The sequence below is a fragment of the Salvelinus fontinalis genome, chromosome 18 (genome assembly GCF_029448725.1).
Source record: "Salvelinus fontinalis isolate EN_2023a chromosome 18, ASM2944872v1, whole genome shotgun sequence".
In the NCBI taxonomy this organism is placed as follows: Eukaryota; Metazoa; Chordata; class Actinopteri; order Salmoniformes; family Salmonidae; genus Salvelinus; species Salvelinus fontinalis.
In genome coordinates, this window is record NC_074682.1 from 38532763 (window position 1) to 38650690 (window position 117928).

At 42.4% G+C, this 117928-nt stretch overlaps 4 protein-coding genes across 4 annotated transcripts; 1 reads left to right on the forward strand and 3 right to left on the reverse strand.

Annotated features, from left to right (window-relative positions):
* Nucleotides 1–14496: 14496 nt before the first annotated feature.
* On the forward strand, nt 14497–34496 carry LOC129815466 (isotocin receptor-like). The gene is made up of 3 exons (XM_055869336.1): nt 14497–14623; nt 15157–16328; nt 32965–34496. The coding sequence occupies exons 2-3, from the start codon at nt 15407–15409 to the stop codon at nt 33216–33218; spliced, it is 1176 nt and encodes a 391-aa protein (XP_055725311.1). The 5' UTR covers nt 14497–14623; nt 15157–15406; the 3' UTR covers nt 33219–34496.
* Nucleotides 34497–40189: 5693 nt separating this feature from the next.
* On the reverse strand, nt 40190–46065 carry LOC129815467 (caveolin-3-like). Its single transcript, XM_055869337.1, has 2 exons — nt 45801–46065; nt 40190–41579 (listed from the first exon to the last, which is right to left on the reverse strand). Exons 1-2 carry the CDS (start codon nt 45919–45921, stop codon nt 41242–41244), a joined length of 459 nt encoding a protein of 152 aa, XP_055725312.1. The 5' UTR covers nt 45922–46065; the 3' UTR covers nt 40190–41241.
* Nucleotides 46066–60114: 14049 nt separating this feature from the next.
* Nucleotides 60115–66589, reverse strand: LOC129815468 (probable G-protein coupled receptor). Its single transcript, XM_055869338.1, has 2 exons — nt 66230–66589; nt 60115–63778 (listed from the first exon to the last, which is right to left on the reverse strand). Exon 2 carries the CDS (start codon nt 63674–63676, stop codon nt 62381–62383), a length of 1296 nt encoding a protein of 431 aa, XP_055725313.1. The 5' UTR covers nt 63677–63778; nt 66230–66589; the 3' UTR covers nt 60115–62380.
* Nucleotides 66590–67252: 663 nt separating this feature from the next.
* On the reverse strand, nt 67253–86851 carry LOC129815469 (protein mono-ADP-ribosyltransferase PARP3-like). The gene is made up of 11 exons (XM_055869339.1): nt 86726–86851; nt 85980–86195; nt 85101–85226; nt 84757–84939; nt 77420–77558; nt 76661–76878; nt 75828–75986; nt 75538–75624; nt 75150–75327; nt 74815–74958; nt 67253–68592 (listed from the first exon to the last, which is right to left on the reverse strand). Exons 2-11 carry the CDS (start codon nt 86172–86174, stop codon nt 68423–68425), a joined length of 1599 nt encoding a protein of 532 aa, XP_055725314.1. The 5' UTR covers nt 86175–86195; nt 86726–86851; the 3' UTR covers nt 67253–68422.
* Nucleotides 86852–117928: the final 31077 nt, after the last annotated feature.

Genomic DNA, 117928 nt, shown 5'->3' on the forward strand with positions numbered 1-117928 from the left:
AACACCTTCTCCCCCTATTGCTCAGTTTGGCCGAGCGGCCAGCTCTAGGAAGTGTCTGGGTGGTTCCAAACTTCTTCCATTAAGGAAAGACAGAGGTCACTGTGTTCTTGGGGACCTTCAATGATGCAGAAATGTTGAAGCATTGAAGGTCCCTTGCCCAGATCTGTGCCACGACACAATCCTGTCTCGGAGTTCTATGGACAATTCTTTCGACCTCATGGTTGTGTTTTTGCTCTGACATGCACTGTCAACTATAGGACCTTATATAGACAGTTGTGTGCCTTTCCTAATCATGTCCAATCCTTTGAATTTACCACAGGTGGACTCCAATCAAGTTGTAAAAACATCTCAAGGATAATCAATGGAAAGAGGATACACCTGAGCTCAATGTCGAGTTTCATAGCAAAGGGTCTGAATACTTATGTAAATAAGCTATTTCTGTTTCAAATTTTGGATGAATTCGCAAAAATGTCTATTTTCGCTTTGTCATTATGGGGTATTGTACACACAAGATTGATGAGGAAAAAAGTTATTTAATCCATTTTAGAATAAGGCTCTAACGTAACAACATGTGGAAAAAGGGAAGGGGTCTGATTACTTTCCGAATGCACTGTAGCAATTACTGCTATAATGATTATGTTTTTGACTGGCCAATTCTCATAACCATTAACTTCAATTTAAGAAACCTTGATTTCCCTAGTGAAAGTGGAATCTCCATCTCACAGTGCATGTCTCTCTGCTGCCAGTCAGTTTGCTGTGAATGTGACATTGACAATCCAGTGGTGGTGAGTCAGACTCTGTATCAACTGACTTTAGAAGGGTGTCCAGTCCCGATCAGGGCCACAGTGCCCTTGGCTCAGCCTACGCACTGTCCATTAGCAAGCATTAAAGCCCTACACTGCTCTTGCAGTTCCCTCCCAGCTCCCAGCCTGTCCTTGCATTAGCTTAGGCTTCAAGGTCCTTCTGCTTTTACAGACAGAGGAGAGCCCCGCTTAGAATGGGGGTGTTCTGAAGGTCAACCTGCACTTGATTTTTCCATTTTATTGCACTGGATGGATTGGATTCTAACGTTTGAGCTGACGCTGGTCCATTGTGGGAAAAAAAACATACATTTATCTGAAATAAAGGTTCAGAGAGTAGAGCCTACTGCTCTCTAACAGAAATCAGTAATTTAATTAATTAATTAAAATGTATAATCTCATAGTGGCAATGGGAAAGAGAGATTATTTCTGAAGCAGACGAACAGAGCTGTGTGTGATTGTCAATAAAGACAAACAACATTAAGCTGCCAGGTGTGATAGCGTGATCCCTAAACCCTGGCTAATGTTGATACTAGACAGGTAGAAGACCAGTGGCTGAGACACGTGTGGCTATTGACTGGACAGGATCTGTCATGAGCTATAAACTGGTTTCCACAGGATGGCTTCACTTCCAAGGCAGTTATAGTCAATGAACTAATCACTGATCATAATCGTGATGTTATTGGCCTGACTGAAACATGGCTTAAGCCTGATGAATTTACTGTGTTAAATGAGGCCTCTCCTCCTGCTTACACTAGAGACCATATCCCCTGCGCATCCCGCAAAGGCGGAGGTGTTGCTAACATTTACGATAGCAAATTTTAATTTGCCTCCCCAAAAAATGACTGCGTTTTTGTCTTTTGAACTTCTAGTCATGAAATCTATGCAGCCTACTAAATCACTTTTTATAGCTTTTGTTTACAGGCCTCCTGGGCTGTATACTGCATTCCTCACTGAGTTCCCTGAATTCCTATCGGACCTTGTAGTCATGGCAGATAATATTCAAATTTTTGGTGACTTTAATATTCATATGGAAAAGTCCACAGACCCACTCCAAAAGGCTTTTGGAGCCATCATCAACTCAGAAGGTTTTGTCCAACATGTCTCCGGACCTACTCACTACCACAGTCATACTCTGGACTTACTTTTGTCCAGTGGAATAAATATTGTGGATCTTAATGTTTTTCCTCATAATCCTGGACTATCGGACCACCATTTTATTACGTTTGCACCTACCCAAGGACGTCTGAGTACAAAGATTGGTTAACTACCTAACTGAGGAACTAAATTAAACCTTGCGTAATACCTAAAATGCAGTCGCACCCCTAAAAACAAAAACATTTGTCATAAGAAACTAGCTCCCTGGTATACAGAAAATATCCGAGCCCTGAAGCAAGCTTCGAGAAAATTGGAACGGAAATGGCGCTACACCAAACTGGAATGTCTTCCGACATTTTTTTCACTGCTGCTCGATCATCCTATTTTTCCAACTTAATTGAGGAGAATAAGAACAAGTCTACATTTATTTTTGATACTGTCGCAAAGCTAACGAAAAAGCAGCATTCCCCAAGAGAGAATGGCTTTCACTTCAGCAGTGATAAATTCATGAACTTCTTTGACGAAAAGATCATGATCCTTAGAAAGCAAATTACGGACTCCTCTTTAAATCTGCATATTTCTCCAAAGCTCAGTTGTCCTGAGTCTGCACAACACTGCCAGGACCTAGGATCAAGAGAGACACTCAAGTTTTTTAACACTATATCTCTTGACACATTGATGAAAAAAGTATTGGCCTCTAAACCTTCAAGCTGCATACTTGACCCTATTCCAACTAAACTACTGAAAGAGCTGCTTCCTGTGCTTGTCCCACCTATGTTGAATATAATAAACAGCTCCCTATCCACCGGATGTGTACCAAACTCACTAAAAGTGGCAGTACTAAAGCCTCTCTTGAAAAAGCCAAACCTTGACCCAAAATATAAAAAACTATCGGCCTATATCGAATCTCCCATTCCTCTCCAAAACAAAATGGGAAAAAGCTGCTGTGCAGCAACTCACTGCCTTCCTGAAAACAAACATTGTATACGAAACGCATTAATCTGGTTTTAGACCCCATCATAGCACTGAGACTGCACTCGTGATGGTGGTAAATGACCTTTTAATGGCATCAGACCAAGGCTCTGCATCTGTCCTCATGCTCCTAGAACTTAGTGCTGCTTTTGATACCATCGATCACCACATTCTTTTGGAGATATTGGAAACCCAAATTGGTCTACATGGACAAGTTCTGGCCTGGTTTAGATCTTATCTGTCGGAAATATATCAGTTTGTCTCTGTGGATGGTTTGTCTTCTGACAAATCAACTGTAAATTTCGGTGTTCCTCAAGGTTCCGTGTTAGGACCGCTATTGTTTTCACTATATATTTTACCTCTTGGTGATGTCATTTGGAAACATAATTTTAACTTTCTCTGCTATGCGGACGATACACAGTTGTACATTTCGATGAAACATGGTGAAGCCCCAAAATTGCCCTCCCTGGAAGCCTGTGTTTCAGACATAAGGAAGTGGATGGCGGCATTTTTTTTTACTTTTAAACTCGGACAAAACAGAGATGCTAGTTCTAGATCCCAAGAAACAAAGAGATCTTCTGTTGGATCTGACAATTAATCTTGATGGTTGTACCGTCATCTCAAATAAAACTGTGAAGGACCTCGGCGTTACTCTGGACCCTGATCTCTCTTTTGACGAAGGACAGCTTTTTTCCATCTTCGTAACATTGCAAAAATCTGAAACTTTCTGTGCAAGAATGATGCAAAAAATGTATCCATGCTTTTGTCCTTTACAGATTAGACTACTGCAATGCTCTACTTTCCGGATACCCGGATAAAGCACTAAGTAAACTTCAGTTAGTGCTAAACACAGCTGCTAGAATCTTGACTAGAACCAAAATATGTGATCATGTTACTCCAGTGCTAGCCTCTCTACACTCGCTTCCTGTTAAGGCTAGGGCTGATTTCAAGGTTTTACTGCTTACCTAAAAAGCATTACATGGGCTTGCTCCTACCTATCTTTCCGATTTGGTCCTGCAGTACCTACCTACACGTAGGCTACGGTCACAAGACACAGGCCTCCTAACTGTCCCTAGAATTTCTAAGCAAACAGCTGGAGGCAGGGCTTTCTCCTATAGAGCTCAATTTTTATGGAATGGTCTGCCTATCCATGTGAGAGACGCAGACTTGGTCTCAACCTTTAAGTCTTTATTGAAGACTCATCTCTTCAGTGGGTCCTATGATTGAGTGTAGTTTGGCCCAGGGGTGTGAAGGTGAACGGAAAGGCACTGGAGAGACCAACCTCCCTTGCTGTCTCTGCCTGGCCGGTTTCCCTCTCTCCACTGGGATTCTCTGCCTCTAACCCTATTACAAGGGCTGAGTCACTGGCTTACTGGTGCTCTTCCATGCCGTCCCTAGGAGGGGTGCTTCACTTGAGTGGGTTGAGTCACTGACATGATCTTCCTGTCCGGGTTGGCACACCCCTCGGGTTCATGCATGGGGGAGATCTTCGTGGGCTATACTCTGCCTTGTCTCAGGGTAGTAGGTTGGTGGTTGAAGATATCCCTCTAGTGGTGTGGGGGCTGTGCTTTGCCAAAGTGGGTGGGGTTATATCCTGCCTGTTTGGCCCTGTCCGGGGGTATCGTCAGACAGGTCCACAGTGTCTCCCGACCCCTCCTGTCTCAGCCTCCAATATTTATGCTGCAATAGTTTGTGCCGGGGGGCTAGGGTCAGTCTGTTATGTCTGGAGTATTTTTCTCCTGTCTTATCCGGTGTCCTGTCTGAATTTAAGCATGCTCCCTCAAATTCTCTCTTTTTCTGTCTTTCTCTTTCTCCCTCTCTCTCTCATTCTCTCTCTCTTCTCTCTGAGGACCTGAGCCCTAGGACAATGCCTCAGGACTACCTGGCCTGATGACTCCTTGCTGTCCCCAGTCCACCTGGTCATTCTGCTGCTCCAGTTTCACCTGTTCTAGCTGCGGCTATGGAACCCTGACCCGTTCACTGGACGTGCTACCTTGTCCCGGACCTGCTGTTTTAAACTCTCTCTCTACCGCACCTGCTGTCTCTAACTCTGAATGATCGGCTATGAAAAGCCAACTGACATTTACTCCTGAGGTGCTGAGGTGGAAGCAAAATACCCTCTACAACCACTGTGATTATTATTGTCTGACCCTGCTGGTCATCTATGAACGTTTGAACATCTTGGCCATGTTCTGTTATAATCTCCACCTGGCACAGCCAGAAGAGGACTGGCTACCCCTCAGAGCCTGTTTTTTTCCTAGGTTCCGGCCTTTCCAGGGAGTTTTTCCTAGCCACCGTGCTTCTACATCCGCATTGCTTGCTGTTTGGGGTTTTAGTCTGGGTTTCTGTACAGCACTTTGTGACATCGGCTGATGTAAGAAGGGCTATATAAATACATTTGATTGATTGTCAGCTGGTTGATTTTGTACTCAGGTGTAACTGGACAATAACATTTCCCTCTCGTGCAGATCCATATTGTCTGGTCAATAAAGCAATAGAGCGACTCACAGGCGCAATTAGTGTTTAGCGCCTTGCGCAAGGGCACGTCGATAGATTGTTAATCTTTTTGACTCAGAAATTCAAACCTTTTTGACTCAGGAATTCTAACCAGTGACCTTTTGGTTATTGGCCCAACACTCTTAACCACTAGGCTACCCACAGTGGGGTCTGAATTGATTGACACCTTTATAAAGATGAGCAAAAATGACTGTATAAAATATATAATTCAAATACTAAGCTGTGTTCATGCAACAACAAAAAATTAGAAATTATATTATTTAATACTAATACAATTACTCTGAGAAAAATATTTTGTTGAACAAGTAATACATTTTTTTCTCAAAAAGGTAAGGGTCAGATTATTGACACCCCTGTTTTCAATATCTTTCAATACCTCACCTTGCGATGATAATGACACTGAGCCTTTTTCAACAACAAGAAAATTAGTTGGAGAACACACTGGGAGGGATCCTAGACCATTCCTCCATACAGAATCCTTCCAGATCTTTGATATCCTTCGTCTGTGCTTATGGACTACCCTTTTCAATTCAAACCACCGGTTTTCAATGGGTCTCAAGTCCGTAAACTGAGATGGCCATTGCAAAACATTGATTTTGTGGCAAATTAACCATTTATTTATTCTCTTGCTGGAAGATCGACTTGCAGCCAAGTTTCAGCTTCCTGGCAGAGGCAACCAAGTTTTGGGCTAAAATATCCTGATACTGGGTAAAGTTTCTAATTCCATTGACCTTACCAAGGGCCCCAGGACCAGTGGAAGCAAAATAGCCCCATAACATCATAGATCCACCACCATATTTTACAGCAGGTATGGGGGTGTTTCTGCTCATGCATTCTCATTTCGACACCAAACCCAGCACTGGTGTGTGTAGCCAAAATGCTTAATTTTCATGTCATTTAAAAAATGGAAATGCCAGGAGTTTGCTAAATGACATTGGCACTTGGATTGGTCAGCTGACATGAAAATAGAGCTCTTTGGCCACGCACACCAGTGATGGGTTTGACATCGAAATGAGAATGCATGAATTGTATTAGTATAAAATAATAACATTTTCCCATATTTTGAGCATATACAGTAGCTCAGTATTTGAAGTATTTATTTTATACAGTCATTTTTATTCATCTTTATCAAGTGTGTCAATCATTCTGGACCCCACTTCATATCAGTTTGTTTCTTAAGAATAAAAGTATACTTATTTCTGAAGTATGAAATAATACAGTTGGTAAAGAAGCTGCAGCATAGCTGCAAGAGGAGAGGGACTACCCACTGGGCACACACTGGTTGAATCAACGTTGTTTCCACGTTATTTCAATTAAATTACGTTGAACCAGTGTGGAATTTTTTGTGTATTGACATCTCTACCCAATGGGTACATAAACTGTTTCTTGTTGAATATGTATTGGAAAAAGAACCGGACAAGCCGCTGTGTATTCTTTGGTCCAACTAACGAGGAGCTGAAAAAACAGTAATATTTTAGGACTGTTGCCGATAGGATTGTGAATTCAGAAAACCCAATTATTCCGGTCTGACATCGACTCCACTTGAAATGAAAAGTGGATGAAAATAACACCTCGAATCACTGTGTTCTAGCTGTTTCCATCTTTACTCCTCCTAGAAATAGAGAAGCATGACTCATCCACATCCACCTATTATGATAATGGATGTTTTCATCATGAAGACAAGCAAAATGTGAATTACTAGTAATTGGTTGCTCAGTTAACACTGGATCCAAATACAGGACAGCAGCACCCTCACTTGTTGTGTTGTGTTCCATATGAACAGGACATAATCCTCTGAAATGAAAGACGGATATTGTTGGACTTGTTAGTTTCATTTCCCCCTGAGGAGCAGCCAGGGTTGACCACCCCTGCCCACGCCGTGCCCCTCAGACTGGGCTAGCCCAAATAAACACGTCTCCCAGAGGCACTCCACAGACACCACAGGAGTCTTCATCCTGCTATTGTTTGGGAGCGAGAGGGCTGGGGTCCTGACTTTACAAACAGACTGAGTCAGGCTCTGAAGAGGCTCTGCGGAGGCTGTCAGAGTGGGCCACTATTTGTGGCCAAAGCATAAATCAAAGAGAAAATACTTCAAACACCCCACCTCAAACTTGTATTTAAACAGACCTTTTCAAAAATGCTTGCTATTTCCTCACAGAACATGATGTCATGTTGGCTCATAGGCTGAGCTGGCCAATCAGCGGTCTACTCACATTCTGTTATTGGGGTGCACCCACACCATTCTAACATAGAAAAGCTATTTTTTTTAACATAATACACATTTTTGGAAGGAAAACCATTTCACTCATATTGTAATGAATTATTATGGGTTATGTTCATAAAAATCTGGAAAACATAGAACAGTTACTTTAAAGGGTAGAATCACAACACACATCCTGTTAGAATGTGTAACCTGGGTCTGCTGGCCATGTGCCTCGACTAACAGAGAGAGGAAGAGAAGAGAAGTGTCTTGTCCCCGGGGTGTGCTTATGCAACCAGTGATCCTTTTGTTAGTGATATTGCCATCCTCATCATCAGGGCTATAGAATAATTAACTCAGTAGCTGGCCCCTGCGTCAGTGGGAATTCCACAGCCACTGGAATCTGTGGGAGAATGTAGAAGTGACTGGGAGGAGCTCTGGGTAGGATGTGGGATGTGGGCTACAGTAGATTTTGGGAGTGATTTATGTCACATAGTTGAGTTTTCTTAAAGTTGACCCTGGAGACTCAATGAGGATTCTACAGTGGGGAGAGACAAGTTAGGGAGCTTATGGAAGGTCCACCATCATTCATCATTCATTACCACAATTACTAGTATAACTATAATAAACCATACTGAACAAAAATATTTCATCAGCTGAAATAAAAGATCCCAGAAGTTTTCCAAATGTTTACATCCCTGTTAGTGAGCATTTCTCCTTTGCCAGGATAATCCATCCAGTTGACAGGTGTGGCAAATCAAGAAGCTGATTAAACAGCATGATCATTACACAAGTGCACCTTGTAGTGGGGACAGTAAAAGGCTATAAGCCGCCTCCACTGTCGTTTTAGAGAATTTGGCAGCACTTCCAACTGGCCTCACAACCGCAGACCACGTGTGACCATGCCAGCCCAGGACCTCCATATCCGGCTTTTTCACCTGCGGGATCATCTGTCTGTAATAAAGACCTTTTGTTGGAAAAACCATATTCTGATGGACTGCGCCCGGGTCCCAGTGGCTACGCCCCTGCGCAGTCATGTGAAATCCATAGATTAGGGCCTAATTTATTTATTTCAATTGTCTGATTTCCTTCTATGAACTGTAACTCAGTAATATCTTTGAAATTGTTGCATGTTGTGTATACATTTTTGTTCAGTATATCTTAAAAAATGTGAACTATGTAGTTAATGGAAACAGATAATGTTTGAGGGGGTGGATAATTAAGTTATAACATTATTATTTTCCCCCTCAACTCCCTTCAAAGGAGAAAGAAGAGCACAGTTTGATATAGAAAACTTCTACCCAAGGCCTTGTTCACCATCCAGAGCTTCCTAGGACCACGTAAACGTCCTCTGTCTAATAAATGTGTATTTCCCTCCCTCTGGTGGTCGGCTGCATCATTACATCAATTTATATCACTTCACTGCAACTTTAGGTTAGATGGGCATTCCTTAGAAAAACATTTATCCAGCCCGACTGCCTCACAGCACAGACATGGCAAAGCAATCGCTGAATTTGTACGAGCAGGCAGATCTAAATACATAACTTTCATATAACTCTAATAAAGCATGCAATCCACACACTTACTACTTCTCAATAGGGGGTGCTATTTGCACTTTGTAATAATTTTGTTTCCAAATTAAACTGCCTCGTACTCAATGCTTGCTCGTACAATATGCATATTATTATTACTATTGGATAGAAAACACTCTCTAGTTTCTAAAACCGTTTGAATTATATCTGTGAGTGAAACAGAACTCGAGTTAGAGCATTTTTCCTATGAGGATGTGAGAATGCAGAAATCTGCTTGCTGTTCTGAGATCGGTTTATAAATCTGCCTGTCTTCTATTGGTTGAGATGCACTGCATACGTCTTCCCCTGGGTGTCAGCGAATAGTGAGAGTTGAAATGGGGTTGCTAGGCAGAACTGAGAGCTTATAAAAGACCTCGGAACAAAGTGTCCGGCCTTTTTTCACTTCACTCTGATGCAGGGAGGACATCTGGCTGTGGCTCTAGAACGCTCCGGTTATAGGCCTTAGATATATCCGGTCATGTTTTTATTCGTTATAGGTGTTAAAGACATCATAAGTGTCACGATCGTGTTGACATGAATGAGAGGACCAAGGCGCAACATGATATGAATACATCTTCTTTATTAACAACGACGAAGATGATCACGAAACACTTAAACAACACTAACAAAAACAACAAACGATCGTGACACTTCAAACGTAAGTGCACACACAAACTACTTACGTCGACATAGACATATACAATGACCCACAAACAGCTAAAGCCTATGGCAGCCTTAAATATGGTTTCCAATTAGAGACAACCGAAACCAGCTGTCTCTAATTGAGAACCCATTCAGGCGACCATAGACTTCCCTAGAAAACTACACACCCATAGACACAGCTAGATACATACACTCAACACAAACCCATACACTACCACCAACACCACCTCTACCATATAAATACCCCCAAACACACACATACCCCATGTCACACCCTGACCTAACTAAAATAATAAAGAAAACAAACAATACTAAGGCCAGGGCGTGACAATAAGGTAGTTAATTTAAACCGACTTATAGCAGTTTATATCAGTTTATTGCGATTTTCTGGAATTTCTTTGTCACACGCTATCACGAGTTGGACACCTCTCCTGCACATAGCTAGCGTTAGCTGCTATTTCTACAGGAGAAGAGGACATCTTTCAACCAAAAGACGATTGTTGTGGAGAAAGGACACCTTGCCCAAGATTCTGATGGAAGCTCGTCAAATAGTAAGAAGTCTTTATGCTGTTAATTCGTATTTATGTTGACAAATGTTAAACAATAATTCCGCCATGAATTTCGGTGCGGTCTCGCTTTAGCGCACGCTGTATGCGCAGTAACGTTCATTTAAAAATTCTAACACAGCGGTTGCATTAAGAACTAATGTATCTTTCATTTGCTGTCCAACCTGTATTTTTTAGTCAAGTTTATGAATAGTTAATCAATTAGATTAGGTGCCTCTCCAAGATGGTGCCGGACAGATTGCTTGAAGTTTGGCCACTACTCACATTGTATAACCACGATTTGTGCCGCTACATATGCACATTTTTGAACAAACCCTATATGCATTGTGTAATATGATGTTACAGGACTGTCATCTGAAGAAGTTAATGAAGGTTAGTCAAAAATTATATATCTTTTGCTTGCTTGTTACAATCGCTAACTTTTGCTGCTGGTAAATGGTGTTGTGTTTCTGGCTATTGTGGTAAGCTAATATAATGCTATATTGTGTTTTCGCTGTAAAACACTTAAAAAATCTGAAATATTGGCTGGATTCACAAGATGTTTGTCTTTCATTTGCTGTATGCTGTGTATTTTTCAGAAATGTTTTATGATGAGTATTTAGGTAATTCACGTTGCTCTCTGTAGTTATTCTAGTTGCTTTGGTGAGAGTTGTCATGGTGGCTGCAATGGTAAACTATGATTTATACCTGAAATATGCACATTTTTCTAACAAAACATATGCTCTACAATAAATATGTTATCAGACTGTCATCTGATGAAGTTGTTTCTTGGTTAGTGGCTATTTATATCTTCATTTGGTCGAATTTGTGATAGCTACCTATGCGGTAAAAAAATGTTGGAGTAAAAAAAGTGGTGTCTTTTGCTAACGTGGTTAGCTAATAGATTTACATATTGTGTCTTCCCTGTAAAACATTTTCAAAATCAGAAATGATGGCTGGATTCACAAGATGTGTATCTTTCATCTGGTGTCTTGGACTTGTGATTTAATGATATTTAGATGCTAGTATTTACTTGTGACGCTATGCTAGGCTATGCTAGTCAGCTTTTTTACTGACGGGGGTGCTCCCGGATCCGGGTTTGGGAGGAATTAGAGGTTAAACCTAAAATACAGTGGGGCAAAAAAGTATTTAGTCAGCCACCAATTGTGCAAGTTCTCCCACTTAAAAAGATGAGAGAGGCCTGTAATTTTCATCATAGGTACACTTCAACTATGACAGACAAAATGAGGGGAAAAAATCCAGAAAATCACATTGTAGGATTTTTAATGAATTTATTTGCAAATTATCGTGGAAAATAAGTATTTGGTCACCTACAAACAAGCAAGATTTCTGGCTCTCACAGACCTGTAACTTCTTCTTTAAGAGGCTCCTCTGTCCTCCACTCGTTACCTGTATTAATGGCACCTGTTTGAACTTGTTATCAGTATAAAAGACACCTGTCCACAACCTCAAACAGTCACACTCCAAACTCCACTATGGCCAAGACCAAAGAGCTGTCAAAGGACACCAGAAACAAAATTGTAGACCTGCACCAGGCTGGGAAGACTGAATCTGCAATAGGTAAGCAGCTTGGTTTGAAGAAATCAACTGTGGGAGCAATTATTAGGAAATGGAAGACATACAAGACCACTGATAATCTCCCTCGATCTGGGGCTCCACGCAAGATCTCACCCCGTGGGGTCAAAATGATCACAAGAACAGTGAGCAAAAATCCCAGAACCACACGGGGGGACCTAGTGAATGACCTGCAGAGAGCTGGGACCAAAGTAACAAAGCCTACCATCAGCAAGGGCATTGAAGATGAAACGTGGCTGGGTCTTTCAGCCTGACAATGATCCCAAACACACCGCCCGGGCAACGAAGGAGTTGCTTCGTAAGAAGCATTTCAAGGTCCTGGAGTGGCCTAGCCAGTCTCCAGATCTCAACCCCATAGAAAATCTTTGGAGGGAGTTGAAAGTCTGTGTTGCCCAGCAACAGCCCCAAAACATCACTGCTCTAGAGGAGATCTGCATGGAGGAATGGGCCAAAATACCAGCAACAGTGTGTGAAAACCTTGTGAAGACTTACAGAAAACGTTTGACCTCTGTCATTGCCAACAAAGGGTATATAACAAAGTATTGAGATAAACTTCTGTTATTGACCAAATACTTATTTTCCACGATAATTTGCAAATAAATTCATAAAAAATCCTACAATGTGATTTTCTGGATTTTTTTTCCTCATTTTGTCTGTCATTGTTGAAGTGTACCTATGATGAAAATTACAGGCCTCTCTCATCTTTTTAAGTGGGAGAACTTGCACAAGTGGTGGCTGACTAAATACTTTTTTGCCCCACTGTAAGTAAAGAAGTGATTTTGTGTGGAAGTCAAACATTTGTTTTACGTGTGAGGCAGACACATTGTAGAATGACAAAATCCAGCCCATCTCCCCTTGTCTATAGGAGGGACAAATGTTGTTTAAATGGCCCAAATGTTGATTTAGACATTTACAAATGTAACAGATTTTCACTATCACTAATGTAATGATTTTTTGGTAAAGTAATAAAGAATGTGAAATATTTTGGGTAGATGTTCCTAAAACAGAATATAACTATATATGGACATAATATAAAGTATGAAAAAGATTATTCATTCACAATAAAAAATAAAAATAAATGATCATTTTGGATTTATTTACAACCATCCTATATTTGCTTTATTATACTTTCATTGTGTACTAGATCATATGGGTTGAAAAGTTGTTGTTTTTAGTCAGACATAAATTAACAATTCCAGGTGAAAGCTAAAGAACAAAGATTTCTGGGGGGGCGGGGCACTACTACATTAATCAAATGTTGCCATCTTGCAAGATTGATGACTAAAACCATAGTGAAACAGTGCAAACCGGCTGTCAGTTCAACTGCTTTTAAGGGTAGGCAAACATTTGAATGAGTGATCTACAAAGGGGATCTCCTAATTTTGTTCTGTTAAATAAGCGACACCATTGACTAATTATGAAAATAAGCCCCTTTAACCTTTGCCATGTTTTAAATTAATGTGGGTGACATAAAAAACAGCAGCAGTGTCGAAACTAATGGCATGTAACATCAGCGTGTGGGCCGATTGACCTGCAGTCAGGAAGCAAAGGAGCGGTAACTAGGCCTATAATAATGTTCTAAGATTAGGCCAAGACAAGTCAGTCCACACATAGTAGTCTCTTCTAAGGCTATCTGCACAGTATCTCATAGGCCAACTTCTTCCTCAATAATCGTCCAGCAACCCCATACTTCTTATGGCTATTTTTGGGAACTTGTTGACTTTTAGAATTCAGAAGAAGTTTGTCTGCTGGCCCGGGGGACTCGGATGCAGGCGAGCTCATACCTTTCAGTGGCTGGGGTAGTGCGGTGTGGTTCATCACAGGCATACAGAATAGATTTCTGTGCCGAAAGGCTTTGTAAAACATCATCAATGAGACAAATATGCCATTTCAAGGTTATGCATGGCATGGATGTAGTCAACATTTGTATTTACAACCATCCTAAATTCGATCAATAATTTAGGCTTATGTACCTTGAGCAGCAGGCTGCCGAGGAAAGAACCCACTGGGGCACAAATTAAACTTCTATTCCACGTTGGTTCAACATAATTTCATTGAAATTACGTGGAAACAACATTGATTCAACATGTGTGCTCAGTGGGATAACAATTTTTCCACAATTGTTTCAGAGGCATTCATGGAATTAAATGGAATGTTGTACTATCCTAGCCATTTTTTATTATTATTTTTATTTCACCTTTATTTAACCAGATAGGCCAGTTGAGTCGACTGCTGTCTACTGTAAAGCTAGTGTCCATATATTTCATCTCTAGTGTGAAGTTATTTAATTAGCCATTTAATTATGATTGTTCGTTATGTTTGTCATTATAGGCTTTTAGTTGACTAGGGTAAATGATGATGATGATGATGACCACTTCGTTTTCGGAAATAGGACAGTTGTCAGTGTTTTCATTTCAGATGGAGTGAATTGTTTAGTACCAGGCCATCATCTATAAGTGGCGCACATGGACACCTAGTGGAAATAATGTCTAAATCCATTTCTCGTGTGTAATCTTGGCCAGGGCTACAAGTGGTATAAATATCATGATACTGGCCATTCCGATCGCTACTAGTGAGGGAGGCTCACTGGTTTATGAGAAAAAAAGCACTGTGGCGTTCCAGTATTCTATTTACAAGACAGAGGGTAAAGCAGATGCACATGTAAGTAGTCTACATTTACATTAGGAAAACCCATCATAATAGGCTATTTATTACTTGTAGGCTATGTTAAAATATAATTTGGATGTCTGAAGAATATGCATAGACAACGTGTTACACATTGGTGAGCCTCTATCAATCATTTCTTAAATCATATTATGTGGTTCTGTTCATTTTTCGTTTAAAGGGGCTATCTACATTTTAAACAATAACAAAGCAGACAGAGCTATGAATACAAAAACCTTCCATGCTATCAAAATTATAGTTTTAATCATATTTTTTTACTGTAAAATGTTTGTTTACAATTAAATTAGCATATATTTTGGGTTCTGATGGGGTTCGACAGTTGAACTAAGCTCATGAGGCATGTATAAGGTATATTCTTAGGAGCTACGGGTAGCCAAATCGCATTCATTTTAAATGACAAAAATGGATGCACCAATCTCAGATTGCCCCTTTAATTTGGTATTGTATAATTTCATTGTTTTGAGTTAAAACAAGGTGTTTATGTGTTTCCTCTATTTCCTCTCCTTCAGTGTCTGATCCTATTCGGATATGAATAAGAAATAAGGCTTCAGCGCAAAATTGCGATTACATTTTCCCACGTGCGTAAAAGGTAACAACACAGCTCCACACTAGGACGCTTTGCCTTGACACCTGTTAGACGAAGAGGCAAAGAATACGCGGTACTTTAAAACAACCCTCCACTGTTTACCGGTGGCTGAACATTGCTGCAATTGAATTTTGGGCGTCGCACGCGGACTGGCAGAGGATTCGGTCAACACAATGGAAAGTACCATATTAAATGAGCAGGACTTTTGGTCATTCAACAAATCCTGGAGGAACTCAACCCTTGGCAACGGGACCACCGGGGGAAACCAGACTAACCCCCTGAAACGGAACGACGAGGTGGCTAAAGTGGAGGTGACCGTGCTCGCCCTGGTCCTGTTCCTGGCCCTGGCTGGGAACCTGTGCGTTCTGGTGGCCATTCACACCACCAAGCACACACAGTCCCGAATGTACTACTTCATGAAACACCTCAGCATCGCGGATCTGGTGGTGGCTATATTTCAGGTCCTGCCACAACTTATCTGGGACATTACTTTCCGTTTCTATGGACCCGATATCCTGTGCAGGTTGGTGAAATACCTTCAAATCGTCGGAATGTTCGCCTCTACCTATGTGCTTGTTTTGATGTCCGTAGACAGGTGCTTGGCGATTTGTCAGCCGCTTCGGTCTCTGCACAAGAGAAAGGACCGCTTCTATGTGATTATATCGTGGGTCCTCAGCCTATTGTTCAGCAGCCCACAGATGTACATATTTTCTCTGAAGGATGTTGGAGCCGGAGTGTATGACTGTTGGGGTGACTTCGTTGAGCCCTGGGGTGCCAAAGCGTATATAACTTGGATTAGCCTTACCATCTACATCATACCAGTTGCCATACTGAGCCTTTGCTATGGGCTAATAAGCTTTAAGATATGGCAAAACTTTAGAATGAAAACCAAGAGGGACCAGTGCATAAGCCTCACCCCGAAGACTTCGAAAGGTCATGCGCTCGCCCGGGTGAGCAGTGTAAAGCTCATCTCCAAAGCGAAGATAACCACCGTTAAAATGACATTTGTCATAGTCCTGGCGTATATTGTTTGCTGGACACCTTTCTTCACCGTGCAGATGTGGACGGCTTGGGATCCAGCGGCGCCCCGGGAAGGTAAATTTAAACTCCACCTCGAAAATAACAAGTAAAATGCTGTGTGGTGAGCTTATGTGCGTAATAGGAGCTACTTTAACGATGGGCTTCGCAATTCTAGACTGAATAAATTATTAATATGTACATTTTAAAGTTAAACGATAATGAATGTTCATGGTTAATTTAAAACGCTCAGAACGTATTCTGCCTTGGGGTTTATCATGCGGCGTGCGTAATGTTGCATGCGGTGTACTATTATTTATCAGACTTCGGCATTCTGGGCACCGGGGCAGCCCACAGCTCCAGTAATTGTGTACGTAAATACTTTAATAATTACGAATAGCTAATAGCCTCGATGGTAATACAAATATACAAAGATACACTATACAACCTTTGCCATTGACAGTCAATTGAAATTCGCACAATATTGGACACTGCACTTTTGCCCATGAAATGTTGGCCAACCTGAGGAACATCAGAGAATGTATGCCATTGTAAGATTAGACGCATCATATGGAGTAGCCGCCCACCCACACAGGCAGTGGATGAAATTACATAAATTTAGATAATTCCGCAGCATCTCATTATAGGCCTCCAGCCAACCAAAATGCCATGTTGCAAATGAAGCTCTGCCCACCTATCGAATGTTATTGTGACTTGTGGAGACGCGGGTGCAACGATCCGAATATGTATGGCATAATGTTACATTTGCAAAAAAAAACATTATTCGTTTTATTAATTTCATATATCCCTATATAAGCCATCAAAAGTTTTGAATTTGACAATGGTTTTCAAGAATTGGTACAGTTTGTTTTATGAAGACAAAAAAACACCACCACCGTCCATTTGATTCACTCTCTGTAACGAACAACATCAACATTGACAATAGTGATCTTATTAGGCTATAATACCCCTCCACTGAAGCGAAGCAAATTATCCTACGCACGATAATTTACATGCTACCAAAATAAGTCACTGGAAGCAGTCTTTCATGAGTGTAACCTGCGTGGTTTGCGCGCATCTCTGAAGCCCAACCATCCGAGTCTGCCTGCAGTTAATCATTAGTTTGAGTATACATGTACGCCGAGCTATTGTTACCTGGGAGGCACATCGGCGCGCAAGAGTGGGGCCACGCATGTCATCTCCTCAGTCCAGCACACAGGGCAGCCGCACGGCACGACACCCTAGAGCTCTTCGATGGAGCAGCAGTCAGTCCACTGCAATTAATCTCTTAATGACCCGCTTTATGGCCACATCCAATGTTATTCATTAACTCATTGGTTTTCGTCAAATATGCTATTGCTGTTGGTAGTGGCGATTTTAGCATATAAATCTTGGTGGTGCAACAAAAAAAAGAGTGGGATGCATGCCAGCAAAGCCAGTGCACAGCACAACACTAAGCAATACATTAATTGCACTATAACGGTGACAAACGGTGCCCACCAACTGTTAGGTCCTACATAAAGCTGTCCCAACAGCAGAGTCCCAACAGCATTTCCAACACATTACCACTGCTACGCCTGGCTATCAGCGGAGCCTTGTCTGGCAGCGAAACAGTTAATTCAGCCTCATTTACTGTCTTTAAAAAAAACATAGCTGATATGGCTGACTTGCTTAAACAAATGTGGTTTCTACTGACAATTGAGATGTACAAACTATGGCATAAGGGGACGAAAAGCGAATAAGAGGAAATCCATAATTTCGATTAAGACATTAATGAGCGAGCTAGGACAGACATAGTCAATATAATTATTTGTTCAACACTTTTGAAATGTACAGCGAAAGAATTCAGAACATCTTACAGTGTTCTCCCTGTACACCAAGTCAGAACCATAAGATAAATAAAAGGGGCATATAAGCCAACAATGAAAGCTCTTACAATATTCTCATCTTGCCTATGTCATTTGGCCATCGCTCATCCATATATTTATATGTACATATTCGTATTAATTCCTTTACACTTGTGTGTAAAGTTGTGAAATTGTTAAATTACTTGTTAGATATTACTGCATGGTCGGAACTAGAAGCACAAGCATTTCGCTACACTCGCATTAACATCTGCTAACCATGTTTATGTGACCAATAAGATTTGATTTGATTTGATGATTACGGTTCTCAAAAACAGGTTATAGGCTACATGTGCACCACCAAGTCAGAACAGTAAGTAACATTTTAAGAGGTGAAAATAAACCAAATTATTAGAGTGAGGCACATGGGCTACTAACAGCTTACTACGTAACATACACTAAGTATTACTTTCTTAGCTACAGTATACATATCTCTCTGGCATATTACATAATTTATGCAGAAGCATACAATACATTTTAGGACTCACCTTGTTGTGCTGTGCTCACTTGAAGTGGTGGTCCTACTTGTGGGCAAATTTTGTCATCAAACTTTGTCATCAAAGTCTGGCATTCTCTGGATTTATGGTGCTTTCAAGACAACTGGGAACTCGCAGAAAAAAGGGTTGATGCATGATGACGCCAGTGATCTTCAGGTCATAGCTCTAGAAAGAGGCCCGAGTTCCCAATTTACAATTCCGAGTTGGATGAAAGTTCAAAACGTATTTTTCCAGTCGTGGCTCGTTTTTCCCCGAGTTCTCAGTTATCTTGAACTCACTAAAGTCAGATTTTGCAGTTCCGAGTTAACAGTTGTTTTGAGTGCAGCACAAATCATGCCTCATTGACAGCATGGTCAATGTTGAATGTTTATAATTTTGAACTAGGAAAAGAGACCCTTAATCTTAGACTTGGGACCACACAGCCACTCCACTGAACAGTAGGCTAGTGATTGCTTTGCAATGCTTGCAGTTAGCCACTGATTCCTTCCAAACCACGCATTGTTGAAGTTGCAATTTCCTACTTGTTGTGTGTTAATGTTTATGTCCAATGGCCAATGAGCACCAGCTACATTTTATCGATAATTTCTGTTTATTATTTATCTTCATTTGACAAGGATTAAAAAGGATTTGCCAGTAGATTGTCGACTTGATTCATGATGAAGACTGCTAGCTAAGATTTTGAAAGTATGATGTTGACATGATCAATCCAATCAAAGCTAATGTAGATAAAACATGATTGGATGTCATTTTATCTGTGGCCAATGACCTTCTTGGTGGGCACCTCTAATGTAACTCTATGGCAGCACCCAAGGGGGCTTGAATATTTGAGGTGACATAGTGTCTCCATGAGGGACAGAACACTGAGCCTGTGAGGACCGACACTGGAGTAGAGAAGCAGGAACGGGGAGTCAACATTTAATTAGGAACAGACATGGAACAGGACAGGAACTGCGTCAGAACCGGGTAATACACAGATGTAAGACAATTACTGCAGCAGAGGGGAACAGAGTTGGGGAACTGACAAATATAGGGGAGGTAATAAACATGTAATTGAGTCCAGGTGAGTCCAATAAATCACTGATGCACGTGACACGGAGGGGAAGAACGTGAGCAGGCGTGACAGAGCCAATCACGGCACAACGCTCCGTATTTTCCGCTGGCTGCCCCACCACCACAGAAAGCACTGAGCTAGGCTGAAACACCTGCATTTTGGAGCTGTCTTACTCAAGAAAACAGAAAAGAGACCACGTTTGTATGCAGCTTTATTAACTCAATTATATATATATTTTTTTTTTTACATTGTTTTCAAACTGATATGTGACACATATTAATGCCAAAATAACATGCAAAACAGGCAAGCCCAAATTGTACTTTATTTATTTTTGCTAAAAATGTGGAGCTCAAAACCGGTGGGGCTCTGCCCTGAATGACAGGTCGCCGCTGGCAGTTCGAGTTTTGCATGCCATTTTTGTTTACATTCCTTTATAACCAAATTGGCCTATAATTACTGTCCGGAAGGCATACACATTACACCAAGGTTAACCTCAGGTCTCCCCACTGGAAGCCTGAGGTAGGGGAGGGGAGAATCTATGAAATAGGGCACCTCTAACTTTGTACAGTACTAATGCAATTAGCAAAATCAGTCACACTACGAAATGCTACCAAATAAACCATTTGGCACATTCATTCATAATATTATGAATATATAGTTTCACAGACATATTGTTGCATTATTTCTGGTTTGTGCTAAATCGTTAAGAATAATATAAAACCAGTCTGCACACCACCAAGGTGAATTGGTTTAGTCTTGACTCTTGGTTGACAGTGTTGGGGAATGGTGGGGAATTTGGGAATTTGTTTCTATTTGTCTTTGTTACTTATTTTTGATATTTATGAGTCTTATTTTTGTATATATTTTTATATTTATATAGTTTTAAATGTTATGATAAATGATTTGTGTGGTTCCAAATGTCTGAATAAAAATGACAGTTACGGCAGAATGGTGCTTTGTTGTTGGCGGGGGGCTTCGCCCTGGGAGCCATACTAGCTAGCACCGCCACTGTGCACATTGTCAAGAAAGATACTATGTGGCACTGGTGGAAGATCATACCTCACCACCATTTGACTTATGTTGGGTGCATGGTTCTTTAAACATCTTTTCAAGTTGTGGATCAGTGTTCAAGATGTGCCAGTGTTTTTTAATGATGTGGTCGAGCTGTTTACCAAGTGGGGAGTATTGAAGGAAGCATTGAATGCTTTGGTTGGGAGGGCGGGGCAGTTTGGGCGTGAGGCTGTCGTCCTGGGTCATATTTTTATAAAGTTCCTTTGCGTCATGCAGCCATTCCTCTGGGTATCCCCGTTGTCTGAAACGCTCATCCAGATAGTTGGCTTGTTTGTCATAGTCACTTTGTGTAGTACAAATTCTGTGTATGCGACTGTATTGGCTAATTGGGAGGCTTTTTCTAGGGGTGAAGGGTAGGAGCGGTCTCCGCGTAACAGGGAAGTGGTGCAACGGTCTAAGACACTGCATTGCAGTGGAAGCTGTGTTGCTACAGATACTGGTTCAATCCCGGTGCTGGCCTTGACTGTAGGTTTTTGGTTTCTCTCCCTCTAAAAACAGAAAGAAAGCATTTTTAAATAACAAACTGGCTTTATTTGCAAATTAATAACAAGAATGGCCTTTTTGGCCTTAGAATAACTAATTTTACGTTATTTGAAAACAAAATAATCTCCAAAATATTGTTATTTTTTAAACAAAGCGATCATTATTATTAATTTAGAATTATGTATGGGCGCGCATGGTTCAAGGCACGAGGGCAGGGGGCACGGGATGGGCCGCAGAGCCGTGCACAGAAGACGGACCTACCCCATGGGAAAGGGAGCTGGAGGAAAGGAGGGGTGGTGGACCCCCACCCCGCCCAACTGGGTAGCAAACGGCTGGACAACGGACTGCACTGAAAAAACGCATGGTTGCCAAGAAAACGGTTTGTTTTGCTAGATTCTTAAAATGTATACGCAGCATGTGTATGTTGGAGTCACTTTTAATTCTTAATTGATCAACCGTTTCTATCATAGGCCACTGTAATCGAAGGGGGCTCAGGGCGGTAGCATTCTGCTCATCTGATGAAGGTGCACATGGATCAGATTCAAACTTTGAAGACCGAGATCGAGTCATTGAAGGCAAACCAGCAGAAAGAGAAACATTATCTGAGGGCAGAGGTACGGGCGACAGCTGATCCATTGGTCCCGAGCCAGGCGGCATCGGCGGAGAGTAAGGCGGAGAATGACGCGTTGAAGAGGGCGAGGATCCATGCCAGGCACACCTGTGAGCTCTGGAACTCCGCCTCCGACAGGCAGAGTCAACATACCTGGCGGGTTCATCAGGTCGTCGGTTCACCCTGCCATTTCTATTCCTCTTCTGGCAACAGAACTTGACCAACTACTCACTAGGCACAGCAAGGGCTGTTCTGCTACAGCCTAATAAACAAATGCAGGTGGCTTATATCTTCAAAATGCTTTTAATGCTTTATTATACTAATGTATACAAACGTATATACTGTACAGTACTGTATTTCTTCATCATCATGTTGATGCTTTCGTTAATAAAATAATGATAAAAATACTCTTTCAAAATGCCAATGTTTATTTAGTTATGGATCCATAACGAATTACTATGGGAAACAAATATCACTGAATTAGAGAAATATCAGAACAAAGTTGTCTAATGAAGGTAAACAAATTGTTGCTTACTGGAAAATACTCTTTCAAACACACATGGTCACGTTGTACAACGCCATTATGGCTATTAGCAGGGCTATATTTTGGACTTTATAAATATTATTTTGGCCTTTATTCAGATTACAATCGCTCACTGTTGTTTAAAAAAAAACTAAATAATGTCCAAAATATCGTTATATTTAGCCTTCCCGCTGTGGATGACTATTTCAGCACCGTTTCGCATTTCTCTGAGACAAGCATGGAGAAACGAAAATGTTCAATTATATTCCATGATATTCTTAAAATATATGTGTTGACTGAATATAAGCCAACATCTCTCTGTATTTTGATACGTTGTGAATGAGGCATCTCGAGTGACGCAGCTGTCTATGATACTGCATCGCAGTTCAAAATGCATTGCTACAGATGGAGGTTCAAAACCTGTGCTGGCTGCCACTGGGAGACCCATGAGGAGGCTTTTGGTTTTAATTTAGAATCTTCCAATCCTCTATATGTAATTATTGGCGGAGAGTCACGTCTTATTTGTTGATATACTGTAGGCCTACCATAGGCGACATGAGTCTCACCAGTGTTGAGTAATGTGCTGTTAAAAGTGGGTGTAGGTCTTATTTATTTAATGAGCATATTGAAGTTAGAAGCAATAGGATACAACTATTTTAGCAATGTTTCACACTGCTCTGAGACAAGCATGGGGACTGGTCTTGATTAATCAAAGAGATTGTTATATTCACTGAATCTCCATTTGGGTGTAGAAATGTTATGCTCTTAGTGTAACCTTTATTTAACTAAGAAAGTCAGTTAAGAACACATTATCTTTTACAAGGACAGCCTACTCCTTCCTCCCTATCAGGGAATTGAACCCCAGTCCCCCACGTGACCGCACGACACGAGGATTCTTTAGTTGAGTAGCCCAGTACTGCAGCCTACTCCTGACTGTCACGTTGTACAGCGCCATATTTTCCATTCCATCCTTATATATTTAAAAAGCATATTGAAGTTAGAAGCAATAGGATTTGAAGCAATAACTATTTCAGCATCGTTTTGCGCTGATATGAAACAAGCATGGGGACTGGTCTTGATTAATCAAAGAGATTTTTATTTTCACTGAATCTCCGTTTGGGTATTGGTTACACTACAATTAGGGTGTGGAAATGTTATGCCCCTTAGATATTAATTTAGAATCCTCCAATCCTCTTATGCTCTTAGTACTGTAGCCTTCTTGGAACAGAAACACCATAACATTAATCAAATTAATTAAGCTAAATTTATTAAAATCAATCCCATATACTATGTTCTTACAAGAAAGGTTTTAAATTCTCTAGTAATGCCAATATTGAAGACTATCAAATGCTTCTCAAAGATGCCCTCTAGTGGTCAAACTAGCACTAACTTGCATTAATGGTGAAAATGGCTGACAATTAAATAATGTGCCATAGAATTCAGAGGCAGTCCGCAAGGTGTGCTGCAGTATGACGCAACTTTTAAAGGAGGAAACACTGTATGTCCTTTTGATTTGTCTTGCCTTCCAGGTCACCTACTTGGTCATTTGGTATATATATATTATTTTCTGGAACTACTACATGTACCAATCGCATTGTTATTCAATTATTAGAGACACACAAATTGTTTTTGCACCCAGCATGCGTCATGTCCGTAATGGTCATGTGAGGTGAAATGTGTATATTTTGGCATGTGATCACTCAGTTTGTTTGTTTGACCTGATGAAGATCCGTTTCGGATTGAAACATTGTCAATAAAGCGGTGAATTGGGAGTTTTCTTGTTCTTTACTAATATACGGTATGACCAGGGTTCAATACCCAGTCAATCACACTTTACACAACTGTTCTCTTCTGTTCTGTTCCCTTCTGATTCCCACAGCAGCAGCATCACAAATGATTTCCCAACATTTCAAGACAAACACCAGGAAATAAAATGAGGTGGTAAACAGTTATTAGAATCCCCAAACAATCTTGCATTACAAGTGTATGGAAAACTATAGAAATAACAATTCTCAGCCAAAGTTATCTTTAAAAAAAAAAGTAGAGGAGATGTCCGCGCCCCCATGGAAATATATTTAGCATAATCAAAAAAAAACATCCAAATCCATCTGTTTAAGCTAGAGATAACAGTTTTTGCATGGGCTGCGTCTCAATCCACCGCATCCGCCAATGGCAGCCTTCAACATATGCGTTGGAAGGTGGCCAAGCTACAGCTGTGTTTGTCAGACCATGAGACATCCCGAAAATCGGTCTTGTCACGGAAACGTCTGTAGCGTCAGAATGGTTTGGCCTACAGACGAATATGACCACTCTATGGAAAGATGAGACCTGTTTTGCACCAGCCTCAAAAGACTCATCTGAAGGAAGTACAGTGGAAGTGGTTTAGTGCCCCCAAATATTTTGTATGGGCAAAATAAATAAATAATAATTTCCTGATCTTTATTATATCTTTCTGATATAGAACAGACACCTTAAAACCAACTTCCTTTTGATTTATTTTTGGACCATGTCACGTGTGCTTATGTTTATTGATTAAATGATTCACTCCCTGGACTTGCTTCCTGACTCCCAGCGCACATGTTACAGAATAACGCCTCACCAAAGGGAAGCATCAGGGAGTGTTTTTTTTTTTTTTTTTTGTGTTGGAGGTGATGTTGGGTCCGGGTGTCAGTACCGGAGCTACCAGGGAGGCCTCAGGCGGTTTGTCGGACTCTCATGCCTCAGCTGGCTTGACAGGTTCCCATGCCTCAGTGGGATCGATAGGCTCCCATGCCTCAGCTGGGTGAAAAGGTTCCCGTGCCTCAGCCAATGCAACCAGGGAGTTTTCAGCCGGGTCATCAGGATCTCACGCCTCAGCCGGTTTGTCAGGTTTCTGCGCCTCAGCGGAGGCAACCGGTCCGCTCCTGTTCCCCGGGATCGTCCCTTTGGTTGGCGTCCTGCGGCTGGAGCCCCGTACTGTCACGTGTGCTCTCTCTCCAGCCCTCTAGGTAGCGATGCTCCCGCGCCTCAGCTGGATTGACAGGTTCCCGCGCCTCAGCAGAGGTGACCGGTTCGCTCCTGATCCCCTGGATTGTCATTTTGGTCGGCATCCTACAGCTGAAGCAGCGCATCGGGGAGGGTGTACTGTCACGTGTGCTCCCTCTCCGGCCTCTAGGTCACCAGGCTGCTGATTATTGCGCACACCTGCCACCATGGTCACGTGCATCAGTGCCTAATGACATTCACCTGGACTCCATCACCTCCTAGATTACCTGCTCTATTTATGTCACTCCCTTTGGTTCCTTGCCCAGGTGTTGTTGTTTCAGTTTCATGTCTGTGCGTTGTTCGTGTTTCTTGTTGTGTATTATGTTCCATTTATTGATTAAATGATTCACTCCCTGACCTTGCTTCACGACTCCCAGAGCACACGTTAGACTATCTGTTGTTCCATGTAGTGAATCTTTTATTTGTTGAGTTTCTATGGGCTAACAGCAGTAAGGCCGATGCAGTTATATTGCCATATTGAGCATTAACTCTCACGGATACACATGGGATGCAACATGGTGCAAATAGTTTATTTTCACTATACGTTTCCACAAAATACAATTGGAAAATCCATAATATATTGGCTTTAAAATGGAAAAAAAATTGCTTATAAACTATTTGAAAGCAGCCATTATGGAAGAGAACCTGGCTGCATGTGGCTATGGAGAGATAAGGTATCCATTAGCTAGCAACACCACAGCCAGCATAGTGAGCCCAGACAGCCGTACAGACTAATGGCTATTACTGAGGAGGCCATTAGTAACACATGCAGTACTTTGCTAATGTTTGATAAGGACCACATCACACTGCCTATTACCTCCATCATGGCAGATAATGATGTCAGCATTACACCTATTCACATTCAGATAACAACCTATCAAGACACACTTGTAATACTATTCTGATGAAACTATAATGTAGGATTTAAGTCATGACACTTTATTACAGAGCAGATTATTTGACATAACCCGTGATAGAGCTAAAATAACCTGTAGCTTCCTTTTCTTGCCAAAGAGAAGCTCAACTGTAAATTGAAAACATCAGTACAGAATGGTTGTCAGTGGTGTTTTTCCTCCTCGAAAACCGTTATACATTGGCTCCCCAGAGATGGGCTCAAATAAGAGAATTTTCCACCACTCTCGCAATAAAATCAAACTGCAAACACAAAAATTAAAGTTCTCTGTTTCCTGCTTTCCCTGAAAAGGTGTGAACTCAGCAGAAACATGATTCCCAAACAGCAACCCACAGCAATATCATTGATTGAAGCTTCATGTGGACCTGTGCTTCCTCCCTCTTTCTACACAACAGTACCATAGCTCAAATATAAGGGATTTAGGACTTGAATACCTTCTCATACTCATATAAACAAACACACTCTAGAGTGCACACATGTAAATACATAATCACACACACACACACACACACACACACACACACACACACACACACACACACACACACACACACACACACACACACACACACACACACACACACACACACACACACACACACACACACACACACACACACACACACACACACAGTGTAAAAAACATAGACTCACCAGGTGAATCAAGTCAAATGAAATCAAATGTTATTTGCCACATGCGCCGAATACAACAGATGTAGACCTTACCGTGAAATGTAGGTGAAAGCTATGTATGTGACCTCCTGGGGGTATAACTCAATATTAGGAAGGTGTTCTTAATGTTTTGTACACTCACTGTATAATATATACATATAGTAATACTACAGTACTATAGTCTTTTTTTACAATATTTTACAATATAGTGCTAAACCCACAGGAACAAGCTCATTGTTCCTGTGGGTTTAGCACTATATTGTAATTTGTTTTGAATGGCAATATAATGAAGAAAACTGGCTAAACCGTATTTTTTTGACCAAGACAAAGTTTACTGCATATGTTGTCTCAATATTGATTATCAGATGCTGATCTGCAGCATCCCATCTATGAGTTGTGTCCATGCCCATCCATACCTGAGTGTACAGCCTTCATACTCCCCAAGTTGCCTCACCCTCTGCTCTGCTGTGTGATGCTGACTGGCAGTGACTCCATCGATCAGCATTCTGTGGTAGAAATTCTATAGTAAGAGAGACTGCAGATTCTTTCAAACAACAACTTTATTATAAGATTTGCAGAAATGAAGGAATCAACCATTACTAAGAATAGTTCAGAGTTGAAAGCTCAACGAACAGAGTTAACTCTCTCCTTTTATAGAAAGTACATCCTTGTATCTTTGTGACAGTTAGCAGTTCTACAGAAACAGGCCCTGGGAACAGAGTTGTTAAAAGTAATTTAGCTCGTCTGTGTAGATCAAGATAGCTGATATTGCCACCATTCTCTGTTCCTCCCAGCAATTCCCACATAGCTAAATTCCTGCCGATCGCAAAAACAGGAGGTCACATACTGCGGTCGCACCCAAAAAGTTTGTATCAGTAAAAAATACTAGCATGTAGCAATGGACAATTATTTAAATAAAAAACAGTATGTCTAATTAAACAGTTTAGTATGTAATGAATATTAATTTCCTCCACAAGTCTGCCTTGTCCCCGTGGACTCCTTTTGTCCATGGCCACGGTGTGCTCCTCCCTGCATTTAAAGAAGCTTTACTAAAGAGACACCAAGCCTCATTATTGGTATAGTCATTCGAAAAGTAAAGTTTTATTTTCCCCCCCCCTTTTTTTTACCCCCTTTTCTCCCCCAATTTCATGGTATCCAATTGCATCTCCTGTACAGAGTCTGGAGAGGCGAAGGTCGAGAGCCGTGCATCCTCTGAAACACAACCCAACCAAGCCGCACTGCTTCTTGACACAATGCCCACTTAACCTGGAAGCCAGCTGCACCACTATGTCAGAGGAAACACCATATATGATGGGACAAAGACATCTCTGCCGGCCAGACCCTCTCTTAACCCGGACAATGCTGGGCCAATTGTGGACCGCCCCATGGGTCTTCCGGTCGCAGACAGCTGCGACAGAGCCTGGACTCAAACTCAGAATCTCTAGTGGCACAGCTAGCACTGTGGAGGCCTTAGTAAAGTGTTATTAAATATAATGTTAGATGTGCCTTTTTATTAAAACACGGAAGTCCTTTTCAGTTGTGTCGACTCAAACAATCATGTGATCAGAGACTAAATAGAGAGTTATTGTACCAGCTTCCATTTAAGGAATTAATAGTGTAGTGCATCTGATAGCCAGGTCAGTGGTTGGCTGAGAGCCAAAACAGAGTCTTGTTTTGGAATTCTACTGCTTAGCTTCTCTGGCAGTGAATCATCTGAAGTGCAGTCTTGATATTAAACTCAGATGATTGTAAATAATTGTCTTTCTTAGAAGAGGAAATAAAATAGTTTGATGTTGTGTCAGCCTTTATGAATGTGCTAAAGAGCCTAAACCGTGGCTACCAGTCAGTACAGGACCTGACAGCAGATTTACGAATCAAGGGAAAGATTCTAATTTGCCAGTTTAGTGTGATTGATCGTCTCCTGGTAAACGGCACCATGAGCTAATCTACCAAAGGTTATTTATCATCATAATTCCTTCCTTCAAATGACATCTTGGCCCCATTCTCAGCCATGCTCCACCTTTTACAAAGCCATAAAACATTTTTATAGACATGATCTGGCAAGACATGTATTTAACTAGGCAAGTCAGTTAAGAACAAATGCTTATTTACAATGACTGCCTACACCGGCCAAACCTGGATGATAATGGGCCAATTGTGCACCGCCCTATGGGACTGTCAATCACAGCCAGTTGTGATACAGCCTGGATTTGAACCAGGGTGTCTGTAGTGACACCTCTAGCACTGAGATGCAGTGTCTTAGATCGCTGCACCCCCCAGGAGCCCATATACTGTATGCTATTTAACATAGCATACAGTATATATTGAATGTACTGTGGCATACACAGAACATTCATTTACATTTGGACCATTATTATTACTGGTAAATACTTCCAAACACGGAAGCTCTGGCTTAGCCTAACAGAGTTAGAACAAAGAAGCTGTGTGTAAGTATTAGTCTGTGTTTGTCTGTTTGACTGCTGATTAGTGCCCCTTGTGGTGTCTCTGGGTCTCAACCACCTGTCATGCCTCAGTGAAAAGATAATTGATCCAATGCCAAGATGCATTCATTCATATCCTTCCCTACCTCACATCTATCCAAGAGCAAGATTATGAATATGAGAGAAGAAACGTATTGAGTTATTCATTCATCTATCATACTGCCTTGTGTTCCTTTGAGATTTAAGTTGTGTCATTTTGTGGCTCAAAGAAAGCTACAAAGCAATAGAATTACAGAGTACCTACTTTACTAGCTGCAGGACATCCTAATGCTGCAGGACATCCTAATGCTGCAGGACATCCTAATGCTGCAAGACATCCTAATGCTGCAGGACATCCTAATGCTGCAGGATATCATAATGCTGCAGGACATCCTAATGCTGCAGGACATCCTAATGCTGCAGGATATCCTAATGCTGCAGGACATCCTAATGCTGCAGGACATCCTAATGCTGCAGGACATCATAATGCTGCAGGACATCCTAATGCTGCAGGATATCCTAATGCTGCAGGATATCCTAATGCTGCAGGACATCCTAATGCTGCAGGACATCCTAATGCTGCAGGATATCCTAATGCTGCAGGATATCCTAATGGTGCAGGACATCCTAATGCTGCAGGACATCCTAATGCTGCAGGACATCCTAATGCTGCAGGATATCCTAATGCTGCAGGACATCCTAATGCTGCAGGATATCCTAATGCTGCAGGACATCCTAATGCTGCAGGATATCATAATGCTGCAGGACATCCTAATGCTGCAGGACATCCTAATGCTGCAGGATATCCTAATGCTGCAGGATATCCTAATGCTGCAGGACATCCTAATGCTGCAGGATATCCTAATGCTGCAGGACATCCTAATGCTGCAGGATATCATAATGCTGCAGGACATCCTAATGCTGCAGGATATCATAATGCTGCAGGACATCCTAATGCTGCAGGACATCCTAATGCTGCAGGATATCCTAATGCTTTAGGATATCCTAATGCTGCAGGACATCCTAATGCTGCAGGATATCCTAATGCTGCAGGACATCCTAATGCTGCAGGATATCATAATGCTGCAGGACATCCTAATGCTGCAGGACATCCTAATGCTGCAGGACATCCTAATGCTGCAGGACATCCTAATGCTGCAGGATATCCTAATGCTGCAGGACATCCTAATGCTGCAGGACATCCTAATGCTGCAGGACATCCTAATGCTGCAGGATATCCTAATGCTGCAGGACATCCTAATGCTGCAGGATATCCTAATGCTGCAGGACATCCTAATGCTGCAGGACATCCTAATGCTGCAGGACATCCTAATGCTGCAGGACATCCTAATGCTGCAGGACATCCTAATGCTGCAGGACATCCTAATGCTGCAGGACATCCTAATGCTGCAGGACATCCTAATGCTGCAGGATATCCTAATGCTGCAGGACATCCTAATGCTGCAGGATATCATAATGCTGCAGGACATCCTAATGCTGCAGGATATCCTAATGCTGCAGGATATCCTAATGGTGCAGGACATCCTAATGCTGCAGGATATCATAATGCTGCAGGACATCCTAATGCTGCAGGATATCATAATGCTGCAGGACATCCTAATGCTGCAGGACATCCTAATGCTGCAGGACATCCTAATGCTGCAGGACATCCTAATGCTGCAGGACATCCTAATGCTGCAGGACATCCTAATGCTGCAGGACATCCTAATGCTGCAGGACATCCTAATGCTGCAGGATATCATAATGCTGCAGGACATCCTAATGCTGCAGGATATCCTAATGCTGCAGGATATCCTAATGCTGCAGGACATAATGACTTGTCATATGACTGAGTTTACTTTGTTTCGTATTACCTCTTCATTGTAGTTATCTAGTAGATCAATTCCACTTTACTCTTGCATCACTGAAAGTTGTTTCCCCCACATGTCGGCCCTATCCCCGGTAAATGTGTGTCCTCCCTGCTCTGACACTGTAATCACCAGACAAAAGAATGAGTTACAGTGTTCACATCGGGACACTTGTGCTCATATAACTCACAGCCTTAATGACTGACGGATCAATTAGTCCCTATTTACTCGGGTTGTGCCCCTGTGCCCTCCCGCCGATTGCTCCCAGTGATTTAGATTTGAGCAACCTTCGTATTAGAGCTAGAGCGCCAGTCATTAAAGATGATGTGAGAGTACCAATGTACATGGGACAATATTTTTAAATGTCAACATCAACAAAATCCAATGACTTAAAAAAATTAAATCTACCATACATTTACACAGTGGCGGTGCTAGCTTGTATGGCTCCCTGGGCGAACCCCCCCTTCAGCCCCCCCCGCCAACAACAAAGCACCATTCTGCAGTAACTGTAATTTTTATTCAGATATTTGGAACAACACAAATAAATAATCATAACATTTAAAACTATATAAATATAAAAATAAATACAAACATAAGCCTCTGAAATATCAAAAAGAAGTAACAAAGACAAATAGAAACACATTTGTGTTGATTTGGCACTCAGGCAACCAACACATTACCCATCTACCAACACTGTCAACCAAGAGTCAAGACTAAACCAATTCACCTTGGTGGTGTGCAGACTGGTTTTATATTATTTTATTATAACGATTTAGCACAAACCATAAAAAAATGCATCAATGTGTCTGTGAAACTATATATTCACAGTGTTATGAATGCATTGTGATTTATTTGGTAGCATTTCGTAGTGATGATTTTACTAATTGCATTAGTACTGTACAAAGTTATAGGTGCACTATTTGATAGATTCCCCCACTCCCCCTACCTCGGGCTTCCAGTGGGGAGAACTGAGGTCAACCTACCCCCGCCCCCTCCCCATCTCGTACTTCTGAATGGGAGACCTTCCCAGGCAGTAGCCTGCCTAGCTCACAAACTAGAATCAGGGCGCCCACTCCGACAAAGTTAATTAACCCACAGTCCCATGTGTTGACATGATATCATTGACGTGACGTGTAAATGAGCGATAGAAAACCAATCACGCAAATGTCACCATTACGAAAAAAAATTGTGCAGCCGCCCTGGGCATCTGCCCATGTCACCTATACCTAAATCTGCCACTGCATATACACATATTGAAAGCATTTAATGACACATTGACGGACCCAAACTAGCCCCATAGATAGGCTATCCAATCAGTAGCGGTGTGTGGGTAAAATCACTGGGGAAGAGAAAGAGAGAGAAAGAGTGAAAAGGAGAGATAATTAAGATGTAAATGGTTTCCTCATGTTTGTCCTTAGAAGAACCAGAGGATCATTTCATAATGAGAACGGCTGTCATGTGTATAAGATGTTAAGCTCTGTCTGAAATGTGGATCATTACAACGTGTGAATGAGATCAATGGAAATCGATCGATCCAATCAGATATCATCTTTAAAAATGTATTGGCAATTTGCAATCAATTAAAATCTAAGTGTGTGTGTGTGTCTTGTTTCCCCAGCCATGCCCTTCATCATCTCCATGCTGCTGGCCAGTCTGAACAGTTGCTGTAACCCGTGGATCTACATGTGCTTTGCGGGCCACCTGTTCTCAGACCTGAGGCAGAACTTTGTGTGCTGCTCGGCCCGCTACCTCAAGTCCTCCCAGTGCCACTGCGAGCGTGACAACGACTCCAGCCGCAAAAGCAACACCTCCACTTACGTCATCAAGAGCACCAGTAGCCAGAGGAGCGTCACACAGACCTCCACCACATGAGACGCCTTCACTCCCCACAACGGTACCCCCCCAGTCAGAACTGTAAACCCCTCACACACACCCTCCACCACCTCCCCAAACCCACATTTCTCCTTCCCCTACTCTTGTCCCGCTCCGGGGGAGGCTCACCTAAAACTATTGCACTGATTTTTACATTTTAGTCTCAGACATGGTTTGTCAAGAGTAAATTGAACAATTGATTGTTGTACAGATGGAGATTTATTTGGGGACATGTTGAACGTCTCCACTTACAGGCAAAGTTCAGAGTGAGTCATCCATTGATTGTGTTGTCAGACTGATGGATTTACATATTTGGTCCGTGGAGGAGGACAGGAGATGGTAAATGAAAAATGAAGCACTGACTGTCTGTCACTCCCAACCAAGGAGAGGAGGGAGCTGTGTTCTACTCACCATGGACTTAAAGTCCATTAACATAGGCCTCCCATGCCACAGATTTCGTGTCAATCAGATCTGTAATGGTGGTTTGGATTGTGAAGACTGACCAAGACAGTGACATTTCTTCTTAATTTTGTCAGCCTGAAGGTAAAGCTACTCTCCTCTTGCATTGCTTTGCACATATTGACATATAGGATGTCTCCTGTGCTATGTTGCTCATGTCTGTTGCATCACACCATCCGTTAGGTCACACACACAGTACGTTTCCACTATTACACAGTTTGTGAAATGACAACTGCCATATCTGTCATGCTGTACATGTTTACTTACTTAATTTTACAGAAGGCTACTCAATAAACTAGCTACCATTTTCTTCTAGGATGAACACAAACATCCAAATGTATTTCTTTGAAGATTGTGGTGTACTTTGGCAAAAATGTTCCTACACAATTAATCTGTCTGTACTTTTTGAGTGGTAGGCTGATGTCTTCTTCATTGCAAAATAGGATTGAGAAAATGGATTACACACACTCAGAACACTCAGAATTGGGAGAGCAATTTCATGAATCCTGCTTTGATCTATCTGGATTATTCAATGTATTTTTAAACCTATTGCATAAAGAGGGTGACCTGCCTTAATTATGAATCTACTTGAAACTCTGTTCCTTGTGCACATCACAAATGGCAGTATTATTTTATTTTACTTTTTACAAAGTTGGCTTCTGCTTTTACTGTAAACGTCTTGGTTTTCAATTTATCCTTAAACCTACTGAACATTTAATAGAAAACATAATTTCCTTATTTGCATTTAGAGTGTTGTATTTTGGAAAGTACATACTGTATGTATCTCTTATTTATTTTAAATAAATTGTTTGTGTTCTATCAAGTGAGTCTGAAATATTTTTTTTGTGCATCAAATGGAGTTGAGCCTTTTGGACCTCATAACTTTATGAAAAAGTATATATTTTTTTATTTAAATGTTATATTCTATGATAAAAAGAACATGTTTGACTTTCAGTAAAACATATTAGTCAAGCTCATGTACTTTTATTTGGAGGGGGGGATGGGGGGGGGGCATTTTTCTACATGTTAGGTCCATAATCCTAACAGGGTGTACATTTGGAGCCCAAATTAGCCATAGCTCTGTGAGTGAGCAAGACTGAGCTAGCATAACACTTGAAAATTATTTTTACTTCTCTACCAAACATATTTTAACATTTTGAAATGTTAATTGCCCCTGAACAAGGCAGTTAACCCCACTGTTCCCCGGTAGGCCGTCATTGTACATAAGAATTTGTTCTTAACTGACTTGCTTAGTTAAATAAAGGTTAAATTAAAACATTTAAAATAAACATTGTTTTACAACCAAAGAAATGATGACACTTTCTGAATGTGGTTTAATTTTACAAAGGGCTATTTTCTTTATTGGAGAACTATAACAAACTAACATGGTTCAAAGTGATATCAGGGGAATACAGCAAATCTTAAATAAAATAATAATAAATACAATAATCATGAAAAAAACATTATTGATGATAGAGAATTTAACTATAAAATAAACGTATTACTATTTTAATGCTTATATTTCTCGTGGAAGTTGAATGAATAGAATGGTCCAACACACCAAGACAGTTGTGAAGAGGGCACGACAAAGCCTATTCCCCCTCAGGAAACTAAAAACATTTGGCATGGGTCCTGAGATCCTCAAAGGTTCTACAGCTGCAACATCGAGAGCATCCTGACTGGTTGCATCACTGCCTGGTACGGCAATTTCTCGGCCTCTGACCGCAAGGCACTACAGAGGGTAGTGCGTACGGCCCTGTACATCACTGGGGCTAAGCTGTCTGCCATCCAGGACCTCTACACCAGGCGGTGTCAGAGGTAGGCCCTAAAAATTGTCAAAGACCCCAGACACCCCAGTCATAGACTGTTCTCTCTACCACCGCATGGCAAGCGGTACCGGAGTGCCAAGTCTAGGACAAAAAGGCTTCTCAACAGTTTTTATCCCCAAGCCATAAGAATCCTGAACAGGTAATCAAATGGCTACCCGGACTATTTGCATTGTGTCCCCCTGTCACGTAGAGTAGGCCAGAAGGCTAAACTGGATAACCTAACCTCTATCAAAATAAAAAGATGGCGGTGCCGCAAAAGTTCTTCTGTGCAAAGGTGTTTATTTACAAGTGATTCCGGAACAAAAAAAACAACAGTACTGCTATCAACGTCTACCTGATGGGACAGCTTAAAAACAATGCTGCCCCATCCACAGCTCGATCCAAAATGCCTCCAAAATGCCTCTCAAAATGCCTCTCTCCTGAACTGAAAGAGAGGCTCCTTTTGTAAGGCTAGCCCCTCCCCTCAGAACAATTAACCCTAATTAATTAATCAATTAACAATACAAACCTACATTTTCCATTAACTAAACATACTAAAGGAAATACATTGCAACACGGTTTTAAACAATATCACAACATAACATTTACAACATTACATCACTACTGACAATATCTTTCAATATGCCCATATGCATTAATGAGCCATTTGGGACAGGCACTATAAAGCCAGCCCAATTCCCTTAGCTCGGGTCCTTTTCCAGCATACCCGGAAGCTACAGAGATGGAGAGAGAGAGGAACAGAACAAACAAACAATGCGCTCATCCACAACATTGATAAGTATAATTTATATTGTATATCTCAAATATGAACATTGATATAAGTGTGAAATGTATGCACTAAGACAGAAGTTAATTTGTGTGTCGACCCACATTGTTAACTTATCTTATAATGGCACAGGGAGGAGTGATGAATGCGTGTGTACGTTGAAGAACCAATTGCTGCCCGCGGCCAGTGACGGACTTCTACGTCACATTACCTTCCTCCTCTCCTGAAGCGACCAGGTTCGGGAGCCTTGATAGGTAGTCCGCCGTGACGTTTTCCTTTCCTGCCTTGTGACGGACACAGAACCTGAAGGGCTGGAGCTCCAGATACCACCTGGTCACACGAGAATTACGGTCCTTCATGGTCTGGATCCAGGTCAGTGCTCTGTGGTCGGTGTGCAGGTCAAATTCCCTCCCAAGAAGGTAGTAACGGAGGCTATCTAGGGCCCACTTTATAGCCAGGCACTCCTTCTCGATTGTAGAATACCTGGTTTCCCTGGGCAACAGCTTCCGACTCAGGTACAGCACAGGAATCTCTTCTCCTGGCTCCCCTTGGGCCAGTACAGCTCCAATTCCCACAGCCGAAGCATCCACCTGCACGAGAAACCGCTTCTGAAAATCAGGGGTCTGGAGAACAGGAAATGAGCACAGTCGGTTTTTCAGTATCATGAAGGCTTCCTCACACTCCTCAGTCCACTTCACAGGGTTGCTGGCCACCTTTGAAGTGAGGTTGGTCAGAGGGACAGCGATGGTCGAAAACTGCGGAATGAATCTCCGGTACCACCCTGCCAGACCTAGGAAGGACTTCACCTGTGTCTTGGTTCTGGGTTGCGGGCTGTTCCTGATGGACTCCACTTTGTCCACCTGAGGCCGAACTTCACCCTTACCCAGCTGGTAGCCCAGGTACTTTGTCTCCCGTTTTGCCCACTCACACTTCCGGAGGTTAAGCGTGAGGCCTGCATCATGGATCTTCCCCAGGACTCTGCTAAGATGCTGTATGTGCTCCTCCCAGGAGTGGCTGTAGATCACCACGTCGTCCAAGTAAGCAGCACAGTAATCGTCACAGTCCTGGAGGACCTTGTCCATCAGCCTCTGGAAAGTCGCAGGGGCCCCATGGAGGCCAAACGGCATGACCTTGAACTGGAACAGGCCCATCGGCGTCCGGAATGCAGTGTAGGCCTTGGATTGTTCATCCAGGGGCACCTGCCAGTACCCTTTGCAGAGATCCAATGTGGTAATGTAATGAGCTCTACCTATTCTCTCCAGTAAGTCGTCAATGCGGGGCATGGGATAGGCATCAAACTGGGAGATGGCATTCACCTTACGGAAGTCCATGCAGACACGCAAAGAGCCATCCTTCTTTGGGACAATGACAATAGGGCTGCTCCATTCACTTGAAGATGGCTCGACAACATCCATTTCTATCATGGTGTGGACCTCTTCCTTGAGGGCTACCACCAGCCTCTCAGGCACACGGTAAGGATGCTGGCGGACTGGGTTCTGCCCAGGCTTCAAACGAATGACGTGTTCTAGGACTTTGGTTATTCCTGGTCTCTGACTGAAGAGGGCTGGATACTTGCCAAACAGCTGCTTCAGCTCATCTTGCTTGTCTTCTTCCAGGTGAGCCAGTATGACCTCTGCTCGTTCTTTCCATGCCTCTGTGACCCCATCCGACTCATCCTCTTCTTCTACTCTGCGGACCAGAAAGGACTTTCCCTTGGAGAGTTCCTCTTTCTCCTCCCAGGCCTTGAGAAGGTTCACATGGTAGGTTTGCTTCTTCTTACCCTTGTCGGGGTGCAGCACCTCGTAGGTCACCGGGCCCATCTTCCTCCCGATTAGATACGGTCCTTGCCACTGCGCAAGGAGCTTGCTGGTAGACGAGGGAAGGAGGAGCAGGACTTTCTGTCCTGGATCAAACTCTCTATGGCGAGCGTGCTGATCATACCCTCTCTTCTGGGCCTTCTGGGCTTGCTGAAGGTTTGCCCTAGCTTCCTCTCGGTACCGCTCCAACCTGTCTCGCATCTGGAGGACATACTGGACAATCCCCTGTCCCGAGGTAGCTACTGGAGAACCTTCCCAGCACTTCTTCAACAGGTCCAGTGGTCCCTGCACAGGCCATCCATAGAGGAGTTCGAATGGCGAGAAACCTGTCGATGCCTGAGGCACCTCCCTGTAAGCAAAAAGCAGAAAGGGTAACCACTTATCCCAGTCTTTACCAGTGTCAGCCACAAACTTCCTCAGCATGTTCTTGAGCGTTTGATTGAATCTCTCTACGAGCCCATCCGTTTGGGGGTGGTAGGGAGTGGTCCTCAAGCCTTTAATGCCCAGCTGTTGGTGGAGTTGAACCATCAGTCGCGAGGTGAAGTTTGTCCCTTGGTCCGTTAGGATTTCATCTGCGATTCCTACACGAGAGAAGAGCTGAACAAGAGCACTGATTATTTTTGGAGTGGTTATGGAACGGAGTGGGAAGGCTTCTGGGAACCGGGTGGCATAGTCACAAATCACCAATATATACTTGTAACCTGCGCTACTCTTCTCCAAGGGTCCAACAATGTCCATTGCAATTCTCTTGAATGGGGTAGAGATAACTGGCAGTGAACATAGAGGAGCCCGGTCAGACCTACGGACAGCACTGGTTTTCTGGCACGTGGGGCATGACTTGCAGTATGTTTGTACATCAGTATACATGGAGGGCCAAAAGAAACGGGAGCCTAGCCTAAGATAGGTCTTATGTTGCCCTAGATGACCTGCCCATGGAACTGTATGTGCAAGGTTGAGAACAAGTGGTCTACAGGTAGATGGCAACACCAACTTCCTGCTATCTGCCTCTGACCCAAGGTAGAGTATTTGGTTGTCTACCGTGTAAATCCCCCCACATGAAGATTGACTGTCCCCAGCTAAGGCCTTGTCAAACAAACATTTCAAGGTTGCATCAGACTTCTGCAGTGTAGCAACCGAAAAAAAGTTTCAAAATGCATAGAATTCCCTTTCAAAATCCACATTTTTGTGTTTTTAAGGTAAAGGACACCGACCTTCTACCTAAAGGCTTTTGGAATTGACATTTTACACTAAATAAGAAGTGATATTTCCTGGGGACAGAAAAGGCACCACATTGTAGGAATGACCCAGCTCATAAAGTATGTTGAACTTCTGTATCTTACATTTAAATTCATGTGCACATACATACATGTCATAGAAAGATAGGAAAAAGATTTGGGATGGGATAATGCTACTTTTATAGGCATGGCCTTATGTGTCTGGATCCAGACCACTGGTTCTCAATTGGCTTTTCTATCCCTAACTTCCAATGAGAATGACTGGTCCACCTGGTTACAAAAAGAAGTTTGTAATTTCCACTTTCAAATTTCAGACTTGATTTTCCCTCACGAAAAATGTATCAACCCCTAAATTTTTTTATTATAATCCACATAATAATTCAAATTTCCTGTTTCTGCAGGATTATTTTACTGCTGTAGCAAACTGGTTCAAATTAAGATCCTACATCTATAGAGGCCAAGAGGATAATAATAATCTGTGATATCAATTCAAAGAAACCCAAATACTGCTCTGGAATATTTATAGCCAGTCTTATCCATCAAATAATTATGTGCAAATGCTGATAGAGCAAATTCCCCACAGATTAGGTTCGGCCCCACTCATCAAAAATCGACAACAGATATTTGTACTTCTCTTTCTCAATCAATATATAAACAAATGCAATAATACTAATGTCGTATATCTTTAGTGAGATAGTTGGCGTCCTCTGATGCCACATACTTGGCTGAATTGTAGGACCTGCAAATAGAAAAATCTATTTATAATTTTAAAACCTGAGGCTCCTTTCTTTCTAACATTCTTACAGTTTCAACAGCCACACAGTCAAGTTATTGGTAGCTTATGTGAAAGAAATGTGAAGCAAAATTTACAATTTAGAATGTGTTTAATCAAAATTATTCAGTTGAGAAAATGCATCTTATTGATTCTGTAAAAGGTGATATAATCTTGTTGAAGCACTACAATTCCCATTTCTATTGTACAACATCAACTAGTTTATCAGCAGGCACAAAATGCACGCATACACACACACACACACACACACACACACACACACACACACACACACACACACACACACACACACACACACACACACACACACACACACCTGACTGTCTAATATACTGTATATCAATTCAGAATTGGGCTCTCCAACCCTGTTCCTGTGAATTACCCTCCTGTAGGTTTTCGCTCCAACCCTAGTTGTAACTAACCTGATTCAGCTTATCAACCAGCTAATTATTAGAATCAGGTGTGCTAGATGAGGGTTGGAGCGAAAACCTACAGGATGGGAGCTCTTCAGGAACAGGGTTGGAGAGCCCTGTGTAGGCAGTATTGTCCTACAGGTGCTGCAATGCCGTTAGAGTAACTGGGGTGTGTATGTCATGTGACCGAGAAGCCACTGTCCTCAGCATCTCAAGATACATTCCATGGTTGCCATGGCTGCCAGCGCTCTATTCCCTCAATGAACAGGCAGCTCTCTGCCTTCCAACGGAGCCAGAGCGGTCACCCAACCATGCTGCAGCTATCACAGAGCCTCTAATGGCGCTGGTCGTTCTGAACATGTCAGGACTCAAAGGGCAAGACAGGCAGGGCGGGGCCCAGGGCTCCAGGCGGGGTGAGGGTAACGGGGGGTGTCTTGGGAAATATGAGGACACCAGGACTGGTTATCTGGTCTGGCATATAAAAAGGGTGCAACATTTCATCCAAACACATGTAAACACTGTGGTGGGTGTGAGTCAGTGGTGGCTGGTGACACTTTAAATGGGGAGGACAGGCTTACAGTAATGGCTGGAACAGAATAATGGAATGGTCTCAAACACATTAAACACATGGTTTCCATGTGTTTGATCCATTCCATTGACTCCATTCCATTCATTATTATGAGCCTTCCTCCTCTCACCAGCCACCTCTGTCTAGACCTCTTTGCGCAGGGCCACTTTCACACTGCTGAAGATCTTGCCCAGGGCTTCAAAGAAGGGGTCACAGAAGGTCTGGATGCAGAGGGAGTAGATACGACTGATGCACTGTGACTCGATCAGGCAGCTCTTGATGCAGGGCACCACGGCCCAAATATGACAGAACGAGATGCAGGCGAAGAGGAATCCCCAGAGCAGAGCCACGGGGATGCCGAAGATGGCTGAGAGGATGCGGTAGCACCAGTACTTGGACACGGTGAAGGTGGTGTAGCTGAGCTTCCACACCCCATCCAGACTGTGTGTGCCGTCGGGCTCTGCGATTACATCCTCAAACTCTACCTGCAGGGAAGGAATACCATGGACGATGTTAGTGAATTCTCACTGATGAAAGGATGTCTAGTGTTTTCTGAGTACCTAACACCAGGGCCAGGATTTAATCAACGACTTGTTGTCAACAAACCCATTGCACTGTCGACAATATGCCTTTTGAAGGAAATTTTCTTAATATTCACGGAAAGTCATGGTAAATGCTGTGAATGTCGGCACAAGTGTAAATTCCCTTTTAAAGTCAAGAGCAATGCGCTTGGCAACAGTGCACCCTTGATTGAATCCCTGCCCAGTTTCCTCACAAATCAATGGATATGATTATGCAAAAATACATGTGTTATTGTGACTTAACAACATTACTGTTATCATTAGTAGTGCCTGGGATACATAGTGGATGAAATAAACACAACTATACTGAGGGCCTATACCATACTTCAATCTGTTCTGTGTACTGTACTAACATATAGACCCCTTTCTGTGTTTGCAAACATTGCCACACGAGGGACACAGGGAGTTCTCATAGACCGCTAGCAAAAAAGCCTCCATTTACATGTTGCTTATGAGTGCATTTCACACTACCTTGGATTATGATTGGATTGTAAAGCTTGTATGAATGACCTGTTATTATAATGTGTGTGTCATCGTTGCCCATTAACTGCATTATACGTAAAAAAATATATATATATATACGTCAAAACAACATTGTAAGCGTATCAGAACCCCAAAAACGTGTTTTGTTTAGAAGTAATAACTACAGTATGTAAATGTGGTCTATGTTGAATGGGCGCAGATGGTGATGGCTTTCATTCTGCCTCCAAAAGTCAGTGCGTGACGTCATTGTGTTGTGTACTGAAAAGGGGCCTATATCTTTGTTTATTTATGAGTGATGAGAACCCTGTCAACTTTCACCCTCATATGGTAATTGTTTGTTACTTTGCATTTATCTCAGTGCTAGCGTAGCTCAAATTGTCCCACAGTTTCGCACTATTGATGAATATGCATAGTCCAAACTTTTCTCAGAGGACGATTTGGATAAAGTTTCTGGAAACCCAGAGTTTCTTCACGTAAAATGCATGTCTATGATGGCCCAGTTTGTAATTGCTTGTTGTATTCAGTATCCAACACCTGGTCCTTACAAAATCCTGGCTCACTGTTGCATAGACATCTGCAACTCAACCCTGAATGGTAATTAACTTGTTACACTCAACAGATGCCTAACAGATGTAAACCAATTTCTAGGATTTGAAATACTACCACTGAATCACTGTCTATTCATTTTAATTAACACAACTTTAAAATTGATTGTAGGCATGCTTTCCAAACTGAAAAGTGGTGTGTGCGTATGTATTCACCCCCTTTGCTACGAAGCCCCTAAATAAGATCTGGTGCAACCAATTACCTTCAAAAGTCACATAATTAGTTAAATAAAGTCCACCTGTGTGCAATCTAAGTGTCACATGATCTGTCACATAATCTCAGTATATATACAACTGTTCTGAAAGGCCCCAGAATCTGCAACACCACTAAGCAAGAAACACCACCAAGCAAGTGGTACCATGAAGACCAAGGAGCTCTCCAAACAGGTCAGGGACAAAGTTGTGGAGAAGTACAGATCAGGGTTGGGTTATAAAAAAAATATCAGAAACTTTGAACATCCCACAGAGCACCATTAAATCCATTACATATATATTTTTAAGAATATGGCACCATAACAAACCTGCCAAGAGAGGGCCGCCCCACCAAAACTCACAGACCAGGCAAGGAGGGCATTAATCAGAGAGGCAACAAATAGACCAAAGATAACTCTGAAGGAGCTGCAAAGCTCCACAGCGGAGATTGGAGTATCTGTCCACTTTAAGTCGTACACTCCACAGAGCTGGGCTTAATGGAAGAGTGGCCAGAAAAAAAGTCATTGCTTATTAAAGAAAAAAAAAGCAAACACTTTGGTGTTCGCCAAAAGTCATGTGGGAGATTCCCCAAACATATGGAAGAAGGTACTCTGGTCAGATGAGACTAAAATTGAGCTTTTTGGCCATCAAGGAAAAATGCTATGTCTGGTGCAACCCAACACCTCTCATCACCCCGAGAACACCATCCCCACAGTGAAGCATGGTGGTGGCAGCATCATGCGGTGGGGATGTTTTTCATTGGCAGGGACCGGGAAACTGGTCAGAATTGAAGGAATGATGGATGGCGCTAAATACAGGGAAAGCCTTGAGAGAAACCTGTTTCAGTCTTCCAGAGATTTGAGACTGGGACGGAGGTTCACCTTCCAGCAGGACAATGACCCTAAGCATACTGCTAAAGCAACACTCGAGTGGTTTAAGGGGACACATTTAAATGTCTTGGAATGGCCTAGTCAAAGCCCTAACCTCAATCCAATTGAGAATCTGTGGTATGACTTAAATATTGCTGTACACCAGCGGAACGCATCCAACTTGAAGGATCTGGAGCAGTTTTGCCATGAAGGATGGGCAAAATTCCCAGTTAGATGTGCCAAGCTTATAGAGACATACCCCAAGAGACTTACAGCTGTAATTACTGCAAAAGGTGGCTCTACAAAGTATTGACTTTGGGGGGAGGGTGAATAGTTATGCAGGCTCAAGTTTTCAAGTTTTCTGTTGTTTGTTTCACAATAAAAAATATTTTGCATCTTCAAAGTGGTAGGCATGTTGTGTAAATCAAATGATACAAACCCCCCCAAAATATATTTTAATTCCAGGTTGTAAGACAACAAAATAGGTAAAATGCCAAGGGGGGTGAATCATTTTGCAAGCCACTGTAAGTAATGAAAATACTGAGCTATAGTATACGCTGAATTTTGTTTTTTTAACAAGTCATACTTTTTTTTTCTCTAAAAATATCTAAAATATTTCTCTAAAAAATATTGACACCCCGAAAGATTCTTAGAAATAAAGTTGTCAAAAGTTTAGTATTTGGTCCCATAATCCTAGCATGCGGTGACTACGTCAAGCTTGTGACTCTACAAACTTTTTGGATGTATTTGAAGTTCATTTGGATTGGGTTTCAGATTATTTTGTGCACTATAGAAATGCTAAATAATGTATTGTGTCATTACGGAGTCACTTTAATTGTAAAGAATAGGTTTCTAAACACTTCTACATTAATGTTGGTGCTACCATGACTACAGATAATCCTGAATGAATCGTGAATAACACAGAGGGTCAAAGATCACACCCCCAAGACATGCTAACCATTACCAATAACAGGAAAGGTTAGCATGTCTTGGGGGTACATTACAATCTTTGACCCTCTGTAATTTTCTCACTCATCATCATTATTCACGATTCTTTCAGGATTATCTGTAATCGTAGTAGCATCCACATTAATGTAGAAGTGTTTAGAAATATGGTTTACTCTTATTTAGAAAAAATGTCACTCCAAAATGACTCAATACATTATTTAACATTCATTTATATTGAACACAAAATAATCTGAAACATAACTAAGACAAACTGTAAATGCATCCAACAAGTTTAATGCAGTCATTGCATGCTAGGAATATGAGACCAAATACTAAACTTTTGATTACTTTATTTATACGAATCTTTAGGGGTAACAATTTTGACCTACCTTTTTGAAAAAATATACATTACCTTCTCTGAGCAATTATATTAGTATTAAATAATATCATTTCCCCCAAGAAATGTTTTGCATACAATATAGTTCAGTATTTACGTTTTTTATTTCATACAATCATTATTGCTCATCTTCATCAAAAATGTCTGACCCCACTGTACATGCTATACTTAACAGATGACTCACTCAAGTTAAAAAAGTTTTTCCATACGGCCTGTTTAGCCAGGCAGTAGACTATCTACTTCCACGCTCTCCTGAGCTCTGGGGAAATATAGCGCATGATAGATATTACTGTATGTAAACATGACGACAAACACAGGAAAAGCAGCGATAAAGCTCTGAAAAGAAACTACCTCATAATATCCCTGTCGGTCACAGCCCTTTAGCCCCATTCCAGAAATAAACCATGGGTGCCGTGCTGGGGCATAAGGAATAGGACTGGGACTATTTTGGGACCTTCATGGCAGCAACACAGCAACATACTGAAGTGTACAGTGTTGGCTTTAAGTTTAGACTTTAGACTTAATTTTAAACTAAGGTTTAAAACGTGTCTTTCCTTACTTGAGGCAAAAAGAGTTCAACCTGTAGATTCAGTGTGTGTGTGAGTGGGTGGCGCCGTCATGGTTTACCTACCTTGATCACATCCTCATTGATCAATTTAGGGTCTCTGTTGATCAGGTCGATCTCCTTGGTGTGGCTGTCTTTCACAAATTTCTCCTCGTTGGTGTTGTACTGGTACTGGTCGGCCATGGTGGGGCCTTGGGCTGGGGCAGAGGCAGGGAGAGTAGTGGGGCGTGGAGGGCAGGGGCAGAGGACAGTGAGTGTGAACCCACTGAAGCAGACTGCAGGCAGCCCCCTCAGTCACACTGATCCTCCCTGTTACTACTGTGACAACACGGCTGAAATTCCGGTGGACAGCTGCTGCCCCCACATGCGCACACAGATACACACACATTCATGCACACACCCACACACACACACACACACACACACACACACACACACACACACACACACACACACACACACACACACACACACACACACACACACACACACACACACACACACACACACACACACACACACACCTAGACTCACACACCTAGACACACACCTAGACACACACACACACACAGACAGAAAAAGCATGTCTTAAAGGGGACCCCAGAGCCGTGTCAAATTTCACACTGGGTTGTGGGGTCAGCAGGGCAGGGCTTACATTGTAGCATGAATTTCCACTTTAGTGTGATGCAGTGACGACTCTCCTACTCCTGCTCCCACTAACACCAACAGTTCACTACAGTACCATCCACACTGACCAACAACTTCCAGACAGGAAGAATGTAGGACTTTGTCATTAACAGTAATCGACTGTATTATGCTTAGTCAACAAAGTATATGTGAATGCATAGAACATTTTCAAAACAACATACTTCATTGATAAAGGGTTCAAGTAAAGAAGGAGAAAGTATACATATTGGATTTACCAGATCATTCATCATTCATCCATGTTTTGTTGTTGTATGATTTGTTTTTGTTTTTTATAGAGGCCAAAAGTCATTGAATGTTGTTTGACTGTGTAACAGTCCTCAGCCCTCGCATTTTTTGGAATGTAATTACTTTTAATAAGCAATGGATGATGTGCATTTCAGCCGTGAACTGACCATCATTATACAATGTCAAATGAGTTTCAGCTAGCCCTGTAGACAAAAGCCCTCTTGAGGTGCTCATTTTCATTAAGCTGTCACCCACTGTGATAAAAAAAAATGTTTTATTGAGAATCTTGTCCAGCTTTATATTCATAAACTACCGCTGACATTGCAAATGTTACAGTTAACAAGCAGTCAGTGACATATTTTACAATTTCCTTTAATGTCTGTTAACAAATTCTATGGGCTGTACAGCGAGCAATTAGACTAAAAAATAAAATGACATTTTAAATTATGAGTCAAGCCTCAGCGGTGGTAGAACACTGTGCAGTGTGTCACTGTCTCAATACGTCCACTATAAAGTATTTAATCGACCTATGGCACCTATGGCATATTGCTGGACAGCACATAGTAGTGAGTCAGTGCCAATGTATCTTGGCAAGACTAGTTACTGTAAAACGTAATAATAATGTTCATAAATAATCATCAATAAAATATGAATAGATACTACTAATAAAAGTGCTGCTGATTAAGGTGACCATTAAGGTGTTTATTTCACAGTGGTTTAAGTTGATCATGCTGAGACAGGGTGATGCTGAAAGGTTTTATTAAAAAGATAGGCAAGGAAGCAATGACACGACAATTCCACCTAGATATTCCAGATATAATGGATATAGGCTATATCCCCTTTAAGATTAAGTACTGAAAATAACGGTATATGTTTGTAAATATACAGTTTGTTTTGAAATGGGATTGTAAGGGAATCAAACCGTCTTTAATTATTATTATTATTTACATGTAAATGTTTTAATGTACCTAAATGGTTGGTGCTGTATTTTAAAGATAGCTTCCACAACACTACAGTGGCAATTCCATTGCAAAACCAGACAAAATAATACAATTTAAAAAATATAATTCAACTCTGTTGAATCAATGTATGATTATGTATGTCTCTGTAGCAATCGCCCTTTATGATATTGTCTCTAAGTATTCGACTTAAAGTCAACTCAAAACAGTTTGTGTGCAAAAGAAAATCAGACTATTGGCAAAATCCCTTTGCACTCTCTGTTCGGACTCCTCTACACTATGAAGTACAAAGTATCTATCTCGCAAGGAGAGTGTTGGCGGTGTTGACTTTACTGGAACAGCTGATGTCATCAAAGCCTGTTTTATCTGCAGAGGAGAATGTCCTTGTGTGTCTCAGGGCAAGACAACAGAACAAGAGTGACCATAGATCATTTCTGGATAACCAGGGAATTCATTCAATTTTCCCAGAATTTTGCAACCCTAGTTAGTAGTAGCTGATTTCATTGATTAACCAAAATCAATATTAAATTAGAGTACTTTGGAGACAAGAAATTGTATGTCTTATCCCATGGCTCCCGTCAACCCAGGCATATCCATCTTCTACCAGGGAAAGAGCATACTCAAACTCGTCATTGTACTGTAGGTGATAGACGCTAGGGATCCACTTCTTTGATGGCATGCATTCTGTATGAAGAAAGCAAGAGCATGTCATTGACTTCGTATAAGCCTTTATTATTATTTGTATTATTACTTAATTATCTTTATCATCCTTAAAAGCTCAACTAACTACCAGTGCATTTTGTATCTATTCTGTATTATAAGTCTGCACAAATGATCTCTACTTCTTATGGACATCATGAGTTTTAGTGGTATTTTAAAGTGGGTATTATGAAGTGGATATTATGGCCTCGAGTAGGGAAAACTGGGTCCATAAACTCAACAGAACCACAGTGACTCTCAACCCCTCCTGTCTCAGCCTCCAGTATTTATGCTGCAAAAGTTTATGTCGGGGGGTTAGGATCAGTCTGTTATATCTGGAGTATTTCTCCTGTCTTATCCGGTGTCCTGTGTGAATTTAAGTATGCTCTCTCTCTCTCTCTCTCTCTCTCTCTCTCTCTCTCTCTCTCTCTCTCTCTCTCTCTCTCTCTCTCTCTCTCTCTCTCTCTCTCCTCTCTCTCTCTCTCTCTCTCTCTCTCTCTCTCTCTCTCTCTCTCTCTCTCTCTCTCTCCTCTCTCTCTCTCTCTCTCTCTCTCTCTCTCTCTCTCTCTCTCTCTCTCTCTCTCTCTCTCTCTCTCTCTCTCTCTCTCTCTCTCTCTCTCTCTCTCTCTCTCTCTCTCTCTCGGAGGAGGAGGAGGAGGAGGAGGAGGAGGAGGAGGACCTGAGCCCTAGGACCATGCCTCAGGACTACCTGGCCTGATGACACCTTGCTGTCCCTAGTCCACCTGGTTGTGCTGCTGCTCCAGTTCCAACTGTTCTGCCTGCGGCTATGGAACTCTGACCTGTTCACTGGAAGTGCTACCTTGTCCCGGACCTACTTTTTTCGACTCTCTCTCTCTACCGCACCTGCTGTCTCTAACTCTGAATGATCGGCTATGAAAAGCCAACTGACATTTACTCCTGCACCCTCTACAACCACTGTGATTATTATTATTTTACCCTCAATTTGAACATCTTGGCCATGTTCTGTTATAATCTCTACCCGACACAGCCAGAAGAGGACTGGCCACCCCTCAGAGCCTGGTTCCTCTCTAGGATTCTTCCTAGGTACCTGCCTTTACAGGGAGTTTTTCCTAGCCACCGTGCTTCTACGTCTGCATTGCTTGCTGTTTGGGGTTTTAGGCTGTGTTTCTGTATAGCACTTTGTGACATCGGCTGATGTAAAAAGGGCCTTATAAATACATTTGATTCAAATACAAATGTTTTGATTAACTAGTTATAGATGAGTAAACAGATTTGACCTCCTAATATGAACAGTAAACTTATATATACCACTACCAATATGTCCCATAGTAGAACCAAAACAATTTTGGTCCCTCTCACATGCATATTATGTTGAGATGATGACACCAATGCAAAAGAAAGAATTTAAACTGGGATCTTTCATGATTTACAGTGTCAGCTCTTACATACCCCTATAAAACACAATACTCTCTCAAAATAAATGTATCATCTGACTTAGGATTCCTTACAGTTGTCAAGAAGAATCCAAAAGAGGGAGGAAGGAGAGGAGGAAAAAGAAGCGTTAGCTAAGCAAGTAACAGTAATAGCAGTGTATCACTATTGTAAGCCTGTTGCAATATATCTCCATCAACAGACTGCTGTCCAGTAGCATGCAAAAAAAGATTGTATTGAGTCAAGTGAAGTGTGTCTTTAGGGAAGAGCAGTGGCTTGATCATGTTTCCTGTACCAGTTCCCTTTGGGCAGAGAGACAGAGAGTGCGAGAGATGGAAACAGGGGGTGGGAGATAGGAAAGGGGAGTGGTGGAATGGGATCATAGTGTGGTCTGGGGTCTGGTGGGCTGGGGGTCGGGGCACGGAGAAGGAGGAGGGACAGAAATAGATCCCTGATTGCCACGGAGGGCATGCCTGTGTCTCCTGTGTGTGTTAATGCTGTAAACTGCAGTGGGTCCTGACGGACGGACGGACGGACGGACGGACGGACGGACAAATAGGTCAACGCAAATAGGTCAACGCTGACAAATCTTAATACTAATTGAGTGTATGTAAACTTCTGACCCACCGGGAATGTGATGAAAACAAAAGCTGAAATAAACAATTCTCTATTATTCTGACATTTCACATTCTTAAAATAAAGTGGTGATCCTAACTGACCTAAGACAGGGCATTTTTTACTAGGATTAAATGTCAGGAATTGTGAAAAACTGAGTTTAAATGTATTTGGCTAAGGTGTAAGTAAACTTCTGACTTCTACTGTAAACCAGGGTAGAGTTCATTCTACGCAAAAAAAAGAAAGAAAAAGAAATGGACTGATTACAGATTACAGCCAAACTAACAATGTCTTACTGTATTTAAATTATTTTATTTTATTTCAACTAACTTATGTATGCTTCAAAGCATTATGCCTGTGAACTGTAGAATTGTTGGACGGACGGACGGACGGACGGACGGACGGACGGACGGACGGACAGACAGACAGACGTGCAAAACCCCTTGACAGACAGACAGACAGACAGACAGACAGACAGACAGACAGACAGACAGACAGACAGACAGACAGACAGACAGACAGACAGACAGACAGACAGATGGCACCCCCACAGATAGACCTCATGGGAGTAAAAATTTTATCGTCTAAGACTCCTAGATGTTTTGACATTGATGTTGACTTCTTTACTGAACAGTACGGTCCACCAGACAACTTAAAAGGGTTTCTTACAATCCCAGAGAAGTTGAAGAATGTATCCCTGTTGTATAGGCAAGGTTCACTGCAACTTCCATTGAAAATGAACTGTATCACAAAATGAGTTGCTTCATAAGTTTGGCCCTTTCCCCTGCTGTATCTTTGCACAGCTCCTAGTTCCAGAGAATGGTAGTGTACGCATGCTAAGGGTCAGAAATCCCAATGATTAGGTCGGTAGAGTGCATTAGCATCTCACAACAGCTGTGCAGTGCTTTTAAAGTTTACATAATTTGAATTACTGGGGCAACTATAATTGCCAAAGTCTATTTAGGTTCCAGAAACAAGTCAGTAGCTCATTATGTTTGATCTTAATTGCTAACACATTTCTTCAAGCTATGGTTTAGAGATGAAACTGACTCCAATGAACCAATAATAGTTCTAAATTAGTATTTTGTACTAAAATAAAAACATAAATTATACAATTTTTAGATACGGTGTAATATGATTGAACAGATTTACTAAATAAATATGACAAGTTCTGCTTTTTTAAATCTGTCCTTTGCAGAGCAAAGGTTGCAAAGTAGTTTTTTCTTTGAGAGTAAGACACGACTGCAAACAACCAGTGCCAATGTAGTGTGCTTCAGCCCAGCCCACTACCTCCACCCTCCCTCCACCCTCCCTCCACCAGGAGGAGGGAGATGAGCCGGTAGCACCAGAGACGGGACACTTCAAACAGGGCGTAGCTCCACAGCCACACCTTATCGAAGCTCCGCACCGAGGGGGGCTCAGCTATCACGTCCTCAAACGTCACCTCAGGAGACACAGAGTACAGACAGGGCATGGCCTAGTGGGAGCTCTCTTTAGCATGGGACTTTAGTGAAGTTCTATGTATAGGGATGGTCAGAATAAGGAGGTTGGGAGGTTCTCAAATACTTGATATTTTTTATTTATTTAATGTGATGCAGAGAAGCCACAGACATGAACTGAATCACACTCACTGCAATAACCATATTACAATGGGACTGAATCATTACTTATAACATGGTCACGGTACGAGATGAAAAACAAGGTATAGTTCAAACTGTGTCCACATGAGGTCAGCATCGCTCAGCACACCAGTTTTCAACATCAGATTCCACTTTGTTGGATGCCAGATCTCCCTATCTATTGCCTTCAGATGTATGTCCAGTCTACCATTAAAGCTATGGGGTTTGAGATACATGAGTGCTCATCTCAATAAAATCCTAGCCAGTTAATCCATACCAGTGAACATTGTATGCATTGTATAGACATTACCTAACAAGTTTACCATTAACGGCTCATGGTGTACAGAGAACTCTATGTAGGTGACCCAAATCCTTCCCTATCTCAACCATAACATTTCCAGAGTATCTCAGAACATCAATACTTGATTATATCCATACTGTCTCTCTTATTTCATCCCTGTGTTTAAACCTCCCCTTCCCCTATCTGGAAGTCAACAGACAGGGGATGTGTGGTATTGTCACGATCGTCATAATAAGCGGACCAAGGCGCAGCGGGATATGAAGACATCTTCTTTTATTAAAGATGACGAAGCACGAAACAAACACTTTTACAAAACAAAACAACAAACGACCGTGAAGCTACAAACATAAGTGCATACACAAGCTACAAACGTTCAACATAGACAATTACCCACAAAACCCAAATGCCTATGGCTGCCTTAAATATGGCTCTCAATCCGAGACAATGAACCACAGCTGCCTCTAATTGAGAACCAATCCAGGCAGCCATAGACATACAAACACCTGAACAAGACACTGACCCATTAAACGTGCAAAACCCCTTGACAATCCTAAACACACATACATTCCCCATGTCACACCCTGACCTAACTAAAATAATAAAGAAAACAAAGATAACTAAGGCCAGGGCGTGACAGGTATGTGGAGTATTTGCAAGCACACGCAGTGCTTTTATCTCCCACGGAGTGCTCTCTGTCTGTATAAACCTTCACTTTAACTGGCTGTTTACCGGGCTGTGCAGCCGTGTGTGTCAGTTCCCTTTAGACACTTGTTGACTCCCCTTGGGTCCCTGTCCTTCACCAGAGGCCTGGTGTAACTGTGGATAGAGATGGAGAGTGAGACAGTCATCCTCCTGTACTGGTTCTTCTGCCTCCACTACTTCCTCCAGTAGTCCCTCTGCTGTGTGTCTGTCTGGAGGGATCCCCAGGGGTTGGACCCACAGAGGAGTCTCCTGCTCCATGTCCTCCAGGTCTAGCCTGGTCTTGGTTGGTGTACGCCCCGTGGCCATGGTGTGTGTGTCTCAGTGGCGTGCACCTTCACTGGGCTGGGACAGAGGATGAAGGGGGGCGGGGTCGCTCTGGAGGTTGACCACCATAGACCAATCCTACTCCTCTCGCCCTAGCAGCCCAGTCGCTGACACCCCAGTGGGACATAGTGGACTGGTGACTGCATCTGTGTAAACTCCCTCAATGTGGAATTCTCAAATTGGCTTTCACAGGCCCATAACGTATGACATTCTACAACTGACAGGCCAAATGAAGGAGATAATTTTGACCTGTGTGAGAACTTTCCTAAAGGAGGAGCTGTCCTCCACATTGTAATTGACAGAGTAAAATTAGCGAATTATATACAAAAAATATCTGAGGCACACGTGTTGATTTGAGTCCATTGATAACACTGTGCTAATTATAATGATGTTGGTAATGCTGCTGTACCAGTACAGCCTTCGTCCCTCTCCTCGCCCCTACCTGGGCACACATAGACAACTGACACCCACGAAGCATCGTTACCCATCGCGCCACAAAAGCCACGGCCCCTGCAGAGCAAGGGGAACAACTATTTCAAGGTCTCAGAGCAAGTGACGTCACCGATTGAACCGCTATTAGCTAGCCATTTCACATCGGTTACACTGCTTCATCCTGTAAAACATATTTTGCCGGATTTCAAGACACAAAATACATAGTGAAACAATGATATACACTATATATATATATACAAAAGTATGTATATATAATTAGTGGATTGGACTATTTCAGCCACACCCATTGCTGACAAGTATATAAAATCGAGCACACAGCCATGCAATATCCATAGACAAACATGGGCAGTAAAATGGCCTTACTGAAGAGCTCAGTGACTTTCAACGTGGCACCATCATAGGATGCCACCTTTCCAACAAGTCAATTAGTCAAATTTCTGCACTGCTAGAGCTGCCCCAGGTCAACTGTAAGTGCTGTTATTGTGAAGTGGAAACGTCTAGGAACAACAACGGCTCAGCCACAAAGTGGTAGGCCACACAAGCTCACAGTACGGGACCGCCAAGTGCTGAAGCGCGTAAAAATCGTCTGTACTCGGTGGCAACACTCATTTCCGAGTTCCATACTACCTCTGGAAGCAACGTCAGCACAAAAACTGTTTGTCGGAAGCTTCATAAAATGGGTTGTCATGGCCGAGCAGCTGCACACAAGCCTAAGATCACCATACGCAATGCCAAGTGACAGCTGGAGTGGTGTAAAGCTCGCCAGCCATTGGACTCTGGAGCAGTGGAAACGCATTCTCTGGAGTGATTAATTATGCTTCACCATCTGGCAGTCTGAAGGAAGAATCTGGGATTGGCGGATGCCAGGAGAACGCTACCTTCCCCAATGCATAGTGCCAACTGTAAAGGTTGGTGGAGGAGAAATAATGGTCTGGGGCTGTTTTTCATGTTTCGGGCTTGGGAAATCTTAACTCTACAGCATACAATGACATTCTAGACGATTATGTGCTTCAAACTTGGTGGCAACAGTTTGGGGAAGGCCCTTTCCTGTTTCAGCATGACAATACCCCTGTGCACAAAGTGAGGTCCATACAAAAATGGCTTGTTGAGTTCGGTGTGGAAGAACTTGACTGGCCTGCACAGAGCCCTGACCACAGCCCCATTGAACACCTTTGGGATGAATTGGAACCTAGACTGCGAGCCAAATCTAATCGCCCAACATCAGTGCCCGGCCTCACTAATGCTCTTGTGGCTGAATTGAAGCAAGTCCCTGCAGCAATGTTCCAACATTTAATGTAAAACCTTCCCAGAAGAGTGGAGGCTGTTATAGCAGCAAACGGGGGACCAACTTTATATTAATGCCTATGATTTTGGAATGAGATGTTCATTGAGCAGGTGTCCACATACTGTTGGTCATCTAGTGTATCGCAGGGCATATACAAGTGTCAGACATTGAATTGGTTCAATAGGTTGAATAGATCCACACCCAGCATGATTCACATGGATGTGATGTGATTTTGTTGTCATGCTGGGGGTGTCATCCACATCGCCTGGTTGAACAGCACAGGAGACAGAGCTGACGCAGTATGCCCTTCAGTCTGCAGACATGGAGAGGCAGCAAGCAGCCTGTTCAAAGCCTTGTAATAGAGCCATTGAAAGTGAGATAGAATGTATGGCTGTATAGCGCTCTCTGCTGGCCAAGACTTTGTACTCTGCATTTGTCTATTTAGAAGCCTATGAAACATAATTGCCAAACATGCAAGCTGACAGGGTGAATTAGTTTCTGCACACATCTTTGTCTGCTGTACTGTACCACTACCCATTGCGTACTGAATTGTACTGAATGGAGTGTCTCCCCCAGGTATTGATGGGGGGTTTGGTTTTACAGCAGCTGTTCTGGAGTAGGGTATTGAGACTGGATGTGATGATTGATGTATGGTGAAATCATGGTGATGGAGTGCACCAGGCATCTTGGTGGGTGAGCCGCACAGACAGAGACAGAGATGTGCCTGCTCTTTATCACACAACAGAAATGATGTAGCCTAACTCAAGCCACTGTGGCTTTGTTAATCCGTCATATTCATGTATTCAAGTATTCATACCCCTTGACTTATTCCACATATATTCTAGTTACAGCCTGAATTTTTTTTTTTTTTTTTTAATATCTCACCTATCTACACACAATAACACATAATGACAAAGTGAAACATGTTTTTCAAAAATGTTGCAAATGTATTGAAAATTAAAATATAGAAATTTCTAATTTACACAAGTATTCACACCCCTGAGTCAATACTTTGTAGAAGCACCTTTGGCAGCGATTACAGCTGTGAGTCTTTCTGGGTAAGTCTCTCAGAGCTTTCCACACCTGGATTGTGCAACATTTGCCAGTTATTCCTTTCAAAATTCTTCAACCTCTGTCAAATTGGTTGTTGCTAGACAACCATTTTCAGGTCTTTTCATAGATTTTCCAGTAAATTTCATTGCTAGACAACCATTTTCAGGTCTTTTCATAGATTTTCAAGTAAATTTAAGTCAAAACTGTAACTCTGCCATTCAGGAACATCTTCTTCTTGGTAATCAACACCAGTGTAGATTTGGCCGATTTGTGTTTCAGATTATTGTCCTGCTGAAAGGTGAATTATTCTCCCTGTGTCATGTGGAATGTAGACTGAAACAGGTTTTCCTCTGGAATTTTGCCTGGGCTTAGCTCCATTCCATTAATTTTTTATCTTTAAAAACTCCCCAGTCCTTAACCATTACAAGCCTACCCATAACATGATGCAGCCACCACTATGACTGAAAATATGGAGAGTTGTACTCAGCAATGTATTTGCTCCAAACATTACACTTTGTATTCAGGAAAAAAAGTTAATTGCTTTGCCACATTTTTTTGCAGTATTACTTTACTGCTTTGTTGCCAACAGGATGCATGTTTTGGATTATTTTTATTCTGTACAGGCTTCCATTTTTTCAGTCTGTCATTTAGGTTAGTATTGTGGAGTAACTACAATGTTGTTGATCCATCCTCAGTTTTCTCCTATCACAGCCATTAAACTAGAACTTTTTTCAAGTCACCGTTGGCCTCATGGTGAAATCCCTGAAAGCCCTTCCACTCCGGTAACTGAGTTAGGAAGGACGCCTGTATATGTGTCGTGACTGGGTGTATTGACACGCCATCCAAAGTGTAATTAATAACTTCACCATGCTCAAAGGGATATTCAATGTCTGCTTCTTTTTTACCCATCTACCAATAGGTGGCCTTCTTTGCGAAACATTGGAAAACCTCCCTGGTCTTTGTGGTTGAATTTGTGTTTGAAATTCACTGCTCCACTGAGGGATCTTACAGATAACTGTATGTGTGGGGTACAGCGATGAGGTAGTCATTAAAAAATCATGATTGCATACAGAGTCCATGCAACTTATTATGTGGCTTGTTAAGCACATTTTTATTCCTGAAGTTATTTAGGCTTGCAATAACAAAGGGGTTGAATACTTATTGACTCAAGACATTTCAGCTTTTATTTTGTATCCATTTTTAAACATAATAAAAAATTAAAAAATCCACTTTGACATTATGAGGTAAGCCAGTGACATATATATATATATATACTTTTAAATCAATTTTAAATTCAGACTAACACAACAAAATGTGGAAAAAGTCAATGGGTGTGAATACTTTCTAAAGTCACTGTAATCACGTAATGTGTGGATAGAAACATTGAATTATACAACTACTAAGCTAGCAGGCAGCCCTTTGTGGCCCTCACCTTTGCCAGACCCTAATCTATATTATCTTTGTAGATCATCAGAGAGAGGGGCTTTGGGCCAGGACCTCCAGCTGACTACAGGTTCAAATAGACAACTCTGTCTGAATTTGCTCTGAGCACATTGCCCCCTACTAGTTTTGGCACAGTGGATTCCCATGGTGCTTTAAGGGGAACATCTGCTTTGTGTGTGTGTCTGATCCCCGGATGCATCGGACTGGCATTTTAAAAGACATGTCAATAAATAATGTACATAAAGGTAGATAGACTCAGCGAAATGACATTGCCACAAGCAGCACCGCAGATATTGAGATGAGTGAGATGAAAGACTGCACTCTCAAACCGTCATACACAGTATCTTCGCATGTGCACAGGTTCACTTCACGTTGGTACAGTGTGGTAGCCAGGCAAACAAAACAGCGGAGAAGTTGTGCCTCACGATCAACGCTCTTAGTTGTTCCCGGAAATTGACCTACTATGCTGTTTACTTAATGCATCTATGTCATATCGCTGAGTCTACCTTTAAATAAATAATTTAAACATGTTTTAACGGATGAAATACACTACATGACCAAAAGTATGTGGACACCTGCTCTTCGAACATCTCAATCCAAAATCATAGGCATCAATATGGAGTTTGTCGCCCTTTTGCTGCTATAACATTCTCCACTCTTCTGGGAAGGCTTTCCACTAGGTGTTGGAACATTTCTGCGGGGATTTGCTTCAATTCAGCCACAAGAGCATTAGTGAGGTTGGGCACTGATTTTGGGCAATTAGGCCTGGCTCGCAGTCTGCGTTCCAATTCATCCCAAAGGTGTTCGATGGGGCTGAGGTCAGGGCTCTGTGCAGGCCAGAGTTCATCCACACCGATCTCGACAAACCATTTCTGTATGGACCTCACTTTGTGCACTGGGGCATTGTCATGCTAAAACAGAAAAGGGCCTTCCCCAGGCTGTTGCCACAAAGTTGGAAGCACAGAAACGTCTAGAATATCATTGTATGCTGTAGAGTTAAGATTTCCCAAGCCCGAAACATGAAAAATAGACCCAGACCATTATTTCTCCTCCACCAAACTTTACAGTTGGCACTATGCATCGGGGCAGGTAGCGTTCTCCTGGCATCCGCCAATCCCAGATTAGTCCGTCGGACTGCCAGATGGTGAAGCGTGATTCATCAGAGAATACATTTCGACTGCTCCAGAGTCCAATGGCTGCAAGCTTTACACCACGCCAGCCGACGCTTGGCATTGCACATGATGATCTTAGGATTGTGTGCGGCTGCTCGGCCATGGAAACCCATTTTATGAAGCTTCCGACGAACAGTCACTGTGCTGACGTTGCTTCCAGAGGCAGTTTGGAACTCTGTAGTAAGTGTTGCAACTGAGTACAGACGATTTTTACACACTACGCGCTTCAGCACTCGGCGGCCCGTTCTGTGAGCTTGTGTGGCCTACCACCCCAGCTGAGCCGTTGTTGCTCCTAGATGTTTCCACTTCACAATAACAGCCCTTACAGTTGACCAGAGCAGCTCTAGCAGGGCAGATATTTGACGAACTGACTTGTTGGAAAGGTGGCATCTTATGACGGTTCCAAGTTGAAAGTCACTGAGCTCTTCCGTAAAGCCATTCTACTGCCAATGTTTGTCTACAGAGATTGCATGGCCGTGTGCTCGATTTTATACATCTGTCAGCAACGGGTGTCACTGAAATAGCCGAATCCACTAATTTTAAGTGGTGAAGATCAGACCACATTTTATGAGTAATCAATGCAGAAATCCAGGTAATTCCAAAGGGTTCACAAACTTTTTCTTGCAAATGTATTTGAACCCAGGTCTAGTGTTTGTGTTTGAGAATCTACCTCCCTGTTCTTACTAACGCATGGATCGGTCATACAACCCAGGTTACATAACAATACGCAAATACTCCTGTTCTATGGCGATGCTATGTGTCATTATTTGCTGGGAACAATCCACCCTGAGCCCCAATCCAGATAAAGAGCCGTCATAAAATGACAGTGTCATCACTCCTAGAGCGTTAACGTCACTAAGTAATGATTTCCATTGGACATTCACTATCTCTTTCTCACTGGAACTGTGCCACTATGTGTAGTTAGGTAGATTCAATCACTGAGAAGTCTCATGCTGGCCTGTCTTTTTCCCTCGCTTTATTCAGATGATAATAAGCTCTGTCATTCTGTATGTCTGTAGCTATAAGCTGTGGGTAATGAGACACACAGCCTATGTAATGTGAAGAGCAGGTTCAGGCCTCTCTCTCTTTCGCTCTATGCTCTCCCAAACTGGATCAAAACCCTAGCATCCAGCACTGCAGCAGAGGACCTTGTTGCTATGTGTCCCTGCCTACTGCCTCACTGCATTTCCATGGCGACAGGCACAGATGAAATTTAAGGCCTCCCTCAGATTCATGGTGGATGGTTCCATTTTTAAATCTCCATGTTGCTGTTTTGATGTTTTATATTAGTTTTGCCTTTTATCCCTTGCATTGATATATACTTGCACATGACACGTCGTTTTTCACTGTAAGATGGTTTTAATTATTGTAATTATTAAAAAAGATAAATCCATTGTTGTTACTCTTGTAATTATGCTTTATTTAAATACTGTGTTAATGAGAGAAAGTTAATTAGAAGCTTTACATTCCCGCTGTACAATTTTAAAATAGGAAAGTATTCCAATACCTTTTTTCTTGTTCATTGGAAACATGAGTAAACACGTCCATAAATGTTATTTCAGAATATAAACTGAGCAAAAAAAGAAACTTCCTTTTTTCAGGACCCTGTCTTTCAAAGATAATTCAAAAAAATCCATACAACTTCACAGATCTTCGTTGTAAAGGGTTTAAACACTGTTTCCCATGCTTGTTCAATGCACCTGTGGAACGGTCGTTAAGACACTAACAGCTTACAGACGGTAGGCAATTAAGGTCACAGTTATGAAAACTAAAGACACTAAACAGGCCTGTCTACTGACTCTGAAAAACACCAAAAGAAAGATGCCCAGGGTTCCTGCTCATCTGCGTGAACATGCCTTAGGCATGCTGGAAGGAGGCATGAGGACAGCAGATGTGGCAAGGGCAATAAATTGCAATGTCCGTACTGTAAGACACCTAAGACAGCGCTATAGAGAGACAGGACGGACACCTGATCGTCCTCGCAGTGGCAGACCACGTGTAACAACACCTGTACAGGTTCGGTACATTCGAACATCACACCTGCGGGATAGGTACAGGATGGCAACAACAACTGTCCGAGTTACACCAGGAATGCACAATCCCTCCATCATTGCTCAGACTGTCCACAATAGGCTGAGAGAGGCTGGACTGAGGGCTTGTAGGCCTGATGTAAGGCAGGTCCTCACCAGACATCACGTGCAACAACGTCGCCTATGGGGACAAACCCACCGTTGCTGGACCAGACAGGACTGGCAAAAAGTACTCTTCACTGACGAGTCGCGGTTTTGTCTCACCAGGGGTGATGGTCGAATTTGCATTTATCGTCAAAGGAATGAGAGTTACACCGAGGCCTGTACTCTGGAGCGGGATCGATTTGGAGGTGGAGGGTCCGTCATGGTCTGGGGAGGTGTGTCACAGCATCATCGGACTGAGCTTGTTGTCATTGCAGGCAATCTCAGTGCATTACAGGGAAGACATCCTCCTTCCTCATGTTGTACCCTTCCTGCAGGCTCATCCTGACATCCTGGCATCCTGGCTCATCCTGGCATGACAATGCCACCAGCCGTACTGCTCGTCTGGGACCTGTTGGATCGGAGGGTGAGGGCTAGGGCCATTCCCTCCAGAAATGTCCAGGAACTTACAGGTGCCTTGGTGAAAGAGTGGGGTAACATCTCACAGCAAGAACTGGCAAATCTGGTGCAGTCCATAAGGAGGAGATGCACTGCGGTACTTAATGCTGCTGGTGGCCACACCAGATACTGACTGTTTCTTTTGATTTTGACCCCCCCCCCCCCCCCCCTTTGTTCAGGGACACATTATTCAACTTCTGTTAGTCACATGTCTGTGGAACTTGTTCAGTTTGTCTCAGTTGTTGAATCTTGTTATGTTCATACAAATATTTACAAATGTTGAGTTTGCTGAAAGTAAACGCAGTTGACAGTGAGAGGACGTTTCATTTTTTTGCTGAGTTTATAATTCATACAACATTATATAAAACAAGCATACACTTTAACCCCCTATGGTCGATGTCCGCGTCCCTGTGTAAATCTAATTGTAATAATAAAAAAATCTGCCTATATCGCAATTCTGCATCTGTGGTGAAAGGTGACAGAACTAGAGCGGTGTTCGTCAGACCACGAGACAATCCCGAAAATCGGTCTTCTCACAAAATCATCTGTAGCGTACCAACGGTTTGGCCTACAAACTATGGAAAGATGAGACTCTAATGAACATGATGGTGAGGCCACAGGCCTCACAAAACTCATCTGAAGGTCCCTTGGTACCAGCTGAAAAAAATGAATGGAAGTATGTATGGAGACTGTTTAACATAATGTTTCGGTTTAGGCCTGTCATGAAACAATGGTAAAGTCAATTAAATTCTGTCACAATAATTTCATATTTCACATTAAAACACTGGTCTTGTGTTGGAGACCTTACCTGAATGAATCCCATACCAATAAATAATGGACACCTACTCAGAGGCATATTATGTACAGCTTATGAGTAGGGGCCTGAGTTTTTACCAACCACATGATCTGACCTGAAAAACCTCAGGGCCCTATAGTTTTCCTGGTCAGGACACATAATCAGGAAAAACTCAGGGTGCTACGAGTACAGAGGGCTGTCATATTAACAGTCCAAATTGAAATGTGTTGTCCACTGTCCTCTGTTTAGCCGTGCTCCTCTGTTATCTGGCCAGGTATTCTGATCCCCTGGTCCAGAGTGTTCCTGGGGCTGGAGTTGGTGCAGCTGGAGCGCTTGTCGGCCGTGCAGCTGGTTCTCTGAATGAACTGGAGGAAGTTCTCCTGAAAGGAGCCCTCATGGCTGGAGGCCACCAGCTCCACCGGTCCGGAGGAGCAGCAGCGCCGGAACTTGACCAACTCCTCCCTGATCTGCCTGTTGAGAAGGCCATAAAAGAAAGGGTTGACAGCGAAGGAGGAGTAGGCCAGCCAGGTGACGGCCTCCTCCACGTCCCCGGGACTCTGCAGGGACGATCTGAAGGACAAGTGCAGGTGGAAGGAGAAGTAAGGCAGCCAGCAGAGCAGGAACTGGCTCACAATGACCACCAGGGTGAGGGCAGCCTTACCTCCGCTGAATGCCCTCTCAGGGGACAGTCTCTGGGGCAGGCTGCGGGTGGTGGTGATGATGGTGGTCTGGCTGTTGATGGAGTCAGAACGGTTGGCACGTTTGGCTGGGTTGGACGAGGCCCAGGTGGTGGTCGCGGGTGCGTGCTGCAGGGCAGCCGAGCGCGCCACCTTGTACACGTTACAGTAGACAGCAAAGATGACAATGGCAGGTAACAGGAAACACACCACGCTGAAGAGCACGGCGAACACCTTCCTCAACCGACTGTGGCTCCAGTGGAGGGAGCAGTGGTTGGCAGCGATGGAGCTGTGGGCCCCGTAGGCAGGCCAACCAAACAGGGTGACCAGGGCCAGAAGGATGGACTTGACCCATATGAGGAGCATTATGCCGATGGCTAGATTGATGCTCATCTTCACCTCGTAGCGCATGGGATGGACGATGTAGTAGTAGCGCTCCACACTGATGGCGGTGATGGTGAGGATGGAGGCACAGATGAGGAACACGTTGAGGAAGATGTAGACCTGGCACTCCAACACGGTGAACACCACGGTGCCAAAAAAGGGTGAGTTGGAGATGATGCCCAGGGGCATGAGGAGGATGGCACACAGCAGGTCCACTGCACACAGGTGGCACACAAAGGCAAACCTCTTCAGGTGAGGGGCGCGGGCGATGGCCACCATGACTCCAGTGTTGGCCAATAGGGCGATGAGATTAAGGGTCACCATTGCAAACAGCCCAATCAGATCTTTGATCTGAGACTGGGAGCTGGTGACCACTCCCACCTCTGCGGGGACTGTGGGGTTGGGTCCCCATAGGCCAGTTGTGAGGTTGGACCCTGTGCGATTGGGAATAGAGGCCAGCATCGGACCAGATTTCTCCATATTTCACAGAAGACTAGTCAGAGGCGTCACTACAGCAGCAGGCCCCATTGCAATGTTTACTTTCTTCTCTTTTCACGTACTTGTCATCATGTTGGATATGTCCTGTTAAGGAGACAAAAACACAATTTAAACATTTACTGTATAGGAGCTTGAAATGTCATGCTGATGCAGCTTGACATATGGTTTGCTCTTACGGTACATGTTGCTTTGAACATATGGTTTACTCTTACAGTACATACAGTACGTTGCTTTAATGCCTAGTAATCTTTTTCTATTAAATCAGTCTTCATCCCTGTCATGTGAGGGACAACCTAATTGATTTATTCCATTTCAGACGGCCCTGGAGACCTCATTGTATTGACAAGGAATATGTTCTACATTAAATAACCCTTTAAGCCTTCAAAGACATTCTGTCTGACAGGCTCTTGAGATAAAAATCTTCTACAAGTTGAATATTCATGACGTCTTTGCTCTAGGCTGCACTGAGCATTTCTAAATTTCTTTCAGGTCTTGTTCTAAAAAAACGTATGTAGGTGTGGGTTGATAATTAGCCCAAGGTCAGAATGGAAATGTACCGTACTTTCTATCTCATGCCTTGCTCAAACAGAATAGGATGAGAGGGTAATCAAAAAGACATTTTGGGTAAAATAAGAGTAAAAAAAAGCTGTGTTTATGAGACAAGATTGCAATTGGATCGCAATTGTATATCATGAAATTAGGGGGTAAAATACAAAATGAAATCACCCAAATTAAATCCAGCCAATTTGACACAACTGTGGGAAGCATTGGAGTCAACATGGGCTAGCATCCCTGTGGAACGCTTTCGACACCTTGTAGAGTCCATGCCTTGATGAATTGAAGCTGTACTAAGGGCAAAATATTTGTAAGATGTTCTTAATGTTATGTACACTCAGTGTATAATCTAATATAGTAATGAAGTTATAATAAAAATAAAACAAAGCAAATTAATTTGTAAAATGTTGGATATTATTTACATTTCTACAGCATTATAGTCACAAGAGGATGGCCTGAGCGCTCTCTATTTCACTGCCTGGAGGTTATCTGACAAGCCAAACTACCAGATCACATGGACCTAAAACCAAGACAGCTAAAGAAATGAGAATACACATGCATTTTCACTGTTTTGATAAGAAAAACAGGTGCACAAGTTGATTCTGAATTAGAAAAAAAACAGTTTTAGTTCAGATAAAGTACTTCCCACTGGGCAAAAACTGGTTGAATCAATGTTGTTTACATGTCATTTCAACCCCCTAAAAACATGATGAAGATGAACCAACTTGGAAAAATTATTAGATTTTCAAACAGTTATCAACATAAGGGCATATCGTATTTTCTTCACCTAACCTTTAACCTAAATATAATGACATGGTGAATAATTTAAAAAAATGTAATGTTGAACTCATGTTCGTTGAATGTAAATCAAAACTAGACAAACTGCCGTCTATGCCCAGTGGGTTACTACAGTTTGTCTAAAACATATAGTTCTTACTCCTTACTACATGGTGTCAGCATTGCATGGATTTGGGGAACACGAAGTAGGTAACAGTAAAGGGCACATTAGATACAGTGTGGTGCACAGGGCCAATGGATGGATTGTGGTGCTTTTCCTACTTTCTCTTCAAACATTGAGCAACAACAACCTTTCACTCACAGAGGAAAGCAAAACAACTCTATCCTTGCCTTTTGACTTTGATTCATAAGCCCGGTATTAGTCCCTTTAATTATTGTCCTGGTCCTTTCCATCTTTAGAAAGGTGTATTTTCTACAGACAGGAGAAAAAGTATAACATTTAAAAATAATATGTTTTACACTGAAGGATCAATGACTTCTGTTAAATGGCGCTATTTTTTGAGAGGTCACATGAGTCACCCATGCTTGTTCCTCCAATTTACCCCTCACTGCCCCCACCCCACTTCCTGTCCTTCTCTGAGCCCACCCCTTCCCTCTCCCCCAGCCATTTCAGCTCGAGCTGTCCCTGCACAGCTACTGTCAACTGGGCAACCCACTGAGATGAGTCAGTATAATATCCTTCAATGTTAATATATTAAAAGTATTTTCTTAAAATGTACATTTTGTATTTAGGATGTAGCTAAAGATAGATTTAGAGGCAAATGTTTTGTAAGGCTGTGTATTGAATGATAATAGATGGAATATAAAAACATTTCTGTTAAATTTCCATTCAGGAAATTATGGTATACTATTCTACTCAAAAGATGAAGTAATTTCTTAAGAGCACATACACATAGTGGACACTGGAGACATACTGTACATTACCCTGCATTTGAAACACATGCACCTGAACTGGAAAAGCCACCCCCCAAAAAACAATAACTCTTAAAATAGCTTGTTGCCTCAACTTTCAGCTCATCTATGACTATCTGATGAAACATTCAAAGTGATTTCACTCTATGTAAAAATGCACAGTGCATCTCCAACAGAATGTACACCTGTTAGCTATGACCCCTGTTGAGGATACATTTTATGGATTTGTGAGTCAAAATGGGTAGAACGATAAGAAGTCTTGTAACCTACCCATATGAGATTATGATATGTCCAGTCCAATTCAAAGAGACCAGGATTTTATGATTCGTCCTTTCTAGATATCCCAGGTGTTGTTTCAGTGAGGAGACGTCAGTTAAGCAGATCCAGACCTGAACAGGTCCACATAGACCAGTTACACGGGGAATTTCCACTGGATGAGCAGGACGAGCTCCACACTGCTGAGGATAGAGCTAGCCAGTGGGTTTTCCAGAGGTTTTGAAGTCTCTGGTATAGGTGTAGAGGGAATCACTTCACTTCACTCAGGATGGTGTCTAAGTCCCTGATAGATGTGAGGATGCGCTTTCCATCCCTCCTCCTCTCTATCACTGTGTAAGGCAGTGACTGTCACACATTGTGCACTGTGTGATTCCCTCCCCTCCTCCCTCCCTCCCAGACAGACACACACTCCACTGTCCCCTAAAGAGACAGTATTTCCCTGGGTCCTAGAGCACACCAATTCTAAAGACTGACATCAGCTCTGCGTTAACATGTATATGCCAGTTGCAGTTAACATGTTGGCTTTTTCCAACAATGTGTGTCTGTATTATTTCGATGCAAAAACAAACAAAACATTTTTTACAACCAAATATCACATTACTCATAGAGTGAGGTTTATTAAAACATGAGGTATAATCTTGTCGTGTCTTCTGAACTTTAAATATTGGATTTAGCTGTGGTGATATGAGAACATTTCCCCCATCTCTGGATGACGCTGTTCAAAATATAGGTTTATGGAAGAAAGTAATGGTAACCGTCTGTGTTGGTGTTGCTGTTTATCGAAATGTTGAATGTGTTGTCTGAAGAATGTGGTCAACACATCCAACTGTGCATCTACAGCATGTTGCAAACATGTTGGGCAACAACCACTAAATAGTGGCAACCCACAGAAGTAACATCAAAAGGCCTGAAAAAATAACTTAAGAGTGATTTGTCAAAACACTGGGGTCTGGGCTGAGTTACATAAATAGGTGAAAGCATATGCAGTCTCCTCAGAGAGAGAGGTCTGACAGCCAGCAGGAGGGTTATTTTTTTATTGAGCCTTCAAGTAAATAGATCAGGTGAAAAAAGGCTCAGAGGTGGTCTGAGCCTGGATGTTCACTAGTGACACCTCCTGGTTACGAGGCAGAAGGACATTCTCTCAACCGGCTGCTGTGTGCAATAAACAGCCCCATAGTCTTACAGTGTCTCAGAGTTCGAGTGCTGATCCAGAATCAGATCACCCTCAAATTATTCATTACGATTTAAAAGGCAAAACTGATCCTAGATCACGACTCCAACTCGAGACGCTTTGTGAATTTGGACCCAGGCCCAGGAAAATGTATAAACTGAGACAAGAGCATTGATCATCACCACAGGAGCTTTGAGCCTTGCTAGGTAACACATGAATATTAACATACACAGTGCACTGGGATTATAGATTTGCAAAGCCGCATGGTCTCTTTCATAGACGCACAACACATGCAAATCAAACTTCTAAACCATACAGATCAAGTCTACAGTTATTCCTTCAATCGTGCATTTTATTACATGCCAATACAGCATCTAGGCCTATCTAGTGTATTGAATTATGTTTCATGCACTAACATTCAAACAGTTATTGAAGAGAGATGTTTTCACAAAGTAGGTAAGTGAAAATAAAGCTTTATACAAGTATATTCAGAGTAGGAAATACTCACAGCTAAATGAAAACATATAATGCAGAATAAAGATACAGGTAGGTATTGTATTGCATATTAGTAAAGGTACAGTATTCACACTACATCCAGTAAAGGTAAAGAGAATAGTCCTCCCATAACAGAAATCAGTGGCCAAATAGTACAATAACATTGAAAATCCACAATACTATGATCTGCTCAAAGTAAATATTGTAGACTAATAGAATTACAATTAGGATTATAATTTTAAGTGAGAGTGCAGTATTTATACTCCGGTTAAGAGTAGAATCACCAACGACTTGCAACCAAAACTGACAATGGAAGACTTCAAAGCCTGTTGTGTAAAGCATAAGGCACAGAGAAGTATATCTGATACATTATAGACAACTTTGGTTGAATATGGTACTCAGTGACAGTGATGTCTAACAACAACCACCTTCATTTGAATAATACTCTTGATACTCTACTAATTAGACAGAGTAGGAGACATCTTTCTCCTAGAGGGCATAGGTGCCTTTCCCCTCTCCGGTTAAAACTTGAGCTCCAGCAGGTAGCGGATGCGACACTGGTTCTCCTTGTAGACCAGATACTCGCTGTTGGAGAAGCAGCTGTCCTTGTACTGGGGCTGCTTAATGGGCTCACCCTGAGGCACAGCCACCTGCTTACCATCCAGAGTCAGGAAGATGTCCTTAGACGGGTCTGAAACAACACACAGTGTTCACTACACAACCATACAGCTGAAACACACAAGTGTTTACTATACAAACACTGTACTGATATACACAACAAAAGTGTTCACTAGACTTATGCAGTCTTTTGGATATCTGCTCATCATCTACCAGATGTTTAGACATACAGTGACCACTTCAGTAGTGTATATGGAGAAAGACACTTGCAAATACAACTCTCTTTCGGTTACACAGACTCTTGGTTTCCCATGCTATTCAACTACCTCCCTCCGGCTTTTTATTCACATTACCTGATGAAAATGCTGTACAATATGTGACCCGATTCAGGAAACTATGCTTATGTCGCAAGTCACGACTTCACAGGAGAGACTTTAGAACGTAAAAAGTATTTGATCAAAATGCGTTTTCTGGCAGAAATGTCTTCTCGAACATGAACTTTAAAGTGCCTTAATAACAAACTTTTATGCCATCTGTAAACACAAATAAAGTTGTTAAATTAATAGCCTAGCTGGTTTAGCCAAAGAAAAAGCCAGGTAGATTCCCGCTAACCATGACTGGCTGAGATAATGAGTGGGCCATAATGTGGTGTAGCATCGTGTCTATAAAATGAGCTGCTCGTTATGCGTAGATAATCCTTTCTACTGCAGTTTGTTCAAAATATATAACTTTGGCCATGGAGAACTGCAAATATGTTGCTACTGCTCTCAATAACACCGCTGCCCAGAATTTATCAGGCGCTTTCGACAAAGGTCAGTGGGAAAAGGTTGTGATGGACTACTTTCTGGAGGATGACCGTGCCATGCTTACTTTCTCTCGGACTCTGTAAATGTATCAGACGATGAGGAAATCCCTGATTTAGGTAAAAACATTTTCATTGAAGACATTGTAGAGTCTTCTGATGACTGTGATGGGGAAGAAACGGCGATCAACAGTGTTGTTGTCACGGAAGATGTTGACCCGAGTTTTGAAATCAGTGGAACACAACGGGCCAAACAAGCTGTGTAAACTAAATGGAAAAGACAAAAGTCTTATTTAATGAAAGGGGGTGCAGTCTGCCGTGAAGCTTTCATCTATGTATACGGGTAAGAATCTAACTACAGTTTCAGAGAGTACACTACCGTCCAAACTTTTGGGGTCACTTAGAAAAATATTTTTGTTTTAAAAGAAAAGCACATTTTTTGCCCATTAAAATATCATCAAATTGATCAGAAATACAGTGTAGACATTGTTAATGTTGTAAATGACTATTGTAGCTGGAAATGGCAGATATCTTACTTGGCGCACAGAGGCCCATTATCAGCCACCATCACTCCTGTGTTCCAATGGCACGTTTTGTTAGCTAATCCAAGTTTATAATTTTAAAAGGCTAATTGAACATTAGAAAACCCTTTTGCAAGTATGTTAGCACAGCTGAAAACTGTTGTGCTAATTAAAGAAGCAATACAACTGGCCTTCTTTAGACTAGTTGAGTATCTGGAGCATCAGCATTTGTGGGTTCGATTACAGGCTCAAAATGGCCAGTAACAAAGACCGTTCTTCTGAAACTAATAAGTCAATTCTTGTTCTGAGAAATGAAGGCTATTCCATGCAAGAAATTGCCAAGAAACTGAAGATCTTGTACAACGCTGTGTACTACTCCCTTCACAGAACAGCGCAAACTGGCGCTAACCAGAATAGAAAGAAGAGTGGGAGGCCCCGGTGCACAACTGAGCAAGAGGACAAGTACATTAGAGTGTCTAGTTTGAGAAACAGACGCCTCACAAGTCCTCAACTGGCAGCTTCATTAAATGGTACCCGCAAAACACCAGTCTCAACGTCAACAGTGAAGAGGCGACTCCAGGATGCTGGCCTTCTAGGCAGATTTGCAAAGAAAAAGCCATATCTCAGACTGGCCAATAAAAATAAAAGATTAAGATGGAAAAAAAAACACAGACACTGGACAGAGGGACTCTGCCTAGAAGGCAGCACCCCGGAGTCACCTCTTCACTGTTGATGTCGAGACTGGTGTTTTGCGGGTATTATTTAATGAAGCTTCCAGTTGGGTGTAGTCAAAGGAGAGCTCTCCAGTAGGTATCAAAACAGTCCAAGGTCCTTTTCTCAAAACTAAGTTTACAAGTGTATCAACTTTCAAAGCAGAATAACTTTCCCATTGTTCGACAAAAATGCTGTGTATGATATCCCATTTTGTAGCTCAGTCTCTACTTTATCCAATTTTTAAAAAACAATTTAAAATGTTGCTACATAAGACCGAATCCAGGTGGTGAGTCACATATGATCTTGTTTCAATCTGATGCACATTCAAAATGTCATAAAAAAATCAACACCACAGATCTCTCCCTGTCCTCTGCCGTGCCCTGATTGTATTACTGCTGATGATATCTGGAAATGTGCATGTACACACTGGTCCATCTACTGTTGCTAGCCCCAACTCTGACATGTGCTTCGATATCTGCTTCACTGATTTCTGCTCTCGTAAATGCCTGGGTTTTCTGCACGTTAACACTAGAAGCTTATTACCTAAAATTGATCAATTGAAAGTGTGGGTTAACAGCTCCAATCCAGATGTGTTGGTCATTACTGAGACATTGTTAAGAAAGAGTGTTCTGAACACTGATGTTAACCTTTCTGATTAAAACCTTTTTCGGCAAGACAGATCTTCCAAAGGTGGTGGAGTGGCAATCTTTACCAAGGAACACATTCAGTTCTCGGTAGTCTCCACTAAGTCTGTTCCCAAACATCTTGATTAGCTGTTTATAAGCTTTCAAATAGCTATTTGTTAACTGTTGCTGAGTGCTACCATCCACCATCAGCACCCTAACTGCCCTACCTAACATGGTTTAGTCCCTTTCTTCTTTAACTTCTTGTGGGCAGGGAGCAGCATTTTCACTTTCGGATAAATAGCATGCCAAAATTCAACTGCCTGCTACTCATCCCCAGAATATAAGATATGCATATTATTAGTAGATTTTGGATAGAAAACACTCTGAAGTTTCTAAAACTGTTTGAATCATGTCTGTGAGAATAACATAACTTATGTAGCATAACTTATGTAGCCTGAGGACAAACCATTCAGAATGTATTTTTTTGATGTCACTGTCTTTTCAATGAGTTTTCTTAGAGACACCAGATTTCTAATGGACTTGCTTGCAGTTCCTACCGCTTCCACTGGATGTCACCAGTCATCGGTTGAGGTTATTCCTTTGTGTAATGAAGAAGTAGGGCTATCGTAAATGAGGGTCACGAAGTACATTATTTGAGAGAGGCACGTTACGAAAAAAGTTGCGTCAGTTTGTTTTCTTTTTGTATTGGACACAGATCATCCCGTCTTCAAATTGATCGATTATTAACGTTTAAAAATACCTAACGTTGTATTACAAAAGTAGTTTGAAATGTTTTGGTAAAGTTTACATGTAACTTTTGATACATTTTGTAGTGAAGTGGCGAAAGTTGGAAGCTGTGTTTTTCTGGATGAAACGGTCCAAATAAATGGACATTTTGGATATATATATCGACGGAATTAATCGAACAAAAGGACCATTTGTGATGTTTATGGGACATATTGGAGTGCCAACAAAAGAATTTCGTCAAAGGTAAGGCATGATTTATATTTTATTTCTGTGTTTTGTGTCGTGCATGCAGTGTTTAAATATGCTTCTCTCTTTGTTTACTGTTGTGCTATCATCAGATAATAGCATCTTATGCTTTCAACGAAAAGCCTTTTTGAAATCTGACATGTTGGCTGGATTCACAACGAGTGTAGCTTTAATTTGGTATCTTACATGTGTGATTTAATGAAAGTTTTATTTTTATATCATTTTATTTGAATATGGCGCGCTGTATTTTCCCTGGCCATTGGCCGGTGGGACGATTGCGTCCCACCTGCACCAGAGAGGTTAAGGTTACAGCCCCTAACATCGTTGAGCCTCTCTCACCTTTTTAACCTGTCTGGCTCTGGGGTTCCGCTAGCGGAACTCCTCCCACATTCCACTGAAAAGGCAGAGCGCGAAATTCAAAAGATATTTTTAGAAATATTTAACTTTCACACATTAACAAGTCCAATACAGCAAATGAAAGATACACATCTTGTGAATCCAGTCAACATGTCTGATTTTTAAAATGTTTTACAGCGAAAACACCACATATATTTATGTTAGCTCACCACCAAATACAAAAAAGGACAGACATTTTTCACAGCACAGGTAGCATGCACAAAGCCAACCTAACTAACCAAGAACCAACCAAACTAACCAAGAAACAACTTCATCAGATGACAGTCTTATAACATGTTATACAATAAATCTATGTTTTATTCGAAAAATGTGCATATTTGAGGTCAGAAATAGAAGCGAAGCAGCCAGAGTAATTAGACACCAACGTCAAATACCTAAATACTCATCATAAAACATTTCTGAAAAATCGATGGTGTACAGCAAATTAAAGACAAACATCTTGTGAATCCAGCCAATATTTCCGATTTTTTAAGTGTTTTACAGCGAAAACACAATATAGCATTATATTAGCTTACTACAATAGCCTACCACACTACCGCATTCATTCATCAAGGCACGTTAGCGATAGCAATAGGCACGTTAGCGATAGCGAATAAACCAGCAAGATATATAATATTTTGACTAACCTTGATAAGCTTCATCAGATGACAGTTCTATAACATCAGGTTATACATACACTTATGTTTTGTTCGAAAATGTGCATATTTAGAGCTGAAATCAGTGGTTATACATTGTGCTAACGTAGCATCTTTTTCCCACAACGTCCGGATATTTTTCTGACACACATATTCTGACCAAATAACTAATCATAAACATAACTAAAAAATACATGTTGTATAGGAAATGATAGATACACTAGTTCTTAATGCAATCGGTGTGTTAGAATTCTAAAAATAACTTCATTACGTCATCCAGCTTAGGTATAGCGAGAGAGTACCCCAAATCTGGGCGCAAACGACTAGTACAACATGTTCGACAGATATATGAAATAGCATCATAAAATGGGTCCTACTTTTGATGATCTTTCATCAGAATGTTGTACAAGGGGTCCTTTGTCAGGAACAATCGTTGTTTGGATTTAGAACGGCCTTTTTCCCTCTCGATTTAGCAAGCACACTTACCAAGTGGCGCGAATCTCTCCATCGTCAACAAACTCAGAGAACGGAACACGGCAAAACTCCCGAAAAATTTTCAATAATCTGATTAAACTATATTGAAAAAAACATACTTTACGATGATATTGTCACATGTATCAAATAAAATCAAAGCCGGAGATATTAGTCGTCCATAACGACAGCTTATCGGAAGGCAAATCCAGGTCCCTTCACGCGCTCTCCAGAAAACAGGAAACTGGTGACACGTCATGCCGAGAGCTATTATTCGACACCAGATCAAGTTACACACTCCATTTCTTCTCTCACTGCCTGTCGACATCTAGTGGAAGACGTATGAAGTGCATCTAAACTTTAAAATATCAAGGACTTTAATAGGCAGGCCCTAGAACAGTGCATCGATTTCAGATTTTCCATTTCCTGTCGGGAAGTTTGCTGCAAAAGGAGTTCTGTTTTACTCACAGATATAATTACAACGGTTATAGAAACTAGAGAGTGTTTTCTATCCAATAGTAATAATAATATGCATATTGTACTAGCAAGAATTGAGTACGAGGCCGTTTAAATTGGGCACGATTTTCCCCCAAAGTGAAAACAGCGCCCTCTGTCCTCAACAGGTTAACATGTCTTTCCTCTCTTGGGAATTTCCCAGTGCTTAGAAGGCACTGGGAAATCCTAACTGTCATAGGTCAATTTATATCTTGTCCTTTTTATCAAAAGTAAACTGACTGGCTTTCTTGGTCTATAGTATTCTCTCTGGTATACAATCTGGTTTCTGCTTAGGTTATGGATGTGTCACTGCAACATAAAGGTCCTATATTATGTCACCATTGCTCTTGATTCTAAGCAATGTTGTGCTGCTACTGTTATTGACTTGGTCAAAGCTTTTGATACGGTAGACCATTCCATTCTTGTGGATCGGCAAAGGAATATTGGTGTCTCTGAGGGGTATTTGGCCTGGTTTGCCAACTACCTTCAGAGTGTGCAGTGTGTAAAGTCAGAACATTTGCTGCCTCAGCCACTGCCTGTCACCAAGGGAGTACCCCAAAGGCTCGATCCTAGGACCCACGCTCTTCTTAATGTACATCAACATAGCTCAGGCTACTGTACCTGGTTCCAGCTGTCCTCTAGCCACCACGCAGTCATAGCCAGAAGGAGCCTTCTTCAGGGAGCTGTCATCCATAGTGATGGTGTTTTCCTTCCCCAGCGCCACCTCGTTCAGAAACATCACCCCCCTGTTTTTAGATGTACGCACTACACAGGGACAGGACACATATGTAGTAAGTAGCACGGTATTTCTTCACAAAACTAACAGTGTCGTAGTAGTGCACCTAACAGTCTTATACTCACTACATGAACATACATTTGGAAATTGACTGGATATTCCGAAGATGACGTCTAAAAGAGATACCGGTAGTTCAGCCACATGGTAGCTATAGCCTCACCGTATGCAGCTGACTTGCTGTTCTCCGAGGCAAAGTAGATGCCCCTGCCCACACGGCCCCCTGACTGGGGCATGATCCGCAGGCCGCCCTTCAAGATGGCTGCCACCACCGCCACATTGGTACCGTGCCACAGCAGACGCCGGTTCTCTAGTCCGTCGTTCTCCCTGAATCTCTCCGCCTGGGGAGAACAATCCCCACAGAAAGATCAATCAACTTAAATACTAATGCTAAGTCAAACAAACCTACAGTTCTAATATATTATTTTTTATTTATTTTATACATTCATCAGCACAAAAATCAAGAGCACAGCAAATTAGTAAAAAAATGAATGCTGTATTACATGCTACAAGGATTATGACATGAAGTTGTTGTGCACTATGTTACCCACCTCAGTCTCTCTGTCCACCTCCCAGACATCTATAATCTTTGGCTGGTTGTGGCTATATGCAGTGGCCTTCAGGTATTTCTCTATGACCTTTAAATGAGGCAAGAATGGAAATACAATGGAAGCTTTACATTTACAATATTCTTCTCTCTGTAGTATAAATGATGCTTTGTCACAGTAAATATAGTCACCCATTTAAATATGACCATCAGCATATCACTAAAGACTTGTCTGATTTTGAACAATACAGTGGTGTTTGTATAGAATTCAACTTCGATTAGAGACCACAGTACCTTGAATTCCTGTGAATCTCTTTGTAGTAGAACGAGTTTGCAGCTGAGAGACAGATAGTTTTGGTCCAGTGGATGAGATACTTTCTCCACCTCCATTTGCTCCTGGGCCTTCTCAGTCTCAGCCTTCAAGTTCTGGGCTATCTCTATATCAGCCAGCACCTGCAGGGGACAGCACAGTCAGGAATGGGATCAGGCCTGGCCAGGAGTTTCACCAGACCTGATCAGGGAAAACTGGGTACTTATTGTAGGCTATTAAAAAACCTTTAGGCCCTAAATAGTACTGATCAAGATCAATGTCATTCCATAAAGCACAATACCTTGACAGCGTCTAATCAAGTACAAGGTGATCTGGAAACACTTATCTCCTTCACTAGCTTTAAGCACCAGCTGTCAGAGCAGCTCACAGATTACTGCACCTGTACATAGCCCATCAATAATTTAGCCCAAACAACTACCTCTTCCCCTACTGTATTTATTGATTGATTTATTTTGCTCCTTTGCAACCCATTATTTCTATTTCTGCTTTGCATTCTTTCACTGCAAATCTACCATTCCAGTCTTTTACTTGCTATAATGTATTTACTTCGCCACCATGGCCTTTTTTTGCCTTTACCTCCCTTATCTCACATTGTATATAGACTTATTTTTCTACTGTATTATTGACTGTATGTTTGTTTTACTCCATGTCTAACTCTGTTGTTGTATGTATCGAACTGCTTTGCTTTATCTTGGCCAGGTCGCAATTGTAAATGAGAACTTGTTCTCAACTTGCCTACCTGGTTAAATAAAGATGGGGGGAAAAATGGGAAAAAAATTGAGAGAAAAAATCTCACCAGAAGCATCTCCTTCTTCTTCTCCACGATCTCAGAACTGTCGATGACTGGGGGCCTGGTGCGTCCAAAGTTGTGTGGGATGGTGGTGAAGAACTTGGAGGAGAGTTCCTCCAGTTTGGGTCTGCTGGCGTTCATGGCTCCCTCGATCTCCTCCAGCACCTCAAAGCCCTTAGCGATCTGCATCTTGCTCAGCTTTCCCAGAGGCATCTTCTTTATGTCTGGTGGCCCAAAGAGAGAGAGACAATAAGGGGGATATGATTACACACATATCACTGCTCTGTCTGAGTTTATATGTTAGGCCTATATAAACTGTGTAGGTGTCTATGTTGACTGCTCTCCTCTACATTGGTAAATGTGGTAGTTAGGGAACTTGCAACACAGCTGAATAAACATTGTATACATTTTACAGTCCTACTTACATTATCGATCAGACAGACTAGGTTTTTATATGGATTAGACATTTATCTCCAGATCGCAAAGCTTTACCCTCCATTTAAAATTACTAATGATTTAGGATACTCTTCTCTGATCACATAGAGCAGATGCCTGGGCTTCCCTGACTTCAGTTTAACAGCCAAGTATATCATTGCACTGACAAGAGTAAAACACAATACAACAAGCAGTCCAGTCCAACAGGTATGTTACATAACAGAACATGTGTACATAGACAGACCGCACCCAGGCTTACTGACTGAGGAACAGAAAGTTGATTCGGTGCTGGAGGGGTACAGGTGGTATGCTGGACAGATTGACACCCACCCAGGTTCATGCACTCCATGGCCTCTTTGAACATGTCATTGCTGAAGATGAGCTGGATGAGCTTCTGCGTGGGGCTGTCCAGGGTGCAAGGGAGGATGTTTCTGGGGCCCTTGCCAATCTTCCCATCAACACAGTCCACCTGCAAAAGCCAGAAGAGAGCATGTTATAAGAGAGGGAACAGAAATGGACACAGCAAAACTATAATGAGTCAGCCTGCCCGCCTGAGCGTATTGTAAGATATACTAATTACAGCAGCCAGGAAGGTAAAATGGTGTTATTCTTTAGAGTATGGTTGGGCGATGTCTGAAATTACAGCTATTATTTGATATCAGTTATATATATTAGCCTACCCTTTAAAAACGAATAATACAGCCATATCAAGAGCAGGCTATTGCTATTTGGGTAAGGGCATTTGCGTAATTCTTTCTTCATTTAGGCTACTTCAGACTGTAAATAATAAAAATAAAAAGGCATTTCACTTAGTAACTATAGAATAGCCTGCCTTATACTAAATCAGAAAAAAACAATGGCTGAATTGGTGGTGTTAAGCAGTCCTTCGGTTTCAGGCAATGGATGTACAGACTACAAACCTCCAACATTTACAAGTCCATCATCCTGCGGAGTTTGCTACTCTGGGCAGAAAAGGTGAACATGCTGGTGTTTTCTGCCAGAAACCTTTAGGTAGGTCTAAGACATGGTAAAAAACAGCTAAACCTAACAGTTCATCATTGCACTTTATTTTAATGTAGCCTATATCCAGATCCAGATGCATCTTATTCGAAAGACATAGCCTATAGATTAAACTAAAATATTCAGTCAAACCCTTAGACTTACATGCATAGTTTTTTTGGACTAATTTGTTATTTTAGTACTTATTTTGTTCAGGCTACTTTATTTATTTTGTAACTTGTTGGCCTATACTTAGGATTTGTACAGTTCGAAATGCAAAAAAGCATATGCTAATTGGCCTATTCATTTTTTGCCTACGCCAATGTTCATTCAAGTGTTAAAGAATGTTATAGGCTAAATAATTTGATTTTCAGGAGCTGACTTTTGTGTGTCTGTGTTATTTTGCTCATCTTAATCTTTTTTTTTTATTGGCCAGTTTGGGTAATGGTTTTTCTTTGCAACTCTGTCTAGAAGGCCAGCATCCCAGAGTCGCCTCTTCACTGTTGACGTTGAGACTGGTGTTTTGCGGGTACTATTTAATGAAGCTGCCAGTTGAGGACTTGAGGCATCTGTTTCTCAAATTAGACACTAATGTACTTGTCCTCTTTCTCAGTTGTGCACCGGGGCCTCTGTTATGAATTTTATGTATAAATGACTAAATGATTTATACATTTAAAGTAATGATAGGACTATAACTAACATAATTCTACCCTGTCTCTGTATAATGATGAAGAATGTTTGTACATAGGCAAAGAGAAAGTGTTAACAGACAACTTGTGACAGTTGCAGTAGATTGTGTAACATGTTGCAGGATATGATAAGCAATGTATGTGTTGGAGAAAACTTGTAAACAGCATTGACAGTGCTAGAGAGGAGGAGGGGCATTTATATGACCAAATGTGAGGTATAAAAGGCTATGTGCATGGTATGATTTTTAGAGCTCTCGTAAATAAACGTTTCTGACTATTGTAGACTGGCCTCTGTCTGTTTCATTTCAACCAGAACCTTACAAACTCTGGGTTGCAGACTGAGGATTTTAATTGAAGTTCAGTTTATGAACCTTGAGAACTTAATTCGCTTAACAGCCTCCCACTCCTCTTTCTATTCTGGTTAGGGCCAGTTTGCACTGTTCTGTGAAGGGAGTAGTACTCAGCATTGTACGAGCTCTTCAGTTTCCTGACAATTTCTCAAATAGCCTTCATTTCTCATAACAAAAACAGACTGACGAGTTTCAGGAGAAAGTGCTTTGTTTCTGGACATTTTGACCCCGTAATCGAACCCACAAATGCTGATGCTCCAGATACTCATCTAGTCTAAAGAAGGCCAGTTTTACTGCTTCTTTAATCAGAAAAACAGTTTTCAGCTGTGCTAACATAATTGCAAAAGGGTTTTCTAATGATCAATTAGCCTTTTAAAATTATAAACTTGGATTAGCTAACAACGTGCCATTTGAACACAGGAGTGATTGTTGCTGATAATGGGGCTCTGTACGCCTATGTAGATATTCCATTAAAAGCAGTTTCCAGCTACAATAGTCATTTACAACATTAACAATGTCTGCACTGTATTTCTGATCAATTTGATGTTATTTTAAAAATTGACAATTTTTTTTGCTTTTCTTTCAAAAACAAGGACATTTCTAAGTGACCACAAACTGTGTGTGTGTGTAAAAATATTCGTGGCCAAAAGTTTTGAGAATGACAAATATACATTTTCAAAGTTTACTGCTTCAGTGTCTTTAGATATTTTTGTCAGATGTTACTATGGAATACTGAAGTATAATTACAAGCATTTCATAAGTGTCAAAGGCTGTTATTGACAATTACACGAAGTTGATGCAAAGAGTCAATATTTGCAGTGTTGACCCTTCTTTTTCAAAACCTCTGCAATCTGCCCTGGAATGTTGTCAATTAACTTCTGGGCCACATCCTGACTGATGGCAGCCCATTCTTGCATAATCAATGCCTGGAGTTTGTCAGAATTTGTGGGTTTTTGTTTGTCCACCCGCCTCTTGAGGATTGACCACAAGTTCTCAATGGGATTAACTTCTTATGGCTGAAGGGGCAGTATTGAGTAGCTTGGATGAAAGGTGCCCATATCAAACGGCCTGCTCCTCAGTCATAGTTGTTAATATTTGCATATTATTAGTAGTATTGGATAGAAAACACTCTAAAGTTTCTAAAACTGTTTGGATTATGTCTGTGAGATTAACAGAACTCATATTGGCAGGCAAAATCCTGAGTTGAAATCAAAACAGGAAGTCAGAAATCTGAGCTTGTATGTATTCACCAGAGTCCCTAAAGAAATCCCCTTGAGTTATGAATGATTGTGCACTGCCTAGGGGTTCCACTAGATGTCAACCATCAATAGAAAATATAATGAGACTTCTATGATGTTGTGGGAGAGAATGAGAGCAGAATCAGTCAGGTGTCCATCAAGCAGCCATTTTCTGATCATGCTTTTTCCTCGTGGAAGTCACTTGCGTTCCATGGCTCACGAAGACAAGAAGGAATAATCCGGTTGGAACTTTATTGAAGCTATATGTTAAAAACATCCTAATGATTGATTGTGTACTTAGTTTGAAATGTTTCTTCGACCGGTAATATCACTTTTTGAAGTTTTTGTCCGATATAACGCTGACCAGAATTAGCGTTTGGATATGTAAACCAGACGCGCTAACAAAAGGTATTTGGACATAACAGATTTTTTCGAACAAAACAAACATTTATTGTGGACCTGGGATTCCTGGTGTGCTTTCTGATGTAGATGAAAGGTAAGGGAATATTTATCATGTATTTTCGTGTTTATGTTGACGCCATCTTTGCAGCTGTGGTATTTTACTTTTGAGCGCCGTCTCAGATTATAGCGTGCGTTTCTTTTTCCGTAAAGTTTTTTTGAAATCTGACACAGCGGTTGCATTAAGAACAAGTGTATCTTTAATTCTGTGTAAAACATGTATCTTTCATCAAAGTTTATGATGAGTATTTCTGTTATTTGACGTGGCTCTCTGCAATTACTCTGGATATTTTGGAGGCATTTCTGAACATGGCGCCAATGTAAACCGAGATTTGTGGATATAAATATGCACATTATCGAACAAAACATAAATGTATTGTGTAACATGATGTCCTATGAGTGTCATCTGATGAAGATCTTCAAAGGTTAGTGATTAATTGTATCTCTATTTCTGCTTTTTGTGACTATCTTTTGCTGAGAAAATGGCTGTATTTTTCTGTGGCTATGTACTGAGCTAACATAATTGTTTGGTGTGCTTTCCCCGTAAATCCTTTTTTAAATCAGACATGTTGGCTGGATTCACAACATGTGTAGCTTTAATTTGGTGTCTTTCATGTGTGATTTCATGAAAGATAGATTTTTATAGTAATATTTGAATTTGGCGTGCTACACTTTTTCTGGATTTTGGCCAAGTGGGACGCTACCGTCCCACCTATCCCAGAGAAGTTAAATGTGCCTTGAATTCTAAATAAATCAGACAGTGTCACCAGCAAAGCACAGACACACCATCACACCTCCTCCTCCATGTATCACGGTGAGAACCACACATGCGGAAATCATTCGTTCACCTACTCTGCGTCTCACAAAGACACGGCGGATGGAACCGAAAACCTCAAATTTGGACTCAGACCAAAGGACAGATTTCCAACGATCTAATGTTCATTGCTCGTGTTTCTTGGCCCAAGCAAGTCTTCGTCTTGTTGGTGTCCTTTAGTAGTGGTTTCTTTGCAGCAATTCACGCAGTCTGCTCTGAACAGTTGATGTTGAGATGTGTCTGTTACTTGAACTCTGTGAAGCATTTATTTGGGCTGCATTCTGAGGTGCAGCTAACTCTTATCCTCTGCAGCAGAGGTAACTCTGGGTCTTCCATTCCTGTGGCGATCCTCATGAGAGCCAGTTTCATCATAGCACTTGATGGTTTTGCAACTGCATTTGAAGAAACTTTCAAAGTTCTTCAAAATATCCAGATTGACTGACCTTCATGTCTTACAGTAATGATGGACTGTCGTGGGTATGACATTACAAGCTTGGCACACCTGTATTTGGGGAGTTTCTCCCATTCTCTATGCAGATCCTCTCAAGCTGTCAGGTTGGATGGGTAGCGTTGTCGCATAGCTATTTTCTGGTCTCTCCAGATGTTCGATCGGGTTCAAGTCCGGGCTCTTACTGGGCCACTCAAGGACATTCAGAGACTTAACCCAAAGCCACTCCTGCGTGGTCTTGGCTGGGTGCTTAGGGTCATGGTCCTGTTGGAAGGTGAACCTTCTCTCCAGTCTGAGGTCCTGAGCCCTCTAGAGAAGGTTTTCATCAATCTCTGTACTTTGCTCTGTTAATTTTTCCCTCGATCCTGACTAGTCTCCCAATCCCATCCACTGAAAAACATCCCACAACATGATGCTGCCACCACCATGCTTCACTGTAGGGATGGTGCTAGGTTTCCTTCAGACGTGACGCTTGGCATTCAGGTCAAAGAGTTGGTTTCATCAGACCAGAGAATCTTGTTTCTCATGGTCTGAGAGTCTTTAGGTGCCTTTTGGCAAACTCCAAGCGGGCTGTCTTGTGCCTTTTACTGAGGAGGCTTCCGTCTGGCCACTCTACCATAAAGGCCTGTTTGGTGGAGTGCTGCACAGATGGTTGACCTTCTGGAAGGTTCTCCCATCTCCACAGAGGGACTCTGGAGCTCTGTCAAGAGTGACCATAGGGTTCTTGGTCACCTGCCTGACCAAGACCCTTCTCCCCCAATTGCTCTGTTTGGCAGGGCGGACAGCTCCAGGAAGAGTCTTGGTGGTTCCAAATTTCTTCCACTTAAGAATGATGGAGGCCACTGTGTTCCTGGGGACATTCAATGCTGCAGACATTTTTGGGTACCCTTCCCCAGATTGGTGCCTCGAAGTGTGTCTCAAAGCTCTACAGACAATTCCTTAGACCTCATTACTTTTTTTGCTCTGACATGCACTGTCAACTGTGGAACCTTAGATGGACAGGGGTGTGGCTTTCCAAATCATGTCCAATCAACTGAATTTATCACAGGTGGACTCCAATCAAGTTGAAGAAACATCTCAAGGATGATCAACGGAAACAGGATGCACTTGAGCTCAAATTCTAATCTCATAGCAAAGGGTCTGAATGCTTATGTAAAGAAGGCATTTCTGTTTTTATTTTTAATAAATATGAGGTATTGTGTGTAGATTGCTGAGAATTATAATTTATTTAGAGCATTTTAGAATAAGGCTGTAACGTAACAAAATGTGGAAAAAGTCAAGGGGTCTGAATACTTTCCGAAGGCACTGTATGTAAACTCAACAACAAAAAAAGAAACGTCCCCTTCTCAGGACCCTGTCTTTCAAAGATAATTAATTAAAATCCCCAAAACCTCACAGATCTTCATTGTAAAGGGTTTAAACACTGTTTCCCATGCTTGTTCAATGAACCATAAACAATTAATGAACATGCACCTGTGGAACAGTCGCAAAGACACTAACAGCTTACAGACGGTAGGCAATTAAGGTCACAGTTATGAAAACTTAGGACACTAAAGAGGCCTTGCTACTGACTCTGAAAAACACCAAAAGAAAGATGCCCAGGGTCCCTGCTCATCTGCGTGAACGTGCCTTAGGCATGCTGCAAGGAGGCATGAGGACTGCAGATGAGGCCAGGGCAATAAATTGCAATGTCCGTACTGTGAGATGCCTAAGACAGCACTACAGGGAGACAGGACGGACAGCAGATCGTCCTCGCAGTGGCAGACCACGTATAACAACACCTGCAAAGGATCGGTACATCCAAACATCACACCTGCGGGACAGGTACAAGATGGCAACAACAACTGCCCGAGTTACACCAGGAACGCACATTTCCTCCATCGGTGCTCAGACTGTCCGCAATAGGCTGAGAGAGGCTGGACGGAGGGCTTGTAGTCCTCCCCAGACATCAACGGCAACAACGTAGCCTATGGGCACAAACCCGCCGTCACTGGACCAGACAGGACTGGCAAAAAGTGCTGTTCATCAAGTCCCATTGAGCACATCTGGGACCTGTTGGATCGGAGGGTGAGGGCTAGGGCCATTCCCCTCGGAAATGTCTGGGAACTTGCAGGTGCGTTGGTGGAAGAGTGGGGTAATATCTCACAGCAAGAACTGGCAAATCTGGTGCAGTCCATGAGGAGGAGATGCACTGCAGTACTTAATGCTGCTGGTGGCCACACCAGATACTGACTGTTACTTTTGATTTTGACCCCCCCTTTGTTCAGGGACACATTATTCCAGTTCTGTTAGTCACATGTCTGTGGAACTTGTTCAGTTTGTCTCAGTTGTTGAATCTTGTTATGTTCATACAAATATTTACACATGTTAAGTTTGCTGAAAATAAACGCAGTTGACAGTGAGTGGACGTTTCATTTTTTTGCTGAGTTTACTAAAAATGTACGCTATGGCAAATAGGGAATAGGCCATTTGGCTTGTAGCAATGCTGTGTATTCAGCATTGCGCTGCCAGACTCCGGTGGTGAATTCAAGTTCAAATATGCTAAAGCATAGTTTATGATATTACAATGTCTTTACCGTCGACAATGACTGTCAAACATCATTGGTACATAAAATTGCCAAACACTACTTTAGAATCCGTGGTCCTACTGAGACCCAGCCACCACTTTACCTTGACCTCTGCATCCTGGTCTCCATCTACCTCTATCAGGGTGTACTTCCCCGGGTGAGACAGAAAGTTGTCCCGCTCCTTCCAGCTGTTCTTCGTCTTGTCTTTGAACTTCTTCTCAAAGTCTTTGATGGCTTTGTCTGGGCTGTTGGAGAGTTCTGATAGGTTTGACTGACCCGTTTCTCCCTGTAAGGGAGAGAGGAGAAGATGATGCTTCAATTCTGGGTCCTCAAGAAATTAATAGCTTAGTATTTAAGATAATTAACTAAAATGTAGATTTACTACTAAAATATACACAGGAATGTGTAGTAAACTACCATCGTGTCTTTGTCTAAAATTAAGCTTACCACTCTCCCCCATCTGGTCCAGCAGTAGTAAGAGTCATCTATACACAACACTTGAATGACATAAAACTTGTTGTTGTTATTTCCAATGTTGGTCTGATTCAGCATGCAATCATAATCTTCATACACCTGTGGGGGAGATTAAAGGAGGAACATGATTCAGGAAAGCAGTCAGATAAAAAATGGGCACATTCATCTATTGCACTGCACAGCAGTCTGTCCTACTGACATGACTGCAAAGATGATCAAACAAATCAAGTCAAATACCTGTAACTAGTGACAGTTTCTCAGATTCTGCTACATATGAATGATTAGCAAACATGCTGTAGCAACACACTGGTCTTTTGAAACAGCTATAACTGAATGCAGCATATACAGTAGATATGAGTGACCTTCCACACTCATTATTACATTTACATTTAAGTCATTTAGCATACGCGTGTCTTGGGGGAGCATACATTACAACTGAGCAGAGGTAATGTCTTGAACAAGGAAAGAAGAGAATAGTCCCCTTCTGTATTAGATTAATACAAGGGGCAAGTGTCTCTCACTCTCAGGGAGTTTACTTCCAACTGAAACTATTACTGTACCCTACATGTCACTTCTAAGGTTTGTATATTGGAAAGTAGTCAAACCTCATTGAATCTAAATGAAGGGTGTGGCTGAACTGAAAGCCATACATTGTCATAGCCTTTACAGTTAGTGTGTGACAAGTGCTTCAATCACAGTAACACCTTCAAAGTACCTCAATGAGTAACACTGACTGCACAGGAGGACTTTTGAGCTGAAATAGTACACAATACATTTTTGTATGATTGGTGGCACAGGCAGCATAATAAATAGCCTACTCCTTGCCTTGATATGGCATGATGTCCAACTCACCCTTCCTGACTGCTGTTCTGACAGCAAGCAGTGCTCATCCGCCTTCCTTTTGCCCTTAACTTCTGGCCCTGCAGCCTTCAGAGCCTCTTTGGCAGAGGTAAAGGCATCCTTTGGTGTGTCAGGCTCTTGCTTGACCTTCTTTCCACCCGCTTTATTGGCTTTGGTGGATGAGGCAGCCCTTTTCTTTGGTGCCATCCCTGATCTGTATTTCAATCACTGCAGAAAAAAGAAACATTATGCATCATCAACACACTAAAATTTGAAGAATGAATGATAGTATTGATGCACTTAATCCCCTTTCACCTTTTCTGTCTCACTGGCCAATGGCAGTGGTGTTTTGATACAGCTGAGTGAGGCGGGGTACTTCCAGTAACACAGAATTAGCAGCAGCAGACAAGCTCTGACGTGGCTGGTAAATTCCCTGACCTGTCTAAGGAGGCACTGAGGAGGTTGTGCGAGTGCTAATTAGCTAACTACAGCAGCTGTCCTAGATGTATTTCCATGTACAACCCCTCAGTAATGTTAAGGTAGATAGCTAGCTAGTTTAGTTAGCTTGGCGCAAAGTCCAATAACTTCATTTTGTGGGTGTGTAGCTAGCTAGCTAACGTTAGCTAAACGCCGTTGGTATCGAGAAGTTCACGCACTAGCGTTAGCTAGCTAACTACAGGGCTATGGATGCCGCTACGGTTGACAGAAATTGGAAGCTAGCCAAATAATTTGCGAACCTTTATCGACTTGCTACTTACCTTAGAGCAGGTATTCGGCAGCTCGAGCGGTCACTGTCAGAAGTAGCAGAACACAATATTTTGACAGACACACTTCTCACCGACTGTCGAGGAAGTTCTACTTCCGCCTTAAGGGGCGGGGGGGGGTAAGTGGCATTCAGAAAGTTGCAGATAACTGGAGACCCACCGGATCAACCCCCCCCCTCCCCCAAAACGCACACACACAAGGTGCAATTTCGAAATGTTATTGTTCATCCGAAGTTTTTCTCTTATTATGTTAGTCACTGACAGTCACTCAATTAGACCAAGTCAGCTAAAACATTTTAGATTGGTAAATTTGTCTAAACATCAATCTAAAATGGCAGTAATCATGGTCTAAGTAATGTTAGTCACTCTCACTCAGATATCATATAAAAAAACTGCTAACATTTCTCTCCACCCCATGGCAGTGTGTAGACTTGCAGCAAACTTGCTTTAAAAGTACAACATTTTCTCTACGACCCATGGCAAAATGTGTAGAATTGCAGAAAATTAACTCTGAAACATTCTCTGCTGTCAAGAGGGAGGCCGCTAAAATGCTTTGGGGGCAAAAGGCTAGTGCTAGTGCGGGCTCTGGGTGCATGTGTGGGTATGGATTTGGGTACTGCAGACCCATGAGCCACTACGTGGCGGACCCATGAACCCCTCATGATGAGTTCAGATGTTTTGTGGCCACCACCCCCATCAATGTTGCCCATCCCTGTTATAGAGAGACTGTCCATTCAAGGTGTGGTCCGTAATTCATATTACACACTGAAACCTTCATGTGCACTTTATTTGATAGGGAATTCAATCTGAATTCCTGAATTCAATGTTCTGCCAATCTGTATTGAATACAAAAGTATTATCAGGCATTGAAAACGCATTGGCAATTGGTCCTCATAAATAAGGGACTGCTACCAAACTACTACAGGTATTGTTGCAAACACTATTATACAGAAGAAGAAGACTGCTACAGATGGCATAATGAGAGTTGTTCTGATCAGAGTTGCCTGGTCTCTGTCCTGTAACATCAACCTGAGAGTAGTTGGGCACAAGCTGTCAAAACGTTGAATTCAACTTGTGCAATGTGAGGATTCAGGTTTCTGTTTCTTTTCCAAAATGTCTCGCATACCTGTGGAAGGCAGACTCAGGCTCCAGATGGATTCTGGCTTGAATGTGATTTACACCAGCCTACCTACAGTACCTGACCTGACCCCACAGCAGCCTCTGAGAGCCCTGCCTTACTGACATGACCTTTGCCTCAAGGAGACTCGTGATGGGTGAGCCAGCCTCCAGATTGCACCCAATCACAGCTGCACACTGCCCTCTCTGACTCAGGTGGCAAGTGTGACTGTTTTATCAACCATGGTCTGGCCATTCATGTACAACTTGATTTGTCTGCCCTACACTGTTTTATTTTAAATGGTCATATCATATAGTACTGTATTATGATATAGGTTAATATTTGCTCAGATTATGGCACACTATATTGTCCAATCACTGGTGAAAGTGTAGCCGGTGTAACTTTTAAACAGAGAGCTCTCTATACCTAAAACTCTTCCATTACTCATATTAACAGACCTTATCAACTTTGCAGTGCGTGTTCGGAATGTCTCCTATGATTACTCAATTATGTTAACATGTGACTGTGAATGTCTGGGTGTCAGGACCAGTTTTTACAGCCTGGTCTCATAGACTGGACGAAACATAGTAAATGTTAATCCGGGACACTCAAATTAGTATGAAATGTTACTTTTGATATGTTTATATAAGACAGATAGTTACTTAAGGCAAAAATGAAAGTAGGGTGGGGTGGGTGGTCTGGTGGGCGTATAACACGAATGTCTAGCAACCCAAATCATGCACAACTTTAGCATTTTAGCTAATGAGCAAATATTAAACTACTTACTACTTTTCAGTTATTTTGCAACTACTTAGCATGCTAGATAACCCTTCCACTAACCCTAACCTTAACCCTTTCAGCTAACCCTTCCCCTAACTCTTACCTTAACCCTTTAACCTAACTACTAAACTTAACCCTAACCTTAACCCTAACCCCTAACCTAGATAACATTAGCCAGGTGCCTCAAATTAGCCACCTAGATAATTCATAACATATCATACATTTTTGCAAATTTGTAACATATTGTACGTTTTGCAAATTCGTAAAATGTTGTACTTTTTGCAAATTCATAACATATCATACGAAATGGGTCATGGACATCGACAAATTAATACATACCATACAAAACATAACATAGCATACTAAAGAGGGGTTGTTTTAAATGTGGAAGACACAGTTCAGTGGAAGGCATTCAGTTGTACAACTGACTAGGTATCCCCCTTTCCCTTTTAATGGAGTGTCTCAGTTTAGAATCATACGAAATGCTCTGAGACCAGGTTGGTTTTTAGTGTGATTGCACTCACCAGTATTGGCACACAGAATGTATTCATAGCCAGCTATTCCTATTTATTGGTGTGATCGTATGCACTCACCCAAATTAAAGAGTATAAGTTTCATAATGGATACTGATGTAGAAAATTACCAATTTGCAGTGCAGAAAATCCCTGCCGGCCAAACCCTCCCCTAACCCGGACGACGCTGGGCCAATTGTGCGCCATCCCATGGGTCTCCCAGTCGCGGCCTGCTGCAACAGAACCTGGACTCGAAACAGGTTCTCTAGTGGCACAGCTAGCACTGTGATGCAGTGCCTTAGACCACTGCACCACTCGGGAGGCCTTGTAGTAGTTTTTTTAATTAATCTAAATAAGACATTTTTCATATCACTAACTTTTTCCCGCCTTTTGCTTATATCTGAAAGGAATTGCCGGTATCAAAGCCATAACTATTATTTCCCACCTACAACCTAGTAGCCTAATCATTTTGGTAAATGTCTGCCTACAGCATAGTATTGATGGGGTTCACCTTGGGGTCATGATAGGGGCTGCACCAAATGTTTGATGTATTATAATAATTGATTATTGAATATCTTTTGACGAACATATCAAGACTGTTTCAAGGACAGCTTTTTTCCATCTACGTAACATTGCAAAAATCAGAAATGTTCTGTCCAAAAATGATGCAGAAAAATTCTTCCATGCTTTTGTTACTTCTAGGTTAGACTACTGCAATGCTTTACTTTCCGGCTACCCGTATAAAGCACTAAATAAACTTCAGTTAGTGCTAAATACGGCTGCTAGAATCCTGACTAGAACCAAGAAATTTGATCATATTACTCCAGTGCTAGCTTCTCTACACTGGCTTCCTGTTAAGGCAAGGGCTGATTTCAAGGTTTTACTCCTATAAAGCGTTACATGGGCTTGCTCCTACCTATCTTTCCGAGTTGGTCCTGCCGTTCATACCTACACGTACGCTACGGTCACAAGACGCAGGCCTCCTAATTGTCCCTAGAATTTCTAAGCAAACAGCTGGAGGCAGGGCTTTCTCCTATAGATCTCCATTTTTTTGGAATGGTCTGCCTACCCATGTGAGAGACGCAGACTCGGTCTCAACCTTTAATTCTTTACTGAAGACTTATCTCTTCAGTAGGTCATATGATTGAGTGTACTCTGGCCCAGGAGTGTGAAGGTGAACGGAAAGGCTCTGGAGCAACGAACCGCCCTTGCTGTCTCTGCCTGGCCGGTTTCCCTCTCTCCACTGGGATTCTCTGCCTCTACCCTATTACAGGGGCTGAGTCACTGGCTTACTGGTGCTCTTTCATGCCGTCCCTAGGAGGGGTGCGTCACTTGAGTGGGTTGAGTTACTGACGTGATCTTCCTGTCTGGGTTGGCGCCCTCCCCTTTGTTTGTGCTGTGGTGGAGATCTTTGTGGGCTATACTCGGCCTTGTCTCAGGATTGTAAGTTGGTGGTTGAAGATATCCCTCTAGTAGTGCGGGGGCTGTGCTTTGGCAAAGTGGGTGGGGTTATATCCTTCCTGTTTGGCCCTGTCCGGGGGTATCATCGGATGGGGCCACAGTGTCTCCTGACCCCTCCTGTCTCAGCCTCCAGTATTTATGCTGCAGTAGTTTATGTGTCGGGGGGCTAGGGTCAGTTGGGTATATCTGGAGTACTTCTCCTGTCTTATCCGGTGTCCTGTGTGAATTTAACTATGCTCTCTCTAATTCTCTCCTTCTCTCTTTCTTTCTCTCTCTCGGAGGACCTGAGCCCTAGGACCATGCGTCAGGACTACCGGGCATGATGACTCCTTGCTGTCCCCAGTCCACCTGGCCTTGCTGCTGTTCCAGTTTCAACTGTTCTGCCTGCGGCTATGGAACCCTGACCTGTTCACCGGACGTGCTACCTGTCCCAGACCTGCTGTTTTCAACTCTATAGAGACCGCAGGAGCGGTAGAGATACTCTTAATGATCGGCTATGAAAAGCCAACTGACATTTACTCCTGAGGTGCTGACTTGCTACACCCTCGATAACTACTGTGATTATTATTATTTGACCATGCTGGTCATTTATGAACATTTGAACATCTTGGCCATGTTCTGTTATAATCTCCACCCGGCACAGCCAGAAGAGGACTGGCCACCCCTCATAGCCTGGTTCCTGTCTATGTTTTGGCCTTTCCAGGGAGTTTTTCCTAGCCACCGTGCTTCTACACCTGCATTGCTTGCTGTTTGGGGTTTTAGGCTGGGTTTCTGTACAGCACTTCGAGATATTAGCTGATGTACGAAGGGCTATATAAAATAAACTTGATTAGATTTGATTTGATTATGCGTTTGTTGTATTAATAGAAAGGGAAGGGCTATAAGACCCCTCCCCCACTACATTTATAGGGTCCTAGACTACAGATTAACAATCTATATATTCAATATAAGGTTTAATATTGTTCCACTATTCTTTTCTAGTCTCTGCTTCTTATAAGAAACGGTCTGAGAGATGTGTGAGTTATTGCAGTCAAAACAGGGTGTCTGTGAGAAAGCGCCTCAAGGTTAAAAGAGATTCATAGACAGAACCCTGCAGGGGAGTGAAAGAGATAAGAGACAAGACAGACATACCACTATAAATCAACTTGGGGAGTGGACAATTACTGCTGAGCTTTTAGATAACACTGGAACTATTGTTTGTATAGCTGTGTGTGCATGGGCTTGGCCTCATGAGTAGAGGGTGTTGACATGGGTAGTGACATCACTAGGGGTTTACTGCAAGCACAATAAAGCAACTTGGACCCTTTCCTATTTTACAGAACTTACGCTGAAACATGCGTGCTATGTTCCCATTGTCAACTTCTGTCTGCAAATGCATTAATAGAGGTTTTTGATTGATTCACTGAAAGATATTGTCTGATTGCTGATTTCACCAATAAGCAAATGATTGACAAGGAACAAGGAACCTACATTAACAGTATGAAGCGTAGCCGTAATGCTGAGCATTGGCACGCACTATGCTCTTAAACTCTTGATAATTGCTAAGCAGCGGCAGTTATTAACCATCCTCTTGCCAGTTCTTAACTTTGATGCATGTCACTTCTCACATCTCTTTGCATATCCCACCAAGCATGCAGTGTTTTCTTAACCACAACTGGATGGATCCATAAAGAATTACTGTGGGAATAACTATCACTGAATGATGAAAATATTGGAATAAAGTAGGCTGATGCAATTGAAGGCATGTATCAAATTGTTGTTTACTGAAACTACCAAAGGCCAAAGTCATCCAATCATTGTAGTAAATTTGAAGCAATAGCCCTAATTCTTGTAATGAATAGTGTGGTAATGGAGCAAGTTGAGGAGACTAAACTGCTTGGAGTAACCCTGGATTGTAAACTGTCATGGTCAAAACATTGATACAACAGAAGCTAGGATGGGGAGAAGTCTGTCCATAATAAAGTGCTGCTCTGCATTCTTAATTACATTTACATTACATTTAAGTCATTTAGCAGACGCTCTTATCCAGAGCGACTTACAAATTGGTGCATTCACCTTATGATATCCAGTGGAACAACCACTTTACAATAGTGCATCTAACTCTTTTAAGGGGGGGGGGGGGTTAGAAGGATTACTTTATCCTATCCTAGGTATTCCTTAAAGAGGTGGGGTTTCAGGTGTCTCCGGAAGGTGGTGATTGACTCCGCTGACCTGGCGTCGTGAGGGAGTTTGTTCCACCATTGGGGTGCCAGAGCAGCGAACAGTTTTGACTGGGCTGAGCGGGAACTGTACTTCCTCAGAGGTAGGGAGGCGAGCAGGCCAGAGGTGGATGAACGCAGTGCCCTTGTTTGGGTGTAGGGCCTGATCAGAGCCTGAAGGTACGGAGGTGCCGTTCCCCTCACAGCTCCGTAGGCAAGCACCATGGTCTTGTAGCGGATGCGAGCTTCAACTGGAAGCCAGTGGAGAGAGCGGAGGAGCGGGGTGACGTGAGAGAACTTGGGAAAGTTGAACACCAGACGGGCTGCGGCGTTCTGAATGAGTTGTAGGGGTTTAATGGCACAGGCAGGGAGCCCAGCCAACAGCGAGTTGCAGTAATCCAGACGGGAGATGACAAGTGCCTGGATTAGGACCTGCGCCGCTTCCTGCGTGAGGCAGGGTCGTACTCTGCGAATGTTGTAGAGCATGAACCTACAGGAACGGGTCACCGCCTTGATGTTAGTTGAGAACGACAGGGTGTTGTCCAGGATCACGCCAAGGTTCTTAGCACTCTGGGAGGAGGACACAATGGAGTTGTCAACCGTGATGGCGAGATCATGGAACGGGCAGTCCTTCCCCGGGAGGAAGAGCAGCTCCGTCTTGCCGAGGTTCAGCTTGAGGTGGTGATCCGTCATCCACACTGATATGTCTGCCAGACATGCAGAGATGCGATTCACCACCTGGTTATCAGAGGGGGGAAAGGAGAAGATTAATTGTGTGTCGTCTGCATAGCAATGATAGGAGAGACCATGTGAGGATATGACAGAGCCAAGTGACTTGGTGTATAGCGAGAATAGGAGAGGGCCTAGAACAGAGCCCTGGGGGACACCAGTGGTGAGAGCACGTGGTGCGGAGACAGATTCTCGCCACGCCACCTGGTAGGAGCGACCTGTCAGGTAGGACGCAATCCAAGCCTGGGCCGCGCCGGAGATGCCCAGCTCGGAGAGGGTGGAGAGGAGGATCTGATGGTTCACAGTATCAAAGGCAGCCGATAGGTCTAGAAGGATGAGAGCAGAGGAGAGAGAGTTAGCTTTAGCAGTGCGGAGCGCCTCCGTGACACAGAGAAGAGCAGTCTCAGTTGAATGACTAGTCTTGAAACCTGACTGATTTGGATCAAGAAGGTCATTCTGAGAGAGATAGCAGGAGAGCTGGCCAAGGACGGCACGTTCAAGAGTTTTGGAGAGAAAAGAAAGAAGGGATACTGGTCTGTAGTTGTTGACATCGGAGGGATCGAGTGTAGGTTTTTTCAGAAGGGGTGCAACTCTCGCTCTCTTGAAGACGGAAGGGACGTAGCCAGCGGTCAAGGATGAGTTGATGAGCGAGATGAGGTAAGGGAGAAGGTCTCCGGAAATGGTCTGGAGAAGAGAGGAGGGGATAGGGTCAAGCGGGCAGGTTGTTGGGCGGCCGGCCGTCACAAGACGCGAGATTTCATCTGGAGAGAGAGGGGAGAAAGAGGTCAAAGCACAGGGTAGGGCAGTGTGAGCAGAACCAGCGGTGTCGTTTGACTTAGCAAACGAGGATCGGATGTCATCGACCTTCTTTTCAAAATGGTTGACGAAGTCATCAGCAGAGAGGGAGGAGGGGGGAGGAGGGGGAGGAGGATTCAGGAGGGACGAGAATGTGGCAAAGAGCTTCCTAGGGTTAGAGGCAGATGCTTGGAATTTAGAGTGGTAGAAATTGGCTTTAGCAGCAGAGACAGAAGAGGAGAAGGTAGAGAGGAGGGAGTGAAAGGATGCCAGGTCCGCAGGGAGGCGAGTTTTCCTCCATTTCCGCTCGGCTGCCCGGAGCCCTGTTCTGTGAGCTCGCAATGAGTCGTCGAGCCACGGAGCAGGAGGGGAGGACCGAGCCGGCCTGGAGGATAGGGGACATAGAGAGTTAACTTCTACTGCCTCAGAAACCCGGATCCGGGAGCACCCCCCACCCCCCACACACTGTTTAGCATAGCTAGCATAGCTTCACAAGTAGATAGTAGCATCTAAATATCATTAAATCACAAGTCCAAGACACCAGATGAAAGATACAGATCTTGTGAATAAAGCCACCATTTCCGATTTTTAAAATGTTTTACAGGGAAGACACAATATGTAAAGATGTACATCTATTACCTAAAAACACATTAGCATAATCCACCATCTTTTATTTGTCCACCAACACCAGTAGCCATCACCAATTCGGCTAAACTAAGATATTTATAGCCCCTAACCAACAAAAAAACTCATTAGATGACAGTCTGATAACATATTTATGGTATGGGATAGGTTTTGTTAGAAAAAAGTGCATATTTCAGGTAGCTGCCATAGGTTACAATTGCACCCACCGTCACAAATGGACTAGAATAATTACAATGAGCAACGTGTTTACCTAACTACTAATCATCAAACATTTCGTAAAAATACACAGCATACACGAATCGAAAGACACAGATCCTGTGAATACAGACAATATTTCAGATTTTCTAAGTGTCTTACAGCGAAAACACAATAAATCGTTATATTAGCGTAGCACATAGCACATAGCAGCCCAGCATTGATTCTAGCCAAAGTGAGCGATAAAAGTCAACATCGCCAAAAGATATTAATTTTTTCACTAACCTTCTCAGAATTCTTCCGATGACACTCCTGTAACATCATTTTACAATATACATATACAGTTTGTTCGAAAAGGTGCATATTTAGCCATACAAAACCGTGGTTACACAATGAAAATAGTAGCAAAACAAGCCTGAAAATGTCGGTCGCCATCTTTCAGAGTGATCTGGTTTAATTAATAGCTAATCAAATACTTGACTAAAAAATACAGGGTTTACAGGAATCGAAAGACAAATTAGTTCTTAATGCAACCGCTGATTTACATTTTTAAAATTATCCTTACTTTTCAATACAGGGTTCGCCAAGTGAAGCTATACCAAACAAAATGGCGAAATGTGCGTTTAAAATATTTCGACAGAAACACGATTTATCATATTAAATATTGCTTACTTTGAGGTGTTCTTCCATCAGATTCTTGGGCAATGTATCCTTTCTATGTTATAAACGTCTTTTGGTCGATAGATGTCCTCTGTCCTTCGAAATGTCCACCACCAACGACCGACACCCCAAAACGTGTCCAAAGTTTCAGAGTGCACAACAAATAAATTCCTCTAAAATCGCACTAAACGGATATAAATTGCTATAAAACGGTTCAAATTAACTACATTTTGATGTTTTTAACACCTAAAACGAGTGAAAACATGACCGGAGAAATATTGCTGGTTAGAAAACGATTTGGAACGAGGCAGGTCCGATGCCCTTCACGCTTCAGGCGCACGACGAGAAAGGGCGGTCTCTATACATTTTGGTCTTTTATACTGGCTGTGAATATCCCATCGATTCCATTGAAAGCGTGATGACGTACAGACACCCAGAGGAAGACGTAGGCAGTGTCGGTTTCTTCATAGCATTCACTGTCGCCTTAAAAACAGACCCCAGATCAGAGGTAAAAAAAATTGAAATCTGAACCCTGTCATGAAAAGTGCTGTAGAAATTGTTCTGTACAACTCAGAGACAAAATTTCAACTTCTATAGAAACTAGAAGGTGTTTTCTATCCAATAATAACAATAATATGCATATTGTACGATCAAGAATTTAGCACGAGGCAGTTTAATTTGGAGACACAAATATGCTAATGCGGAACAGCACCCCCTATAGTTCCAAGAGGTTAAAGGATGCAGAAAGGGAGGAGAGGAGGGTTGAGGAGGCAGAATCAGTAGATAGGTTCGGAGAAGGTTTGAGCAGACGGAAGAGATGATAGGATGGAAGAGGAGAGAGTAGCGGGGGAGAGAGAGCGAAGGTTGGGACGGCGCGATACCATCCGAGTAGGGGCAGTGTGGGAAGTGTTGGATGAGAGCGAGAGGGAAAAGGATACAAGGTAGTGGTCGGAGACTTGGAGGGGAGTTGCAATGAGATTAGTGGAAGAACAGCATCTAGTAAAGATGAGGTCAAGCGTATTGCCTGCCTTGTGAGTAGGGGGGGAAGGTGAGAGGGTGAGGTCAAAAGAGGAGAGGAGTGGAAAGAAGGAGGCAGAGAGGAATGAGTCAAAGGTAGACATGGGGAGGTTAAAGTCACCCAGAACTGTGAGAGGTGAGCCATCCTCAGGAAAGGAACTTATCAGGGCGTCAAGCTCATTGATGAACTCTCCAAGGGAACCTGGAGGGCGATAAATGATAAGGATGTTAAGCTTGAAAGGGCTGGTAACTGTGACAGCATGGAATTCAAAGGAGGCGATAGACAGATGGGTCAGGGGAGAAAGAGAGAATGTCCACTTGGGAGAGATGAGGATCCCAGTGCCACCACCCCGCTGACCAGAAGCTCTCGGGGTGTGCGAGAACACGTGGGCAGACGAGGAGAGAGCAGTAGGAGTAGCAGTGTTATCAGTGGTAATCCATGTTTCCGTCAGTGCCAAGAAGTCGAGGGACTGGAGGGAAGCATAGGCTGAGATGAACTCTGCCTTGTTGGCCGCAGATCGGCAGTTCCAGAGGCTGCCTGAGACCTGGAACTCCACGTGGGTCGTGCGCGCTGGGACCACCAGGTTAGAGTAGCAGCGGCCACGCGGTGTGAAGCGTTTGTATGGTCTGTGCAGAGAGGAGAGAACAGGGATAGACAGACACATAGTTGACAGGCTACAGAAGAGGCTACGCTAATGCAAAGGAGATTGGAATGACAAGTGGACTACACGTCTCGAATGTTCAGAAAGTTAAGCTTACGTTGCAAAAAATCTTATTGACTAAAATGATATAGTACTGCTGGCTGGTGAAATAGGCTAGCTAGCAGTGGCTGCGTTGTTGACTTTGTTTGAAAGTGTAGCTGGCTAGGTAACCTCTAACTGGCTAGGTAACCTCGACAATTACTCTAGACTACACAATTATCTTGGATACAAAGACGGCTATGTAGCCAGCTAAGATCAAACAAATCAAACTGTTGTGCTGTAATGAAATGAAATGTTATACTACCTGTGGAGCAAAGCGGAATGCAACTACTCGCTCCAACCCGGAAGTGCGTATCGTAGAGGGAGAGGCAATAGAAGTGTTGTTTCTTGTATTATTGTCTTTTGTGTCTTTAGAGGACTGCTTCACCTTAATGTCCCTTTTCCCCCCTTTCCCTTTTCTTCTGTCCTTATTTTGTCCCACTTTGTCCCTTCTTTGTCCCTTCTTCTCTTCTGCCAACTAGACACTCCTTGTTAGCTAGCTAGCTTCTTCCAGGAATGTCCCTAGCAACTGCCTAGCAACAGGTAAACAACTTAGCTAGCTAAGAAAACGATATAATTTTATGAAAAAATTGTTACTTTTTCAAAAGCCTTTCTTCTTTGTTTGCTGCTTGTTTGGTCTCCTATTCAGTTTGCAGTTTTCTTTTGATTTTTTTCGATGTACTTTACTCTAAAAAAACAACACCCCATGGAGTTCCAGGAACAGGGTTGGTGACCAATGCCATGCCATGCCCGGAAAGCCTGATCCCTACTAAACCTTGTATAGGCAGCCCTACTATACCTAATAGCACCGATGGTCTCTTGTTATTGTGGTGTTGGCCATCAGACCACATGAATGCAGTGTTGATCTGGGTCTGGACTCAGAGCCCAGGGTCTTAGTCCATTGGTATTAATCCCTCATCCTTGTGTCTTAATGTTATGTTATGTAATGTTAATCTTAATGTTAGGCGGGCTGTCCCGATATCGGTACACTTATGACAACATCCAGCTCTATTGCAGGGCGCGAAATTCAAAATCTATTTTTTTAAAATATTTAACTTTCACACATTAACAAGTCCAATACAGCATTTGAAAGATAAACATCTTGTCAATCCAGCCAACATGTCCGATTTTTTAAATGTTTTACAGAGAAAACACCACATATATTTATGTTAGCTCACCACCAAATAAAAAAGTGGACAGACATGTAGCAGCAGCACAAGTAGGATTCAAGTAGCATGCACAAGCCAACCTAACTAACCTAGAACCAACCTAAACAACCTAGAAAAAACTACCTCAGATGACAGTCCTATAACATGTTACACAATAAATCTATGTTTTGTTCATAAAATGTGCATATTTTAGCTATAAATCAGTTTTACATTACTGCTCCCATCATAGCTACATCATAGCTACAGTCTGAAATCGCACGGGAGTAGCCAGAGAAAATACAGACACCAACGTCAACTACTAATTACACCTCATAAAACATTTCAGAAAAACATATGGTGGATAGCTAATGAAAGACAAAGATCGTGTGAATAGAGCCAATATTTCCGATTTTTGAAGTGTTTTACAGCGAAAACACAATATATCGTTTTATTAGCTTACAACATTAGCTAGCATACGGCAGCATTGATTCTAGTCAAACGCTAGCATAGCCCAGTTCGACAGATATATGAAAAAGCATCCCAAATTGGGTCCTTATCTTTGTTGATCTTCCATCAGAATGTTGTAACGGGGTCCATTGTCCAGTACAGTCTTTAGTTGGGTTCCAGAACGAACTATTTCCCTCTTGGGTTAGCAAGCACAATGGCCGTGCGGCGCTAATCTCTCTTTCTTAAAAAAATTATTCCGTCGCATCACGTCTAAAGTCCAGAATAAATTGCAATAATATAATTAAAGTATACTTTAGGATGATTTTGTGACATGTATCAAATAATATCGTAGCCAGAGGTCATATTCACCTTTAACGAGCGTATTCCAGGAGCCGAGTCCAGGTTCTACCTCGTGCCCAGAAAAAAAATTAAACTGCGCAGGTCTCACTAGAAGATGTTGTGTTCAGTCCCTGGAAGAGATATTCGACTGCTTTTTTCTCTCACTTCCGCATTACACCCAGATGAAGGCGTGTGACGTGTTTCTACGGTCCTAAGTGACATGACCTTTTATAGACAAGGTCTTAAAGAGAGACATCGCATTTTGGAAATCTCAATTCTGGATAGGAAATGGGCTGTAAAAATAGTTCTGTTCAACTTAGAGAAATAATTCAAACGTTTTTAGAAACTATAGACTGTTTTCTATCCAATAGTAGTAAATATATGCATATTGTAAGATCAAAAATTTCTTAAGAGGCCGTTTGAAAATGTGCGCATATTTTCCATTTTTTTCAATATTCACCCTGCAGCCAGAAGAGGTTTTAACAGCACTATCAACAAGGCAGGTCCTACAGGCCCTAGTTTTGTCGCACCTGGACTACTGTTCAGTCGTGTGGTCACGACTATATTTGAGATTCTTCAAATGGCCACCTTTTGCCATGATGACAGCTTTGGCGTTCTTTCAACCAGCTTCACCTAGAATGCTTTTGCAACAGTCTTGAAGGAGTTCCCACATATGCTGAGCACTTTTTGGCTGCTTTTCCTTCGCTGTGCCGTCCGGCTCATACCAAACCATCTCAATTTGGTTGAGGTCGGGGGATTGTGGAGGCCAGGTCATCTGATGCAGCACTCCATCACTCTCCTTCTTGGTAAAATAGCGCTGACACAGCCTGTGGGTGTGTTGGGTAATTGTCCTGTTGAAGAACAAATTATAGTCGCACTAAGCCCAAACCACATGGGATGGCATATCGCTGCAGAATGCTGTGGTAGCCATGCTGGTTAAGTGTGTCTTGTCACCAGAAAAGCACCCCCAGACCATAACACCTCCTCCGCCATGCTTTATGGTGGGGAAAAACACATGCGGAGATCATTCGTTCACCCACACCACGTCTCACAAAGACACGGTGGTTGGAACCAACAATCTCCTATTTAGACTCCAGACCAAAGGACAAATTTCCACTGGTCTAATTTCCATTGCTCGTGTTTCTTGGCCCCAGCAAGTCTTTTCTTATTGGTGTCCTTTAGTAGTGGTTTCTTTGTAGCAATTTGACCATGAAGGCCTGTTTCACACAGTCTCCTCTGAACAGTTGATGTTAAGATGTGTCTGTTACTTGAACTTTGTGAAGCCTTTATTCAAGCTGTAATTTCTGAGGCTGGTAACTCTAATGAACTCTGCAGCAGAGGTAACTCTGGGTCTTCCTTTCCTGTGGTGGTCCTCATGAGAGACAGTTTCATCATAGCGCTTGATGGTTTTTGTGACTGTACTTGAAGATACTTTTAAAGTTCTTGAACTTTTCTGTATTGACTGACCTTCATGTCTTTAAAGTAATGATGGCCTTTTCTTTGATTACTTGAGCTGTTCTTGCCATAATATGGACTTGGTCTTTTACCAAATAGGGCCATCTTCTGTAAACCCCCCACCTTGACACAACACAACTGATTGGCTCAAACGCATTAAATTCCACAAATAAACTTTTAAGAAGGCACACCTATTAATTGAAATGCATTACAGGTGACTACCTCATGAACCTCTCTTTCTAAAATTATCCGCCGCCATTGTTGCAACCCCGATTACCAGTCTGTTCAACTTCTCTTTTGTATCGCCGAGATCCCTAAAGATTGGAAAGCTGCTGCGGTCATCGCCCTCTTCAAAGGGGTGACACTCTAGACCCAAGCTGTTACAGACCTATATCCATCCTGCCCTGCCTTTCTAAAGTCTTCGAAAGCCAAGTTAATAAACAGATCACTGACCATTTCGAATCCCACCAAACCTTCTCTGCTGTGCAATCCGGTTTCCGAGCTGGTCACGGGTGCACCTCAGCCAAGCTCAAGGTATTAAACGATATCATAACCACCATCGATAAAAGACAGTACTGTGCAGCCGTCTTCATCAACCTGGCCAAGGCTTTCGAATCTGTCAATCACCGTATTCTTATCGGCAGAATCAACAGCCTTCGTTTCTCAAATGACTGCCTCGCTTGGTTCACCAACTACTTCTCAGATAGAGTTCAGTGTGTCAAATCGGAGGGCCTGTTGTCCGGACCTCTGGCAGTCTCTATGGGAGTACCACAGGGTTCAATTCTCGGGCAGAATCTTTTCTCTGTATATATCAACGATGTCGCTCTTGCTGCGGGTGATTCCCTGATCAATCTCTACGCAGATGACACAATTCTGTATACATCTGGCCCTTCTTTGGACACTGTGTTGACAAACCTCCAAACGAGCTTCAATGAAATACAACACTCCTTCCATGGCCTCCAACTGCTCTTAAACGCTAGTAAAACTAAATGCATGCTTTTCACCCGATCGCTGCCCGCACCCGCCAGCCCGACTAGCATCACTACTCTGGACGGTTCTGACTTAGAATATGTGGACAACTACAAATACCTAGGTGTCTGGCTAGACTGTAAACTCTCCTTCCAGACTCATATTAAACATCTCCAATCCAAAATAAAATCTAGAAACGGCTTCCTATTTCGCAACAAAGCCTCCTTCACTCACGCCGCCAAAAATACCCTCGTAAAACTGACTATCCTACCGATCCTCGACTTCGGCGATGTAATTTACAAAATAGCCTCCAATACTTTACTCAGCAAACTGGATGCAGTCTATCGCAGTGCCATCCGTTTTGTCACCAAAGCCCCATATACCACCCACCACTGCGACCTGTATGCTCTCGTCGGCTGGCCCTCGATACATATTCATCTCCAGACCCACTGTCTCCAGGTCATCTATAAGTCTTTCCTAGGTAAAGCTCCGCCTTATCTCAGCTCACTGGTCACGATAACAACACCCACCCGTAGCACACGCTCTAGCAGGTATATCTCACTGGTCATCCCTAAAGCCAACACCTCCTTTGGCTGCCTTTCCTTCCAGTTCTCTGCTGCCAATGACTGGAACGAATTGCAAAAATTGCTGAAGTTGGAGACTTATATCTCCCTCACTAACTTTAAACATCAGCTATCTGAGCAGCTAACCGATCGCTGCAGCTGTACACAGCCCATCTGCAAATAGCCCATCCAACCTACCTACCTCATCTCCATATTGTTTTAATTTACTTTTTTGCTCTTTTGCACACCAGTATTTTTACTTGCACATCATCATCTGCACATCTATCACTCCAGTGTTAATTTTCTAAATTGTAATTACTTCGCCACTATGGCCTATTTATTGCCTTACCTCCTCACGCCATTTGCACACACTGTACATATATACTTTTTTCTATTGTGTTATTGACTGTACGTTTGTTTATTCCATGTGTAATGCTGTGTTATTGATTGTGTCGCACTGCTTTGCTTTATCTTGGCCAGGTCACAGTTGTAAATGAGAACTTGTTCTCAACTGGCCTACCTGGTTAATAAATAAAGGTGAAAAAAAAGAAGAAAAAAAAGCTGGTTGAGAGAATGCCAAGAGTGTGCAAAGCTGTCATCAAGACAAAGGGTCGCTATTTGAAGAATCTCAAATCTCAAATATATTTTGATTTGTTTAACACTTGTTTGGTTACTACATGATTCCATATGTGTTATTTCATAGTTTTGATGTCTCCACTATTATTCTACAATGTAGAAAATAATAAAAATTACGAAACCCTTGAATGAGTAGATGTTCTAAAACTTTTGTCCGCGTGTGTATGTACTATACACACACGTACACGTATATTTTGTGTTGTAGATATGTGGTAGTAGGGTAGGGGCCTGAGGGCACAATGTCACGCCCTGACCAGAGTTTGCTTTGTATGTTTTATGTTTTGGTTGGTCAGGGTGTGATCTGTGTGGGCATTCTATGTTGTTTGTCTGGTTTGTCTATTTCTGTGTTTGGCCTGATATGGTTCTCAATCAGAGACAGGTGTTTTGCGTTGTCTCTGATTGGGAATCATATTTAGGGAGCCTGTTTTGTAGTGGGTTTTGTGGGTGGTTGTCTTCATGTCTTCGTGTGTCTGCACCAGACAGAACTGTTTTGGTTATTCACATTTTGTTGTTTTGTATTTTGTAGTGTTCACATTTATTGGCTTTAATTAAAAATTATGAACACTAACCACGCTGCGCTTTGGTCCGATCCTTCGTCCACAGAAGAAAGCCGATACAGAATCACCCACCAACGAAGGACCAAGCAGCGTGGTAACGGGCAGGAGCAGGAGAGGCAGCGATGTCAGGATTTCTGGACATGGGAGCAGAATCTGGACTATAATACTTGGGAAGAGATACACAGATGGGCGGTCGACCCAGGGAGAGTGTCGGAGCCTGCCTGGGATTCGCTGGAGCAGTGCGAGGAGGGATACAGGAGAATGGAGTTGGCGAAACGAGCACGGCGGCGCGGTAGGAAGCCCGAGAGGCAGCCCCAAAAACTTCTTGGGAGGGGGAACACGGGGAGTGTGGCGAAGCCAGGTAAGAGACCTGCGCAAACTCCCCGTGCTTACTATGGCGAGAGAGAGCGCCGTACTGGTCAGGCACCGTGTTATGCGGTAGAACGCACGGTGTCTCCAGTATGCGTGCTTAGCCCGGTGCGCTACATCCCAGCTCCCCGCATCTGCCGAGCTAGGGTGAGGATCCAGCCAGGGTAGATGGTGCCACCCCTGCTTTCCAGACAGCCAGTGGGTCTCCTCGGGCCAGGATATCCTGTGCCGGCGTTGCGCACTGTGTCTCGCGTATGTCTGCACAGCCCAGTGTGTCCTGTGCCTGTGCCCCGCATGTGCCGAGCTAGAGTTACCATCCAGCCAGGACGGGTTGTGCAGGCCATTAGCTCGAGACCTCCAGTGCGTCTTCACGGCCCGGTCTATCCAATACCACCAGTGCCCACACCACGCACCAGGCTTCCTGTGCGTCTCCAGAGCCCTGTAAGCCCTGTTCCTCCTCCCCACACTCGCCCAGTGGTGCGTGTCCCCAGTCCGGTACCACCAGTTCCGGCACCACGCACCAGGCCTACTGTGCGCCTCCAGGGTCCAGTATGCCCTGTTCCTGCTCCCCGCACTCGCCCAGTGGTGCGTGTCCCCAGTCCGGTACCACCAGTTCCGGCACCAGGCCTACTGTGCGCCTCCAGGGTCCAGTATGCCCTGTTCCTGCTCCCCGCACTAGCCTTGAGGTGCGTGTCCCTAGCCCGGTACCACCAGTTCCGGCACCACGCACCAGGCCTACAGTGCTCCTCGGCAAGCCTGAGCTGCCCGTCTGTCCAGCGCCGCCTGAGCTGCCCGTCTGTCCAGCGCCGCTAGAGCCTCCCGCCAGTCAGGAGCCGCCTGAGCCTCCCGCCAGTCAGGAGCCGCCTGAGCCGCCCGCCAGTCAGGAGCCGCCGGAACCGCCCGCCAGTCAGGAGCCGCCCGCCAGTCAGGAGCCGCTGGAGCCGCAAGCCAGTCAGGAGCCGCCGGAGCCGCCCGCCAGTCAGGGGCCGCCGGAGCCGCCCGCCAGTCAGGAGCCACCGGAGCCGCCCACCAGTCAGGAGCCGCCCACCAGTCAGGAGCCGCCCTTCAGTCATGAGCTACCCCTCAGTCATGAGCTACCCCTCAGTCATGAGCTACCCCTCAGTCATGAGCTACCCCTCAGTCATGAGCTGCCCCTCAGTCATGAGCTGCCCCTCAGTCCTGAGCTGCCCCTCAGTCCGGAGCTGCCCCTCAGTCTGGAGCTGCCCCTCAGTCCAGAGTCGCCCCTCATTGGAGTGGGGTCATTTAGGAGGATCGCCATTCCTAGGAGGCCACGGAAGCGGGGATTGACTATGGTGGAGTTGGGGCCACGTCCAGCGCCAGAGCCGCCACCGCGGCTAGATGCCCACCCAGACCCTCCCCTATCGGTTCAGGTTTTGCGGCCGGAATCCGCACCTTGGGGGGGGGACTGTCACGTTCTGACCATAGTTCTTTTGTATTTTCTCTGTTTTAGTGTGGTCAGGGAGTGAGTTGGGTGGGTAATCTATGTTTTCTATTTCTGTGTTGGTTTTCTGTGTTTGGCCTGATATGGTTCTCAATCAGAGGCAGCTGTCAATCATTGTCCCTGATTGGGAACCACATTTAGGTAGCCTGTTTTCTGTTGGGTTTTGTGGGTGGTTGTCTTCAGTCTTTGTGTGTCTGCACCAGATAGAACTGTTTCTGTTTTCACTTTTGTTGTTTTGTATTTGAAGTGTTCTGTTTTTTGATTATTTATTAAATTAAGATGAACACTAACCACGCTGCGCTTTGGTCCTCTCCTTCAACAGACGAAAGCCGTTACAATTATATTGTTGCAGGAGACTAATTGCACTTTAGATCCTGTTAAAGATTGCACCTCGGGTTCAAACTACTCCAACACCAAATCTAGGAAAACCATAGAGCATTTTATGAAGGCTTTAAACTTAATAGAGATTTGGAGAGAAATAAAACCAGATGATGTGGAATACTCCTGTTACTCTAGCACTCACCAGACCTATTCCCGAATACACTATTTTTTGATCTCAGCAGTATTATGTTCTAAAATAAGAAGATTGCTTTCATGACAGTATTGTCATCTCTGACCATGCTCCAGCATCTCTTATACATTCCGATTCTAATTTAGTAGGTGACCCACCTAAATGGTGCTTCCAACCTAAATGACTGCAAGATACAAGTTTTACAGAATACATTGGACAGCAAATTGACCTATACTTTTCAATTAATACTACACAGACTTCAGCTTGTACTAGATGGGAAGCCTGTAAAGCTTTCATAAGGGGTCAAGTTATACATTTCACCAGCTCCAAGTCAAAAAATACTTGTCAAAAAATAAAATTACTTAAAACTCTGGAGAGAGACATTTTCCTCACTAATTCCACAGGTGCACACAAGGAGTTGCTCTTGCTCAGGGCTCAATATAACATAATTTCTATGGGTAGAGCTGCAGAAAGCTTATTGAGACTAAACCTATAATATTATGACAAGGCTGAAAAAGCTGGGAAGCTGTTGGCCTGGCGAATCAAACAGCAGCAAGCAGAGAGCGCAATCAATTCAGGATGCAGGGGGAGCTGTGATGGTAGCCCCTCGGGTGATAAACAATACCTTTAAATCCTTTTATGAAAAATGATATGCATCAGAGTATCCTCCTGAAACTGATACTCAGGCTAGCTTTTTAGATAGATTCATCTGAAATATTGGGAAACTCCAATCTAAGGATATTCTTAATGCTGAGCTGACTGTGGAGGAAATTTCCAATACAATTGATAGTATGAGGGTGGGGAGGGCATCTGGCCCAGAAGGGCTGTCCATTGACATCTACAAGAGATTTAAGAACAAACTTGTGCACTCCCCTCCTGGAGGTGTTTTTGGAATCTTACGAAACTGGTCTCCTGCCCCCTTCTTTGAGAGAGCTCTGATCACTCTGCTCCTAAAACCTGGAAAGCTGCATACCAAATGTGATTCCTATTGTGCTATTTCACTTTTCAATTCTGACACTAAGGTTCTTTGTAAAGCACTTGCGAGGAGGTTGGAGGGTTTTCTCCCGGATGTGGTGGGTAGAGACCAAAATGTCTTTATTCAAGGTCGTGAAGGATTTCATAATGTTAGGAGAGTGCTAAATGTTCTACATGCTAGAATTGGGTCGTCAGACACTGCGATCCTGTCGCTGGATGCAGAGAAGGCCTTTGACAGGGTTGAGTGGCCCTACCTATGTTAAGTGTTAATTCGTTTTGGTTGTGGTGAGAGCTTTTGTAAATGGATTAAGATACTACATACAAATCCCACTGCAGAGATCCTTACTACTAATACGGTATCTAAACGTTTTGACATCTGCAGGGGTTCTAGGCAGTACTGCCCTCTTTCCCCTCTCCTGTTTATCCTAGCCATTGAGCCTCTAGCCATAGCTGTTAGGTCCCATCCCAATAGTTCAGGTATCAGAATAGATCAGATGGAACATCAAATTGCCCTTTATGCTGACAATGAATTTTGTTTCTTACAGACTTGTGCAATTCCATACCCGTATTTCTGGACCTAATCAAAAAGTTTGGCGTGTTCTCGGGATACAAAATAAATAATGCAAAATCCTCAATTATGATGCTTAAGGAGGAGGAAAGATGTAGACCCACACCGCTGACTTTTTTTTAATGCAACGGAAGGCTTTACATATCTCGGCGTTCGTATTGTGCCAGAGATTGACCACATAGTCTCAACTAACTATGACCCTGTCGTAGATTTAATAACTCAATCGATAGATAGATGGTCATCTTTACCTATATCTTTAATTGGCCGGATTAACATTCTGAAAATGAATGTCCTCCCAAAATTGTTGTATCTATTTCAGAACATTCCCTTGCCGCCACCACCATCCCTCTTTACAAGGCTAAAAAAGATGTCACTATATTTATCTGTAATAACAGACGTCCCAGAGTTCGCTTGTCTTTATCGTACCTACCGTATGACAGAGGGGGGTTGCATTTGCTTAATATCCAGTGGTACTACTGGGCAGCTCAGCTTCGCACTGCTATGTACTATTTTACCTCCGAGTCTCTCACTTTGTGGATGGAGATTGAAATTTCTTCAGTTGTACCCAAATTACCCCTTAACTCTCCTCTACATATACTCAGCTGATATCAAGACACATAAAAATAATCCCTTGGTTTTTAATACGATCAACATTTGGTATAAGGTGCAGAAGTTCCTTGGTGAATTGCATTCTTTGTCATGTTTTAGTTATATCTGGGGAAACCACAATTTCACTCATGGAAGAGCTGATAGAGGTTTCAATCTATGGGCCAGCAAGGATTTAAGAAAAGTTTGAGACCTGTATAAAGAAGGTATTTTTATGTCATTTGAAGAATTCATAGCAAAATATGACATTCCTAGAAATATTGTTTTTTAAATATATATTTACAGTTAACTTCTTATGGCTGGGGGCAGTATTGAGTAGCTTGGATGAATAAGGTGCCCAGAGGTGCCCACAGTAAACTGCCTGCTACTCAGTTCCAGAAGCTAAGATATGCATATTATTAGTATATTTGGTTAGAAAACACTCTGAGGTTTCTAAAACTGTTTGAGTGATGTCTGTGAGTATAACAGAACTCATATGGCAGGCAAAATCCTGAGAAAAAATCCAACCAGGAAGTGGGAAATCTGAGGTTTGTAGGTTTGCAACTCATTCCCTATTGAATATCCAGTGGGATATTGGTCATGTTGCCCTTCCTAAGGCTTCCACTAGACGTCAACAGTCTTTAGAACCTTGTTTGATGCTTCTACTGTGAAGTGGGGGCGAATGAGAGGGGAATGAGTCAGGGCTCTGGCAGAGTGCCATGAGCTCGTGACGCTCGTTCACGTGAGAGCGAGCTCTGTTCCATTGCATTTCTACAGACAAAGACAAAAACATTATTCTACAGACAAAAACATTATTGAAGATTTATGTTAAAAACATCCTAAAGATTGATTCTATACTTTGTTTGACATGTTTCTACGGACTGTAATGGAACTTTCTGACTTTTCGTCTGCTCGTGCGTCATAAATTTGGATTTGTGAACTGAACGCGCAAACAAAAGGAGGTATTTGGTCATAAAGACTAACTTTATCGAACAAATCAAACATTTATTGTGGAACTGGGATTCCTGGGAGTGCATTCTGATGATTCTGATCATCAAAGGTAAGTGAATATTTATAATGCTATTTCTGACTTCTGTTGACTCCAACATGGCGGATATCTGTTTGGGTTGTTTTGGTCTCTGAGCGCCGTACTCAGATTATTGCATGGTTTGCTTTTTCTGTAAAGTTGTTTTAAAATCTGACACAGCGGTTGCATTAAGGAGAAGTTTATCTAAAGTTCCATGTATAACACTTGTATTTTCATCGACATTTATGATGAGTATTTCTGTAAATTGATGTGGCTCTCTGCAAAATCACCGGATGTTTTTGGAAGTACTGAACATAACTCGCCAATGTATACTGAGATTTTTTTGATATACTGTAAATATGAACTTTATCGAACAAAGCATACATGTATTGTGTAACATGAAGTCCTATGAGTGTCATCTGATGAAGATCATCAAAGGTTAGTGATTAATTCCATCTCTATTTCTGATTTTTGTGACTCCTCACTTTGGCTGGAAAAATGGCTGTGTTTTTCTGTGACTTGGCTCTGACCGAACATAATCGTTTGTGGTGCTTTCGCCGTAAAGCCTATTTGAAATCGGACACTGTGGTGGGATTAACAAGAAGCGTATCTTTAAATTGGTGTAAAACACTTGTATGTTTGAGGAATTTTAGTTATGAGATTTCTGTTGTTTGAATTTGGCGCCCTGCACTTTCACTGGCATATCGATCCCGTTAGCGGGATCTCAGCCCAACGAAGTTTTAAGGAGCTTCCTCACGGCTGCCCAGAACCAAAACCTAACAGAACCCCTTCTGTCCACTTTCGAAAATACAATCTCAACCCATTGTAACGGTAAGGGTAGAATTTCAGCTCTATACAATATACCAGAGTCCGGCTCAATCCTCCGCGCACAAACTGAACTCTTGGAAGGAAGATATTCGGGAGGACATAGACCTAGACGAATGGAGTAGTATATGTACTAAGGCTCAGACACAGACTCTGAATACTTGGCTAAAACTACTGCAATACAATTGGTTGATGCGAAGATATGTAACCCCTGCTAAGTTAAATAAGTTTAATAGTACAATTCCAGATACATGCCACAAGTGCAATCCCTCCAAAGGGACTCTGTTTCATTGTCTGTTGGACTGTGAGAAAATTCTATATGTTTGGAAGGATGTATCACATATGATATCCCAAATAGTATCAGTAAAATTGCCTCTCCATTCCAAAGTGTTCATCCTGGGGTTGTACCCATTCAATCCTTATCTACAGAACCAAGTACAAACACTTAAAGATATGTGTTGTTGCAAGTGAAACGTTTGATAGCTCTTGCCTGGAAAAGTCTGAACAGGTCTAGTATTGCCCAATGGCTTAGGGAAATATTGTCTTGCATAACAATGGAAAAGATAACATACAGTATATTGTTACGGGTAAACAAGACACTTTTGAAAAGGTTTAGAGACCACTTGGGGATTTTGTTGAGCAGAGTGATGTGGGTGAAATATTGACTAATGAAGCGAACTCTGGGTAATGTACTATGCTTTGTGTGCATGTGGGGTGGTGGTGAGAGATATCCGATTGGCTTGTGGCGCTATCTTTCATCTGAAATTTGTCCCAAATATGTTCTATCTTATTGGATCAGACCACTGTAAAATGTATTTTTTGTGGTTTTATGCTTCTGTAACACTTTTGTTTTGTCTAAGATGTTTCATCATTTACTTATTTACATTTTTTAGTGATGTTAACTTTTGGTGTGGTTTCAGGCTGGGAAAATAAGTGGAGGTGGTATAGCTAATCTATTTGTTTTCATGCAATAATGTAGCCCAAATCAAGTGTAGGCCTATTATTTTGTTATATCGCATGTAGACAACTCCAAACGCTTTTAAAAATATGATTGCTATTATTTTCTATCAGTATCACGATAAAGATAGTCTACTTTCAGTGAAGGACCCTACACCTGCTCCCTAACAAAGTGGAGTGAAGGTAGAAAAAAGAAGAAACGTGGATTCAAAATATCACTTTTCATATGACAGCGGTTCATATTATTTGTATTTTATTCTGTTATTTCCCATTATATTCTTACTACAAAATATCTGGGTAGGTGTGTTGTCTGTTTAAAACTTCTTGAAAATAGGGGGCGACATTTTCGTTTTTGGCAAAAAAACGTACCCATTTGAAACTGCTTATTTCTCAGCCACCAAAACTAGAATATGCATATAATTATCAGATTAGGATAGAGAACACTCTAAAGTTTCCAAAACTGTCTTAATATTGTCTGTGAGTTAAACAGAACTAATATTGCAAGCGAAAACCGGAGGAAAATCTAAACCGGAAGTGTATTTTTTTTTAAACCTCACAGTTCTGAGGCCTGTCTAACGAGCATTTAAAGGGATATCAACCAGATCTCTTTTTCTGTGTCTTCCCTAGGGTGTCAACAGTCATTAGACAAAGTTTCAGGCTTTTATTTTGAAAAATGAGCGTGAAGGGGCACATTGCGTAAGTGGATAGGTGGTGGCTCTCAGAGTGAGCTCTGCGTAACAGAGAAATGCGGCCATTGTTCCTCCCGTTCGTAATGAATAAGCAACACTCTTGGTTGATATATTATCGAATAGATATTTGAAAAACAACCTTAGGATTCATGATAAAAAAACGTTTGACATGTTTCTGTGAAATTTATGCATATTATTTGGCATTTTCGTATGCGTTTTGGCGAATGCTCTTTACGGTGGATTTTGGCGCATAACGAACCAAACGAACGGGAGGTATTTGGATATAAAAGTAATATTTATCGAACATAAAGAACATTTGTTGTGTAACTGGGAGTCTCATGAGTGGAACCACCCGAAGATTATCAAAGGTAAGCGATTAATTTGATTGCTTTTATAACTTTCGTGGCCAAGCCAAGCAAGCTACTATAAGGCTAAGCTAATGTAGCATAGAATGCTACACTCACAAAAGCTTGGATTTCTTTCGCTGTAATATATATTTTCAAAATCTGACACGATAGGTGGATTAACATCAAGCTAAGCTGTGTTTTTGGTATATTTCACTTGTGATTGCATGATTATAAATATTTTTAGGATATTTCTGGTGGGAAAATTGTGGGGACATCACAAAAGATATGTTCCCAAAACACCAAAACTGTCCTGTTGTGCTGACATTCAGATAATGTTTGTATCAGGGTGCACAAAACATTCATTTGATGTTGCAAGAATATTGACAGAACAGCCTTTCTGAGTTCTTTAACGGTTCCCATAACATGTAATTAGGTTGTGGGAACACTGTGGGTACATTACAAGAGATAGGTTCCCAAAACACAAATATGCTCAGTTGTGATGACATTCATGCAATGTTTAAGTTAGGTTGCACAGGACATTCCCTGTTGTAAGAATTAAATAACTCAGTTTTTGACACAAACCGGTGCGCCTGGCACCTACTATATCATCTAGGGATCATAGCATTCACCTAGATTCACCTGGTCAGTCGATGTCATGGAAAGAGCAGGTGTTCTTAATGTTTTGTATACTCAGTGTACATTTTACTTTGTCTTGGAGGTCCTCAAAACATTTCAAGAACATTTTACAAATGTTTACCTAATATTACCACAACAATCACAGCAAGCAAATTAAATCAAAGGAAAGCAGATTGGAGTACATCCCCGTTATGTTTATCTCCCGATTTAATGGCAATTCACGTTTGAGGACTGCATTGTAGATGATATAGAAACACATGGTATTTCATTTAATTAATAGGCCATTTGAACAGCATTAAATCATACAAACACAACCATATTTTTTTACACATCATATCCACACATGTGGGGTTTGACCCTGCAATGTTTGGTTCCCAAATTAGATTTCAGACATAAAGTTTGTATGTGAAAACTATTTCTAAGATACATATCTTAAGTTTTTACAAACTCACTTCACTTGCGCATAAGAGGAAGGCTTACGCTACCGGTGCTGAAACATGTGCAGATCAAATACACAGCTGGAAAGGTTCTAAGCTGATATATGGAATTGTTTTAAGGTCATACCATGGATCATTTAGCTATTTCATAAAACAATTTAGGAACCCTTTAGGTACATATACATATATATATATATATATTTATATACATACATACATACATACATACAGTACCAGTCAAAAGTTTGGACACACCTACTAATTCAATATTATAATTTTTTTACTACTTTCTACATTTGTAAAATAATAGTGAAGACATCAAAACTATGAAATAACACATGTGGAATCATGTAGTAACCAAAAAAGAAAGTGTTAAACAAATCAAAATCTATTTTATATTTGAGATTCTTCAAATATCCACCCTTTGCCTTGATGACAGCTTTCACACTCTTGGCATTCTCTCAACCAGCTTCATGAGGTAGTCACCTGGAATGCATTTTAATTAACATGTGTGCCTTTTTAAAAGTTAATTGTTGAATTTATTTCCTTCTTAATGCATTTGAGCCAATCAATTGTGTTGTGACAAGGTAGAGGGGTATACAGAAGATAGCCCTATTTGGTAAAATACCAAGTCCATCATTATGGCAAGAACAGTCAATACGGAAAATTTCAAGAACTTTGAATGTTTCTTCAAGTGCAGTCGCAAAAACCATCAAGCGCTATGTTGAAACTGGCTCTCACGAGGGCCGCCACAGGAATGGAAGAGCCAGAGTTACCCTGCTGCAGAGGATAAGTTCATTAGTTACCAGCCTCAGAAATTGCAGCCCAAATAAATGCTTCACAGAGTTCAGGTAACAGACACATCTCAACTGTTCAGAGACTGTGCGAATCAGGCCTTCATGGTAGAATTGCTGCAAGAAACCACTACTAAAGGACACCAACAAGAAGAAGAGACTTGCTTGGGCCAAGAAACACGAGCAATGGACATTAGACCAGTGGAAATGTGTCTTTTGGTCTGGAGTCTAAATCGGCGATTTTTGTTTCCAACCGCCGTGTTTTTGTGAGTGAACGGATGATTTCTGCATGTGCATTTCCCACCATAAAGCATGGATGAGGAGATGTTATGGTGTGGGGGTGCATTGCTAGTGACACTGTCTGTGATTTATTTAGATTTCAAGGCACACTTAACCAGCATGGCTACCATAGCATTCTGCAGCGATACACCATCCCATCTGGTTTGGGCTTAGTGTGACTATCATTTGTTTTTCAACAGGAAAATGACCCAACACACCTCCAGGCTGTGTAAGGGATATTTTACCAAAAAGGAGAGTGATGGAGTGCTGCATCAGATGACCTGGCCTCCACAATCCCCGACCTCATCCAAATTGAGATGGTTTGGGATGAGTCGGACCGCAGAGTGAAGGAAAAGCAGCCCAGAAGTGCTCAGGAATTGTGGGAACGCTTTCAGGACTGTTGGAAAACCATTCCAGAAAAGCTTTATCTCCATCTCTTCATTCAAAAACTTAGTCAAGGACACGCTTACTGACAGTTGTGGTTGCTTTGCGTGATGTATTCTTGTCTCTACCTTCTTGCCCTTTGTGCTGTTGTCTGTGCCCAATCATGTTTGAACCATGTTTTGTGCTGCTACCACGTTGTGCTGCTGCCATGTTATGTTGCTACCATGTTGTTGTCATCTTGTGTTGCTACCATGCTGTGTTGTCATGCGTTGCTGCCATGCTATTTTGTTGTCTAAGGTCTTTCTTTATGTAGTGTTGTGTTGTCCCTCTTGTCGTGATGTGTGTTTTGTCCTATTTTTTCACAGCCCCCATCCCCGCAGGTGTCACGCCCTGACCATAGAGAGCTTTTTATGTCTCTATTTTAGTTTGGTCAGGGTGTGATTTGGGTGGGTGTTCTATGTTAATTTTTCTATGTGTTGTATTTCTTTGCTTTGGCCGGGTATGGTTCTCAATCAGGGACAGCTGTTTATTGTTGTCTCTGATTGGGAACCATACTTAGGTAGCATTTTCCCACCTGTGTTTTGTGGGTAGTTATTTTCTGTTTTGTGTTTATGCACCTGACAGAACTGTTTGTTGTCATTTTGCTCTTTGTTATTTTGTTCAAGTGTTTTTTGAGAATAAATCATGAACACTTACCACGCTGCGCTTTGGCCCACTTCTTCATGCAATGATGACCGTTACAGCAGGAGGCCTTTTGCCTTTTGGTAGGCCGTCATTGTAAATAAGAATTTGTTCTTAACTGACTTGCTTAGTTAATTAACGGTTAAATAAAATTGTAAAAAAATGTATTTCATAGTTTTGATGTCTTCACTATTAATCTACAATGTAGGAAATAATAAAATAAAGAAAAACCCTTGAGTGAGTAGGTGTTCTAAAACTTTTGACCGGTAGTGTATTATACACTGCTCAAAAAAATAAAGGGAACACTTAAACAACACAATGTAACTCCAAGTCAATCACACTTCTGTGAAATCAAACTGTCCACTTAGGAAGCAACACTGATTGTCAATAAATTTCACATGCTGTTGTGCAAATGGAATAGACAAAAGGTGGAAATTATAGGCAATTAGCAAGACACCCCCAATAAAGGAGTGATTCTGCAGGTGGTGACCACAGACCACTTCTCAGTTCCTATGCTTCCTGGCTGATGTTTTGGTCAATTTTGAATGATGGCGGTGCTCTAACTCTAGTGGTAGCATGAGACGGAGTCTACAACCCACACAAGTGGCTCAGGTAGTGCAGCTCATCCAGGATGGCACATCAATGCGAGCTGTGGCAAGAAGGTTTGCTGTGTCTGTCAGCGTAGTGTCCAGAGCATGGAGGCGCTACCAGGAGACAGGCCAGTACATCAGGAGACGTGGAGGAGGCCGTAGGAGGGCAACAACCCAGCAGCAGGACCGCTACCTCCGCCTTTGAGCAGGAGGAGCACTGCCAGAGCCCTGCAAAATGACCTCCAGCAGGCCACAAATGTGCATGTGTCAGCATATGGTCTCACAACGGGTCTGAGGATCTCATCTCGGTACCTATTGGCAGTCAGGCTACCTCTGGCGAGCACATGGAGGGAGCACACATTTTTGTTTTTCTATTTGGTTTGGTCAGGGTGGGCATTCTATGTTTTTGTTTTCTATGATTTTTGTTTTTCTATGTTTTGGCTGGGTATGGTTCTCAATCAGGGACAGCTGTCTATCGTTGTCTCTGATTGGGAACCATACTTTGGTAGCCCTTTTCCTTCCTTTCTTTGTGGGAAGTTAACTTTATTTGTGGCACATAGCCCTTAATCTTCACTGTTGTTTTTGTATTGTTTATTGTTTTTGTTGCCGTCATTTTCTAATAAAAAGGAATATGTACGCTCACCACGCTGCGCTTTGGTCCAGTTCTTACGACGGCCGTGACATTCAGCCATATCCGTTGCTGACAAGTGTATAAAATCGAGTAGACGGCCTTGCGATCTCCATAGACAAACATTTGCAATAGAATGGCCCATACTGAAGAGCTCAGTAACTTTCAACATGGAACCGTTGTAGGATGTCACCTTTCCAAGAAGTCAGTTTGTCAAGTTTCTGCTGGCTAGATCTGCCCTGTTCAACTGTAAGTGTTGTTACTGTTAAGTGGAAACGTCTAGTAACAAGAACGGCTCAACAGCGAAGTGGTAGGCCCATAAGCTCACAGAACGGGACCACCAAGTGCTGAAGAGTGTATCACATAAAAATCGTCTGTCCTCAGTTGCAACACTCACTACCGAGTTCCAAACTGCCTCTAGAAGCAACGTCAGCACAAGAACTGTTCGTAGGGAGTTTCATGAAATTGGTTTCCATGGCCGAGCAGCCGCACACAAGCCTAAGATCACCATGAACAATACCAAGCATTGGCTGGAGTGGTGTTAAGCTCACAGCCGTTGGACTCTGGAGCAGTGGAAAAGTGTTCTCTGGAATGATGAATTACGCTTCACCATCTGGCATTTACGAGACCGACGAATCTGGGTTTGGCGGATGCCAGGAGAACGCTACCTGCCCCAATGCATAGTGCCAACTGTAAAGTTTGGAGGAGGAGACCTAATGGTCTGGAGCTGTTTTCATAGTTTGGGCCTGGCCCCTTAGTTCCAGTGAAGGGAAAACTTAACGCTACAGCATACAATGACATTCTAGACTCAAGGTGTTGCCCCTCATTCTGGTGCTGCCGCTCATTCTGGTGCTGCCCCTCATTCTGGTGCTGCCCCTCAGTCCGGTGCTGCCCCTTAGTCCGGTGCTGCCCCTTAGTCCGGTGCTGCCCCTTAGTCCGGTGGGATTAATTTGGAGGGTGGCCATTTGGAGGAGGCTGCAAAAGCGGGGTTTGACTAAGGTGGGATGGGGACCACGCCCAGAGCCTGAGCCGTCACCGTGGACAGATGCCCACCCAGACCCTCCCCTAGACTTTTGGTGGTGCGTCCGGAGTTTGCACCTTGAGGGGGGGGGGGTTCTGTCACGTTCCTGACCTGTTTTCTGTTATTTTTGTATGTGTTTAGTTGGTCAGGGCGTGAGTTGGGGTGGGCATTCTATGTTTTGTGTTTCTATGTTTAGGTCACTTGTAATTAGCCTTATATGGTTCTCAATCAGAGACAGGTGTTTGACTTTTCCTCTGATTGAGAACCATATAAAGGTTGGCTGTTCACAATGTTTGTTTGTGGGTGATTGTCTTCCGTGTCTGTGTATGTTGCACCACATGGGACTGTTTCGGTTTGTTCGTTCGTTAGTTGTAGTCTGTACCAGTTCGTGCGTTCTTCGTGTTATGTAAGTTCGTTTGTTCGGGTCTGTTTGCCTTCGTTTATTATGTTGTATATTCTCAAGTATGTT

Bases quoted from the DNA above. Each gene is read 5' to 3' on its own strand.
- LOC129815469 (XM_055869339.1), bottom strand. From the start codon at position 86,174: ATGGCACCAAAGAAAAGGGCTGCCTCATCCACCAAAGCCAATAAAGCG. The intron at 77,559-84,756 runs GTAAAGTGGTGG...TGGCTTTTGCAG, and splicing joins ACCAGGATGCAGAGGTCAAG to GTGGACTGTGTTGATGGGAA. The intron at 68,593-74,814 runs GTACAGTAGCCT...GTGTTGTTTCAG, and splicing joins TAGAGGACAGCTGGAACCAG to ACCCGTCTAAGGACATCTTC.
- LOC129815467 (XM_055869337.1), bottom strand. From the start codon at position 45,921: ATGGCCGACCAGTACCAGTACAACACCAACGAGGAGAAATTTGTGAAA. The intron at 41,580-45,800 runs GTAAACCATGAC...CCCTGCAGGTAG, and splicing joins TGAGGATGTGATCAAGGTAG to AGTTTGAGGATGTAATCGCA.
- LOC129815468 (XM_055869338.1), bottom strand. From the start codon at position 63,676: ATGGAGAAATCTGGTCCGATGCTGGCCTCTATTCCCAATCGCACAGGG.
- LOC129815466 (XM_055869336.1), top strand. From the start codon at position 15,407: ATGGAAAGTACCATATTAAATGAGCAGGACTTTTGGTCATTCAACAAA. The intron at 16,329-32,964 runs GTAAATTTAAAC...TTGTTTCCCCAG, and splicing joins TCCAGCGGCGCCCCGGGAAG to CCATGCCCTTCATCATCTCC.